The 122,455-nt window shown below is 40.8% G+C and overlaps 3 protein-coding genes across 18 annotated transcripts; 2 read left to right on the forward strand and 1 right to left on the reverse strand.

Moving 5' to 3' along the window:
* The first annotated feature begins 637 nt into the window (after positions 1 to 637).
* On the forward strand, positions 638 to 1,000 carry PRR15 (proline rich 15). The gene has a single exon (XM_041466865.1). It carries the CDS (start codon positions 638 to 640, stop codon positions 998 to 1,000), a length of 363 nt encoding a protein of 120 aa, XP_041322799.1.
* A 39,765-nt stretch (positions 1,001 to 40,765) lies between these two features.
* WIPF3 (WAS/WASL interacting protein family member 3) lies at positions 40,766 to 78,915 on the forward strand. Of its 16 annotated transcripts, none has more exons than XM_041466329.1 (10): positions 40,843 to 41,112; positions 43,440 to 43,547; positions 46,644 to 46,705; positions 54,737 to 54,900; positions 68,824 to 68,956; positions 69,595 to 69,723; positions 71,218 to 71,970; positions 73,598 to 73,744; positions 74,456 to 74,557; positions 75,439 to 78,915. In XM_041466329.1, the coding sequence occupies exons 4-10, from the start codon at positions 54,790 to 54,792 to the stop codon at positions 75,477 to 75,479; spliced, it is 1,416 nt and encodes a 471-aa protein (XP_041322263.1). In that variant the 5' UTR covers positions 40,843 to 41,112; positions 43,440 to 43,547; positions 46,644 to 46,705; positions 54,737 to 54,789; the 3' UTR covers positions 75,480 to 78,915. The 16 variants fall into 16 exon arrangements, with proteins under 16 accessions (XP_041322268.1, XP_041322258.1, XP_041322269.1 ...); XM_041466326.1 differs by lacking the exon at positions 40,843 to 41,112 and adding an exon at positions 42,072 to 42,364; XM_041466334.1 differs by lacking the exons at positions 40,843 to 41,112; positions 46,644 to 46,705 and adding an exon at positions 40,766 to 40,828 and having other exon boundaries at positions 54,764 to 54,900.
* A 2,160-nt stretch (positions 78,916 to 81,075) lies between these two features.
* Positions 81,076 to 119,103, reverse strand: SCRN1 (secernin 1). Its single transcript, XM_041466338.1, has 9 exons — positions 119,072 to 119,103; positions 106,730 to 106,889; positions 95,807 to 95,988; positions 90,543 to 90,745; positions 87,494 to 87,688; positions 85,731 to 85,896; positions 83,719 to 83,899; positions 81,548 to 81,707; positions 81,076 to 81,308 (listed from the first exon to the last, which is right to left on the reverse strand). Exons 2-8 carry the CDS (start codon positions 106,886 to 106,888, stop codon positions 81,549 to 81,551), a joined length of 1,245 nt encoding a protein of 414 aa, XP_041322272.1. The 5' UTR covers position 106,889; positions 119,072 to 119,103; the 3' UTR covers positions 81,076 to 81,308; position 81,548.
* Positions 119,104 to 122,455: the final 3,352 nt, after the last annotated feature.

Raw genomic sequence — 122,455 nt, forward strand, 5'->3', positions numbered from 1 at the left:
CTCCGCTCCGCACCGCCCCGCACAGCCGCCCGGCCGCCGTCCCCGCCGGCCGCTGCCCTCCTTCCCCGCCGCGCCGGGGGCCGCAGGGCCGTGCAGCGGCGGCCGCGCTTCCCCGCGGGGCAGGAGTGCGCTCCCGCAGGCCGGGCGGGCCCGCAGGTCAGTGTCGCTTCCCGTACCTGTTGCGCAGGGAGCAGGCGGGGCGGGGAGAGGAGGGAAGGAGGGAGGGGGGAGCGAAAGGGGCCCCATCGCAGGAGCCCCAGGACGCGCCGGGCTCCCGGCCTCGTCCCGCGGGGAGACGGCAGCCCCAAGGTACCGGAGCTCGGGTCTACTTCTGGGTGTGGGGGGTGGTGAGTGCAGGCTCTGGGGCGTCATTTACCTGAAACTGTGCGAGCCGCGCACGGAGCGGGCGGCGCTTCCGAGCCGCTCGACGGGGCGCAGAACGCGCCCCCCGTGCCCGCCCGGCCGCCGGCGCAGGGTCCCTCCCTGCAGGCCCCTCCCGGGCGCCGGCACATCTCCCCGGCAGCGCTGCCCGTCCCCCGGTGCTGGGCAAGAGAAGTCCCGGCGCCGACCGAGCGAGGAGGCGGCGTGCCCGTCTGCCAACCCGTCTTCGCCCTCTTCCCCCCCGCAGGAGCCCGAGATGGCGGACAGCGCCGCGGCCACCGCCGCTCCTCGGGCCGGCGTGAAGGGCTCGGCCGGGCCCTGGTGGAAATCGCTGACCAGCAAGAAGAAGCACAAGGAAGCGGCGGTGTCCCCGCCGCACCCTGTCGCCAGCGAGACCCCCGCCGACACCCCCAGCCCCGACGGCCGGGAGGAACAGCCCGCTCCCTTGGGCAGCGGCGACGCCGCGGGAGCCGGGGTCGGCAACCGGCGGAGCCTCCGAGTGTCCCATTCGGGCCGCTTCAAGGAGCGGCGGAAGGTGCGCACCTCGCTGCTGGCCGACAGCCCCGAGGTCTTCGACGGCGGCGGCGCGCCGGGCCATGCCACCCAAGGGGCCGAGTAGCCCAGGAGGACTTTGCCGAGGAGCTGCTGCTGGATGGGTGGCCGGAGAACTGGCGGGACAGGCAGCCAGAGTCGGTGACTGCCCTACAGCTGGGCTTGGACCCATGGGTGACATGTGGGCAGCGGCCTCCCACACCCTGACCGGACACTGCGGGGAGCCCGGCACCGCTGCCAGGCGAGGGAATCGCGTGTGCTGTGTTACATGAACACCGCCAATACCAAACCCCTGGATGACGGGACGATGTGATTGTCTTTAAAAAAAACACCAATAAATACCCCACTCCCTGTACTGTGGTGAGCGGACTCAAAGGTGCTATCCCAAGGCCGACGGTGGGGTCTCAGCCTTCCCGCAGCCCTTGCCAGGAGCCAATGTGCTGACTCTGGGGCCTGTGACCCAGTTCCTTCTGGCTCTCAAGCCGAGGAGGCGCTTTGCTGCTTTCATCTCACAAGCTGTCTTATCAAAGGAAGGGGGGAGCAAAGTGCTCTTATCTAATTTCAGGGCCGAGGACCTCCGGTGGTGCCGAAAGTCCTGCATTAGCCACAAACACATCTTCCATCCCCCACGAGGGTCCAAAGAGAGGCATTGTGAAGGGCAGGCTCTTGCCTTCGCCCATGTCCCACATCACGTCACATTTACATATGGAAAAGGCAGGACCATGCTGGTATTCTCCCTCTTACTGTGTAGTACTAAGCAGGTGTTTCAGAGAGTGGTCTCTCGTAGCTGTTCCAGAGGGAGGCCCATGTTGTCTAGCAATTCACACTATTTACCCAGGGGATACATGATTTTTACATAATTGGTGATAACTGGGATAATGAAGCTCCAATGAAGAAATTGTGTGATAAGATGTAAAGATTCTTTTGGGAGATGAGACCAGCCCTGGAGAGCACAAGCAGGGCTGCAGTTCTAATGTGGAAATAGGCTTGGGCACCACTGGAGGTGTTTACTGTTTACCTTGTCTGAGGCTTTTGAAGCAAGGTTAAGTGTCCCAGGATTTCTTCTGATGGTGAGATAATGTGCTTTCACTTGAGTAGTTATCCACTCCCTCTAAGAGCTCTTGGATTTTTTTTGACAAATAAATATAAGCCAGATTTGTACTGGTGTTGTGCCTTACAGAGCAAAATCAGCTAAAATTACTTAGCAATTATACATTTCTTGATAGTAGGTGATGTAGCAACAACTGACTTATTTATTTTAAATGCATTTGCAATATGCTTTATATTGTTAAAATGGTTTTAGACTTTTTCTGAATACAAGATACTACATAGTGGCAGGCACTGAAAATTATTTCCTAACAGTCAAGTATTATGCAGTTATGATTTTGTTTGGTTGTAGCTAAACATTTGAGGTCAATTACAAATAAAAAGACTGGAAAGGAAATAAGTGAGTTCCAGTTGAAAATATGGATTAAACCAGCCACTGACAATCACTGAAATGTTGCACTGGATGCTGGGCAAGTGCTCCGTGGTTCAGTGTGCACAATAATATGTAATGAACCTTGAAAGCTCCTGTGCAATAAACTCAGATCATGTAGCTGCTGAGGTGCTCACTGGTCATTCACTCCTTCAGACTCTGGAACCCAAAGACAAAGGGACTGTAGCATCAAATCGATTTCCATGAAAGCTTTTTTTGTTTTTCCTCCACCCAGTGTATAGATACATGTTTTTTTAATTTCCTGTAGTGATACTACAAGGTACTGGATTTGGACTGCCTTTTTATATTGCTGACTCCATGCTGATCAAGAAAAGATCTGGGGTGGGGTGAGGGGAGATCTTTAAACTTTCTCCTTGAAGGTGCTTTCCTTATGGGAGGCCTCTTCAGTCAAGAGACATCTGAAATCCTTCTCTTGAGAAGAAGCAATCAGAGCAAACCTAGTCTTGAAAAAAGGGGGGTGAGAGAGAAGGAGGAAAGTTTAAAAGCTGGAAGCAGAGAGGTGAATGATGAAGAACCCTATTCCAGCTACACTTAAGCCAGGATGGGAGTGGGGGGGAAGGAGGCAGAACGGGGTGCCTTTGCTGCCAGTGTTGTCATACTGCCTTTGGAGGGCAAACTGTTCTTGTTTCTTACAGACAGAAGTAGCCTGCCTGTGTTAATGTATTCTAAGGTCCAAAGAAGTGTTTTTGTATGTGTGTGTGCCCAAAATGGAAGAGCGAGCAAGCAGAAATTGCACTGCTGCATTTCTTAACTCCTGCATCTAGTTTGGTGTGAGTTCTGTGAGGGTCAGATCCTCAGAACTAGCCAGAGGCTGGAGAATGAATGCAGACTAATGTTTTATATATCTCATGTAGATGCTTTTCTGCATTTTTAATACTTAAACTGTTGTCAAAATGCAGTTTCCTCCTCTCTTCTGTAACTCAAAGCTGCATTGTTCTACAGTGAACCTCTGTTTGCTCTTTGGAAATACCTCAGGTTTGTTGGTTGCAAGTCTTTACCCAAGCACAAGAAATACCCAATTTGGGTTTTATTTGAGAAGTCTGGTGTGCAGTTCTGATGGCTGCTGCTAAGGTTCAATATCAATACTGGCTAATATGTGACCAAATATTAGCCATGTCTTAATCCTTGCTTATGATACTTTCATCTTGGAAATTTGATCAGAATATGAAGTCAATAAATGCATGTAAAATACCTCACAGCACTCCTCCATCTTTATCCTGACCTTGAGCTGTGGGAAGGAGAAGTAATTCTATCTTCCTGCTCAGTCAAATCCTTGCTTCAATGAATATGATAGCAGCCACTGAAAAACTAGATCCATGAGAAAAAGGGCTGGCTGCCTCGTCTCACTTTCCCTGCCCTCTGTGCTCAGCAGTACCTGCAGCTTAGTGCTCACCCACGCAGCAGGGCCAGCAGGAGGGAGAAGGTCTCTTGGCCATAACCTGTTGCACAGAAATAGTCCTCTTGTTTCTCAGCCAGAGCACCAAAAAAAGCTTAAGTAATCTGTACACATGTAAATTAATTAAGCTGATACAGAAAAAAAACCCTGGCATTTTATGGAGCACCTGAATTACTGGTTTTAACTGTTGAAGTGGAAGTAATTTCTTATATATTAGACAATACTAGTTGTGTTATAACCATAGTGCATTTCTGGGCATTGGATTATTAAAAGGCAATTTGCACTCTTTGTATGGGTATTTTTCTCATCTTCTATATAAAGATCATGGATCAGAAAGTAAGTTGAGGAAATAGGGTGACTGAGAAAGTACTTGTTGTATATTTTTAAAAGTAAACAGTGACATATTGACAAAATAAATAGAAATAAACAGTGAGGTGAACCTCAGCTATGTCAGTTATAGTGCAATTTTCTTAATATTATCCCAGATACTAAGGATTGCTGGTTTGGAGCAAAAGATAAATATTTAGCAAATAGAATGAACTTTTCAAATAAACTTGAAAAGTATATGCTTGCTTATTCCTACTCTTGCCAAAACTAAAAATAAATCTCTGAGTGGTTGCCTGGTGAATCATTCCCTGCTATTGTAGGTTGGTCAGTCTAGACCTCAACAAAGATTATAGAGAGCACCTGCAAAAAATGATCCTAAATTGGAAACGCTGGAATAAATGCCTTGAAAGCCTCAAGACTTCTAACCTCAGATGTTATGTCAGGATATGACTTAAACTGAACTGGAAGACTGGAGAGGAGACCTTAATGTTGGGAGGAAGAGTCTTCTCTGTTTGGATGTTTGATTTGGAGTTTGGGTTTTTTTGTGTTTTGGTTTTTTTTTTTGTTTTTTTTGTTTTTGTTTTTTTTTGTTTTTGGGTTTTTTTTGGGGAGGCGAGGAGGGGAAGGTGTAGGTTTGGGGGTTTTTTTGTGTTTTTTTTTTTTTGTTGTTTGGTTTGGTTTTGATTTTTTGGGTTTTTTTTGGTTTTTTGGTTTTTTTTTCTTTGGGTTTTTTGGGGGTTTTTGTGGTGATGGCAGTGTATTTTTTTTTCTTTGTTGTTTTTTTAGTTCTCTCTTCACTGTAATGGCGCCAGTGATAATTTGATATTTAAAACATCAAGTCTCTTGTCCCTGGGCAAGATAACCTCATATGAAGGCTAAAATCTCAAGGACAGAACTCCTGGCCTTGGCCTGGCCAGTGCAGCTGGATACTTGACCTTAAAGTCCATGTTTAATTTGGCTCATTTAAATAGCTGATATCGGAAGACAAGCTGTTTCAAATGCAGCCACAAACTGGAAGCTCATTTTGCTGCCTCTTTGAATTCTATCTGGTAGGACAAAACTAAGAAACCCAAACCTGGTATTTTCTAAGATGTCTTATAAAAGCTGGAGCAAGAGAGGGTTGGTTATAGAAAGGTATTTGACACCATATAATTAGACCATTTTGAAAAGCAAACCTTTCCCCTTCATCTCTAATTTATTGTAAATACCTGCTGGCTCTGATTTTTCATTTCAGAATACAACCAAAGATTAAAAGTTGCTCAATTTTATAGACACCAGCAGTAGTGAAGAAGTTTATCAGTTTTATCCTTAATGACACATCTGAAATTCACAAGTAGCTCTAAGAAACAGTATTTGAATGTAGTCTTCAACTAAAGCATATTGATTTAGCAGCTGCAGCTTATGAATTTTATTTACTGCCCATTTTATCTAGATAAAGCAATATAACATCAGATTGTTTTGGGGATAGCAAGTGGCTTTCCATGATAGCTGTAGGGCATGATTTTAAGAAAAAATCTACCCTTCTAGATCGAAACATCAGGTTTTTTGTGAGTTACATGAGAAAGAATGGTTCTTTTCAGAGTATTAGTGACCAGACTATCAGATGTTTTGGGATGTGGGAAATAAACTTGATTCTCAGAGACAAGCCTGTGTGTGCTGTGAATCTCCTGCTGCCTGTTTGCAGTGTTTCAGGTCTTTCCTCTCATCCAAAGTTATTGTTCATCGTGGTAGTTCGTTTTACATAAGGAGGTAAAGAGCATTTCTCTCCCCATTACTGAAAATAAGAACCAGACCTTTGTACGCCTGTTGAAGTGAAAAATTTGAGGTAGTGTGCACTTGAACTTTGGTGACTCACCTTTTTTTCCCCGCTGCTGACTTAAGTTCATTTTGCTTTCCGGGTCTTTGTTCTATCCTCAGTCTGTAAATGTTTGAGCAGACAAACCATCCACTGATCTCTTAAGAGCTTCAGTGAAGGAGAATGGGCAGCACTTCAGTGGCCAAGGGAAAAGTTAAAATAGATCTGTTTCTGGGCCCTTTCCCACTGTTAATTTCATTAACAGGAGCAGAACTGAGCCTTAGTCTTGATTCTGGAACTATGACTACCTGGGAAACAGAAGGAGCCTCATAGTCTGTGCATTCTTGGTTGTGTTTATCTTGGCACGTCCTTTCAGTGACAAGTTTCCAAAAAACAGAATTGGTTCACCTGTCCTGTTTAACATCATAGGAGCATGGTGTAAACTTCAAAGAGAAATCCTGCCAACAGTACTTCCTGGAAATGCTGTAGTTCAGACCACTGCAAAAAGGGAAGGAGGAGGAGAAAAATACATATTTTCTGACTTCTCTATTCTTGTATTCTTTTTGTGTTATACCAGTACTATAATAATCTCCTTGCTAGACCCTAAAACAGCTAGAGAAGTAGAATTTATGAAATAGGCAGATGTACAGAACATACAAGGACAGCATTTTACACTGGCATACATTTGAGGAAGAGAGAAGCCCATGGCTAGATACTGCACTGAGCATTTTGAGGTAGTGTAATTCTTCCTGCAATGCTGGCAAGTTATGGTTTGTTCCTGGCTCAATTCTCCACTGACTAACAGTAGGTAGGAAAATGCCTCTAGGTAATATATTAGCTATCACAGGTGTTAATTAACATATGCTGAATTTCCTCTGAAATGGCAAAGAGTGGGAAAGTGAAGAATCACATTAGAACAGCAGACATGGAGCATGACTGAAATCACGTAAGCTTTAGAAAGCTGAGGTCCCACTTTAAATGATCAATTGAACCACTTAAAATATTATCTGTTTTTGTTAATGACAGCTATTTTTTCTTAATCCATATATTTTAATTTTTCTGCTGTAATAGTTTACCTTACAGATACCTTTTTAATGAGTATTCTAACACACTATGTATTACCTCTCTAGTTTTATTGATTGCTTTTTCACTTTTTTTTCTGCTGAAACAAGAATTTGGCTGAGTTTGTAATCTGCAAGAGGTTTCCACAAAATTAGAAGATAAACCTATGACTTATGCATAAATCTAAACTCAAATTCATAATTGTGCAGTTGTGGAGTGCTCTGGAGAAGTGAGCTCACCTGAAGACTGATCCTTTCATCTTCCTGAAAAAAAGCATCCATCATCCCTACTTTAAAGAAAGGAAATGCAGGAAATAGGGCTAAAGTAAAGCTTCTAAGTATGTGAACAAAATTATGCATCTAGTCTGAGAACAGAAGTCAGACTATGCCAAAAGTACCTAAGCAAACCAAGGTGTAAAAAGTGGAGGCAAGAGTGTCAAATGGGATTTCTAAAGTTTTAGATCTCTGAGAGGAACCTTTGAGTATGTGGGAGTTTTAACATGACTTAAACTTAACACATCACTGCACAGAGACTTCCAGGGCATGGCTGAGACCTCAGCTGGAACCAGAGATGGGCAGAGGTGGAATTGCATCTGTGGCATGGGTGTCCCACTTGCACAGGTAGGAAAAACAAATGTGTATGTAAACTAGTGGTGTGGGAATGTGTCTCCCCTTGTGCAGCTGCAGATTTCCAGTGTGGTCAAAGGGTCACATTGACAAAAGCATTGAGGTGTCTGATTCCATTTACTTCAATGGTGTCTCAGTACCCTTGTGTCTCTAAGCTTCAGTAAAACCTCATAAAAAAGGGAGTGTAGCTACCCAAAACTGTCAAAATTGTACTAAGGCTAGAAGGTAAAAGAGGAAAATTTCTGGTTTATTTACCCATGCAAATGGAGTTAACAATGCGAAAGAGCTGCCTAGTAACATATGTATTTTTTATTCTGTATTTTCAGCTGTTTGTGCTGAAGCAGTATAGCTGCTTTCTCCCCTTCTCCCTGGTATATTCTTGCTTTCCAACTGCTATTTGATCTTTTCCAGTCAACTTGAAATTATTCCTTACAGAACCTCAGCCCCGTGTAGCATTTCGGCAGGGCTATTGTTCTTTTGTCCACTGCCTGTAGATCAGCTTTTACTGCTAAACAACTTCTTTATAAAGCCCAATGAAACCTCCTCTCGTGCTTTTGTTTGCATTGAGAACAAGACCAAAGGTTGAAGAGGGTTTTAAGTCCTGAGGTGTGCGGAGAACCCCCATCCCTCCCTGTGTTTCAGTGTTAGTTACTGCTTTGGCCTTTACCTGTTTTGCTTTGCCATCCAGGATGGGGCACACCCTCACACAGCACAATACAAGCCCATTTAATTAAGAGCTATTCAAACTCTTTTTAAAAATACTTTCTTCAACAAATGCCTATGTCAAGCAGCAGTCATATGACACCTTTCGAAACTCTTTAATCCAACGTAGAAATCAGCAGCACAATTTTAACTTGTTTTTGGATCTCAACCATCATTGTAAAGGTTTTCAGGGCTTCTTCCCAAGGCTGGAGAAAGGTCAGTTGCCAAGGCTTTTCTGGTCCTTTATGGCATTTGTGTGCTCTATAACAGTTCCTACAAGTGATACCAAAAAGTGGCTGCTATTAGGAAAGAGGCAAAAATGGCAGCACAAATTTGGCTTCTTGAGATTGGCAACTTCTGCACGCAAATGCCCAGTGAGCATTAGCAAGTGGGATATTTTCAGGATATACACCCAGGCTTTGGTATCTGCACATAAGATGCCAGCTGCCAGAGTGTGTGAGGAATTTGCTTTTAGACATGGACCTGTGCCGATCAGCACGCAGGAAACATTTTGAAAATGTTGTCCTTCCTATCTTGAGAATTGGGGCATCCCTGCACACCCTGTGTGACTCCTCAGTGGCACCGGGCCTGAGGAGGCTGAGTCTACTGCATATCTCCTAGAGCACCTTGGCAGTCCCTCAAGAGGAAAGAGAACTTGTTCAACGAACAAAATGGGAAGTAAAAGCTACTACCAGCAGTGTTAATGCCACAGGGATCCTGGAGAAGTGCCTCTCCATCTTCTTTGCCAAATCAAAGCTGCTTGTGGGAGCTGTGTTTCTGCTGCCTGTTGCTGTGACAGCTTTACCACCTGCTTTCATCTGCCTTAAAGTAGCATGGCAATATCATTTTCCATGTTTGACAGATTTTAGAAGGAGTGGGGTTCACTGAAGGCTTGACTAAGGAGAGAACTAGGAGAAAAGTCATTTTTAGGTGATAAAACAGGGCTAAATTTATGGGGAGGGATTCCTTTTGTCTAATTCCTGTATCTGTCAATTAACATAACTATTAAATTCTTGTGAGTATGAGAGGCAGGATCTTATCTGAAGATGCAGCTGACTATGGGGGACAGATCTAACTGCCCTTACACTCCAGCAGGAAATGGTGTGTGCTGTGAAGGACTTTAAACCTGAGGCTCTTCATCCTTTCCAATGGATGAGATCCTAACATGTAGAGAATGTGCAGCCTTTTCCATCATGTAATTGGTTTTTAAGACAGGCACGTTGGCAGTCCTCCTTTTATGCTTATGGCAATATATCACCCATGTGCCATTTTAATCAGTCTTCCTTACAGCTGCTCTGTTAGCCTGTGCTGTTAATCTTCACTCTAAACCTGCCCAGAGGCTATTAAAAATATGCCTGAAGAGGAAGATGCCTTGTGGTATCAAGTAGTTAGAGAAACCTGCCCATCCAATAGACTGGGAAGATTTATGGCCCCAGGTATCTCTCATGACAGAGGTAGGTCTGAGTGCCCTCAGACATAAGGGAAACATAATTGAGGGAGCCACCTTCCTTGTAAGTGCTTTAAATGTCAGGTTAGGTATCTCAGTGCTGTTGATTGGACTCAAAAACTATCAGGCAAATTCCAGTACAAAGACGGGGTTATAACTCCCAATGGGAATTTCTCAAACAGTCAGTGTTGATGTCTTGTCAGAAGTGGGAGAGCATAGCAGAGGAGTTATCCCATGTTCATCCTATTCAGGAGATGAGAAGGGAATGTTTGTTATCAGTTACTGTCAGAGGGTGCTGGATTAGATGGATGTTTGGTCTGACCTGGTAAAAACCTGTGTCTTATTAAAGAAAAAATGAAAATAAGCTCTATGTCTTTGTGGAAGGAATGGTGCTGGCACATAAATTCAAGAAGCAATCCTAGGCTCTGGAGGTGGCCTTGGTGAAAGCATGATCCAGCAGAAAGGTAGAATACAAAGTACTCATGACTGCCCTTAGAACTTTCACCTGAACCCAGCACCTAAGCTTTGAGTTTGGAGTGGAGTCCAAAACTGAAATTCCTTAGGAAGCATGGCTTTGTTATCACACAGAAGTAATTTGCACCAGAGCAATGATCCTTTACAAAATACTACAGTAAAGGTGCACTTGTCAGGGCTGGTTTTTCTCTGGTTCAAACCTAACAGGTACCTTTTGCAACTGCTACAATGGGCTATAACTTTGCCATATTTTACCTAATTGTGGCCGTACTTTTTCACATAATGTACCTTGTTCACAGGCAGGTAGTATTTCCTAAATGCTTTTGAATTCCTCTGCATGGGAGCTGCATGAACAGAAGGGATGGCTTTCTGCTCTTAGAGATGAATGAGTACTTGGCAGGAGCTCCCATGCCTGCTCTAGAACATGAAGTGTTTTAAAATGCTTTGTCATATTCAATATTTAAAAAACCCAAAACAAACCAACAATAAACACAAAAGACAGCTCCAGGCATATGCGGGGTGAAATGGCATGCAGGTGTTTATGGCAATTAAACTGTCCAATGTTCAAACAATAAAATATTCAGAATTACACTGTAATAGACAATGTCCTTCCTGCTACAGGGAGGGGCTGATGTGAAAGGCTTTTCACCCACATCCCCTGGGAGGTTTCATCTCCTTCCCAATGGAGACACCCGGATCTGTCATCTCCAGTGTTCCCTTTGCAGTAGAAGGTAGCTTTTACACTCAGGTACTCTTTCTGATGACTTCAGATTTTAAACTTACGTTCCAAGGGAAATATTTTTAAAATCACTTATGTTGTAACCTTAAGATAATCTAGAGTACATCCTGGTAAAAGTGTAATCTGCAAGAAGAGTGAGAATTTTACAATTCAAGCCATGTGAAACTGACCCTTTCATGTGTACCTAAAATTGCTTGACATTGATCATTTCCTGAGCTGGCACATAGTAGCTGCTAATAGTTTATGGTCATAGTTTATGTTTTAAGTCTTAGTTTTTAGAGCATGGTGACAATAATGCCAAAGTCATGAATTCAACCCCCTATGGGCCATGTACTTAAGAGCTGGACTTGATCCTTGTGGATGGATCCCTTCCAGCTGAGAATATTCTGTGATTGTGTGGGACTCCTCAGCAACAGCCTCAGTATTAACAGAGACTGGCTGCCTTTTTACACCACTGTAGTAAGCCCAAGGAAAAAAAAAAAATCACTAAAATTGCTTCTTTTCTCATAGGTACTTCGCAACCGGTAAAAAAAAAAAAACCTAAGTTTTTTGGATGGAACTCCAAGTTCCTGTGGAGCAGGGGCTATTGTAAATTGCATCAGCAAGCTGATGCAAGGAAATCAGACAACTGACTTTTAGTAACTACTGAGATTTTAACCTGTAGGAATTGTGAATCCCAGATGCAATCTGTCACTCACATTTTATTTTTTTCTCACCCTCCTATGAGTTTGAAAACATGCAGTTTACAAGCTTTATTTGTTGGGCACTGACAATAGCTGCTGCTATTGATTCTGATTCTCTGTCAGGAGTGATCCTGTTTGGAGGATTTAAGCTTTCCATAACACTTAAACCTTTTGCTCTTTGATGCATCAGTCTTCACACTCAGTCTGCCCCCTGAGGTCTCAAGAGGCATGCTGAAATTGCAGACTGGTACGTCAAGGGAAAACACAACCAGGAGATTCCAAGAGGCTTTAATCAGGCTTTTAATTATGTTAAACCTAAATATCCTAAAGCTTTATGCATTAGCAATGATGGTATAAATGTTAATTTTCATGTTTGTAGGCCTTCCTCTTGACAGTGAGGACCCAGCTAAGGACACAACTTTCACAGATTTTCTACAGCTGTCTGCTACCACAACTAATAACACATTGTAGGATTAGCTTAATTATGCTTAAATTTAAGAGTACTGTATATAACTAAATCAGGAGAAGTCAGGCCTGTAATTTTATTAGATTCCTTGGGGAGGAAGACTTAATCTGATGTTCAAAATACTTGTGTAAAAGTATGTCAGGGTGCTTAAGGCATTATGAAGAATTAATGGTTCACTCTTGCCAGAAGTGGTGGAGAACTTTAAAAAACAGCACATAGACCAGTTCAGTGTATTGACATGATTTTGTCTTGGGACTGGAGCAATCTCAGTGGGCACCAAAATAGTTTTTAGTCTCTCTCTTCCACCTTCCCTAGTAGCTCCATTCACGAGGTGGGACTGCTGCTGTCTTTTGCTCAGCTGTGTGCAGCTGCTGTGGCATAGATGAAAGATCCTTGACTCTGTATTCTCCATGTAAGACTTTTGAATTTTCCATCTGCATGTGCTGAGTAGCTCTGCTTTTTCCTGGCTTAGAAAAGCTGATCAAGGGATGTTTCCCACCCTGCATTCATGCACACTGCCCACTCCACAGAAGGGATGGCACTAACCCATTGACAATATGCTCCTGAAAGTGTCCAAGAAGACACTTGGAGGGGGAAGCCAGAAATCTGCAGGGTAAAGTCTGCCTCTCCTCCAGACAGAGCAGGGGAATACAGCTCATTCTTTGTGATTTTGGCATGAGTGCTACAAATGCTGTTGGTTTGAACTGTAAATTGTGCCAGATCTGGAAGGTTGAAGGAGCAGGAAGACCAGCAGCTGAGGAGCAGGACTTCACGTGCTCTGTGTTGGTCACAGATGCAGCACGGTAACCTGCCAGAAAGGAACAAGGCATGACAGTATACTGTCTTCAGAAGTGACAGCCATTATGAAACAGGTTTGGACATAAATATTTATGCATGTTCTGTGCCCTTTGCTGGGCAAGCAATCTGCTTTGGTATGATAACAAAAAGAGCCCACTAACAAACTGGGGGCAGGGTTGACACTCATTCTGTCTTTTATTGTTATTTGTATTACAAGCACAACACAATGCCTAATAACAAACCCTTTATTAGCATTTTAAGTAGTAATGTACTAAAGCTAATCGTGATCCATGGCTGGTGAATGAAACAACATTTAATTTCCCAATTGAGAAAAGCTGCTAAGGACAGAAAAACTTTCCTATTATACTGTTGATATCTGATACTCAGTGGAGTATACCAACAGTCCCTGCTGGCCTCAGAGACAAGAGAACTATTATGAGTTTTTTCTGCTTTTATTGTCTAAGATTTATATGCAGAGACATCTTGATTTCCTGCTGCCTTGGAAAACAAATAATTACCAGTAGATACATGGAGAGCTTTACTGAACCATAGGACTATATGGCTAAAGCAATGTTTTAACTTCAGTGTGCAGCAATCACCATATGTATTTTAAAATTATACATATTTGACTGCAGCATCCAGAGCAGTTATGTATAAAGAAAGACATTTCTTTTAATTCTTGTGTGTGGAGACTGAAGCTGTAAGTACAAAAATGGCATGGATTTGAAAAGTTGTCTTCCACAGCAATCAAAACTGAGTGGAACAATTCCCTTGTTACTTAGGCAGTAAATTATTTAATTGAAAAAGGAATATTCCTCTCATGAATCAATAATATTTTAAATGACAAAACTTTTAAAGGGTAATAAACGGTCAAGTGCTGGAAGCATTTTCAGCTCTCGGTGAAAAGGCAGTGGAGGGCAAGGTGACAAGACTATTGATTATTCAGAAAAGTCAGAGTTTAAACTACAGTCTCAAGAGTTGATAAATAGAATGACAGATGTCAGTACAGTAATGGGTCTGAGGAAAATAACCCTTGCAATGGTAAACTCTCCAGAAATTATCACTATGCAGTAAAGAGAACTTGAAACTGTTGGTTTTTTCAGCAGGAATGCCAGTACAGTACCCTGTGACTGTCCTGAAAGATAAATCAAATGTTAAGGTTTGTCAGTAAAGGGACCGAGAGCAAAAATGAAAACTGCAAGTTCATGATGTGACCACAGTGTGACTGTCAAAGGCAGTTCTGGTCCTCTTTTCTGTGAAAAGATGGTAGGACTAGAACAGGTGTATAGAAAGATAAAGAGGCTGTCATAAGTTTGGAAAGGTTTTTGTTCAACATGAGATTAGACAGATTTGCTTGGGCAAAAATAGTGACATAACAGACATAACACACCTATACAAAGTCAAAAACAGCAAAGGAAGGTGAGCAGAACACCATTATTTTCTCTCTATGCAAAAGCTTGAGAAAGCTGGTTTAAAGCAATTGGGAAGTATTTTTCACAGCCAATGGATTAAGATGGGCAACTCCTCACCACAGGGTGTTGTGGAGACAAAAAGTGTAAGTTAAGGAAAGTGTTATGGATAAATTTGCAGATGGAAAAAAAGCCATCTGAACTATTAAATACAAAGATATGGATTAAATCCCTCTCTCAGGTAGGCCCTAACTAGTCTGGTAGGATCTGTGAGGATGTACCAGAGGAAGTATAACTGTGCATTTGCTTTATTCTACTTTCCTAAACATTTGCTACTGGCTGCTGCAGAGCCCAGCTACCAGCCTGGACAGACCTTTGCTCAGATCCAGTGTGGCTGCACTTGGGCACCATAAATCTGTCTGTTTGAGAGGCAAATACTGAAATTAAGTCTGTACATCAGATAGTGCTGGAAAATACATCCTATCTTGTGAGTCCCATAAAAAGTATACAAGCCATCTATCATTCCCTTGTAAATATATGGCAGGGAGCTATTTTAAAATAGCACGATGTACTCATTATCTGTGCTCTGTCAGACTGTTGGTACTAACTCAGTACTGTTATATTGCCACAGATTATGTTATTTTCATAACACAGGTCATGGCAGAGTCTTGGCGCCAGAATTTAGGATAGTTTAAAAGGTCATTTCTCTGTTGTAGTCAAATAATTGCTTTGAGATCAGGGTCTTGCTACCAATTGGTCTGGTTTAACAAATTCTTGTATAGGATCTTAAAAATTAGGATATGCCTAAACTGCAGGACTGAGGTGCATTAGAGTTCACAGTTTTAGATTAATCTCTGAAAATAAATCAGACTTCAAAGAACTAAGATTTTACCAAATATTACCAACCTCAATAAATTAACGAACCTAACCCTTGTGTTAGAGAGAGCTGAGAAAAAGGGGTTTTTCTCGTGATTAGAGAGAGATCCATACTAAAGAGTGATTTCTTTTTAACAGAGATCAACCACATTTTCCCATTTATGTAGTAACATTCATTATAGGAGGAATTCAAAGTGCTTTACAAACATGAGTTATCTAATGGCTATGAAGCACATAGACAGTGGAGTAGCCTCATTTTTTAGAATGAAAAGACTTCCCTGAATTAAATTTAAATGGTTTAAAAAATTTCCCCTGGCAAAAGGCAACAAAAAAGTTTTTTTTTTTTGAGGACAGCTTTCCATGTCTCTGCTGTGCAGTATTTTCACATTATTTTTATATGTTGTGCTTTGAATTAAAGATTAAATACTTACTGAAGGAATAGCTGAGACTCCAGTAGTTATTAAAAACAAAACAAAACAAAACAAAACAAAACAAAACCAACACCTTCCTGTAGCTGTGGTTAAGTTGAACTGAACTTCACTTTCTATAATCCTGTTCCTGTTGGCAAACTTCACTTCTGCAACTGCATTTCCCATGAGCTCATTACTCACAACAATGCCACCCTCTGAAATCCTAAGTGCTAACTTAGAAGTCACTCCTTTCTCTGGAATACTCCCTTCAGGTTAAGTTCACATACTTTCAATAGCAAAGGCATTATTCACTGATCAGCATACATTCTCTCTTTGAGAGGGGACAGACAGTACAGCATTTTGGGGAAGCTGGAAAATGGCAATTCAGGTGGAGCAAAGCTGGTGTCTGCTATTCCCCTTTGCTATGGAAATGGATGTTTTGGTTCAGCTGGAGGATCAGTAACTGGAAACGTTTTAGCAAACAGTCTTTGAAGACAATGAATTACTTCACATTAAAAAAAAAATTAAAAAAAAAAAACACTATGGCCAAAGTTTCAGTGGAAGACAACTGTGCCCCTGTGAAATGGCTCGTGAATGTAAACAGTGGATGCAAAAGAAGGGCAAGAAGGGAAAGCTGAAGGAGAACAGGAGAGCATGGAATGGAGGTAAAGCTGGTCCTCATGAGTCACGCAACTTCACTTGTCATCTGCCAAGTTCTGAAAAGTGGGTGGGAAACATGGCCTCCTGGTAAATTGATGGGATATTTCCAAGAGAAATTAAAAGGCAGAAACAATTCTGGAACTGCTGAGCTCTGAGCTGGTGGCCCTGGCTAAAATGCTACATTCTGCCTCTTTGTTGGCAGTTCTTTTTTTCAGGAAAAACTGAGCTCCTCCTTGAAAATACTGTAAATTACTTTTCATGTTGAGTACCCAAACCATGAGTCACTGCTTCTTGCACTAGTTAGTGATCAACTCATGCTCATGTATCTTTTTAAATGCCTTAGTGTTTCCTGTGGAATATTCTCCACAAAGTACCAAGATATGTTTTAATGTCTTCTATTTTAAATTAAGAACATTTCAATGAAGAAAAGCAACAGAAAGAAGGCTCTCTCAGAGAGAGACAGAAAAGTGTGAAACTATTCCTCTTTAAAGTCCTTTTCCTTTCATGGTATGACTGCTGTATGCTCTCTGTAAAATGAAACATGGAATTACTCACACAAGTAGACAAAATGTTTATAAATGAGTCTCAGTATTTTCAGGGAGTTACAAACAGCACCCTTTAAAATTAAAAATCCTTTATTAAAAACAATGGACCGTTTATCTTAAAACCTTTCACATAATGCAGAGGCCAAGCGATATTTCACAACTGAGTTTTCCCACTGTCATCAGTGGGAAAAAAACATGGAATTCCCCTAGCTGTTCTTGAAATGTCTCTTCTAGGTTTCAGCTGACCTCAAATGCAGGTTTTGAGGAACTGAAGGAAGACAGGGAGGAGGTTAGTCATCAGTTTAGAGGGAAATCATCATTAGGCACCATGGGAATATGGCTGTTAGGAAGATTTGCTCTAGTATGGCATTTACCAGGAAGGTACTGCAAAGACTGCATACAAATGACAGACCGTGGTAGCAGAACAACCAGAGCAGCAAGAATTGCTGCAGTCTGGATGAGCTGCATCATAGAAGTAGCTCAATTAAATGAAGAATCACAGTAATTTACCAAAGAGTCTATATCCTTAATGGGCATAAGATCCCTACAATTTTACTGACAATGCATTTGATGTACTGTGCTCCAGTTTTTTGCAGAAACAGAAGGAAGTATCTCTGAAAGCAAAACAACGTCAACAACAAAAAAATCCTGTAGAAAAGTAATGATTGTTTCATGTGTCCAGGCTTCTGGGTCCTTTTCTTCCTGAAGGTACATTCTGACCCTGTGACCAGGAATGTCATACTTGAAGTCCCTTAAACACCATGACTTTTCTTTTACCCACTAAAAGTGCTATTAAACTGATGCAGAGAAAGTGTTGAATCAAGGGTAATGTGGCCTGGGAAACAATGCTTCAAGTCTGTCTGCACTGATGAGATTGCAATTGGAGTATTCATCCAAGTTTGAATCCTTCAGGCATTAAGAAATAGGGAGGGTAAGTAAAAAGAGTTTATGAGAGGTACTTAATATGCATGAGCAGAAGCCTAGAAAGCATGATATATGAGGTCAGACAAGAGAAATTAGAGGTTTTTAATCTAGAAAGGAAAAGAAAGAACAGGAAACATAATGGTCTCGAAACACCTATAAAATTGCTGTAAGAAGGAATAATCTGCTTCCTGTGTCCTTGGTAGCTAATGCAAGGAGTAATAGGTCTTGACTTCAAAGTGGGAGCTTAGGCTTGACATTTGAAAAAGCAAATGTTGGAAGGCTTGTCTTTGCTGTACACAGCTTTAAGAAGGGCCTCTCAGAAATACAGCTAACATTGCCTCGAGGCAGGAGACTGGAGCCAGGGATCTCTTCAGATTCCTTCCAGCCTTCCAAGCAGTTGGTTGTAAAGGGAGAAATAGTGGCTGTCTGTATCTGATGGCTGTTTTATGGACACAGGAGGAGCATTCCCACCAAGGAAAGAAATTTATATTGAGCTGATCACACATAAAACATTTGTTTGGTCCTGGGAAACATGCTAAATAACTGCAATCTCTGTGTGGACCTAGGATATTTTTGACACCAGCAAAGGCCATAACACCTTCCTGATACCTGGCATGTAGTATGGGAAGATAGAATAATATAAAGGAAAACCTCTTACGAGGGATGATGTTGGGTCTTTCTCAGCAATAAGATTTGTAAGGGGTTGTAAATGCCAAAACTCGGCCCTTCCCACAATGACTCTGTGGATTGCAGCCATCTGGCCTTGGGGAAGCTGAAGCCATAAATGACTTCTGCAAAGTGCATGTTAAGAGGAATGGCTGGCTCTGATGAAGAAGTAGGAGATAAAATCTCAGCAAGAACCAGTGAGTGCAGGTGTTTCCAGGGTCCAGACCAGTGTGGGAGAATTCCAAGTTTCATGTGTTTTACTCTCCCAGTACTCCTCACACTGTGCCCACAAACATTTACCTTTTCCTGCCTGAGCTGGAGCAACTTATTTCCTAACCAATTAAAAATGTAGTTTAGATAGATTGGTCTGCATCTAGAGAACCCTAAAACAGGCATGAATCAACACGAGGGAATGTTTCAGCTCAGCCCCTTGCAGCAGTCTCTGGATGTTTCATTCAAACAGCAGGCAACACAGTGCCCACCCTGGAGCTGCACAAATCCAAGGAGACAGCAAATATTCACATTCCCATCTGTCAGCAGCAAGCACAGCCTTGGAGCAGTAAATCTGCCAACTTAAGTTAGCAATTAGCAATAAAAATCCAATTATTAAATAGCAGCAAAAGTCTTTGGCTGAGGAGTTTCAGAGCATGGAGCAAGAACTGGCATTTGCTGGCCACCCATTTGGTTCTGAAGGAGGTTCATCTGTCCATGTAATGTGGCTGGGTGTCCTTATAGCAAGATGCAGACAAGCTTTCACTGCTTCCCAGTAAACAGATTTCATAGACTTCTGATTTTTGTGGGAGATGGAGTGCAGGTTAAAAGCTGTCTGGATAAACCTGTGCCAAAACTGTCAAGCAGGAGGGAGACTGCAGAAGATCATGTCCCTGAAGTAGGAAGATGTAGGCGCAGATGGGTGCTCCTTAGGGAGCACAACCTCTGCAATGGCTTACACCCCACTGCCCTCACTGTTGCTGATCAGGAGTTTGTCCAGCTTCCTTTTAGACAGAAGGATTTGGCCATGTCCTGGTGCTCACTGACCTTATCACCCTCCAGAGCTCCCTGAAGGGAGTTTGTAGCCAGGTGGGAGTCAGTCTCTTCTCCCAGGAAACCAGCGATAGGACAAGAGGACACAGTCTTAAGCTGTTCCAGGGAATGTTTAGGTTGGGTACTAGGAAAAAATTCTTCATAGAAAGGGTGATTAGACATTGGAACGGGCTGGCCACAGAGGTGGTGGAGTCACCATCCCTGGAGGTGTTTAAGGAAAGACTGGATGTGGCACTCAGTGGCTTGGTTTGGTTGACAAGGTGGTGTTGGTTCATGAGCTGAACTCAATGATCTCAGAAGTCTTTTCCAGCTTAATTGGTTCTCTGATTCTGAGGTATACTTGTGTCTCCGTCCTCCCTGCCCATTGACAGGACAATGGAGATGGGAAAATGGAGATGGGACTAGCCTTTCCCTCTCAAAGGTGTTTGGATTTCAGTTTTAAAGCCTGGATGAAGAAACTGCAAGGAGAAGGAATTGATCCCTAAATACCTTGATTATAAAGTAAGGTATAGAAACTGTTATGTGCATAAATATCCAGGGGAAAACACTAGCTATTTTATTAATAATCAAAAGAATATCAATGAAAAGTAAATTTTTTTAATAGTTAATACTGGACATGTCCAAAATCTCACTGCTAGTAGGAAATTAACAGGGTTGTGTTGCCAGTAAAATCTGACATGAATTGACTCTTATTTCCATGTAATTTAATATTTTTCATCAGTGATATGGAAGAAAAAAATAATTCCCAGTCTTAACAATTACTGAAGTCACGCTTACACAAAGACTGGAGATAGTGGGTAAAAAACTATGAGGTGTCATGCACAAAGACCAGTCTTTGGTCACATCAAACAATACATAGAAACAAAAATCAATTCCTACAGAAATCATAGGACATTCAGACCAGGAAAGGCAAGAACTCTGTGCAAGCTTCCAGTGGCCAGAGTATGTATCATAAACCTTGATGTGTGAGCAGGAGAATGGTGAGAATGAGTGGGGAAGGCAAACTGCCTCCATCATTCCACTGGTGTAGCCACTTCTAAAGAAACATCTAGTTCATTTGTCTGGGAATGATTAGAGAGAAGACTGATCATGTAAGATCATACAAGGATGATTAAAGCACTGGAAAATAGACCTCAGTGTGAGACAAGAAGAGTTCAATCTATTTAGCTTAACAAAGGAGCCACAGCATGACAAAACTTTGATCTCAGGCGCCTTCATCTCATAGGCAAAGATATAACAAGATCTGGGACAGAATGGCAGCAAACCCAGATTATAAATAAGATGTAATTTTTTATAAAATCATTGCAATTTTAAGGTAGTAATAAAATTATTTATAGATAAAAGGCTTTAATTCAAGCAAGAAAGTGTTTGTCAAAACCTCCTAATTCATGGTGTATGTGAAGTCAGATTCATTAACCAAAGTAATCCCTCAACCCAGATAATCTATGATTTACTAAGAAAATTTCCCATGACTACTGTTTTATTATTCATTATATGTTACAAGCATGCCAAGAAGCTCTCAATAAAATCCACATTTTTTTGTAGTCAATACTATTCAGAAAGTCTGTACCCCAAACAGGTTCTAAAAGAAATTATTTTATGCCCTGTTTTGCAGATGAAGTAATTTGACCAAAATCAGACAAGAAGCTTGTGACAGAAAATAGATTTAAATCTATGCAATCCTTAGTGCTACCTTAAGCAAAATGTCATCCACACCTCGCTGGGACATCTGCCAGTGTTATGTGCTTACAGAGTGAGTACCCTTCCTAAGTCTCTGCAGTGCCTACTTGCTTTGTGCCACAGAATGGTGATGGAGGAGTGCAGAAGGAAAGGGAATGTTCGCATAGTTCATAGGGAAGGCACCTCGACTCTTGCTGGTGGGACAATACGGATGGGATTTCTGGATCAGTTTTCCTTCTTTTTATTAGAGCCTGCAGAGGACAATAAAGTCAGACTCACATAATGTGAATTAGCTATTAACCTGTCAGTGCCAGAAACAGAGATATAGAGTGCAGTGCATGGGAAGTGCAGGTCTGCCCTCCTGACGTGCACAGAGCTGAGGACATTTCAAGATTTGTGCTGCTCTGAAAGCATTTGAAATGCAGCCCAGCAGCTACATCTCAGCCCACTATAACCACAACCACACTCTGCTTGTGGGAAACCATTGCCCCTGATGGATTGTGTCCTGGCTTTGGATTGCACTGCAGGCTGCCTGTGGTCCTAGTCCTACTGCCTCCTCCAGCTCTCCCTGTGTGCTGTTCTCCCCATTTAGAAAAGGGAAGTAGAAGGAAATTATTCTTCTCTGCTTTTGTTTTAATTTTTTTTTTCATCCTGCATTTTCAGACTGCATTTTTAGTGAAGCTTAACATTTTGAGAGGAGTATTTCTGCATGGGGGTGGAAACAAAAACTCCACATCCGGGAGTTCTGTTTGGAATATGGAAGCCCATTGTCAGAGAACTTTTGTATTGGAAGATATGTACATCCTCTGGGGACTTCAAGTCTGTAGGAAAGATGCACCTAGACTCAGTGGCTATTCCTTTGGTGGAGATATCGCTATGCTTCTAAATGTGTCATGCACAGTGGGGAAGAGAAGCCTTTTCCTGTCCAGTGCCTCCAAACATGCACATGAACGCACACGGCCAGACACTGCCTTTCCCTTCGTCCTGAAGAGTCAGCTGGTGCTTTCAGGTGTTTATGCAACACTGTCATTGCTAGCTAATGCAATGGAAATTCTGAGCAGCAATTACATGGCAATTAGTAACCTGAATGCTTTATTGTGGTCATAATTCCTTTCCATTTTACTCAGTGACAGCAAGAATGTCTTGGCCAAAAGCCAAGTGATTCCTCAGAAGGGTGATTCTGCATCTCCATGGCACCCAGAGAGTTAAATATCCTAAAGAAATCCAAAAGCCAGCAATGAAGACATAACTCTGTGAGATGCACAGCAGGAATGACAGTTATAATAATGTTACATAGGGACAAACATTTTGGAAACAGTCCTTTGGCAAAGAGGCTGCATTCCTCCCATCTCATAGCTAGGCTAAAGGCTTTTTCTTGCCTTCTGTGTCACTGATTTTTTATTGTTTCATACTTTGAACACTTCTTATGAACTTGAAAAATTATGACACTTATTTCCTTATCTCATTAAGATAAGCACGAGATGGAAATTGTGGAGATCCTCTATTTGGTCCTGTTGATCTCCCCAGTCCTGTGACTGAGAAAGGCGTATCTCAAGCTGTTCAGCTGTAACTAAGCTGACTAAATGAAAATAAGCAAGCTAAGGGTAGTGGGGTGTGGTGCCAACCTTTGCTCGTGTGCTTTTGTTTGCAGTTGGCAGAGTCCAGGCTCAACTTATTTATCTTATTCCCTGAAATCCATATCTCTATATTTCATTGTTGTCAAAAGGAAATGGGCATGCCTTGTGGCTGCTGATTGAGTTAGGAAAAGGTAGTGGTCACCTTCTATTAAATCTAATTTTTTTTGCTGCAGGACTGCAGTGCTATGCAGCTCATTATCACTGGGGTTTTAAAACACTTGTTAAAAACTTCACCAGAAGAATAACTATAAATAAAAGACTTCTTCAATCATATCTCAGCATCAATCAGAATAATCCTTAAACTACAAATACTTCTTTGAATAAATGCAGTAAAATAATGCACCCATCTACGAGGTATCGCTTTTTTAAACTTTCTCAAACCTGGGACATTTCTCAGGGGATGCATGACCAGCTGCTAGTTTTGTACATAATCCATAGTTCCTTTGGAAAGCTCATGTAAATTTCATCTAACTAAAAAGAAATTGGAGTATACAGCCATGCTTCTATACAGACGGTGACATTTTAAGGCTATGAGATAAACCCATTTAGAGACAATGTCTGTGGACAATACATACCCTCAGTATATTGAAAAGGCTAATTGCTAGGTTTCTCAAAAACATTTCTTTATTTTTCTTTCTCACATCACCTCCTCCATTTTCGTATCTGAGGGCATGATAAAGGAATTGGTGTATTTGCAGAACCACAGTTGGTAGGTCTTCATTAAAGGTAAGGCCTCACTGGTGGCTTCCTCATCTGGGCAATAATGAGATAATGAGATGAAATGTATTTTGGGCGGGCACTCCACTCTTACTGTTAAATGCAGAGAAGGATAGTAAGGAACGTGCACAGCAGCACTACATGTACTGAAAGTATGGTAAAAATCAGAAGATCTTGGAATTTAGGAAGCAGCACTTTTTTGCAAGAAAATAGTCACCATTCACTCTCAGGAGTATAGTTTTTGCAAAACTGTAAAGAAAAGACAAATTCAAAGGCAGATTAACTAATGTAACATTGCATTCCTAGAGAGCTAGGTAAGTCTAAATCTTTATTTATTCTTATAATAAATAGGTACATATTTGGGACTTGCTGACATGACAAAATCACTTCAAAGTGCAAGCAGAAAAGTTTTGCTTATGTGTACATGTGCCAGGGACAACAAAAGCCTCAACAGTGACTGAAAAGCAGCTGTAATTCACTTTGAAATACATGCCAGTCAGAGAAGATTTACACCTAAGACATTTCCTCAAAGCTGTGAGGTTACATCTCTTTGTTTCTTCTAAGTAGCCATAGTAAATTTTGTAGTACTTGAATACTTTGGGGTGACATTACAAAATGACATTGTTTTCAACATAGCCAGATCTGCTGGGATGACTTATGTCTAAAAAGCAGACTCTAGAATACAGTTTTCCTCTAGATAGACTTTATGACTGCTATTCTGATGTATTAAAGTCTTATCTTTGAGTTTTCCTTTACCTATACCGAAATTAAGAGCGAGCAAGATACTTTTAGCTTCCATAATTTTTAAGAGATCGCCACCAAGTGGAAAAAGGGAATTAATACCATTTTCCAGCTCCCATAGGTAGCAGGTGTATGGCACTGCTTAGAAATGACAGTGCGGATCAAAATATCGCCATAATAACACATGCAAAGTAAATATTAAGGATCATGCAATCAAAGGTAGTTCTTATTTTAGAGTGAATTAATCAAGAAGGTAAACCATTTAAATGTAGATGATATAGCATTCACTACCATGCCCTGCTCTAAAAGAAACAGCCCTAAGTAGGTAACTTTTTATTTGAAACACTGACATTGGTTATTACGAAGACAAGAGCCACCTGAACTGCACAACTGTGACTTATCACCATTTAGCAAACTCAATAGAAATGATTACATTAACACATCTACCTTTTTAGCTGGCTGGGTTTCAAGTAGCTAAGTCTCTTAAAAATTAGCATGCTATTATTTAGTCACAATTTTTTTTGCCTAATAAATGTTACTTCTAAACCCTATGCTTGCAGGGAGAACAGGATTACTCATAGGGAGTCTTGGACAACAAGCTGGACATGAGCTAGCAGGGTGCACATGCAGCAGGAGTCCAACAGTATCCCAGGCTGCAGAGTAGAGGAAAGGCTGAGAGAGCTGGGACTGTTCAGCCCAGAGAAGAGAAGCTTCAGCAGGGGTTTCTCATCAATGTGTACAAATATCTGAACAAAGGAAGATGGATCTTTTTTCAGTGTTGTCAAGTGACAGTGGACATAAACTGAAACACAGAAAGCTCTGTCTGTACATCAGGAAACACTTTTCATATCATAGAATGGTTTGGGTTGGAAGGGACCTCTAAAGATCACCTAGTGCAGCCATTCCTGTGAGGATGACCTGCACTGGCAGAGGCTGTGGCACAGGTTGTGGAGTCACCATTCTTGGAGGCATTCAAAAGTTATCTGGGAACTTGTTCTTCTTCCATTCACTACACCAAGTTTATTAAAACCTATTGCTTGAAAGTGAATTTCTTGATTCACGGAAGGAAACTGTTGACTTGAAAGCCCTGAAAGAAGGAATAACAGGACTTTCATGTGCTGCATCTATGTAGAGGTCAATGTGTTTAGTCCACTAAATATAACTTTGCAATTACTTTATCTATTCTTATTTGCCATTTCAAAAGTATTTTCTGTATTCTATAACAGAAGTCAGAAAAACACACAAAAATTACCGTCATTGATTCTTCTGCAAAACCAATGCATTTTTACATCATTTGGAGATACCTTAATTCTTGGGATCACAGCAGGCAATTTTTTTGAAGTGAAGTAATCTTTAAATAGTACTTTCAGACCACCTTCATCCTATGTTCCACAGTACTGTTGGAGGGCTCTGCAATAATAAGGCCTTCTCTGATCCAACATTATTTGCTATTTATAAAAGCCAGCCAGTCATACAGAAAAAACCATAAACATAGTCTTCAGAAAATTTGTATTTAGGTGCAGCTACAGAATCCACAATCAGAGGTGGCCAGCTCCTGGTCCATGGAGCTCCCCTCCCATGTTCCTGGACTTCATGAGAAACCATTTCATCCAGAACTTGTGTTCTGCCACCTAACAAAAGCAAGTGCATTTAGGATCCTGTCCTTTGCAAAATTCAGTGCTTACATAATCATTAATCCTCTGCTGCATATCCCAGGTTTTTTAAATGGCACTTACAATGTGAGGGACAAGTCTCTAGTTCCACGTGATTTATTAAATGAAAAAAAAAAAAAAAAAAAGAAAAACAAAGACTGACTTCTTCCTGGGCTCTTAAACAAAGCAAGTCTTCTATGTCTCCAGTGATCCATGAACCATCACAAAATGTTCGTGTTGGTGATTCATTGCACTGTGACCAAACACATCACCAAATGCAACCAGCTCCAAAGACAAAAATACACACACATACATAAGACAACTTTTCACTCTTTCTGTGGAATAAAGAGCTTCCTGCCAACTATATTATACTCTGTTTTGAGCCAGTGATCCAATACAGACAAACTTGTCTTGGGAACCTTGGCTTGTATTTCATCAAACAACCGATAGTGCTAACAGGCTCCCTGTTGAGAAATTTTACTGAAAGATTGCTGCTTTTTAAAATAACTTTATATTTCAAAATCAATTGCATGTTGAGGTCCAACTTGTAGCAGTGGCATTGAAAGTCAAACCTGAAAAGGGGGTCCAGCTCCAGTCACTTCATGGACATCAGAGACTGTGCTCAGGACGTGGCCACTATGCCACAGTCCACTGTTAAAATTCATGTCCTGAAAATACTGTGGCAAAACTCAAATACCCAATGCTTTATCATGCATGTAGTTATGCAAGCATTACTCAGGGTTGGGATATGTTCATAAGACCATGTAGCTAGGTATGTGTTTGTTTAAAACCTGGGAGGAATGCCAGACCTATGTTTTCCTTCTTCCTGTTGATTAAAGGAACAGGGTGCAGTTGAAATTTGTTGTGCAGTGAGCAGCATGGAGTTCCAAAGAGTGTGGGAAATGAAGACTTCATCACTCACAGGAGCTCCATCCTCCTTTTGTGCATACAAATCTGTGAGAATTATATTGGATTATGGAAACAGCCTTGGTCAGGACAGGAATACTGGTTGGGAATAAATTCTAAATTGAAGTGACTAGGTCAGCCTTGTTTTAGCAGGATAATGGTTAGCATGTTAATTATATTTGGTTTTAAGCTGATACAGCTTGAACAGTGCAAATACTAGAGGTTAACTGGGCAAGAGTAGGGAATAAAGATACAAAGCACCTCAATATTAGTGTGTTATTTGTCCTCTACTCACGTAGCTGTTACTGGATTAAAATACCTGATTTATGCACCTTGTAATAATTACATCTTCAAATTGATCACACAATTGCAATCCCTTGATTAGTGTAAAGCTTTACTTGGTGAAGGTACATTCAAAGTTAATGTCCCAGTCTACCCTATGGACAGATTTTACATGAAAGGTGCTGATCTCGGCTGTCTGGGATGTGGTGGTTTCTAATCGTATTTACTAGGCCATCTTCTCCATCATATCAAGGTCTTACATGCAATTTCTTTTTTGCGATGGAAGCCTGTGTGCAGGCTGCTGCCTTGACTGATACATTGAGGGATGAACCTCAGACCTTGGGGGAAACAAACCTCAGGGATCTATGTGCTGCTACAGTTTGAGCTGAAGATCACTGACATCGTAGCTGTGAGCTGTAAAACGCCTCTGTGCATCAGCACAGATGGGAGCTGTATCACATCCCACAAGTGGTTTGCACTTCAGTTCAGCCGAGTCTGGCTACCTCAAGCAGATGAAATTTGGCCGTGGGGCTGAACAATGAACTGCTGTGTTTAAACTCCTACTGGTTTAATGAATAAATAGCTATGAACACCACTATCAAAATGGTCTCTTAGTCTCTTTCCTTTATTCTCATTCCTACAGTGATGGGAATAGGAGCAGTGTCAGTTTGTGACTTGTAACCTCTGTGATGTGACAAGGTTATTAATCCTTTTGTCAGCTTAAGCCACATTGAGAGACTGAAGCAGAAAACGAGGATCAGCTTTCTTTAGCAGCACCCTCCTGTGTTTGGGTGCATGTATACTCTGCTACAGCAGTGACAATTCTATTTATGTCAAACCCAACCCTTTTCCTTTTTGCATACTCATATACATTAATGAAAATTTAACATATTTTGTGTAGATTTTATTTCTCTGTTGCGATGAAAATAGTCACAATTTTGGCAACTCTCTCAGAATATAGGGATGTGCTCATGGGGCTAAGGCAATGTTTTGTTGTTTACTGAGGGGCTCCCTTGATTATAATGTGTTTATACTATTTCATTAGTGTTAAAGTAATGAAATAGTGAAGTAGGCACACTGTCTTCTCTTCACAGACCCAATGCTGCAATGAACAATCTGCTGAAGACATAAAAACTCTTACGGAAAGCAATAACCTGACTGTACACATTCACGGCAGATTTTGTAGGTGTCCCATGATTGCCCTAATCTCTTTTGAACATATGGCAGCCTCCTGATGACTTGGCAAGAGGATTCTGCTGCACCCACTCCCACCAGTCTTTGATAGGTGGTCTTCATCTTCATTTTGGAGGAGGCTACTAAATATCTGCTGCATTTCATTACATAATTGAAAAGGGAAGAATATTCCTGGAGTTATTAGCTGCAGGGAAGACCCTGAGATGCAACAATTTGATCCACATTTGGCCCATATTTAGCTCATTTTTGGAAAGAGGGTTGAGTTTGGACATTACTGAGTTTTGAATGTTGGGATAGCTTTAGTTCCTCTTTTGTGTGTTAGCTGGGCTGAAAATGTGGATAAGACAAGGTTTGTTCCAAAGCAGTTCTGTTAACTTGTTTCAGACCTGTCGTGTTCTATGACATGAGAACTGAGCACTCTCAAATGAGTTCTTCCCACAGGCCCACCCTGCCCTGGCTGCTCCCCAAGGCAGGCCTCACTCAGCTCCTGGCTCCCTGGGGTGCAGCTGCTAAGCCACAATTGCCTGCTCCTAAACTGATTTCAAATCCTATTTTTCCCAGGAACCAAATTCATTCCCAGGCTTGCTCAGCCACGGAGCTCAGGCTGACACAAGATTTATGACTAGCCTTACTTTATTGAGGCAGGATAACAAACAGAAATGGTTTACTGTCAGTCGAGCAGTGGTCAGTTGTCCAGCTCCTGGGATCCCATAACCCTCAAGCTGCAAGTGTCTTCTGTGTACATTTATTTACTTTCTTGTATCTTGCAGCATATTGTTGGGTATTCTCTTCTACCATTCCCTTTCTAAAGGGTTACATACTTTTTCCCAGCCCTAAGGAGGCACACAAACTCCAAGTCTCAGCAATGACAGGTACTCAGGTCAGACTGTTTCTTTTAAAGCTGTAGATGGGCTTGTCCCAGTCCCTGGATGGACTACAAACATTCTGCTCATTTGTCTGGTATTTGAGCTCTTAGCAGTCACACTCTTCTCTTTACTTCAGTTGCCCAATTGTAATAATTAGACTTGCAGCTTTCCAGGTCCCCGTTGCATTGCATTAACCTCTGCCTGGCTGCAGTCTGCAGCTCCAGCATTTGCAACACAAATGCACCTGACAAGGGGCCTGCAGCCCTTGCAGTGCCTGCCAGAGTTGCCCCATAACCAAAGTAAGACTGCACCAAGGTAACCCCCAAGCAGCAGCTGCAGATCCCAATCCTGCATCTGTTATTCCCTTGGGTGCACCTGTTATGCTTCTCCCTTCACCCATCACTTTTGATCAGGCCTTTGGAGTCTTGTGCACCAGCGGTCAGGTGAGTGGTCTGTTATACAGCAGCCATTTGTTCAGAAAGGGACTCTGCCTTTCTGTACAGACTCGTCTGCATCCACTCTTGTTCTTGCTCTCCTCTGTACTGAAAACCTCCCTCTAATCAGCCTGTCATGTTTAGTGCAGGCTTCCAGGTAAGAGCAAAGTATGATAAGGTATCTCCAGCAACAGCCAATTAAAGTGAAGTAAAAAAAGGAAAGATTTTCAAGGTTAAATATATAGCAGGAGGTGATTTAATTACTCACAGGGTAGGGGGATTGAGAGCCCAAATAGCCAAATTAGTGCAGCTGGAATAATGGCACCCAGCAGCCTCCCAGGAAAGTACAGAGGAGAGATAAGTCTGTCTTGAAAGAGGCTTAAGATAACTCACATTATATCGCATTTGCTGTGGGCTAAGCCTGAACACAGGACAGTTGCCATGGCTTAGCTGATGTGCAGTAACTTCTTAAACTCTCATGCCTCTGTCACATGCGTGAGCCCTAACATTGCAGAAATACACACTACATCAGATTTGCAGAGTTCTATAAAAACACAGAACTTAGAAATGCAGGAGAAGAAAACAGAAATTGGTTCAGGGAGAGAAACAAAACCACTTCCTTCAGAATTTTTTTTTGTAAACTCAGTTCAAATTCCTGCAACAACTTAACCCTGCACTAGTGGGACATAAAAGAAAGGAACCATTAAAAGAAGAGTGAAAGTCAATGACGTTGTTGTTAACATAATGTAAAGCTAAACAAAAATTTCAGTTGTGTGCTGAACTAACTGGGTGAAAAGCAGAATGAGGAAATGGGTGTTTTGGTGAGAATAAAAAACAAATCTGTGCTTTGGGAACCAAGAACATCCAGGTTTAGTGACAGAGTCATGGAAACAACACTTTTTTTTCAGTTTTTCCCACAGGGCTTATTCATAGAGGTCAAATGTCCTTTAGGTCAGAGAGCAAAGAATGGTGCAGCTCAAGGCTCTCATGTGTGTCTTCCAGGGCCAGCTCCAATGACCAGAGTTAAACAAAGTGGATAGCTTCAAGACCAGAAGTTCAAACACTCCCTAAATCCATGACCAAGGCACTCTCGTGCAACATCAGACCTATAACTTCAAGACCAGAAGTTCAAACACTCCTACAAACACCCTAAATCCATGACCAAGGCACTCTCGTGCAACATCAGACCTAGATACAATTTCTTGCTTCAAATCAGAGAAGAAAGGGATCTGAACATCATCCTTCTGTACCCTAAGTGAGAGCTGTATGTGGATTTAGGTCAACTATAAGCAGCAGAGACAACAAGAGCTGTACTACAGGCAGCAGACATCCATGGTCCTGCTTCTCATTTTGTCAAAGTTGGAGCCTGAAAACCTAAGCAGGGCTGTTATAGCAGGGAATTAACTATTTCAGAATAAGCAGCTGTCATCCCCACCCCTTCCTCTGGCACTCCTGAACTGTCCTCCCCATTTTCTCCATAGTCCTATCCTTCCCTTCATTCCCTTCCTCCCTTTCTGCGGTAGAATGAACCTAAGCTTTAACTGCAGGCAGGAAAATTCATTTTTTCTGATGCTGCTGAGATGCCTTAAGCTGAATCTGGTGTAAGCACAACATTTTGCCTAATAAATCTTATTTTATTCCAAACTATATATACAAAAGATCACAAAGAAATGCACCATCTGCAAAAAAAGGGTTTTTTTAATTCTCAGCATATTTACAAACTATAAAATAAAAAAGTCATGTTTTCCAGTCCAATTAAAAGGATTTTTGGATTTTTCTGTCTTTTCTTCAAAAGACAGATTAAAAACTGAAAAACTTAGAAAATGTGAAATAAAGGAGCAATCTGTTATAAATCAGGATGAAAGAGACATAGATGATCTCAAAGATGAGTAGAGAAAAAAGATCCATGGGAGATCACTAAGTACATTAAAAGCATTAGCTGAGGTAGAAGCCACTTGGTGTGAAACCTCTGATTTCAGCAAATTCTGCATCAAAATCCCTTCCTTTTTATTGAGCCCTCCAAAAACTGCCCTCCAGCTGGAGAAAAGGGTGGTATGCAATACACTGGAGAGTCCTAGAAGGCAAAGAAAAGGCAGAAATTAGCTCTTAAGACAAAGTGGCTGCCTGCTGGGTAAAAACGAAACGGCATAACTGAGTGACCTTGTTGCCTGGAAACATTTAAAATGTGCTTTGTTAGTGACTTTCCAGTTGGCTGGGATGAACTTGGCAGTGCAGTACAAGCCAGAGGTGTTGGCTGATTGTGAGCAACGTGCCGGCGGCTCGTTTACCACGGGGTCATTCTGCCCTTTGTGTCAAGACTAATTTGGCTGGTGAAACGTTCTGCACCACATTCGCTGCTCCAGAGCACCTGTGGTGTTTAGCACCTGCCCTGCTGCAGAGTTTCCTAGAGGGGAAGGGAACTGCAGGCTACCTGAGCAGCTTTAATGGAAGGCTTTCCCATTCCACAGCCTTCTCATGCTGAACACCAGAATAATCAGCCTGATTAGTGCTGAGCTTCTCCTCTGCACACTGTCTTTGCTAACCTTGGAAATTCAATTAGGAATTATTTCATCTGGGCTGGTTCTGTTTATTCATTTAGCTTTTGAGCTGAAGTAACCTATGCTTACGAGATGAGTTGATTGGGCAGTTCTGGATACTGCAACATTTTCTAAGGGAACAAATATTCTTGTATTCTTTTACTGTTGTACTATCAAGGATCCTCAGACAGTTTTCTCTGATCCTACCACAAACAATATCCTCCAGCCTCAGACTAAAAATGTGATCTCTGCCTTGGTACGTTTCATCTCCCAGCATTTTCTAAGAATGTGGTTAGATTTTACTCATTTTACCTCATGTTCAGGCAAATTTTCTTTACTTATAAGAGGATGAACATAGTGACTTGACAAATATATGATTAAAACCAAATGACAAAGCACAATAATAGCACTAAATAAAAGGGAGTTTGATGGCAAGCTTCTGATAGAGAAAGCGGAAAAAAGGTCTTGCTCCAAATTCTGTTCATACGTTTTCCACTTGTGGGACTTCTGCATTTATATAAATTACCATCTCCTCTGCAAAAGATGGAGGAGCACCAATGCTTGTGGTTATTGGGACTAGATTACCACAGGTGGAGAAATCAGAGAATGAGAGCTGGGTTGTATTCTTGGCATTCTGTCACCTCAAATTAGATGGTAGCAAACCTTGCAACATCAGTTGTCATGTGTCAAGAAGGTGAGGTGTCTTTGTCAGCATCAAACAGAACTGTAGCGGATCTCTCTCAAACTCACACAAACTCAAAGGAATCCTGCTTTGTCCTTCCATTCTTTAACATCATTCACTTCACAAACTGGACAAAACCCACAATTTTATTTTCATCTCAGTATCTTGAACAGATGAGTAGGCAATTAAGCCTTTTCTGTGCCCTACAGGAGAAGTGGATGCAAACAAGAAGATGAAAAAGAGTGTTTTTGACACACCATGCCTTTTGTAACTTGCAGGACAGTTACTGCAGGCAATTGAACAATTTCTCTGGAGATTTTTTTCTCGGATACTTTTACATCTTGCTTTTAATGCAGAATTCATTAGCACTTTAAGTCATAATAATGGAAAGTGCATTGAAATCCTGAAACAAAAACAGTTGTTATTACAAAGTATTAAACATTGAGTAAAAGAAGCAGCTCCTCAGTGGCACGTAACAGTTACAGCTTTTATTCCACAAATCACTTAAAGCCACTTATAACTACTATTATTAGGCATAAAAGCCCACTTGGGCTTTATGAATGCTGGAGAACTGAGACAAAAAGATTGCTTCAAAGAGAACAGTGTCTTGATCATCATAAATTTTTTGGCCCCTGTTCAAACCTGGCCATAAGAAAATGGAGATTATACTAGGCAAATTATGTAGAAAAAAAGAGTCTGATGATTTAAATACAATGTATCTACAAAGATTTTCTTTTAATTAGAACATAGCAGAACAACAGCAGCAACCTGCAGTGATATCATCAAATCAAGGCTGTTTCTATGGGAACACCACCAACTCCCAGAAATTATCGTGTCAGTTTGCCATAAATAGAAAAAAAAGGGAAAAAAAAAGGAGAAAAAGGAGAAAGGAAAGGGGAAGAAAAAGATTACAGAAGAAAGAGAATTAATTGATTGAAGTTCTCTCCTTTTGATACTTACTGCCAACATGTTGTCAAGTTTTATTCTAAAATAAAGCAGTGACGTAAAAACATCAGGTGAACTGCTCCTGCCACCCATTTGAGGCCTTGAACACCTTTTCTGAAGACTTTCTAAAGTGTTTTGTGGAAAGAAAACTTATGCAATGCATACTGATCTCCCTGCTTCCTGCATTTTCTGTAGCATGAGTGAGCTCAGGATTGGTGTAGGAGGGAGAAATACTTTTGATCATAGATACTTGCTCTGTTTCCTCATTTCCATTTTTCTGCTAGCTCTGTAATTTGAAGGTCTGGCCTGAAAGGGATACAACTACAGAGAAAGAAAAGTAAACAATGCACACACAAACAGAAATTATTATTTCCCTCCATATGCTTATCTGATTGTCCCCTTTTCCCAGCAGTCTTCTTTCCAATAGCTACCTCCATCCTGGTGCCTTCAGTAACCTCCTAAACAAAGGAAAACCACTCAAGTTCCTCCCAGGAGTCCCTAGAGAAGTCAAATCCCTTTGGGACTCCAGTCCAGCAGCATTTCTGCCCTCTGATGCTCAGTAAGCTTTTTTCTCTGGCTGTCCTCACCACTGATACAGGCTCCCTTCCGTGGAAGTAGTGCCTTTCCAAACAGCAGCCCAGGCTAGGAGAAACAGATTCCTGGAACTATATTCCCAGCTGTGAAATTCTCTTGCTTATGGTTTGTGACTATTTTTTCCTAAGCGCAATATGCCTGTTTTATTCTCAGTGATTCTCATTAATTTCTCCCTCTCCAGCCATTCCTCCTGCAATTATCCATTATGATCTTTTTGAGTCTTGCCATATTGTTGTTAGTAATATTTCTTGAATGCCACACCATAACTTGTATTATTTGCTTTATATGAGAAGAAATCCTCCACTTAAAAGTAGTCCATGATAAGAAATTATTATTGAATTTTACCTCATTTAATGACTGAAATAATAATGTCACTTTCAGCAAAGTGATAGTAACTGCTGCTGAGAATATTGGCAGTGAACTTGATGATAGTCCTTCAAGTGCAATCTTTCCCCCTTAACAGCTCGATTGAAACTCCTATCTGCATACAGCACAGCAGAGGGCACGTCCTTCTTCAGATCCCCACAATGAGTCTAAAGTACTGTAATGGGCTGGGAGAGACAGCAACTACATTTCAAATAGAAAAATGCTTTTAAACATACATTAAATGGTTGATTTCACCACTTGTAAAGAATGTGTGTGAGCCCACTTGTTCCTACAGGTATTATGAAAATTTTTCATCTGCAGCAGAACGTAAAATTTCAGATTTTGTTGTTAAGTACTGAAATGCTGAACAGGAATTTACTAACATTTTATTTACATCACAGAATGTCTTGGGTTGAAAAGGATCTTAAAGATCATCCTGTTCTAACCCCCTGTCATGAGCAGAAACACTTTTCGTTAGACCAGGTTCCTCAGAGCCCCACGCAATGTAGCTTTGAACACTTCCAGGGAAAGGATATCCACAGCTTCTCTGGGCAACCTGTTGAAATGCCTCCCCACCCTCACAGTAAAGAATTTCTTGGTTTCAAAAGAGAAATCTTAGTTTCGAACAAGGCTCTATTTTTCTTTAGACACAAAGGGCCAAGTTATTACTTCAAAGAAAATCTGAAGGATTTTCAATAATATATCTACATGTTAAAGCTGAAAATTTGCTTATGCATACAAATCATAAAGCCTGCTGCCTGCATGCCACCAATTATCCAACGACACTGACCAACCTCTCTATATGAGCATGATTTTAAGGACTGCAGAGTTCAACAGTATTTCAGGTTTGACTGGTAGTGAACTAGACAGAGAAGAGGAGCACTGTAGAGTCAGAGTAGAAGGAAGTACAGTAATTAGCTGAGAACAATCAGTTATGCCTGAGTTACTACCAGGAGCTGTAAGGACAATCTGGTCACTCATACTCAAGATGTGAACTCTCACCTCACTTTCACTAGTTGCACATGCAGCATTAATAGCTGTGATGCCATGGGGTAGGAGACTTCCATTTGCTGTTCTGGGTAAACTCTGAGCTAAATCCTGTGCTTGACATCAATGCTTAAAAACAGAAGTCTTCAGAATAATAGGCGCAGCAGGTAGAAAAACACTCATGCTGCTTCTCTGCTACAATGTGATAGCTGAAGCAAAAAGAATTTCAGGGGGCAGGGTAAGAAGGAGGGGAGGGGTAGCCGGAGGGGGGGAAAGTCTTACAAAGATCACAAAGTATCTTTCCATTTCAAAAAAAGTGGCAAAGCATCCTCTTCAAACACACTATTTGTGCCTCCTAATTATTATCTTCAAGTAGGCTCCCCCTGGTGGGGATGAAAAGGGCACGCTCTGAAAAGTGAGAGCCTGAAATGGTATTCTGATTCTTGCCCTATTTCACTTTTCACCCTAATTGCACACTAGCACCGGGCATGCTTTCAGCTCATTATTCTCTACAGAGGCCTGCTAATGGTATTTCATCTACTGCCTAATTCTACAGCTTTAACATGGAAAAATTCCTTTCAAATTCAATACCAATGAGAGCAAACAGTAGGCCTGCTTCTCTGTTTTTTGTTTAGCTGTTCAGTAACTGGATAAACATTAACCAGCTGGATAGTGCAATTATAATTTTTTTAAGTACTGTAAATGCTTGCAACAGCATAGTATCTGGCAGCCTCACAAATATTAATGAATGCATTCTTGTTTCACTCACACTATTAAAAGTGATTAAGTACTTTCACAGAGGTCATGCAGAAAATGAATGGCAGAACCAAGCACCGAGGAAAATCCAAAGTTTTTTTTCCTAAGAGATACTTTTTAAGACATCCCACAGCACAAACAGAAATAAGCAGAAGAAATGCAATTAGAGAAAGAATTGACATTGGACACTAATTATTTACTAGGAGCCTGAATGTATTTAGACTTCATTTCCAATGAACTCAGCAAACAGCTTGCTCAACAAGATCAGGAGTAAGGGTTTAGGATTTGGATTAAAAACACAGAAAAAAAGTAAACACTAATACCCCTCTCTAGGGAAATCATCTCTACTAATTATTTGTCTACAGCTTTCCTCAATATTGCTGTCTAAACTGCATTTGTAAACATGGCTTCATTGCTCTGTAACAAGCAAATCATGCACTTTTAGGAATTTCTTGCTAAAATGTATTAGAGAAAATTAAAGTTTTGAGCTATTATTCATTCTGTATGGAAAGTACTTTATTTTTACCAATAATAAGGGAACGATAAATATTTGGAGACAAAAACATGGGAATATCTCTGTTCATACATAGGAATGTCTCTGTTAATTGTCTAAGCTCTAAAGCTAACAAAGTCATCAAACACAGTGGCTAAGACTATTATTGTAACAATTTTCAAATGTTGAAAGCTATCAAGTAGTGTAATCAAATGGCACCCTAAAAGGAAGAAACTTTATTTTTGCTCTTAAGCTTGTAATTTTCATGCATTTTTAATGCAAAAATTATTTTTACATTAGTCACAAATGCCTTGACCTCTGGGTATTTTTGTTATATTTTACAAATGCATGCATAAACAAAGGCAAATACAAACGAATTTGCATTTTTGAGACATATTTAGCCATGAACAAAGTAGGTTTTTTATTTGTGTGTTAAACTTATTTATTTTTTGTTTGTGTTCAGTGGTGACCAGAAAGCTTTACATGTGCTTCTTATTCAAAACACCAACACACAAATGCTGTAAGAAGATTTTCAGCTTTTTCTTACATTGTCTGGAGGGGAAAAGAAGTGTAAGTACTTAGGATAAGTATAAGCACTTCTTTGGCAAGTATTCTATGTCGACACACGCCAGCAAAGCCTCACAGATTGTTGTTCTCAAAATCAGTAACCATGCCAAATAGTTCTGATTCTTTCTCTGTTTGGAACACACTACCTCCTTTTCATTGGTTTCATTTATTACAGGTACTTTTCATTTTCTTGTATGGGATTTTTCGGAGTCTTAAAGATGACAGTGTCATAAACACTCTTTTAGTGCAGAAAAGTATTTTTAACTAAAAGATGATCAATGATATGTTTGCTAAGAATGATCACCATCTAGTATTGAACAGGAGGAAACTCCTATGAAGTTATATGTGGGGTTTTGTTCTAATTTATATTTGTTTGTAGTAAAAACATGGTGAATCAAAATGAAATTTCTCTCAGTCTCCATCAGATACTGCAGCAGCTCACCACAGGCCATTCACAACTCTCCTGTCTTTAATGGCTGTGACTTCTTTGTATAGGAGACAGAGATTCTGCTTCCTCCTGTTTTAGGTTAGATTTATCCTGACATTCATTTGTACTCTTGTTAGACTACACTTTTGCTATGTTTTAGAAACTATACGCTCATAATGAATTTGGCTTTCAGCAGAAGGGCCAGGACCAGAAAAGGAAAGGGTGTAAAATTTCTCATTAAGTCTGACAAGGTCGAAGACCTTCAGCTGTGGTTCAGCTGTGCAGGACACAGCAAAGGAAAGAAGTGTAGGAGAAAATACCAGTTGTAGCAGCTATAGGAGAAAAGTACCAGCTGTCTGCTCTGGAATACAAAGATGACAGGCCAGGGCTGTTTTGTTGCTCAACACAGACACTCAGAAAATCTTCTCCAGATGAACCTCAGAGACAAGTTCCCAATGTGTCACATAAACCAAAATAACCCTTACAGTTGCTTGTGAAATGGTACCAAGGAAGAGAAACAGCAGCCCAAGTCTAAGACACATACATAGATTCTCCTTTTCTAAAGAGATTGATGTATTGTTTGACCCATGTTAAAAAGTATTTGTCAAGAGTAAAAATATAATTGGGATACACAAAATAAGTTTTAATAGTTATACAGGCAGAATGTATGGAAAATAAAATTGTATTTATGGCTATGCATTGTAAAACATATCAATGTTAGCTACAAATATGTTTGAGACAAATTGTCAGTATTTAAAGCACTTCAAATAATCTTAAATTGGTAGATAATAAAACCCAGGAAAAGCACATCCTATATGATAATATAGGGTAAATTTTGCCCCTGCAGCATTACCCTTTCTGTGATCTTGGATACAGCTGGGAGGAAGACAAGAAGGAGAGGAGGAGAAAGAGTGTTACATGTGGAGAACCAGAAGAAATATTTCAGTGCACTGACCTTCACAAAACTCCTTGAAGTTTGTGCATAAGTCTTTGGCCTTTTCCACTGCCATCAAGTGCTCCAGTGCCTTCCTTTGAATTCAGCATTGGCAAGGGGCACCTCTTTCCTTTTCCCTTTCATCTACATCTCCCAAAGACAAAACAGAAAGAGGAGACTTTCATAATTCCTAGCCATGCAATCCAGTAGGATTCTCTGAATGAAATACAATGCATTACAAGTTTCTGTACCTAGCCAAGAGGTAGTGCTACCTCCTGCAGTGTTTTAAATGTGGGCAAACTGTGTACCATAGAAAAAGCTGATTGTTTCAGACCAGACCAGTGTGCAACCTTTGTACTAGGTCAGTCCAGCCCCATGGGTAGAAATGGTTGCTACTGCACTGGACAAATTCTGCAGAAATTATGTGGACCTTGTTGGGAAGTGAAAGAAATTAAATTAAAGAAACAGGACAAACTCAGGGTTTGTTGTTTTTGTTTTTTTTGTTTTTTTTTCCTGCAGCTCTTGCAGCCTGTTCCTCTGAAGTTCTTTCTCTATTTAATCCAAAAGGTGGACAAAGTTCATTTCAGCATTAGCAATCTAAACTCAAGTCTCAGCTGAGACTAATTTGCATGAATAACAAAAGCAGTTTTCAAGTGTGGTACTATATACTTTTTTTTTTTTTTAAGTAAATGCTGACATTTTGATTTTTTCTGGAGCACTACCTATGACCCTCTTGGCTTTGTTTTGTGCTTTGAAGTTCAAACTAGTGACCAGTTAGAAATGGGTTTAGTTCTCCCTGACCACTGTGGAAGCAACTGGGGCAGACACTTAGGACTGGAAATTATTTAGTCTGGCAAGCAATCAAGAGGATATTTTCAGAATAATAAATCAAACTCACACCTCTGGACAGACAGGACATGGAGATCTAGAACACTGATTTTTGTGCCTCTGCCCGGATGAGCAGAAGTGCCACAACAGCCCATTATTGACTTTCCACCAATCTCAGGCTGGCACTGCCATCATTCAGGTCCAAGTGACATTGACTTGTCTGGACTGCTTCATAAGCAAGCAAGGCAATGAAAAACACCATTTTACATTTCTACAGCTAAACAGGTGTTCCAGAGAAATCCAGTGAAGATGGGCCTGCCTCTCAGCCACCTGAAAACACCATCCGAAGGCTGCTGGGCAGACCAGAGCCCACATTATGATTTTTAAATTATTCATCAGCATCATCATTCCTGAGAAACTCGCACATGACAAACTCAGGGTGCCCCATTCCTCCAGCTGTCTGGGAGGCTGCAACTCCCTTGCCCTGACAGAAATATGGAAGGCTCATTAGGGCAAGACCTTAATGTTCCCATCTTCAAGCAGCCTTGGAAAAAATTCAGAAGAAAATAAGATTTTTTTCTTTTTTTTTCCTAGTGCACCATCAGGAGTACAAAAGCCAAGGGTGCCCAGCCAGCTCAAAGTGCAAGGCCCTCAGCTCGCTGCAGGGAAGAAGTGGTTTGGCAGGTGGACGCGTTTGGGCGGGGGGACAGAGTAGTGCCATCTTTTTTCCGTGCCACGGGGCAGCATTGTGGCATCCACGTGGGCTTTCAAAAATAGCTTTGGCTCTGCCGAGGCACCAGCGTGTGGGAGGGTGCGCCAGGCTGCAGCCGGACTTCACCCTCGCACCACAGCCGCCGCGCTCCAGGGGTGGGGGTGGAAAGTGGAGCCCGCGGGTGGGCGGGGGGCGTATGTGTGTGCATGTGTGTTAAAATAATACTTTAAAAATATATATATATTTATTTTTATTCCCTCGTGAAGACCGGGGCGGGCTTTTCCCCCTCAGGATCCTAAGATCCCTGCCCTTCTTTCCCCGCCCCCGCCAGGGGAGACGGGCGGCCGCTGTACCTGGCGCCCTCTGCCCGGGAGGAGCCGCCCGGGCCCCGACGGCACCGGCGCCGAGCAGGTGGGCGCGGCGGGGGCGCGGCGGCGGGGCTGGGGGTCCCCGGTGTCCCCGGGCCCCCTCACAGCTCGGCCAGCCGGGAGCGCCGGGCGGGGGCGCGGCCGCCGCCTCCCGTCGGTCCCCGCTGGGGCCGGGCCCTGCCGGGGCTGGGGCTTCCCCGGTGCCGCGGGGTCAGAGGCTACTCGGCGGGCAAAGTTGGTGCCGCGGCTCGGCCGCGGCCCCGGGCAGCGTCCGGCCGGCGGGGCAGCGAGGGCGCGGGGTGACCGCGACAGCCGCCCCTCTGGGATGTGAGTACTCCCGGCGGCGGAGGAGGAAGCGTGGCTGAGGTCAGGCACGGGCTGTGCGCGGTGCTGCTCTCTGTTGTGTCAAGCAGAGGGTTGTTTTCCGGCGGTGGATGGCAAGAAGTTTGTTTTTTTTTTTTTTCCTCGTTCTCGTCCTTGAAGTAGATGTGCTGGAATAGGTCAGCCGAGAAAACGGGGCTGAGTGATTGTGAAAAGTACCACATATCAAATACTTGTGTACATATTGGAGGGGGAATGCTGGAGAAATATTGGAAAGAAGCTCTTAAAGGTTTAATAATAATTAACGTGGATAAAATTGAGACTAAAATCTAGTGACTTTCGCATCAGCCTGCTGGCGCTAATTCAGTGACAGGGAATGTCTTGGTAAAGGGTAGCACGCTGATTTTTTATTTCTCTTTGGATATGCTAGGAGTTTGCAAAGACACAGAGATGATGGGTTGTGTGACAGCCTGCATCTCTGGGATTGTGAAGGGGGGCTGGGCTCATGTCGCTCAAGAAATTCAGGAGTTTGAGAATAGGGAGGACGCATGAGACCTGCGTGCCTTTGTTTTGTTTGGTTCTGAAAGTGGAATATTACTAAGCGAGGTTTCAGAAGGATAGCAAAATAAGTCTGATTTAGGAGAGGAAACACTGATATAAGGTAAAGTTTGATGATTTCTGCACAGAACGGTCTTGGGGCGGTCTGGATTTATGGGCTAAAGTCTGCAGGTGCTCCTGCTGGTTCAGACAGTGGCATATTGCTGAAATTGCGATAGCAGTGATACCTGTTACTGTGCACGGTGCATGAATCAAGTCGCTGAACTGCTTCCTGATACAATCGGTGTGTTCAGTTTCTCCATCTGTGTGTGCAGTTCAAGTTCCTGTTTATTTCACAACGTGTGTTTGTATAATCTTTGTTAACATCTTCAGTTCGCGTGCTTTGTACTGAAGGACAAGCCATAGGGCACACGATCAAGGAAATGAATGCGACTTTACTGCGTGATGGCAGTCGGAGCTGGGACACTTGTTAGGCACTTGTGTGCGTGGGGATGGTTCCCGTTCACTGCGTGAACCTGTGACCCAAAAGTGTCCCCGCTGGAATGCGCAGGCGGTGCAGGCGCTGCTGCCGCCCACGGCTCGTACGGGACATTGCCCTGCGTGCACTGGAAAGGTTGAGTCTGCTTTGCTGTCAGGTACCGGCTTCCATGTGCGAGATAACATATGAGGAGGTCAGTGTGGGACCCTTAAAGCAGATTGCGTAAGTGTGGTTTTTTTAGCTGATAGACTGCTCTGGCTGTTTTGCTGTAGATGATGATGGCGAAATCTGGGTTAGACTCATAACCAGAAAGAATGCTGTGGGAGTTGATGTTTTTCCTGTAGAAGATGCAGGTTAGGGAATGGGGCTTGCAGTTTAAGCATGAAACTTTTTTTGTCTTTTTTAATAAAGGATATATACTCTAAAGACAGGGCTGTATAAATAGTTTGACCAGCTTTGCATACAGACTTTGGTTGCTTAGGGGCAGATGCAATGTTTAATTCATTAGCTGCAGTGCTCAAGTTATTGCTGGTTTGGATCTATGCCTGAAAATAATTGAGATGCACTTGAAATTCAGATTCTGTGATTGTACTGCACTGGAAAGGGCAACATATGACTGTATTTATCAAATCATGTAGTATACTGCAAAGCAACTTCCTCTTTTTTTCTCTCACTCCTTCCGCACCTACAAGAGGAAATATATATAAATAAAGATCCTGTAACATCTCGGTTTCTGTTACTGCAGTAGGGGAATGTACAGTCAATGTTTGGAATCTGTACATAATGACTACTAAATCTGAACTTGCAGAAAGTATTTACACAGTTGGATTTTTAACAGTAAATCAAAACATAGCACTGTCACATCTCAGCAATCACACCATAAAAGTCAGCATTGTTTGTTGAATGTCCTAACAGCATACAGCCAGATGCTAATAGTCATTAGCATTAGTATCTTTATACTTAGTAATTTTATTGCTTGATGAGGTCTGTATTTTGGCAAGCTCGTTGTCCTCTCAAAAGAAGACCTTGAACAAAAAGTAATATCTTAGTCATAGCAAATAGAAAAATATTTGCACATTTTAAGAGAGAGATGTTGAGAACTCCAAAGTAGAATAATGACACAATTTACTATTTTACATCTAAAAAAAAAAAAGTTAACTTAAGTATTTAAAAGTTTTGTATTAATATTTTAAAATATTTTAGCTCCAAAGAGAAGCAAAACAGGGAAAAGACTGATATGAAATCTCTTTGTTTATAACTCATAATTCACCTATAATAATTACATTATTTTTTTCAGACACATTTGCTTTTGTGGAAGCTTTTCTTCTCTGTGCCTGGGACAAGTTCTTTGCAAGTCATGCAAAGTAGGTGAGACTGGACAGGCTCAGCTCAGCTCTCTTGCCCTGTAAGTTACTGATCCTGCATGTGTGTGAGCATCTGCTGCATTATTATGTGGGTATTTTATTCAGTTCATTTAAGTTCTAATAAATGAGATCACAGATGAAAAGTTGAAGCTTTGGGGAAATGATAGTAGGCTCTGCTGCGCCAGAATAAAAATTCCCATCTTCTTCAGTGTATGTGAAATTACTATCTAAATAAACATATCAATCAAGTGGGATACTCAGTAAAGTCTTTAGTACTCACATTACACTGAGTTACCAGTGGCTGCTATGCAGTTTTGAGATGCAGCTTTCTGGACTGCCTTTAAGACTGTTCTTATAGATCTTCCTCAATTAGTCTGTGTTCTTACACAAAGTAGTTACTGTCTTCGAGAGACTGAAGCTTTCTGAAAATGGGCATATAGTAGCAAAACCTTAATGGTACTTCACAGTTGCTTTTTTATCTGTGGTCATTCTGCATCAGGGTTGTCTGGTGACTTTGTAGGCAGGGTGAACAGAGATATAAAGAGTGCTATATTTGCAAACAGAATAAAACGTCCTTGGGGCTTCCAGATTGGAAAGAAAGAAACTTTATTTTCAGACAAAATTGTATTTTTTTGAATACACCCACCTTAATTTGACTTCTGAGTATCATTAAGTGGATTCATTCAGTATTACATACATGACAGCTGTAAAGCTGCCTTTTGATTGCTTTGAAAGAATGTGAAACAGCTAAAGGATTTTCACAAGATGCAAAAAGCATGTTTTCATGCCATGGTAGTTGAAACAACAGCTGAAACGGATTTCACTACCAGAAATATCTCTCTCTCAAATAAGATCATGCATGGAGAGCCTAATTCTTCTTTGCATTGACCCTGTGTCATCTTTCCCTGCTGTTACAAACAGATAGATAACGCTCTGTGGTGTGAATGGTGTCACTCTGCAGCGAGCCCAGGCAGAGCAGAGCAACCTAGCAGCTATGCTATAGCTACAGTATAAGTGCTAAAGTGAAAAGTGGGGGAAAACTAGGCCAAAAGTCCCTACATCATTAAGTTCACTAAGCATAAGAACAGAAAATTCAGCATGAAAGTGCTTGCTCAGTCTTGACCCTGCTCTTACAAGTGTCTAAGAAAACTAAACAAACTGTGTCAGCTCTGCAGCTTCTGTGTAATGGATATTCTATATCCTCCATTTACCCTGGTGGCAACTGCCATGCCTGCCTTGACAAATGGACCTGTTGGCTAGAAATTGCAGTGCTTCTGCTTCATTCATAAGAGAGGGTTAAAATGAAGGAAGTGAATGAATAGGTTTAGAGATAGTAACCGCTTTGTGCTGGTGCCTTTCACAAGCCATACACAGGTCTGTACATGACTGCTGTACCATTTAACTTCTAGTTACTATATCATGTTTTCCTCTTTTCATTATAGGTAACAAAAAAGAAAAAAAAGGAGAACAGAATATAGTACTGCAATCACAAAGGAGGTCTTGGGGTCTTTTGTTCCTCTTTCATACCCTATTGTTTTAAAGCTATTACGTTACTGCTTTCCTAACTGGCATCGTTTTGTGTGAGAGAAAAACATGTATGCAGCAGCACTACTGATGTGTATAAAATAGTCCTGGCAGGTTTTTGGCTTTTGTCCAAGTCAGTTACACATTTTAATATGCTAAAGAAAATAAATAACACTATATCTCTTCAAAATCTGTAGATGGGCTGTGTTAGTTGAGTAGACACATAAAGAAAAGCATGAGGTGCATAAAAGGCAAGCCAGGTTTATATACAAGGAAAACAGACTGTGGTTTTAGCAATTTATTTTCAGAGGGAATGTTTGCTTCTCTTGGGGTTATGTAAATTACGGCAAAAATATCTGTCAAATTCTGCCTGAGAATTGGACAGAAAGTTGCATTTATTGGTCAGTTGTGTGACTGTGAACAGCTTAACATGTTAGTGATGTTACTTCAGTTGCTGCAGATCATATATCTTGGAGTATTTTCAGAGTTAAACCCTAAAAAGCTGATTTCACTTCTACTGAAAACAAAGGAAAATTTGGCATTAAAAAAATTAAGAGATGGATTAGCCCCTGGATTAGTAAATTGGCAGAGGGGGTGGGGACTATCTCTGTGAGGTACTGTGTGAGTGATAGATGTGGGGCCTAACAGGGCATTTAATGCAGAATGAAAGCCTTTTTTAGCCTTGAAATGACTAAGTAGCAAGGAAATTATGCAAAAACAGATTGTACAAAATATCTTTGGATCAAGTGATCATGAGTTTACATTGAATTATGCAGTCCCATGTGGGGGTACTTGGGCTTGCTCTGAACAGACTGTACCAAGAGCTGCAAAGGCCTGGAGCAGTTGCAAAATGAGTCTGCTATGGTTACTTTGCTCCTTTCCTCTTCCCAGACTGTTTGACCTGCTTGTTTTTCTCCAATACATTCAATCTTTCAATACTTCAAACCAATCCATCAGGTGGAGCTTTGTACATTTGCACTCATACTTGCCAGTTCTAGTCAGGATGTACATCCTCGTATCTCCTGGAATCACATTTTCTGGGTTTTTTCAGAGCTGGATCAGCCTAGCTCTGCATTTCTTCTGTTTTTCTCAGTACTAGGAGCCTGTGGTGAACCTTTAGTATCATCATGCAGAGTTACTTACTTTTGCTCCGTGTGCAGTGTTTCTTTCCCCAGGGCAGACAACTCTGCCTTTTAAATGAAATGCCTCTTCTTGTCTTGCCTTGCAACAACAGCAGGCAAAAGGTGCAGTGAATGGTGACAGAGGCAAAGAAAGTGGAGAGTGGGAATGGAGAGACTGGTAAACCACTAGGAAAGGGGAGAAATAGTTACAAAGTGAAATGAAGAAAGGGGATAGGCCAGATCCAGGCTGGTTAATGTGAAAGCTGAAGTCCAAAGCCAGCATAAAACTTGACACCAGAATCCATGGAAACGAGTCCTCATCTTTAACCAGTTTGGTCTGATGGTAGCAGATACTGATTGCTCTGCAAGTATACTTGGGAGCTGTTCAAAGAAAACCACTTTTCTCCTTAGTGCCTATGATAGATACAAATGCAAAAAATTTTCTATTGCCATTTAATCACTAGAATAATTTTCCTTTTCCTTCTTCATCAGGCAGCAAAGTTAGTTGAGTATTTTTGAGTCTCTGATGTTCGTTGCTTGTGCCGTGTGTACAGGTAGGTATCAATCACAGTTTCCTCTCTAAATATAATGCCTTTTCCAAGGAATTACCAGTGAAGACCTGTAATAAGTCAAGGGGCTGAAACTTCAATTTAATAAACTCATATTGTTTTTTTCTTAGCACTTTGTTTTGTTAGCAATTCAGAACTAGGCCTACAAATCAAAACATCTTTTATCAGGGTTTTTTTTTGTTGCAGTTGCAAATGACTGCAATTTGCTGTTCATTGCGCAAAGTAAAATCATTGTCCTAAGTAAATGGATGTGAGATTGGAGCTGGGTACTTTATGTAAGAGGAGCTAGGTACTTTGTGCACTTCCTTTAAAAAACAGCTAACAATTTTCTGTACAAGAAAGATATTTACACCTTTATGCACATAGGCAGTTTGATACCAGCTTTGACACTTAAGGGAGAATAAGAACATATTGCAAATTATTTTTTCAGAACAATGAGTTAGTTAAAATAGCAAAAATGCAATGTTATGGTAGCATAGCAAGGCTTTCTTAATAACATAGGAGTTTATAGTTATGTATTTGTAAGTATGGAAGCCCTACCCTGGTGTAAAGAACATCTGAGATGAAGCTATCAGTTATGTCACTGAAATGGGACAGCAGCTTCAACAGGATTGACAGAAAAGGGCTTGAAAGTGAGAATGAATGTTCAGAAGTTATAGTTTAATTTTTTAGGCCATTAGGGCTCTCATTTTTACCATTGGAATGGAAATTAAGTAATCACAATTTCACTGAAAACTGGAATCAGAGTTTCCCATTCTTTCTTTGAGGTGAGGATTTCCCTGACAACTTATTCCTGCAGGTGACTAGATCATTGTGTTTTACATTCCTTGTGAAAGGCAATTCTCCTTAGCACATACAGTGACGACAGTCCATGCTGGGGCCTCAAATTGTGATGTAAGAAAGCATGGTGCATGCTGAATTGCAAAATTTCTTTTTCTTGCATTGTCAGTATTCAACTGTTTTTTAAGCTGATAGCTATCAGCCTGACATGACATGCATGCAGGTTTCTATAAATTTATCATTTCAAGATGTAAAGCTGTGAAAATCAGACCTCTGATAAAATATCGTATGGTTGAAAGTGGAAATTTCAGAATTATTTAAGAACTGGATTTTTTAAGTCCTCTAGTCTTCCAGTACCTATATTTACAAATTCTTTTCACTTGACTGGCATTTTAAAACAAGGTTTGAAGCTGTCTGTAGCAAATGTAGTAGAGCAAGATGCTGAATACTGCCTTGTTTGCATTTTCCATTTTGATGCTAGCTACTTAATTAGGAAGTAAAACTTTCTTCTTTTAAGGGAATTGGTTAAACAATGTTTGGATTTTGGTTTTTTTTTTCAGGGAAACCATTCTGTGTACAGGTATACTTTCCAAATAACTCTGTATTATAAAAATGATAGTCAGTAAATACATGAATAACTATAAAGGAATAGATCATTAATAATTATGTAAAAACATACAGTTAGCTTCTTAGCAGAGACTGCAAAATTTGCAGATGTTAACCTGAAATGTCAAATTACCGCTACAAGGAGAGATCAAGCGCTGCTCACACTGATACTCTTGAGGAATATAAGAGTAAACAGTTGTCTTCAGAATGTGGCCGTGACCTTGAATGTCTACTGAGCTGCACTTTCTTTAGCTTAGGCCAATGATTAACTTTGCTAATGGCTGCATATCAAATTCACCATTGTTTGTATAGCTGACAGTGAAACAAGCCGTGTCTGTCTTTGTGTGGATGATGTGGTATTAATTTCAAGGAAACCCGTTGTATAAATTGTTTCCTTTGAAAAGTTATGTCTTTTTGCAAGTCCTAATTACTTCTAATTTACCTAATTTGTCTTTGAGCTCTTTAACTTCAGGTTAACACTACTACAGGCGGAACATATTTCTTCTTGGTATGTGTTGTTCTTTTCTCTTAGTCCTTATTTAAAAGAGGATTATGAATTCTCTTATTCTGCTCTCTTACAATCAGTCTTCTATGACAGATCCCCATGGAGCAGAGGAAGCTACACCCTGAAATAGTCATATGTAGGGATGTGAAGTCATCTGTGCAGCTTTGCCTCTGAAGGGAGGTTTGTCAAGACATAGCACTGTAATTTCTGGCCTCAGCACCACAGGGAACCCAACAGAGATCTGCCCACAGCACACATGGAAGCAAGGCATCTTCAAATTCCTGTAGTCTCTGCTGGGTCAGCCCTGGACAGTTTGTGGCAATTTTATCAGGCATCTGACAGAATAAGAGTCATGCTGGGCTTTTTTCAGGCAGAAGGGGGAAGCAGCCCTTAACTGCATTAAGCCTGGTGGAAATAGTCCAAGCTGAGGGGAACTTACAGTCCTTGGCTTAAATTCAGGATACTGTTACGTGCTGTGAGACAGTCCTCCAGACCCTGTAGAAGACAAATGCTGCTTAGAAGTGTTCATCAGGTATTTTATGGAGAAAGAGCCCTTCCTTAAGGTTTGCACATTCCAATGGAATTGAAAAAGTCAGATTCTGCCTTAAGTTGCAGTGATGTAAATGGTGGCTGAGAGCAGAAATTCCTCTCAAGTTGTACACAATTCTGATGTACAACTGTTAGATGGCGAAAGGCTGGAGTTTTCTTAGCTGTTGGAAGGTCTTTTTACATGTGAAATTTTATATATATATATACACTAAGATGGGTAAGTGTATGGGTATTTGCCTTCCTGCTGTAAATGAAGATTCTAACAGTTTGACGCTTCTGCTCAGTTCTTAAATTTTGTCTCAAATGCAACAGAGACTCAATTATTTTGTGAATGGGGTTATCATTGTAGGGTGAAAAAGAGACAGGATATTTAGAGGCTCTACTTTGATTTTTTTCTTGTTGGGTTCTCTAAACACAAAAAGTCATTCACACTCTAAAAAGAAGAAAAAAATGTAGCATCCAATGCATAAATATCAAATGGTTTGATTACCTTAAAATTAGAATCTAGACTAGCTCATTCCAAACAGAAGCTTTTTTGAAGTCTTTTCCACTGTGATAGTGACAGCAGGAAAGTTGATCTGTGTAACACACATGTACTGTTCTCTGTTTTAATCTTCCCTGTATCTGCATGTATCTGTGGAGATCTCATACCAGTGATTTCAGCTGTTCTTCTGTGATGTTTCACAGGAGCAAATGGGCAATTTGCTAATTAAACAATTATGCTAATTGTCTACTTTTGAGATCATGAAAGTTGAGCAGCTGCTTATTGATGCTGTTTTTTCACAGGTAATTTTGAAATTATTTGACTTTTCTCTTGAAATATACGGACTTCAAAGCTATAATTCAGAACAGTACAGTTAATCAGGAAATCATATTTGATTATATAAAAGTTGATTAAAAGATACAACCAGACTGTGGTCTACTTTTTTTTCTTCAGTTTTTTATCAAGAAAGTAAGACCAGTATTATAGATAAGCTCTCCTGCACACCTTTGAAATATCTCCCCAGCCTTTCCTTTGAAGGAAGAAAACCTGTACACTTCCCCAAAGCTGAATTACCTACTTCAGAGTGTGCAGCTGCAGTGTTTGCAAATCCAGTACTAATGAATCTCTTATTTTGCAGTCCTTTCTCCAATTTGGTTGTAAGGGTCAGATTTTCAATTCCAACTGTGTTGTTTCATGTTAATGACTATACCATCTAAAGACCTAGGGACACTGGCCATTTAAAAAATACCCCTATTTAGAGTTGGTTTAGTGCATAAATGCATATTATGCACATTTAAATAATTGTGATTTTTTTCCCCTCTGTCTTTTCCATTTCTCGACATTGTACTAAATTAAAGGTACAGCTGTTACGTGCCTTCCCTTTCCTTGATGGGTGAAGGTATTTTAGAATAGTTTTTGCAGGCATACCTGTGGTGGTTCTGCTGAATGTCAGTGTGGCAGGAGACACGGGAGCTGCTGTTCAAAATCCACTGTTTCTTTGTACGGATCTCTGTTCCCAGCAGGATTTTGTTTCAGTGCGAGCCCTGCACTGAGGCTGTGGCAATGATGCCTTCAGGAGGAGACCTTTGGGAAGCACTTGGATACAGAGTTTGTGCATGTCTGATAGCTGAATAAAGTGAGACCAAAGGTACAGAAAAGCTTAGGCAGAGGTTTTGACTTTCTCACAGGCAAATCCATCACAAGATCGAGAGAGCAGTTCATGAAGAAGAAAGATCTGCACCTCCTCTGTCTTGTCTGACACTTCAAATTAAAGTCTGGGTGAAGACTTTATTTGGGCCTTCAGAAATCTGGAGCTTGAGTTCTTACATTGATGACTTCAGACTTGTTCTTAAACCCAGCTGCTATTCAAGCACATGCAGTGAGAACACACAAAGAACAATCTGTGACACATGAAATTACCAGGTTCAAAATTATCCTTTCCAACAGAACAAAAGAAGACCAATTGTTTTGAGATCAGAGGAGAGTAATAATGTTCTCTGACTGATGAAAAGTTCACTGCCTTCTGAGAAGTAAAACAACTCCAAAAATATAACAAGTCCTTGCAAATGTACTTTAGAATTACAGTGCTTATATTCCACAAAGCTAATGCTGAGCAGTAGGAGAAACTATTTTGCTTGGAACAAGGTAGAGTCATCGGCAGTGGAGTGCAAATGGGATCAAACTAGGAGAAGGAGAAATTAGGCTGCGTGTCAGCCAATCTGAACTAAAAGAGTTATTTGACTGGGAAAGAGCTTCCCAAGGGAAATAATAAAAGCCACATTATTTGGGACACCTAAAATTAGACTTCAGAAAGCACTCGAAAAAAAAAAATGTGCAACCTTGCTTTGGTAGGGAAATGGACTGGAAAAGGCAGGATTTGGGATTTTCTTCTCTTTTTATTTTGCAATAAATTCTACAATTGTTGGACTCGATTCTGTTCTGCGATATTTAAGTCAAGGTAAGATTTACATTGCTTCTTGCCTTAGGAAACTGAGGTTAAACATATAGGTTTCTCCCCTCCACCTTGCCAGCCTTTTGAACTGTATCTTTTTATTTCTGTCCCTCAGGGATAGTTCAGACCCCTCTCTTCCAATTATAGGTATGCATATTTAGAGGAGTGGAGAAAGGGCATATGTGCCTTAAGGATCCTTTGTATCATTTCGCTCTTGCCTGGCTCTTACCAGACACTGGAACTGATCAACGTGATACTCAATATGATATTTTTTGGTTTTAATTCAGAATTTATTTTGATTGTTATGGGAAAAGCCATAAACTCTGCATTTTCTGAAGCTATTGTGTGAAATTACTGACCATGGGATGGATATATATATATATATATCCATGGTCAGTAATTGCCCCATATATTTGTGTGTGTATATATATAATATAGTGAAGGGAGAGGCAAATGAAATACAGCCTTTAAAGAGGCCTCCAAGTAATGTGTGTTGATACATTGAAAGCGTTGCAGCCTTCTCCATAATTTTGTTTCAATACAGTCCATGTGATATTGCTGCAGTAATACAAAAGAGGTTTTCATAGCCAATCCTACATATTAAAAAGAGTTGATTGTGCAGTTATGACTAAATGTTAAGAGCCAAATGTTTTTTATTGTAAGTTAGCTTGAAGATTCCTGTCTTTATCAGTGCTCCTTTCAAAGCACACTTGAACAAATAGAGCGTCTATGTGGAAAATGGTTCTTCATTGTGTAGGCATTACCCTGTAATAGTTCTGGTACAAAAACCATGAGTTTTAATGTGTACACAAAAGCATGCCAAGATCAGGAGATCAAGCATCCGAATTTGTAAGAGACTAAAGAAGGCATGTCAGCAGGATTTTCTGAAAGATGGTTCATTTGTAGAGGGTTGAAACAACATGGGAGGAAAGCTATATGGTGTCTCCAGTATTTCATTCAAGAGCTGTGTGTTATAGCCCCACAGAATGCATTTTTCCGTGATGCCACTGGACAGGAATTTAACGGAGTGGGATACATGGTGAACCCTTCCTCTGCACTGAGTTTTGGGTTGTAGTTTCTACAGTTTCTAGTCCTTGAATTTTGGCTGCATCATTTGGAGGAACAAGTGCTAGGGCAGGGACTGGCAGAGAGGGAGCTAGAAAAGTCATCTGATGGCATTTCAGATTGTGACTTTTAAATAGCAGGAGCTGATTCCCATTTCCGTTCTCCCACTGCTGCTTGCCTCCAATGTGCTCTACCTCCTGCTGCCATTCATGTGGTCTGCCACAGGAGCGTGGGTTGTATTTTTTTTCCTAATTTGACTAAGAGCATATTTCCCATTCTAAATCCTTAATGAAGACAAAAGGCCTGTATTGCAGGGTAGGAAGATACTAACCCAAAACATATTATTAGCTGGGAAGACTCACTCTCCTTATGTCCATGTTTTTGAATGGCTTAATTGAGGAAAAGAGATATCTTCTGATGATGAGTTTTTGAATAGGGCAGCAATGAGGGTGGAATGGTGGAGATGCTGTGATGCCAGCTTTCTTGGAAAGCTTCATTAAGAGATTATTAAAGTGATTGTAACCGATTCTGTTGCAGATCAGGGTGCTTTGATCAGCCAGCCCTTTGCATAGCAATCTCTAAAGGGAGAAAGTGAGTGTTTCAGAGGCTCTGCATGTTTAATTTTTGACTGATCTCTAATTAAGTATTTTACAAGATAGAAAAGGAGAAAAATACTCAGACATTATTGAGATATTGTTTATGTACGCTAGGTAGGAAGTGAACAAGTCGGCATGTACATTTTAATTTCACTGCCTCTTCCAATCTAACCCTCTAGCAAAACAGCCAGATATTCCACTCAAGACTGTAATTTCCCTCATTTCTATGTTATCTTCTCTCCCGAACTTTTCCAGATTTAACCGTCATGCCTCCTCCCTACACAGATGATTCTGGAAAAGCATGGAATGCCTGCTTTTAAAACTGAAGGGAGAAGGAAGAGGAATAGGTTCTGGGAATTGTGGTCTTTTTAAATTAAAATCAATTTCTAGTAAAACATTAAAATGTGAAAAATGTTCCTTTCAGGAGTCAGTGAAACAAATGATGACCTAAAGAGATGTATAAAGAGTAAATGTGAGAAACCAGTGTAATTTCTTGTTAACATAAAGCCTTGCAGAAAGAAAAGACAAAGCATATGACATATTTTGTGTTATTGTAGGGGTATTGACACTGTTTCATATGACATTGTGAAGAGTCTCAGAAAATAATCGTGACATGATGGATGTAGAACAAGATGTAAAACTGGATGTGTTTGGAGCATTTATCCAAGTGTCACTATCAAAAGAAGATTTCAAGCATGGCTTGCATAGGCCTCTCTTTGGCACTGCCTAGTACTTTCTTTTTCAACTTTACTAATGAAATACAGGGGTTTCTTGTTAACTTTAATGATGACTGAGTCATCTTGAGGGCATGGTTAGGTATGAAAATCAGAGTGATGCACTGTCATTCTACAAAAGATTTTTTTTAAAAGAAAAGCACATAGTTTTTTTTGGAAGATGTGTGCCTTTTGTCAGTGTATTCCTAAAGAATTGGGAAAATTAACATTCCAAAATGGCAGGAAAAACACTTGATTTTTAACACTTGAGATGTCTGATCCTTGATATGATATAATTTGGTAATAGAAGCATTAATTTGTAGAATTATTTCTTTATTTATTATTAAATCATGAGGGACTTAAAAAGTCCCTTACTCTCTCCTTAGAGCAGCAAACCTCTGGCTTAAAGTCAACTGAGTTTTTGTCCCAGCAGGTAGTTGACTGTGATTTGTTCTCTGCAGAATTGCATTTCAGGGCTATGGGCTACGTTAAGGCAAGATGTAATAGTTGGACAGTCTAGATCTATGCATTTGGTACTCATGGCACTGGTCCAGATCCGTGAGCTTGCTCTTTAGATGTATGTTGTCATCATAACTGTAATGAGGCTGCTCGAACTGTACTTTTGGAAGCAGTGCAGTATAAAAGTCTTCAGTCTGCTGAGAGCTAGATATTTTGGCCGATCTTCAGCTTGCAGTGTATAAACACATTTCTCTGTTTTTTCTTTTTATTCTTCCACTTTTCCTTTTCCTCCCTTCCTTCTCCTCAAGGACATAGACTGGCAATATTTTTCACAGCGGCGTGAAGCTAGAAATCCGAGCGGATGCCTGTTCCACCACCGCCGCCGCCACCTCCTCCTCCACCACCTCCACCGCCTTCTGGAGGGCCCCCTCCACCACCACCTTCTGGAGGGCCACCACCACCACCACCACTGGTAAGACTAACTTTTCATTTCTGTGAGCAAAAGCTTAGCTGTAGTAGCCAGCTCAGAACCCACAGGATTTTGGCATGGATATTCATAGCAAATATCTGGAGCAGATGTTTGTTTTGCTGGCACTGGTTCTGTTCATTACAGCAGTGATCTCCAAAGTGGGGTATGTGAGATGATGCATTGGTTGTGGGATGAAAATACTGCAACTTCAGTCATATATGTGTATACTTTATAAAGAAATAAACCTATGTATTTTGGGGTGCATGCTCAAAAATTTTGTTACTGCTAGGAGTGCATGATCAAAAGGTGTTGAGATGATTAGAGTGCATATGGTGAGAATTTAGCATTTGTGAATACTTTTCCAGCCAAAGGGAATTAATTTTTGTATTGGTAATGTACAGATTGTAAGTATTAATTCCTTCATGCTTTTCCTTACAGCTCCTATTAAGACTCACAGTGTTCAGCTGTACATTTTGCCCTTTCTAGCACACGGTGTCTTCCTGGGGATACAGCACAATATTCTTTTGTACATGTGCAGGAACAATTACAGCTTGTAACAGATCATTACTGTGTGTGTCATGAAGTAGAACATGTGCCTTGCCAGCATGCTTGCAATAAGAGGAGAATGCTCTGGGTGAACTTTCAGGGTATTACATTTTCATAACTTCACAATCAATTATTGTACCTGTGGTAAAAAAACTGTTTAAGTAATTCCTTTAATTCTGTGATCAGTTGGTCATTACCTGTTTCTGCATTGAAATTCTTAGACTTTTTTTGAAAGAGCGGAACCTGGCACGGTTGTGTCCAAGTCATAAAATCTCTCCTGACTTTTTTTCATATATATTTCTGTCACTGCTTTATGTATTTGCAGAGTGTGTTAGACTGTGTAGCAAAACAGTACATGGTACTTAAAATGTACCTCAAATGTACTTCAAGTTTATTTTTTTTCAAGAACTACATTTCTCCCTTGCATTCCCTGGCATCTCTGCCTGTTCTGTTCCCCGGAAGGTTGGTTGATTTTGTTTGGTATGGTTCATAATACTCTTATTTTATCTTTTTTTCCAGAAGGAGGTTTCTTTGTAAGTTTCTTTCTGCTACTTTACAGGCTGAACCATTTTGTAAAACTCCCCATGAGTTGTGGAGATGAAGAGGAGGAGGATAAAGACAGCAAATGAAATAAGCAGTGTTTGATTCTTTTCAGCATTCAGTTTCAACTTTGGCACCAGGAGCAGTGTTTCCAATTAGCAATTCTTCTGGGCTGGTACACAACCTATACTTAGATGCTGAAATAAGTGGGTTGCATATTGTGAGCAGCTTAATGCTCACAACTGCAATTAAAGTCAACAGAAGCTGCAAATGTTCTTATCCTAATAAATTTAGATCAGTAAAGTATCTAGAGACGTTTTTAGACTCCTCTAACATACGCCAATTGTAAATGATTTGAGAAAGCTAAAAGGACCCCTAAGGATCATTATGACCAAGTTTAGGATTTTTTGTTTCCCCTTCCCTTTTCTGACAACTAAACCCACTCCTGTGATAGGGTTTTGATACAAGAAGCCTTGTTTTCATATTGTAGTTGGATCATTCTGTTTTGAATGGGGTGATCTCTGTATAAGATATGCAGAATTTAGAGTCGGCTCCATCTTGGTGACATGATACATACTAGATGTGTTTCTAATTATTGTCTGATACTGAAGCTTTGATTTCAATAAATATTGATACTAAAAAGAGTATATGAATCAACACAAATAATTAATAAAATAGAGTGTCAGGACATTTTTTTTCTGCAACAGTAAAATGACATTTCCCTGTCAAAACTGAATGAGAGACAGGATCAGGAATCTGCCTGGTGAGTTCAGCTGAAGTACAGAGTAAGAGGCAGCTCTCCAGCTGGTGCCAGGTTACAGAGTAAAACCCTATAGTTGGGAAGTCTGCAAAAAAATTGCTACAGACCCTGTTTTCTTTTACTAGAAAGCCCTTTTCTAGAAATTGGCATTTGTCTTTCATAGTTGCTGATCTGCCCAGCTGTTGTTACAGCTGCTAGATCTACAGTTAGGGGATGGAAGAAGGAAAAAATTTAACAGGCCTATAGCTTTAAGGAAAACCTTCAAAGCAAATAAGTTATTATTTGGCCAACAGCTGGAAAAGTTCCAAAGTAAACAGGACAGTGATTTTTATTATACTGGTATGATTAGAGTAATATTTGCATGTTAGCAATTAAAAGTTAGTTTTTCATTTTATTATTGATACGTGGGTAAGCCGCTAGTTTAATTTAAGTGATTTATGTTAAAAGAAAAATGTGTGTGTGTAGGTGGAGGTTTTAGAATCCTATAGTTTTTCATTATGCTATTGCAGGGGTACGATGGACTTGTCTTGCTTTTCTAGTTATGGATGAGAACCATACTTTCCTCTTGCTTTTGCTATCAAGTGATTTTTAGCAAAATAGTCACCACATTATCTTTTTCTCTGCACATTTTCTTTGTGAATATTGTGAGCCTTGATCCCAAATAATTTTGCAGTCCTCATTTCATGGAAATTTTAATCACTGTTGGCACATAACTTTTTTATCCTGTTAACTCCTTAAGGCAGAAGAAAGTTCCTTCCTAGTGTTTTTTGGCCTTGTTCCTAGTGTTTTCTAAGACTTTTGGACTTGCTGATATTCTGTAAGTACTTTTACTGAATTTTGTTCACAAAAGTTGTTACAAGACAATACAAAGTGATTTGGAGACAGTATTTGAGACATGCTAGGAGCCACCTGTGCCCAACAGCCAAAAAGCTACTGGCTGTTTGACCAAACTTAAAAGGAAATAAATTCCTGGATTTCTCAGGAGGGGATGGTGGGATGTCTGCTGTAGCAGATGTGGGTGGCTGAGTCAAAATGCAAATACAGCTAATTAGATTAATTGACCATGTCTTCAAATGCCTACCTTCTGGGGGTCATAGAGATGAGAGGGGTGAGTAGGCAGAATAAAACTATGCCCTGATGTGTTTTCTGGCACTAGCTTAGAGAATTCAATTGTCTTCATGTTCTGTTTTCCTCTACACCTAGACAGGAGGCTTTTTCCAAAGCTCTTTTAGTTTATGGGCATGCCATGTAAGGTGGGGCTTTTTAATAGAGTTTTTGTTGGTGGTCTTGGGGAAGAGGGTGGTAGGTTTGGGGTTTTTTAAAGCTTTCTGCTCAAAAAAAACTTAATTTTATTCCCACTCTATTTCTTTTACCACTCCTGCCTTTAAGCATGGCATATGAAGCAACCAGGTTAGTTTTGGCTTGTCACATTTTCTGGAGTAGGTGTCACCACTGAGACGGATTAAAATTTTTCTCTACTTAATTTCCCAAGAAAAGGATCAAGAGAGAATTTTGCTTTGATAAACCCTGTTCACTTATTACATGCAGCGAAGGCTGCTTACTGCTGTGTGAACTCTGTATATATGAATTTGTAATGTTAAGATCAGTCATCACCTATTAAAATGTTAATATTGGAGGAAGTGTGGATGCGTAGCAGCCCTGCTGGCTTGTGCCTTACTCAGAGGTGTTTGTTTAATGATTCATATGTTTGTGGAGTTTAAGAAAATAGTTCTGTTCTCTTTAGAATTGTTATGATTAAAGTCTTAGCATAGAAATTAACCCCCAAAATCACAATGGATCAGATGATTAAAGCTCTAAAGTAGCACCAGGTGTTTATTTGGTGCCTTGTGGCACACTAGAAACAAGGATAGCAGAAGGAGAAAGTAATATGCTTACTTTGGTGACAGAAATGTGAAACTTGAAACAATGATGAATGCTAGAATAGCATGTAGATTAAGCATAATAATTACCTCATTCTTATTTAGTTAAAAATTTTTAAAACTTAAAAAAATAATTACTGTTGTAGATAAACCTGTCAGTGTTTACCAAGTTTTTTATTCTCTTCTTATTTTCTACTCTGTAATAGAAAACTCAGAAAAGCAATTCCTCATGATACAATGTTATGATAAAAGCCTAATTTACACAGAAGGATTTCCAAGGTTCAGAAATGCATCACCTGATAGGTTTCCTTGGAGGGATGTTTTTTCCCCTCCTTCATGCAGTTGTTAGATTGAAAACCTTGCTGAGCTGTTTCCTTCAGCCTTCATAAGAAATTCAGAAAGCTACAGCGTTCATCTGAAGTTGTGTGGGAGTTGGTTTTGCTCCTATGACATTTAGCACTACTGTTCTTTGGAAAGAGAACAAACAGCACACGTAAAACATCTTGGCTGAAGATAATGATGATTTATGGTATTTTCATTTGGTCTTACCAAATATAGTATGAGCGAATGTGCACATATGAGCACTCATATGCATAAATTTTTGGTCATGCTTGCTAATTATTTATTGTAAAAATTAAAGTAATCTCTCAAGTTTTTATTCAGACCCCTAGATGTGCAAGTGTGATACTGAAAGAACAGCATGGTGGATGGTGCCAATAGCAAACTAGTTAGGAATGTGTTTATTAAAATTTTGTCTGAGCTGTAACATCATATTTAGTACTTTGTCATGGAGCCTAGGGAGATACTAAAGCACAATATTTATTGCTGATAGGTAAAACACACAGGAGTGAGAGAAAGTGCAGGCTTGGTAATCTTGTTGGTGACTGATCATACATACTGTGCTAAGGGCTGGACAAAGCACAGCTGAAATTTTTGAGTGCTTTGTTCCAGATGAAATAAAGGATACTGATTTATAGTGTTTTAATAATATATCATATCTCACACCAGTCTTCTTTCAAAAAGAAGTGAGAGTCAATCATGTAGAAAAAAAATTGCTGTATCTTTGTGTAGTTTATTTGACTTAATTTTCAGCTGTTGGAAAATTTGGATTGAATAGCTGTGGTGTCTCAAAGTGTGGCTGGTGTAGCCTTCTACTCTTCTAGTCAAGAAATACAGAAAGGGTAAGTGGGAGCTGTGAAATGTGGGGAAGATTAAAAGAAAACATAAATCCTAGGCTGTAATTGGTCTGTTTCATCTGGACAGGTACAGGGGCATGGATTGCATATAGTTCCTAGGTGCTAATCTTCCTGAGTGCTTCACTTGAGAACTCTTATGTCTCCGTTTTAAATGTATTTAGAGAATGAGTTCTGTTTTGCGGCTTTCTTCATAATGTCATGTGTTCTACATGTCTGAATGGAATGGAAGGCATTTGAAGAGCATTCTTTCTCTTTTTCATCTGTATAATGTACATGTATGGAAATTGCCGGGTAGATTTACCAGCTGGAAATGATCAAGCCCAGGTACCAGAAGAAGCCTAGTTGCAGACAACTAATAGGTTAATTTACCATTCTAATCACAAAGTAATAATGCCCTTAAAAGTCAGTACCCCATCTCTAGTGTATGCAGTGGCTACATATTAAATTCCATCTGTCAATTAATATTATACTTTTAGCCTTTTAATTACTAAGAGAAGTCAAAATTATAGCAACACTTGAGTAGGACTTGAATGGCTGGAAGGTGAGAGTGCAAGAAATGCTAGTTTCTCATTATTCTCTCTTGGGTTAACCATAATTTTGTGTGGATGCTGAAAGGCATTTTAGAATGATCACCAGCTACTGCACAGGTAACTGGGTATGAGAAATAGCCTAGCATTCTTAGAGAGAGATTAAATTGTGATGTGTATAGGTGAGATTTTTGTTGCCACTACTCATGGTATCCCTTGTCATTCAGGGGACTCTGCTGTGGTAGACAGAGAGAATAAACAGTGCTAGTGTCACCAGCTCCCATGGCAATGTTTTCAGCCTTGTACTGTTTGACATTTTCATTGCAATCCCAGGCCCTCAGATTTTGTTTATGTAAGAGTTTTCCCTTTCTTTTCATTGATGCAGAGGCTGTCATGGGACTTTGAATCCCAAAATTTTAGAAATCAAAAAATGAAGTCTAAAATTAGCTTTTGAAGCCAGTCTCAGGGTATTTTTGGTATTTGACTTGTGATCTTTCTGGACTGCTGGGAAACACTTTTAGAGTAGTTTAAATTTTATACTGCCTTAATTTTGATGGCTTCTGTTACTGCATGTTTTCTTTTATTACAAGAATAGTCAAAATTTACATTTAAAATGTGGGTGTCAGAAAGTTAAGTACCTACAGAAAAGCTCAGCAGGTACAAATTATTCTACTTACTCTGTTGCATTTTTTGTATTCAGATACAGAAATCTAGCAATCCACACTGGAAAACCTTAAGTACACCCTAGTGAATAACCCCCCTGCTCCATTTGAGGCAGGAGCAATTGCACCCTTTAGTATACAAGATTTTATATTATCTGATACAGCAGTGCTAGCATAAGGTGCAGAGGGTTTATTGGGTGCAGTGGCATTGATTCCTTGTGGTGTTTGAAATGAGCACTGGGAACATAAATTTAGAAGGAAGTTGCTTCTGCTATGCTGGTTTTTTTGTTGTGTTCCCTGCCATTGTGTATGGTGGTAGCTTCAAGCAGGTGCAGAGCAGGCACCAGGCTCTGCTAACGCTGAAAGGCCTCACTGTTTGGGACTAAAGCCAGGACTAGGCGGTGGCTGTAGTGCCAGGAAGAGATCCATAACAACTTTTGCACTACTTCCCTAGCTGGGAGCTGAGAAACAAGGTCGGTGTGGACACAGCCTATCTAAGTACACACATTGCTCGATGACCTTTTCAACCTGGCAGGCCCAGACTGCAGAACTTTGTGCCATAGAGACTGAGATCGTGGTAAATCAGTACTGAGCTGGGTGTAGGTGGAATTGTCAAGTGCTTGTCCTGTCATTCTGTTGAAACAATGATTTTGTAAGCTGCCAGGAAGCTATTTGGCAGGTCCCCTCATGGGGGTTCCCTCAGAAAAGTTGGCTGGAGAGTGACCTCTCCCATGGGAAGCATTTGAAGCTCAGCTTGCTAGAAGGCTGAGAGAGTGCCATGTTTGCCCAGGCAGACCAGGTGCCAAGAATTAATTAGTTTTGTCCTATGCTATACAGCAGAAACACAGAAGTGGCTCTGATCTTGCAAATGACTGTGCAGGTAGAGTCTTGCACTGTGCTGAGGTCACCCATAATTAAAATCTTTAAATCAGAGGTCAGAGCTCTCTTGTGAATAGAACCAAAACTGTCAGGTACCAGATCTCCCAAGCTTGTTTAGAAACAAGCAGTTTAAAATATTTAAAATAAAAGCAGACATCTACTTTGTTGTTGAGACTTGTTAGATCTTTCCTTAAACTGGAAGGGAGAATTATTTTGATTATTTTATTTTGTATTTGACTGTGCATGAGTGAAACCACACCTGATGCATATGTAACGAAAAATACAAGAACAATGACAATGTTTTTCTCTGTGGTGCTCCTGTTTGTAATGTACTGGAAACTGGGTTTATTATTTTAATAAGCTCCTTCTTTTTGTTGCTACTGCTTTTCTTGGCACATTGCTGGTGGAGACTTTAGCTGCTGGTTTGAGAATTCTTTCTAAAAGCAATGCTCTTGCCTGCTGGACAAACTTGTTTCTGTTGCAAATGTAAAATCATTAATTCCTGGCATAATTCTAAACTAGTAATAGTGGATTGATCTTGGAATCAAGTTCCAAATTCCTCTGGGGTTTCAGATTTCATGCTGAGCTACAAATGGAGAGATGGCTTTTATAATCCTGTGCAGTGTCAAGGAAGACATGCTGGTCAGCTTACACTGAGATTTCTGATCAACTTCCATGTTTTACTTTGTTCCAAAACAAATTAATTCTTTTTTATTAAAAGTTATGACATTGTAGTTTGTTAGACTGTTCTGGCATCTCACTGGCAATATTACTTTTTTCTGCCAGCTCTGCTTTTGAAAAGGATGCAGTCTTTGAGGAGCCAAATTCATTTAAATACCTTAGTCCTGATGGTTACTGGAATCTTCTTATGGAACACTTGTGATCAGCAGCTTGTGGTTAAGTGGAAGGAACCTACAGAGTAGGTTGCTTGCAAGCAGCTTCCTGTGTTCTTGGTCCACTCTTTTTTATCATCACTGGTCCCAGAAGGGTATTTTAACAGACTCATGCCCTTTGAGGCCCCTTACTCAAGATCTGTGCCCTTCCAGACTGCTGTGAGCACCAATGTAGTGCCTGGCTTTCCTTCGAAGGATTAGGAGATTTATGGCTGGATGGGGACCCAGTCATCATCTCTCCCTTCATGCTCTTCTGCTTGGAAAGTCTTGTGGTGCCATATGGGTAGTAAGAACACTCATCATCCTTCCTCAGATGGTGTACCAACCACAAACAAGCTGTGTTTTTCTCTCCTATTCTCAGCTATCTCTGACATGACACACATACTGCGTTAGGCAGCTAGCTGCACCTTTTTTGTCCTCTTTCCTGAAAAATCTGTATTTGTTTACACCAGAATTTTGGTTATTGTTAATATTAAAATAATATTTAGAGAATTTTGTTATTATATATTTCCAGTGGATTCTGCTCTTTCTTGATGCTTTATACATCCTTTATTTAAAGTTTAGATGTTTTAGTTGTCTCTCATTATTGACAAACATTTTCTTTGACCAGAGCTGGCACTATCATGTTACTGACTACACTGCCTCCACAGCTCTTGCTTGTTTTGCCCTACCTGCTGTTTTAGATGCTGGTTTTAATTGTCCACTGTCATGTTTGTAGGCTTTTTCTCTTGCATTTTTAGTTTAAGTTGTGTCTCTGAATCATGACAGATTGGATGCCAGAGAAGGCCAGGACTGGCTCAGGAACAATTATTTTTTTTCCTCCCCATAGATATTTGTCTCTGTGATCAAATATCCTTTATCCTAGAGCTTTCTGCTTAGTCTTTATCTTGCTGCACTGTCTTTCCCTTCCTTAAAAGCCAAGCCTGAGGTGTTTCATGCTGCAGTGGTGAAAATCACTTGCCTCAGCCTGGATCTGTGCAGGTTTGGCTGAGCATGGCAGAGAAAAATAAGAAAGCAAGGGGTGTCCTCAATCTCTTTTTCCACCAAAATATATTCTGCTTATGCCTTCTGCCACTACCTGTGCTTGATCTCTGAATTGTCTACAGGGGGAAAAACTGGTAATGGGAGAGAAGAAGGTTAATTGCTGCCAGATTCATAGAAATAATTTATATTGTCAGCAAAAGAGAGAGCTTTCCTTCTGCCCATAATAAAATTCTGATGTCAAATGTATTGATTGGTCTTTAATGTTATCATTATATGTCTCACAAAATAATTAGGGAAAAGCTAAATATGTTTTGACTTTTTTTGATTTAGTTTTTTATCTAGTTCAGATAAATAAATAATTTTCTACACAGGTGTCTTCCCAGTGTTTCCTGTAAAAGATGACCAGGAGAAGGAATCTACTATGATGATACAATTCATTGCACATTAGAAGTGAAAATAGTCGGTACTATTAAGTTCTCTGAGTAAATGTATGTAGTGCCTTTGGATGGAATAATGCTTTATTTTATCTTACTCATGGCTCCTATGTAATTTAGAGTTTTAGTACTGGATCATCTTTTCATATCACTCTGAAAGAAAGCCCTATGACTGCCTGGCTATTGTGTTGTCCAGAAGGCTAGAGGTACATTTTTCCTGCAGCTGTCCTGTTTATGTAGATCTGTATTACCTGAAGTACTTTACAAATGCATTCAAGAGCATATTTAAAATCAGAGTAAATACAAGCCATTTATGGGACAGTATTTATGAACTGTGACTGAACTGCCTGTCCAGAGTGCAGAGGATTTCCCCTTTTCTCTCTGCAGAGGTACTCTTTAAAATATGAAGATTATAATTAGTATTAATTTAAACTTTTTCAAATGGCTGGTGTCTTCTGCATTTACATCAATTTAGTATCTGAGCACGTACATCTCTTAAATATTTTAAGTATCATAGGAGCCCAGAGGGTAGGTTGATGCTCCCATCTGTCTTGCAGGATGTAAAGTGACATTCTGAAGGTGATGCAAATATCACAGCAGAGTGTCCCCAGAAATGGAGCTCATTGCCATGCATTTCAGTCAGTTTTCCCTAGAAAAAGTCTCTCCATTCTTAATTTGTCTGATACAACTCAATTTAGGGTGTTAAGATTGTGATTATTCAGGGTCAAACCTGGAGTGGTCCATGTATAGAAAGTGTAAAAATAGTGAGTTGTTCTTCTAAACTAAGCAATCCACTTTCACAGAACTCCCAACTGGAAGAATCTGTTACAAACCACCAGCTGTGCCACTCCACCACAGGGTACTGCACATCACCAAGTAGCTCTGCACAGGACCTGGTGACTTGTGTTTCACAAAAACCACTTCTGCCAGAGAGGCAGCCTTGATCTGAAGTATTATCAAGAGATTGATAATCTGCTGCTGTCTGTGGCTTGTCTATTTGCACCTCACATTAATTCACCAAATGCCTGTCTCTGCTGCCTGAGTCCTTTCCCCCATTCCCAGTACAGGTTGTTGTGTGCAGGCAGACCACTCCTCAGACTTCAGGGCTGACAGTCAAAACAGAGCTGCTGAAATCTGAACTGTTGCCTCCAGTGTTTTAAACACTGCTTTGGCTCTTTCTTTTGCACCTTCAGGTTTCCACACTGTAATTTTAAAAATCTGGAGACTAGAACTGAGCTTGTGATTCCATTTTTGCTCACACTGTTTTTTCTGAAAGGATGAGGAATATTGGAGGACTGTGCTGTCCCTCCTTGCCATACTTGCTAATTCAGGCTTGCTGATGGAGCCCCCTTCCAGGTCCAGGCTTGTGGGACTTGGAATACAGGCTTTAGTTTCAGAGATATGGTAATTATTTGTAATCCAGTCACTTTCGGTTTTACATTTGATGTTTTTATATTGTGCATTTTCTTTCTCCAAGTCAGCAGTGGGGAAACATGTTTTGGTTTGTTGTTCTTTTCAAATGGCCTCAAGCTGCAGTGATTTAGATCTCTATATTCATGCTGTCCTCATTCATATTTCCACTAGTCTAAATTACCAGCTTCAAATTCTGAAATGTTTATTTCCAACATTGATGATTTACAGTGTGAAACATGACTCTAAAAAATATGATTTGAAGGTATTTTCCTATTTACAAGTATTTTGAAGACCTGACAGATAGCCTAAACATTAGTCCCATACTTTACTGAATATCATAGCTGAGTGTGTAATTTCGGACACTGAAGACAAAATGTGGTGGAGTTGGGTGAGATGAAAAGGAAGTAATTCTTATGTTCAGGCTATTTACATGCGTGGTTTGTTCCATTTTGTTTCTAAGTATGTACTGAATGTGACATTCATTGTGTCTGAAATAGTAGCAGAATAACCTAGTGGTTGCTAAGGTAATGAGGACTCACTGTTCCCTTACCAATTCCTGTAAATAAGGTATGGAATTTAATTTCACTCTGTGTTACCTAGGGCAGCTCTGGCATCTGATAAAACAAATGATCTTCACATTCTTCTCCACTTCCCTTCTGATTTTCTTTGAAATACTGAGATGTTTCTCTTTTTGTAAATAAACGAGGCTGCCCTACAGATGGTGGGGTAGAAAGTAGCCTAAGAATTACATCTTTTGTCTTGCAGCTGTTTTCCCTCTGTGACTTAAAATGTATTTGTCTTCCTGATGAAACACTTCTATTGTATGTGATCAGGGCTGAAGATTTGACAGCTATAAGAGTTCCTCTTTGTTTTTCTCTTGATGCAGAACTTAAATGTTTGTTATTTGTGCTTGTGCTATGGATTGCAAGCACAGCATGAGTGTGAATCCAAGATTTATTTCTTCATCAAAGAAAGGAAGGTTATCTCAAAAAAAAAAAGTGGTAAATCCAGGAATTTGCAAATGCTGGACACCAGTAGATGGTGAGATACTTACCTGGTGAAACAATTCTTGGCAAGGATTATTACTGGCCTTGGGAGCGCAGGCAGCAAACAAGAAATCTGAAGGAGGTCTGACTGCTGTGCAACCAGGCAACACTACACCCCAGACCATCTTGACTTTGTAATGGAAAAAGAGAATCCACATCAAGCTACTCAGCAGCTAATCAATCATCCGAGTCCACCAGCCTGGGCACGGAAGATTGAATCTCTTACTTACATGAGGGAGGAAGAAAAAACAGCTGGGGCATGGGATGGAGTTATGCTTGGAGTAAGGGAATCTGCTGTAAGAGAAAGGCAGCTTGTTATGCTGCATTATGGAATGGCAGAACAATATTCCTGCTTTTTTATGCCACAAATTTTTATCTTGCTTGTGTTACATTGATATCAAGTTATGGGTCACTTGCCACAAGTCTCCACAAGTCAGTTATTTTAGCCTAATAGCTGTCTGGGTATCAAGACTGCATATTCTAATAGCCTGTCTGCCCAGAGAAGTAGATCTGGGAGGTGAAGTGGACAGCTGGCATAATATATGGACATTTGAACCCGGAAATGAAAGACAGCTGCTAGGTCTAATTTTAAACATAGCTCTTGATCAGATCCCTCTAGATCCTGCTTGTCCTGCCACAGCAAAGTCATTAGTGGGAGTAGAGAGACAAGAAGTTGAAGATACTGGTAAAGAGCTTTTGTGAGGAAGGGAATCACCCTTGTTCCAGTTATGGTATTTCCATTTTTCACAGTAAGTATTGGCAGGTTCCAGAGAAGGGGAGTGGAAATGATTTGTGGCTGGTACATGGTCTAACACTGCTGACCCGGGCAGCTCTACTGGGGCCTCGTAATGGACAGTGGGACTCCCTGTTCTGCAGGTACCAGGGCAGGCAGCGCTGTTTCAAACGAGGAAAATGTAACAGAGTGGGGGTTTTCCTAACATTTTAAAATAACACGTGGTTACATATCAGCCAGGTTGTAATTCGAGTTTTTACATCAGAGCTCGGGAATGCGGCGGCGTTAGCGGCGGTCTGGAGCTCCATCTAGCGGGGCGTAGCAAATCCCGCTGGCTGGGTTTTGATTTTTCTAGCAAGTACAAAAATAACAACGAATAATACCTTCCTGATAGAATCCTTCACTTGGGATTAGCGAGTTAGACACATTATTAGTTCAGCAGCTGGTTGAGTGTTTTCAAGTTTCTGTTTTGCTTTCAGAATGCCATTACCAAGCTGGGTTGGCTTTGGGGGTTTTTTCAAGTGTGACGGTGTTGTTCAGCTTTATTAAAACTACGATGCTAAAATTAAGGGCTATGGAAACATTTCTGGTACTCGTTCTCTTTAGGGAGTTACCTAACCTCTGGTAACTTTGGAAGGAAGCAGAACATTGCTCCTCTGATGTGAAGATTTCCCTCTATTAGACTGCTCTGTTAATCACAGTAGGTTTAGGAATAACAGCTTTGCTATCTGCTTTTAAAAAGTGAAACATCCAATTTTTTTAAAGATATGGTTTTTTAATATATATAACAATAAACATGAAGTAAGAATAATTAATTTTGTTTGTTTCTTTTATTAAAGAACTTTAAATTGTAACTTTACACTGACCAAGCTTGGCTAGGATGGAAACGTTACTAAAACATAATTGTATTATTCTAAAGGCATGCTACTTGCACTGGTGTTAATCTCCAGTACAGAGAGGTAGTCTAAGTTAATGATCACATTGAAATATAAGTGCAGCATGCATTTATCTATCTCTTTTCCTAAGAAAAGTGATAAAACAGGTATTTATTATAATTTGACATATAAAAATTTCGATATAAAGCATTGTAAATATTGTGATAAGAGCTGACAGAGGAAGTTGGAGCTGGAGTTGTGGGACAGAGGCCATAAATGGCAAAATGAGGTCACATTTCATTTAAGCATGTCTCCTAATTTGCTTTCAACAGCATTAGCTCAACTAGTATTAGTTTGTGTTGTATTTAAATTTTCAGCTCAACCAATGCTCAACCTCCTGCACAGCCAAATATTCCTGTTGATTCAACTGAAAGGCTTGGGAGTGACAGCTGCCAGGGAGCGCTTATTTCAAATCCTCTACCCCATGTTTGCCTGTGTATCCTTTCTAAACATGTATTTTTGTCTGTACCTGCCATCTAAAGCTCTTATTGTCAACAGGCAAGCTCAGAGATACCAAAATTGCGAAAAGAAGACCAGAAAGCACGAAACGCACTCTTGGCTGATATCCAGCAGGGAACTCGCCTAAGGAAAGTGACCCAAATCAACGACCGCAGCGCACCACAGATTGAAAGTGAGCACGTGCTCCTCAGCAAGGCCTGGGGGAGCTTTGCTGAAGCCTCGGGTGTGGGTGGAGGTCAGATGGACAGTTTCACATTGAAGGGCAGGTTTGAAGGTCAGCAAAGATCTGCATCTTCATATGGCTTTAGGATGCACTTTCTAAACATGCATCCTGCTCTGAGATCAATGACTGTTAACACTTCATGGTAAGCCTCCAACTGGTTATCACCTTAACAGGTATTCCTTGTTCCAAAATAAATAATGAATGATGAAATCATTTCAAAATGAGAGCATTTCAATAAAATAATTAGGTGGGAATTGTTGGCTCTAGCAGAAGAATTGTTCTTTATTAGATTAAAAGAAAAACAAAAACAAAAACAAAAAAAAACCAAAAAAAAAAAAATTCTGGAAATGTAAATCCAGTATTAGGCCTAACACAGCTACTTCTTGGTGTCACGATTTGCGTGAGGTTGAAGAGCACCAGAGGGTGCTGTGCTCCAAGGTACAGGTCAGAGAGGGATGGCAGTTTCTGTATAACAGTACAGGGAAAAGTTTGGCCTTGGCTGTTTGTTGCCACCAAGCCTTAGCAGTCTCAGGGCAAGGATGAAATTATTTTCTGATATACCCTGCATTTTTCATTCTTTTTAACAGAACCCAAAGGAGCTAACAGAGATGGAGGTAACCCAGCTGTTAATAAAGGTGGCTCTCAGCAGCCTCTGGGAGGTTTATTTGCTGGTGGCTTTCCTGTTCTCAGACCAGCAGGCCAGAGGGACATGACAGGTAAGGGCTTCATGTGTATGAAAGCAGAGCTGGGCAGACAGAAATTTGGGATGAAAAGTACTTTGGGATTAGCGTTACTGATTGATTTTTATTGGGGTTTTTTTTTTTCTGAATGCTTAGTTCATCATGTGACCATAGAGGGCTCAATTAATAACGTGATTGAAGCCATCTTTCTAGATCTCAGGTGCCTTATTTCTTAAAACATAAATAAAAAGCTGTCTCCATACTTGGTAAGAAAGAGATTAAATAGATCTCTTTAGATGAGGTTTTTACATTATTTTAATGAAAACTTTTAATTGTGTCTTGAACACAGTGTTGAAATCTGAGCTTATCAGTTTCAGCACAAATGGCAAAGTCATATTCCTTCCCTCCACTAGTGTATATTTCTATGGTATTACAGTCTTGGGTATTACTTTAAAGATTCATATTTCAGATTTTTGCCCTCTGGATTTTATAGACTATAGCTTTGATCCACCAAGGTAATTTACTGATCTGAAAAATATTGCTTCACAATAACAGGAGGAAGGTACATGGGGAGCCCCACTTATGCTTTCACCTCAAGAAGCGCTAGCATCAATGAGGGGTGACTTTTATAGTCACAGTAATGACCTCTGGCTCTGTTGAGCAGCTGGTGCCTGCTCAGGCAGCACAGAGCAGAGTAGGTTTTTGTAGAGAAAGACAGAACTTGGCTCTACCTGGAGGTTTTTTTGCTCCCAAAAGGCAAGCCAAAGATGCACAGCACTGTGTGTGGTAGGGCTTTTGACATAGCTTCAGTGGCAGTAACTACTTTGAGTTGCTCTTAAAACTGTGGCCATGCCTATCAGACAGTGAGTGTCAAATGAGATGCCTTTTTTGACATCTTGCTTTGTGATAAATCCTTGACATTTACTGAGGAAAAGACATTTTTTAAGTTCAAGAGTCTTCAGGCATTTGCTGTTAAAAAGGAAATACCAGAACCTGTGCCTTCCGGAAAGTCTTTGAGGCATTGCTTTTAATACCTTGGCTTTTATCTGTGGAGCTGAGGTTTCTGTAACATTTGTGTGAATTTTTTGATCCTAAGCAAGTACTTAATTTGAAGGATGCCAGTTGATGTGTGTTAAACAGCTCATGTACTTTTCACTGGGAATCTCGATGCCCTGCGGGCTGTACCAGGCAAGATGAGGCTGGTGTGAAGGGCCCCAGAGTCTGCAGAAAAGTTCTTTTTCCTTAAACTGTTTCATTCTGCAGAAGCTGAGGAGCAGGGAGGGGAGCAAGGTCTCCCAGCAGGTCGTCACGTAACTAAGCAGAATCCATGGTGCCCACTGGAATACATCACTTCCTAAGCCGCATTCCAGCGCGGGCAACCTGCTGGATATGAGATATTCGGGGTGAATGAGTTTAATCCCTCTGGGTATCCACTGGGGAGGGGAAGATGAAGAGCTTGCCTTTATCGCTGATCGGTCTGAGGAGTGGGAACGCAATCCCGGTGTGTAACATGTGATACCTGGTTTCCAGCAGGGAGGCCTGGGCAGCTCTCCGGAGGCCGAGCACCATCCCCCAGACCCTCCGCACCGCCGAGCAGCGGCGCTGCCAAGCCGAACAACAACCCCTCGCACCCGGCCGAGGGTCCAAGGGCAGCTGTCCCATCGGAGCCTCCCGGCAGCTCCCGAGCCGCAGCGGGAGCGGGTCCCGGGCGGCCCAGCCTGCCCGCCCCGCCTCCACCGCCCCCCGCTTCCAGCAAGCCTTCCCTCACCTTCCCTCCTCCTCCCCCTGTGCCCCCTCCGGCCGATCGCCCTGCCAAGGGGGTGGCCCCCGGCGCTGCTCCCCCGGCCCCGCTCCCTCCCCCTCAGGCTGACAAACCCGCCAAGCCTCCAGCAGGCGCTTCGCACCCGCCCCCGCCGCCTCCTCCTCCTCCTCCCCCGCTGCCCCCCGTGCCCCCCTGCGGGCCGCCGGGCAGGGCCGCCGAGGTCTCTGCGGCCGCCGCCGCTCCGGCCGAAGGAAGGGACTGTCCCCCTCCCACGCCGCCGCCCCCGCCTCCTCCGCCGCCACACGCCCACCCCCCGCCCGCGAACAGGCTCTCCTTTCCCCCCTCCCCGGCCTTCAGCGGTGCCGACGTGCCCCCTCCGCTGCCCCCCAAGTCTCCCCACTTGCTGTCACAGTTCCACAAGCCAAGCAACATCCAGTCGCTGCCGCTGCCACCCACGCCCGGCCCCCCTCAGCCCGCAGCCGTGGTGGAGACCAGGAAGAAGAGACCAGGCCGAGGCGCAGGTGAGAGGCACCTCCGAAGGAAGGAGGCTTTTCCCTCCCTTCGGCTAGCAGGGAAAATCATAGAATGATTTGGGTTGGAACAGGACCTTGAGGATGACTTAGTTCTTCAAGGCCGCCTTCCAACCCAAAGCATTCTATTGCACTGGTGACTGGAGAGCATGGAGGGGCAGGGATGAAGAGCGCACATGGGAGGAATACCCATAGGTTGCACGGCTCATGATGAACACCCAAAACATCCGGCTTTTTGAGATGCCAGGCAGTTCGTAGCACTGGGCACACATGCCTTATCGTTTAAGCTGCCACTCTTGGAAGCGACGTGTTGATCAGTGGAGATGAAGTCTTAGGACCAGTGGGCTGCTTCTTGCTTTTGTGTTGGCATTGGTGTGTCTCCAGCAGTGCAATGGGTGGTATCTGACAGGCTGAGATGATGGGGCAGACTACACACCACGGTGTCTGCCAGGTCAGCAGCTGCTCATGTGCCAACCTGCCTAGGACACCATTCTACAGCTGTACCCATGCAGGAGCAATATTGGCAACAGCTGGGAAACACTAGAGAACATAATGAAACAGAGATGGGGCAGCTACCAGCCATAGGTGAGCAAAAGCAAATCTGGTTGCAGCCCTCTGCTGTTCAACCAAGGCAAGCAGCCAGTGCCTCCTGCAATGATCAAGGTTGGGCCAAAGGCTTCTCCAGCTACTTGGGAAGTGGGGTATTATCCAGTATTTCCTTGAGTAGATGATAGAAGGAAATTTTGTTAGACTCCTCTAATGTAATGGAAATAATAAAAAAGATGAGCATGAGCCTAGATCTGTGTGGGTTTGAGAAATGGAGACAGCTACTTAACAGGGAACATCTGAAAGAAAATGTTCTGTACCCTTTATTTTAGCAGCTACATGTCAGGAGAAAGATCACTGGCTCCCTTTGAGAGCCAGGGTAAAGGCCATGTAAGTACAGCAGATCAGGTGCCTTGTGGTGGTGCTTCATGCTGCTCCCAACTCTATGATGAAATGTTACTATGTTGAGATGCCCATTTCTCATGGTAGTTCAAGTTGTGTTTTCAATAAAATTACCCTGCCTGTCCGTTGTTACGTAGGAGAATGAGCAGTTTTGAGAGGCTGCTAACTTGGAGGCCTTGGGCTCCCTCCCCCTCATATACTCCTGTGGTCTTCCAGATGTAAACTTTGATGGCCCTTGCAACTCCTCAGTGAAATGCACAAGACTAATGGTAATTCCACTGCATAGCTGCCAAAGTGTCAGGAAATTTTCTTTTAGACATACCACCTAGTGTCGTTGTTTTGTTGGTTTCCTTTGCTTAAAGAGACTGCTTGTTCTTGTGAAAGTGGAAGGATAATCTTCCCTTCCAGACTGGGACAAAACCACACTTCACAATGTCACACTTTCCTTAGAAAGAACTGGAAATGGAAAGCTCCAGCCAGTTCCAGTAGCGACTTGAATTTAATCCTTAATGCTACAAATCTGTGGTCAGGCTTGGCAAACAACAGCTGTGGGTATGTTTGCCCCAAATACTGCATTATTTCTACACCCCCTCCACTTTTTTTGTGTAGTTTACTGTTGGGTTTAAGTTGTGATGATGCTTATATGCTGGTCTCCTGGGTTTTTTTCAAGGAACTGGTGCTGGGAAGCTGGTCACACCTCCACAGCCACCTGCAAGATCCCCAACAACTGAACTTACAAGCAAGTCTGGAGTCTCAGCCTGGGCTACAGCTCATGACCCCTACACACCACTTAAAAATGGAAATATGCACATTATTGGTAATATCATTAAATTAAATGTCTTGGCCTTAGTTAATAATTTTAGTACAAAAGCGTGTGTGTGTCTCAGACCTCAAAAACTCACTCAAGACTTTGTCCTAGCAATAACAAGGTAGTGTAATAGAAACATTTTTGTACAACCTTATACAATTACAGAAAATTAAGGCTTTTTCAAAAAGGATTTGCATTCAGTCAGTAGAAAAGAAAAGCACACACTACCTGCAAAGTTACTTAAAAATATGAAAAGTTCCCATGGTGTGTTTATATTACCATACTTCAAACCAGATCATGGACATTTACAGGTTTCACTCCTATAGGGCAAATACCACTAAGAATTATTTTTGTGGTCTGATGAATTGGCCATTCATTATTGTTTACAGCTACATGTCTTAAACTACCAGTGAATACCTCTATTACCACAATACCATCAATGCAGAAAACTGGAACAGCAGGCAGAAGATTACCTTCAGTTTTAATAGCAGGCAGTGATTGCAATTAAAGCAAAAAACTTGGATGGCTCACAGAAGTACTCATCAAGATGGTTTCTATAGAATGAGCCACTATCAGTTTCAGGAGAAAATAAGCCAGCATTTTTAATAGAAATTACTTGTGGAAACATTGTTGGGTTTGGGGGTTTTTTTGGGGTGCTTTTTGTTGTTGTTAAGTTTCTCTCCAGCATCAGCTAATGTTTATTTCCCTGAAACTTCCCAGATGACTTTGAATCGAAATTTACTTTCCATTCTGTGGAAGATTTCCCCCCACCTGATGAATTCAAACCATTTCAGAAAACATATCCTAGCAAGATACCCAGAGGTAAGTGTGTAAACATGGAAAGATCTGATCATTATCAAGAGGTTTAAAAATAGGGATGCAAAATAAAGAACTCAACCAGCATTAGCATAACTGGACTGCTAGCACTGGCATAGAGAGGAATGGGCTACACAGTGGCAACAGGGACCAAAGATAAAATTAGAAGCACTTCATTACTTTAGAGTCTTAGCTAAAAACAAATGATGTGGCTGGACGTGCAGCTTGTGTTTTTATATTGCTAAATGTGCAAAGCCTGTGATGTTAAAAACAGTCATGCTGTAAAAACAGACTTGGGCAGCTACTGAGTTTGATTTTTTTTGTTCACTAACTTTTTCATCAAGAAAGATGACTTGATCCATGTCTTTCATTTGGTGTTTTGATTTAAATCCTATGCATGATGTTTTACACACCTGAGTAACAAAGAGACTTAATACATTAATTTTGTAAGGAAAGTGATAAATGGCTGAACCTTGCTTTATTTTTTTTCCTCCCTTCTTAACTTAGTAACTTAGAATCAGGTCACTGTTGTAAGAGCAGCTCACCTATCCAGTTTTGAAATTGGGTAGTTGAAAGTGCCAAAAGGTCTCATGCCCTTACTCTGCTTTTTTATAAAACCCAGTTTTCTGTATTATTAGATCTCCAACTTTTAATTAACCTTTTGTTTTGCTTCCATGCTAAGGTACTTAGCAGGAATTTTCATAGCAGCCTCAGTCAGGCTAAATTGTCTGCTGTATATTCTGACTTTTTACTGAAGGCTGCAGAGCACAAGCAATATGTGTGTGTATATATGTAAACATATGTATGTATATATCAGGGCTAGCAGCATCCCTGCTATATAACTGCATCCAAAGTACCTGTTTAAAATCTGTCCTGTCTATTTACAGATCCCTCTAAAAATCCTCCATTAAGAACACACGTGAGATGAGAAGAGTCTTCTGAAGTTCTCTGGACTAGTATTAAAAAAGAAGATCAAGATAATATATAAGACAGAAGGGGTGCCTGTTGCAGTGATAGATTGTACTTGAGTCACAAGTACTGCAATATTAACATTTCTATAAACTGTAAAACAATATAAATTTACACCTTTTGAACTGGCCTACATACTGCAGAAATGTTAGTACAGGCTTTTAAATTACTGTATATAGGTGAATATTTTTTAAGCAAAGCAGCATAAAATTTAAATTCTTTGTAGTGTTGAAACAATTCTCATTCTTACTGTGCTGACAATGTTACCTCAGAATGTTTTGTGCTACGTGCCTGTAGTTCTTTTTGCCCCTTCCATCATAATTTTTGGAAATTCTCCAGTTATTACATAGACATTTTTTCAATGAACTGTCAAACTAATATGCTATCTTTAGTCTGTTTTTATGTTTCTTCACTTCTTCCATTCTGCCTGGCCTCAGATTGCAGCAGGATGTCACTTTCATGAAGCGATGGGCCCACAATCCTTTTCTCATGAAGCATGAAGAGGAGATCCAAGGAACTGTGGCTGCTAATGAGTCTACCTCCTAATGATTACATATCCTTATAGGATAGTGTTTGAAGAAGCCCAGCTGGGTAGGGTGGTCATGGACTTGACAGAGATGACAGAGCCTTTCCAAAGTAGAGGAAAAGGAAGTTGCTCTGTTGTAAGCAAGAAAAAGAAATGGTGTGTGTGAATACACATGCTGTGACAAGCGTATGTAAGGACACATGTCCTGTCTTTTCCTACTGACAAAGTGGGTATTTACCATTTCTGTGATAGATTGCCTTTACCCAGCAATTACAAAGCCTTTGGATGAGGGGTCCAAAACCTACATTTTAGAGCTACTACTGTTTGCTAGCAGTGAAAGTTCATTGTCCAAAACACACCACATGGAACACTCAACCCCCAAAGTGGTTGTTGTCTCAAATAGAGTTGGTTGGGAAGAGTAAAAACCTAGCAGCAGACAAGACTTGAACTATTAATACTCAGACCTTGGGTAAGGTCTTTGGATCACAGATGTTCAAATCTGGTCCTAAGATATTTATTTCTAGAATTTATTACCCTTATTCTTGTGCATTGGGAGGAGTGTTGCCAGGGAGGTGTCAGGGAAGTGATTCTTCCCCTCTGCTCAGCACTAGTGAAGCCACACCTGGTGTGTGGTATGTGATCAGATTCTGTGCTGTGTCCAAATTCTGGGCTCCCCAGTGCAAAGAAGACATGGCCATGCTGAAGAGAGTCCTACAGAAGGCCACAAAGATGATGAAGGGACTGGGGCATCTCTCCTATGAGGAAAGGCTGAGAGAGCTGGGACTGATCAGCCTGGAAAAGAGAAGGCTCAGAGGGGATCTCTCCAATGTGTGTAACTATTTGAAGGGAGGGTATAAAGATGGAGCCTGACTCTTTTCAATGATGTCCAGTGACAGAACCAGAGGAAATGGGCAACTGCAACACAGGAGGTGCTGTCAGAACATCAGGAAATACTTTTTAACTGTGTGGGTGACTGAGCCTTGGAACAGGTTGCCTGCAGACTTTGTAGAATCTCACTCTAAGCTTAAAGATACTCAAAAGCCATCTGGATTTTGTCCTTGGCAACTGGCAGTAGGTGACCCTGCTTAGCCAGGGGTGTTGGACCAGATGACCTGTAGCCATCCCTTTCAATCCCAGCCACCCTTTGATTCCCCTTTTTACAGCTTTTCTGTGTTCCTAGACCTGGGTTACAACAACCCAAGGCTCCACTGGAGGCAGAGTGGCTGGAAATCTGCCTGCCACTAAAGGACCTGGGTGTGCTGGCTGACAGTGGCTAAATGTGCTGAACAGGGGCCAGTGTGTGCTCAGGTGGTCAAGAAGGCCAACAACATCCTGGCTTGAGGAGGTTCAGAGGGGACCTTATCACTCTCTGTAACCTGAAAGGATCCTGTACCAATGTGGGGGTCAGTCGCTTCTCTCACTTAACAATGCACCGGACAAGAGGAAGTGCCCTCAAGCTGTGCCAGGGTAGGTTTAGATTTGATATTAGGAAAAACATCTTCACCAAAAGGTGGTCAGGCATTGGAACAGGCTCCTCAGGGAAGTGGTGAGGTCACCATTTAATACCTACAGGTATGTAAAAGACTTGTAGATACGGCACTCAGGTGATGCCTCAGGTTTTAGCTTTTACATTTTTCAGATTCTGTACTGTTTCAGTGTGTAGTTCTGAGCTTCATATTTTGAGGATAGCAAGCTCTCATCATAGAGTAGGTAGACAAAAGACCCTTGGTCCTGGGGACCATGGACAAATGATCGAAATTTCACGCCCAAGAGTGTAAACAACAGTGGAATGAAGAGAGAAAAACAAGAAGGATGGGACTTCATAATCTAAAGCTATAATTGGATAATTAAGTCCAATATGCTAATGGACCAGAACTTAGGAAAGTGAAAGACCTCATGACTGGTCATCCATTTTGGGTTCATCTTGGGCTCTTGTACTGCCCAAGGTGTATCCATTGAGGCCTTATCTAATAATACCTACTTTATTCTTTAACTCCGTCTAGTCTCTGTTCTAGGTCAGCCTTCACAAGGCATCACAGGGACATGGTTTAGTGATGGACTTGGCAGTGCTGGGTTAACAGCTGAATTAGATGATCTCAGGAGTTGTTTTCCAGTATAAATGATTCCATGATTCACCAGCCTGAAAAAGAATACTGCTGTTCCAGGGTGAGTCTGGTGCTAACAGCCAGGCTATTACAGTTATGGCGTTAATTTATATAATTGCCATCAATTCCCCTCAGTCAGAGGTGTAATAATGTTATAGATCACTGATGATCTTTCCCCATCGTGTTGCCTTTGAACACAACTTTTTGGAAAAGACCGGTAACTGCATCTTTACATCCCTGCTTTTCTCTTTGTTGTTACAGCAGTTCAGTTATGCTGTAACTATTCCCACACACATGCACATTCATGGTGTGAGATGGTGTAGGAGTAAGAAGCTCTTCACCCACAGGACTCCAAGAAAGCAACATTAGTCTTTGTCTAGCCTATTATGATAACTTACTGTACATCATGTGAAAAAAAAAGTGGTGATGCTTTGACCAATAATGTCACTTACTGTAGTTACTTGATAAATATGCATGAATGTAGTAACAAGCAGAGGTCTACACCTACATTGCTTCTCCAACAACTGGAAAGTTGAATACTGTTTTAGAAACTATTTTGTTATGGTATTATTAAAAGTGGCATATTGTTGGCTCTCATTTATTCTGAAATTTGTGTACTGCTCTGTAGTAAGTACCTTCCTAAAGATTTTAAAACTAATTCTAGACTACCTGCCAGCAGATATATAAAGGAGAAGAAAATTTTACTCCATTTCTTATTATGGTTTGGGTATTTTAGAAATAAACATCATCTTTCAGAGATTAAATTGAGAAATCCTGTGCCTGTTTGCTAGCATTTCTGAAATGTTTACATGTATTTTTCATTCAAGATCCATTGAAGCGTCTGGAGATACAGAGGATCACACTATCTGTCACCCTGAGGCAGCTGATCCCACAAGCCCCACTGTGTCCTTCCGCTGAGACACACCTCTGTTGAAGACCACTGCAAATATTAAGACCATGCAGTTGCTCTGGTTTCTGCTGACTGCACCCAACCATGTTGCTGTACCACAGCTGGTTTTGGTTTTTAAGTGCACTATACAATTGAAGCAAAATCAACACTATTAGAAAATTACTACCTGGATCACTGTGCTCAAAACAATTTATTCATTCTGTCATATAAGCAGTTCCAAATGAGGACATAAATGCCCAGAGATAATTTTAAGTGTTGCTTTCTTCTTTCTTAAGAAACAGGCAAATAAGATATATGATGTTTTTAACAAGAATACTCTCTTTCATCTCGCCTCCCTCCCAGCTCTCAAAGATTAGAGATCCAAGTTGTGCAAAAGAGCTGTGAGAAGTGGTACATCCTAAGTTTTGTCCTCTTGCTGGAGCAATCATTTTATTCCTGTTCCCTGGTTGTGCAGAAATACCCAGCTACTCCTATCAGGAAATGTGATTTCATGGGAAATCCATTTACTTCAGTTATGGGCAGCTGGAGAAGCACACTTGTCTTTCAGTGGGCTTCATCCCCTGCAACATTCTCTGAAATCAAGTATGCTTCTTGCAGTCAGCCCCTCCTCTGGTTACCATACAAAGCAGCTAAATTTCTACTTGAAAATTTGGGTCTACTTTGGGTCTACTTGAATATTTCCTTCTCCTATTGTCTACACTTTAAAATACTTAAACACAGGAGATGGTCCTAGGATAGACAGCATGGGAGGATTTCATTGTAAATGGGAGATTGTTAGGTAGGCCATAAGAGAAAATATATTCTTCCTTGTTTTCTGTAAGTGAAAAGGCCCCATGTTTTCTTGTCCAATTGCCATTTCTAATATAAGGCAATACCAAAGTAACGAGTCTGAATGAAATAATTTCAGTTAAAAAATCCTGAGAATGCAGTGTGCCAATATGGCAATGACTATTTCCCTGATGCACAACTCTTAGTTTCAACTTGAGGTGTTTCTGCTTTCTAAGGAGCTTTTACTTCCTCAATACAGAAGCCTGTGGTTCTTCACCATCCACTTTCTCAAACAGTGAAGGATTTTAACTTCATATGTTAACTTCCACTTACTAAAGACATGGATGTCCTCTTTCAACCTCCTGTATGAAAAAAACTCACCATCCATCTTCACTGGACACAGTGTTTACTGGTTTAATTCTCAGTATTTGCCCTCTCTCACTTGAACAAGAAGAAAATACAATGAGAAGCAGGTCTGCCTGTAGGACTGTGGAGGAAGGGAAGCATGCTGCAGGACTGCATCTAATGTAAGGAAGCACAGGACAGCCATTCCCAAGCCTAACCAGTTGCATTGCCATACCCACCAGCAACTCACTGTACTGACTGGATTCATTAGCCATGTGTCTCACAACAGAGATGACTAGGAACTGTTCAGCAGTACAAAGGCGGAAAGATGGAGAATAGCCAGGTACTTATCAATGTCCAGCATCTATTGCTTTAAAAAATTCCAAATCTGTAGCTTGTATATAAATCTGACACCTTATTAATTGCATCTTAAGAACCAGCACGTGTAGATCTCTATGGCACCCAGGCTGGCTCTGCACTTCAGGACTCCGTTCTGGAGCAGCAGCCAGGTGCACTACAGACACAAGCTGGCTGAGGGCAAAGGCAGAACTTAACCTGGGGACTGAATTCTGATCATTTGTACAGTCATAATGTCAGGTGCTGAGTTACTGCAACCAGATACGGCCATATGAGGCCAGAACAACAAGGTCAAGAGCCAGGACTTACCTTCCTACCTGTCTCAAACTGTGATTTCAAGTCTACTACTCCAACGCTGTATGAATTAGTAAGAAGAGAAAAATGCAAGTCAGCTTTGCTGCAAGCCTAGTCCTGAGCAACAGAGGGAAAACCAGATTGCTTTCAATGACAATATGGCAATCAGCCTGATGAAGTTAAATCTTTACTTTAATTGGTTGCCCAACATACATGTTTTAACATTCTGTACTAAATTAGCCAGCATGCACACAGTAATTGGACCAGTCAGTGACTTTCTCCTTTCACTATATACATACACAAACAGGAACACCACACGATTGGACAAAGGAAAGCAATTTGTTAACCAGATACAGCTAGCAAGTAACATTTTTTTCCTCTAGAAATGTTTTTTCCTGCAAAATCACAAGTGTGAAGACTTTCTTTCAAGGCTTGAAGAACATTGCAGTCTTCCAGTGAAAAGGCTAACAATAGCCACTGTAGCTGAAATGAGATAAAATTTGTTGAAAATCCATTCCAAGCAAGAGTGAAATTGAAAGAAAATTGCCTGCAATGCAGCATAGGGAAAAGGGACTTTTGGAGACAAGCTGAGCAGGTAAAAAGATGGGTTTGAATCCAATTCTTAACGTCCTCAGCTTAGTGTAAAGGAGGAGGAGGTTCAGAATCAGATCCAACATTTCACATTCACTGGTAGAGTAGTACCTAAAGAATTGTTTGCTTACTTTATTTGAAGAACTTTAGTTCTGTGTCAACACAGTCATAGAAAAGATCCACTACTTCAGCTGGATCCAGAATCTCTGTACGAGAAAGGATATCTTCCATTGCTTCTAAACCTTGTTTTTCAAGGTCTAACATAATCCTCATCAGTTTCTGGCCTTTATCCTAAAGGCATGAAACAACCAAACTCAGTTAACCAGCAAACAGGCTCATTAAAGCATTTTACTGTTTCTCTTTGTTACAGAGATATTTTCAAATATTTTTAAAAACGAAAAAGACATTTTAAGTACAAACTATTTCTGTTATTAGTTTCTTTGGATGGCCAAAGGCTAAAAGTCCTGGACATTTTATGCATTAAGAAAAATAACCAAACAGGAGTTGCTAAGTTAAAAGCAAAGAAGGAAGAGGGTGAGAGATGAATAGAGGAACAGAGGAAAATTATATAAGGTTTATATATATAATAGAGGTAAAGCGAACTTGTAATCCCACTAACAGAACTATGAGAGAAGACTAGAAGCCCTAAGAATTGTACAGGTTGTGGTATTTGCATGTGCATCCCTCAAATCAATACCTGCAAGATGATGAATAGATCTGAAATGATGTGTCATGTAACAGTATTTAGACTCCAGATCCCAGGGAGGTTTTGTGTGCCATTCTGACTTACTGCTCTTTGTGTTTCTAGAAAATTTACTCCTGGAAAAGGTGTAATTATCCAAATGTTATTGAAACTCTACCTTTTTTTTTTTTTTTTTTTTAATAGAGAAGTGCTGCTTGTTTTGCTTGCAGCTTTCAAAACTGAGTTTCAGGGGAAAACAAAGTCATTTAGAATGAGTGGTGGTTCTGAGTTTTTCAGGTTTTTTCTCAGCATTTTTTCCAGAAAGAGTAAAGCATCTCATCTAAGGTTTAGGTTCTTGGATTGGCAGTTTTCATAGCATGAAACCTGAGTAGAAACTGCATTTTCTTTTCTACCATAGCTACTGGTGTCACATTGTGGGGACTTCAACAGGCAAGAGTCCACAAGATGCAAAGATTCCTCTTCCAGGTCTTCCCTAAATCAACATCTTGCATAATGATATGAGAGCCAGCTGCACATTAAAACAATGTTACCAGAGGCCACAGATTTTAAATTACACCATTCCAAGAAATTAAAAATCCAGCCCAAACTGCATTTAAATAATGTTTGTACTAGCAAAGGTTATCATAGCTTCCTTAATCAATAGTGGGTAGATCTGAATGTGTTATAATTGCAGCAAGACTCTGACCCATGCAAATACACACAGAGGAAAATTGTAGAAAAGCAAATCCTCTGTGGAAGTTCAACACAACTATGTGAGGGTCTTCCACAAATTTCCTGAATACCCATAAAAGCTTGACAGGTGTGCCTTGGTGATCTTTCCCTCTGTTTCACTTCCTTAAAACCACTTATCCAGTTTACTGCTGTAGTTGTAATTGCAAATGTTGAGAAGTTATTGAACTAACTGCCCAATGACACCAAAAGTTGTAGCTCAACCATTTGGAAAAGCAATACAGAATAATCCCCTTCCTGACTTTACTTATTCCAAAATTATTTGCATAAGTGATCTTATGGATCACTTATGCAAATAAAAACACTAAGTTTTTACCATGGAAGGTTTTCAGCCCTTGGGTATGTACTGCATGGCACTGCAAAGCGTCCTTTTTTCTCACATGGCATTTTCAGTTAAAAATTAACAGAAATGCCTTGAATTCCAAAGCACAAGACTTGCCAAACTGTCACATGCAAATTATTCCTTCAAAAAAAGTACCTTTCCAAACTATGTAGTTCTTAATCCAGCATATGATTTAAAGTACAACATTCCTGCCCTCTTCCTAGCACATAATTCTGATACCACGTTGCACTAGCATCCAGTGTTCTAATCACTAAAAAGACTGTGCATAGTGAGGATTGAACAAGATAATCAGCTTAACAGTCTGACTTTTCATTTTGTAAAAGTAATGGAACAGAGCTATACTTTCAGGATAACAAAAACTATGCAGAATAGTTTGTCCTTCAGAGGGCATCATTATCCAAGCTAAACTCTCAAGGATTCTAAGAATATTCAGAGAATGTTTTTCAGTGAGTGACTGTGAACTAAGGTATGGAGTTGGGAATCTACATTGACTTCAGCTCTTTAATTCCACGTCCCACAGCTCTTACCTGATCGCTCTCCAGGAGAGATCGGGCCCATTCATGTGCCTTGTACAATTCATGCCTACGATCTGGTTTCTCCTGGAATCGAGGTATCTTTTTAGCAGGATCATCATTGCCAAAAGAAGGAGACTGCACTTTTGGTACTAATTTTACATCGTCAACAAAAATAAAGGGTTTAAATATGGACCTGAAAGAAATGAGAATTACTGCTTGCAGTAATAAGAGAGCTCTCATATATGTTATTGAAAGGTTTACCAGGTCATTTTAAAACAACACATATAGAGCAGCACAGGTAATTCATCTACACTAGGCATGGGTAAGGTTAGAGACTTGGTACTGGTCAAGCAAAACAAATCTACGTGCTTGAAAAGAACTGGGCTTGGCAATTATTGCAAAAACTTATTTCCCCTTTTACCGATAAGATTCTCTGGTGTTTTTATGCCAGTTCTGACACTTCTTTAGAAGAGTAGCACTGATCTTCTCCGAGTTTTTTGTAAATCTCAACATTCCGCCTCACATCAGTTTTTCTCCTCTGTTCCCACTGTCATCTCTCCTCCTCCTTCCAGATTTAAGTTTTATTAAAATCAGAAAAAACCACTTGCGTGGAGCAGGGAAGATTACATATCTTGCTCAATATCAGAGGATTTTGCATATAAACAGCAGCACTTTAGAATTCTACTTCAAGAGCTGGGAGAAGACATGGCTACCAATATTGTGACATTTCTCAAACTATTTTAACGTTGAATTTTGGTTCTAATCTCCTAAGAGAGACAAAAAACCCCATCAATACAGAATCTTCATTCCTGAAAAGCTGAAAGTAGGTTTTGGCAAGTGCATGGAACAACTGCCTTCCTTCTCTTTAGATGCAGAACAACAAAGCAGCCTGCATTCTGCAGTGAAGAACCTGCCAAAAGTGAAGACTTCTGCAACACACAATTAATAACCACTGCCCGTGTACAGTCAGCAGGTTCAGTGCTGCAACCCTTTCCATCACTGTCACAAAGCCTTGCTGACTAAGAATTTACGTGACTCACTAACTGCACTTAAAATAATTCTTTCTTAATGCATTACAGTGTCAAATAAAGCAAGAAAGGTCTCTAAACAAGGCTTTTAAGGCAGGTTTCTGACCTTCAAAAGGACAGAAATCCCAACAAAATAATTTGAAGCCTTGCTCCTTTTTATCGCAGAGGATTTGCATCAAGTCACAGAAAAGTTTGTGTAAGCAAGTTTAAAACTGACACTTAACCCTGTAAGTCTGAGTTGCATAATGCAAGGTGGGTGGAAAGTCCCTTTGGCATGGATGACTTCCACAGCCCTCAGTAAAACCTAACAATTACTACCAGTCCTCTGACAGGAATGACAGTCAGCTGTTCAAGGGCACCATTTTCTTCTCCCCATAACCTCTCTACCTCAATGCAAGTGGCAGCTCTCCTGAATAACTGCAAGTGGTTTAGTTTAATTTCCTTGAATCCCACGTGGATTCTGTTTAAAACATAAGATAATTCATTAGTTCTTTGATGATCTAGCCCATGAGTTCCCTAATCTCCTCAGCTACTTTCAGCTAGAGAAGACACCATGTAAACCAACTGGAAATTGTCCCTCAAATAAAAGACATGCTTGTGACCCCAGCAACTTGCAGATGTTTTGCTGTGTTAACATTTTGATGTCGTATTAAGCTACCTAGAGTACACAAGCCCTCTCTGATAGTTAAAACATTTGTTGGAGTTTTGCATCTACCTGTTCAAGAGAAGTGACTTGGGAAGTCCCCAACTTCATAATCTCAACAACTTTCCAAGTGGAAAGCAACTACACTGGAATTCCTGGCTCCTCCCTAAACTGCATTTCCCCTAGAAGCTCGGTAACACAGGACTGTCAGATTGCACATCTCGGAGCCCTGACTGCATTTCTGGTCAGAACATGCTCTTGAAGTATGCTCCGGTTTGGGTGGCAGGGTTTGTTTGTTACCTTTCAACCCATCACCTGCTCTGCACCCCAGGGACCCCAGTGCTGTGGCTTACCTTGAAGGGTCTGGCGTGCCAGTGAAGTAGTGAATACAGGGAAAACTAGGGTCCTGAGGCAGAACAGACACTATGCTAGCTGTAGTAAGGAAAGATTCAGAGTCCACACAGACACCACTGTCCTTGTCACGCAGGACATCAATCATGGCTTGTGCAGAAACGTCACCTATATAGAGGGGGGAAAAAAATTCCTCAGTGTTCAATGGCTTGGAGCCCAGGTAAGGATTTTAGTCTGAACAAGATTTGGCCTAAAATGGCCCCTGACACTTGATATGGGCATGTCACAAATCCCAGTTAATAGTTTCTACTTAAGCAATGAGCATTCAGAAAGAACGTGCCTAGCTAGTAAATGAGAATGGTAATAAGCATTAATTAGGCATGGCAATTGCCAGGTAGGGAGAAATGCTATTATAAAGGTACATTTTCAGGAAGAAGGCTGTAATACTGCTTTAGCAGTCACTATGAACAGACTACTTACTTAAAATGTCCATTTTCCTCTACCCAAGCGGGACAGAATGAGAACACTGATTTTCCACTTCTCAATTTCCATTCTCAGTTGGAAATTTGAAACATCATCTTGCAGTCACAGAATGTTACAGCAGCAGACCTAGGCACCAAGATTTTTCTCCAAACCCCTATCTAAAGGAATCTCACCATGTTTCCTGCCTGTGTTCATCCCAGCTTTGCCCCCACTGCCCCTCCATGTTTTCCCACATGTTCCTTTTGCAGATCAGGCTTCTTCCCCGTACCTTCTCAGGCTCTGCAGACTCAAACCTCCATGCACAGGTGCCTCAACACACCAGGAGACACAGAATGACTCAGCAGCCTGCAAGATTTTCAGCCACAGCCATCTGTCTGTAGGGGCCCTCAGGGTTTTTAGTGCTACAATCCAGATTTATTAAGATCTTTTACCTATAGTCCTTCAGAGTTACTGTATCTGCTCCAGACACTAACCACACCCCCTGCAATTCTACAGCCTTAGGAAGAATTCTGCAGTGCAACAAATATCGCACCCCTACACTCTTCGAACACATGTTGGTACATGTGAAAATGCCAACAGTCCAGTAAATTCACACCTGTAGTAAAGGGCTTTTTAGAAAATGATAATTTGTGCTATTTTTCATGCATGAAAGAGCAGATATGCATGCAGTCCCATGCACTGCTGCAGGCTGTCCATTTCAGAGGTATTTTGGCCAGCTGCAGCGAACTGAAGTCAGTCATAAATTTGGGTCAGGAAATGAACCCTTCCTTTGATTGCAGAGAGTAGGCACAATGTCTGTTCCAGTAGCTTTGTTCTGCTCAACAAAGAAAAAGGGACTTCAGTTTGCAACTGCTCTTCCTTAAACTGTGCTCTTGAAACTTTCCCCAAAAGGTTAAATCTACATTTTCCCAAAATGCAGATTGCACTAAGCTCAATCTTTGATATGTGAGGCTATTTTTTTTTTATGGTATAATTTTAGCGTTAGGTATAGCCACTAAAATTACAGAAAAGCACAGATGCAGTGGCACATCATGTACATCACAGCACTGAAGGGAGTGAGTTTGTAATTGTAATCCTGTTTTGAAACCTTGGGGGTGACATTAAGGGTTTCATCCTAAATAGTGGCAAATTTAGGGACAGTCTTTAATTCAGATCTTCCTTCCTACAGAGTTCACGTGTAGAGGTGCTCTCAGTCACATGTAGTTCTGGTCAGAATGCCTGAAAAGGAGGCAGCAGTGACTAAAATCCCAGTGTGCCCACAGAAAGATAGTTCAACACTTACCACCTTGCTTTTCTAGGCTCTCCCTGCCAGAACAACAGGCTAAATGGTCATCAGCAAGAGAAAACACTTCAGAAAAATTGAAGTCTGATTCTCCATTCCACCAGCCTTGACTTTTCACATAATTCCTTAGTTCAGGATGCTCAGCATCTATTTTTGTCGTTAATGAAAGCTGATTGCAAATGCATTTCACTCCCTCTAGAAAGAGCCACATATTAAACAAGAGCATTAATACAGTTTTCCTGGGAGAAGCTGGAAAGAAAATGTCATATCAATTAGGAAACAAATTAATCCATTGGTTAGTATGTACATTTGGCATGGCTGTGTAACTGTGTAATGACACATACACAGAATTACCAATCACTGCAGGTTGCAGAGCTCAGTCCTCTGTGCCCTGCTGAGACACTGACACCTGCGACTAACAGTGGGATTTGGACAGAATGCCAGTTTCACAATCCACACCTCACACCTTCTGACCACAAAGGAATGGTGGTATCCAAGTGCCAAAGGCACCTAATCTTTTTTTCTAATGGCATATTCCCCACAGACACAAGAAGGCTTGAGATCTAACTTGATTTCAAAATATATTTCAGCAGAGCTGCATTTAATGAACCTTCCTTGCCCTTCAAAATTAAGAATTTGGAAAATGTTTTTAAAATAATTATAATTGCTTTAAGCTTCCCAATTGAGAAACAGTTTCACTGTAAGCTGCAAGATAAGTTCAAATTACAATTCTTTTATCTTAAATTTTAAAGTGGCATGAAGTAAAAAGAATGTGTAAGTAGCCTCCAAAGAATACTGAATGTTTTGGGTTTTTTTTAGTTCCTTTTATCAAAAATACTGCAGTGCTCATAACCATATATCCAAAGCACGGCAGTGGTTGCTGCAGATATTCCTCAGAGAGAATAAAGCAAATGTATTGGAAGCCAGAGAAAGAGCTGATAAAGTAAAACTATAAAATAAAATAAACAGAGATTCTGGAATTTGGCACAAATAATTTCTTAGACAGAAACAAAACCAGTAGTTGTGGAAGTTTTTAATACTGCCTTCCAAAAAAGTTAGCTTGCTTTTGCAATGTCCCATGCGTCCAATTTAAATAATGAGTAACAACTTCAGGAAATTCTGTGCATCATTCTGCAAAAAAGTCCCTGTCATCCACTTCTGACTTACACTAGGGTCACTGATGGCCTATTCTTATTCACCCTTTCAAACAGCATACTTTTCAGGAAATTTTCTTTACTTGAGTGATGAGGATATTTGTATTCATGTCCAGCTAGGCAAGCCGCTCTTTAAGAGCTCTTTAAGTATTACATTTATAAACTCATACAAAATAATATTTTGTGGATTTGATCTACCACTAAAAAAAAAAAAAAAATCAAATACTTTTTTCCACTGAGACTTAGGAACATTAGTAGAAAGGAGTTTGAAGTATTTATTCTTAAATTATTTTCAGAGAGTTGCTTGATAAACACTCACTATAAGCTTTACAGTCCTGCAGCAGTAATATTAGAACTCTAAGGATAGTCAGGAAAAGATATGCCTTCACACTGGGGAATGACACATTTTCCCCATCTTAACAACATTTGAAAGCTTAAGAGGCACACTTATGATTGCAAAAAAGACCCCTCTGAACAAAGTATGAAATATAGAGTTCTTACATAGCCAGCAGCCTTTCCTGCAGGGCTGCAGGAGGAGGAACTACTTATCTGCAGCTCACAGGGACCTCCTGAAGAGCAATGTGCCAGTAGAAACCAGAACAGAGCTGCAGAATCATTTCAAAAAGCTGCAAGCAGCAGATGAAGGCAACAGTTCATTTGCTGGGAAGGAGGATGTGAAGGTTATGTATTGCTGATGCAGCTAAAACTGCTAAATAAAACCCACTGTTGTTCAAGTATCAGGCAGGCAGGTCAAGAGAAGAAGGCAGGCTGTCACTGCATAATCCCAGGAACCTCAGGAGTCAGCTGCTTGCCAGAACTGGGGTTTCATCAGGACAGCATGTTCACTCTTCCCTCCTCCATGTTTGGTATCCGTTCGTACCAGGTAACCTGTAGGTATCCTTAAAACGCAAGCTTTACTTGGGAAAATGCCGCCTCTGTTATTCCTGTTTGGTGGCAGGGACTGACAGCAGGCCATCACACCACATTACACAGCCTGGTGATATTTCTTTGCTCCTTCCCATATCTGCTATCTCCTACCTTTGATGATTTAGGGGGAAAGGAGGAGAAAATTGAATGGATCTGTCAGAGCTCAAGTCATGGATGACAAAAGTCCTCTTGAACACTCTGAATTTTCACTTCATTCAAACATGAGTACATTTTAAAAAGCTCTACTGTTACGAAAATAAAAATCCCTCCAAAATTAAGATGAGACTAAATTAAATAGAGGCCTTAAACAACCATATTACATTAAGGCAATCCATATATACTGGAAAAGTTTTAACTAAATTCATCCACTAAGCCAATGAATTCTAGAAGTTAGTTTGGCAGCTCTGGCTTCACACGTACAGAAAAAGAAACCATTTACAAATTTAAAGAGCAGAAAATTATTGTTTTGCATCATTTAAAAAACAGGGATATGAAGGGAGTATATCTGTTTCAGTAAAGGAACCACCACCAGCAAGCCTTTCAATTTATCACCTGACAAAAGCCCTTTTGTTAAAACTATCAATGGTTATCCTTTCCTCACAATATTTTAGATTTGTAAGTAATAATCTGGGCATGAACTCCATCAAAATAACCATCTGACCTGTTCCAACAGAAAATAAATCTTGGAAAATACACCTATCAAATATAAAAGTTATGATTATTACATAGTTTATGCATAAAGGCAAAAATCTCCATCTTCGCAGAAAATGCTAAGTCACATCAGCAAATGCAAATCAACACATAAAAAAGTCAGAGTAGTACAAATATAGAAAACTAAAATTGGTGATTTAATCAAACACTTGCATTCATTAGTCACTTATTTAAACTCACTGACTTTAAGACCAATTCTTCCAAGACAACTCTTTACCGCTATTTTTAATAGGATTTGCTGTGAGTTCTAAACTGACCTGTGATTTTTTCAGCTGCCCAATACTTTCCAGAAGTCTCCAGTATCCAGGCTTCATTTCTGTCCACAATCAAAAATGCACTTTGGAAAGTATGGCATGAACTCCCATCTTCATAGTAATTTCCACCTTGTCCATGTTCTTCCAACAGAGCAACTATTACATCCAATGCTTCTTTAGCTGTTGCACCCCTTTCTAGGCCAAGTCTATAAGCAAAGGGTAAAACAGAGATTCAGAGAGGAATGATACATAAGATCTCCTTAAGTTATGATTTTTAAACATCAGCACTCATCTGAGTTTAAAATATTTAAGTGCCTAGTATGTCTAATATAAGAGTTCTTGCTTTAATTAGTTACTAAAGGATGAGCTACAGAATTATTTGTTTCTAGTCTTGATTTTCTATGCTGGTTCTTTACTCTCAAACCTATCATAGCTGGCTTTTAGGTTTTTTTAAGAAGTCCAGTTACCAACCAATGATCTCAGCTGCACTGTAAACATGCAGTGCTCTATTTGTCTCCTCCTCAGGCAGAATACATTTGAAGGACAATTTGCAAGTATTTTTTTAAGTAACAGCTGTACCAAGGTTACTTTTCTGTACAAGGGTGGTAAATTGTAAATTAATATTACCAGCTATTAAAAAAGAGAAGGAGTATTCAATATTACAGCCTCTCTACAACCTCTCTTTCCCAATGCTCTGGCTGACCATGGAAACTGGGTGTTATCCTTATATGCATACTACATTCTGTAAAGACAAGCATTTTGCACAGTCATACTTCAGAGCTCCTGCAGAGGATTCCCCAAAAAAAATATTTGAATACCAGATATGGCTTTTGTCAGAAGTAAGAGCAACCACATGTCTGAAAGAAAAGAATTTTAAAAGGAAGTTGAAGCAAAGCAAGGGTATTTTATGGAAAAGCAAACTGAGGTGTGGTAATAAATTTTACAAAGCCATAGGGAATGACTGTATCCTGCCTTGAGTAAGTGGCATTAAATAATCCCTTGATATAATTTACAGCCCTAATTGAATCAACAACAAAAGCAGTGACCAGAAGTTGAAATCAGAACTGCAAACGATTTCACTGGTTCCAAAATCCAATTACTGGTAATGAGGAAATGCAGTGTTTCAAACAACAGCGTATCCAGCTTCCATCCTTTGGGAGTTACCTGGATCAGTCCAAAATTTCTCTCTGTTGTTTTGTCACCTTAATATTTTCCTCTGTGTTTGTCTTTCTCTAACTGCTCTACGGACAAAATAATTTTGACTGATGGATAATTCAGAGAAAATCACTTTTTCAGACATAAGTACTATCTGTGCTAGCTCTTTCCATTTCTCTTGAAATCACATGACAAGGACAAGAAAACACTACTCAGTTTCTTTCCTAAAAACTACAGTAAACAAATCAGGTCCTGATAATTTGAATACAGATTTGTTGATCTCAGTACTTCTCTGCAGTGGCTCTGCATTGTTAAATACTTGGCTACCATTAGCCTTGTTTTAGGCTGAATTATTGAAAGCAGTGTTTGCATCTCTCTCAGCAGCATCTATTTATCACTAACTGACAAAGAAGAGCCAAGAGCCAACTAGAATTTTAAGGCTTAACTTAAAGTGACAGTTCCTCCCCCATCATCTTCTTACTTTGCATTTATAGGGTCTTTCCCTCTCATCTTTTAGCTGAAACTTGTTAGCTGAAACTTGTTTTGTACCGGTGACTCCATTTTTAGTCCTTCTGCATTTATGCTTTTCCTTCATTCTTTTCATCACTGGTGCAATTGCTTTTTCAGACAATACAGCAATGCCAGTCTTTGCACATACCAATAGAGCTATGCCAGTCTTTGCACATACCAGAGACACAATTTAAAAGCCAGTCCAAAAGCATGTCTTATTTGTTCCCTAAAAGCAATCCCTGCCACAGGTAAATGAATGGACTGAAAACTACCTTGGTGACCATACAGTCACTAGATTCAGTGATAATCTGCTCCCTTCTCCCCAGTTAATGACCAAAACCATTAGGTTATAATTAGATCAAAACCTGCCAAGAGACATAACATCCCACTAAAACTTTAATGTCTCCCTGAAATTTTCCATTTGAGATGGTTACAGTCCCGCTTTCGCTGTCAAAACCGCAGCAGGGATTCAGGCTGAAGAAGAACCCTTTAGGTATTATTTTTTTATAAATGGCTCCAATGTTACATTTATTTCCATTAAGTAGAGGTCTAGGATCCGCTTTTGCTTGGCTGCTCCTATCTGTCAGTCACAAGGGACAGGAAAAAAAATAAAAGGATAAAACCCATCCTACACAACAACCACACAACTCATTTCCACAAAATTAAATCTTGTCAATTATCTCAGCATCAGTGTCCTGGGCAACCACAGCATAATCCTCCCACTAACACACTTCAGAGTACCCATCAAGGTGAGCTGGAAGAACAGTTAGAAGCAATTTCAATGCCAGATGAGAGCTTGAATTACTTATTAATAAAATTGCAGTGATTTAGTACAATCCACTGCCTAAGTACCTCCAATATGCTGTCATATTGTCAAAACAATATTATCTTGAGCTTTTCAACTTCACCTATCAGTTACATAATGCAGGCTTTCCAAATTAACTAACATACTTGATGACATTCTACTTTATTCAGTTTTGAGGTCTCTAAGGAGAGAAATGGTAAACAAATTAATACCATCTTAAAGAGCATTCTTGACTCCCTGCCAAGATTGGCATCTCTGTGTGGCTCTGAAAAAATTATTGCACCTGTGATGAAAGAACAAATAAATAATACAAACACATAGGGATTAAAATTAAGACAAAAATGCAAAAATAAGGGTGTAATTTACAAGTTTCTCCATATTTATCTTTTCTATGATAATGCTGACCTAACCTGTCAGCAAAACAGTACATGAACTCTTCAGAAGGACATGCTTTCCCAAGTGAACAGGTGCTTTAGAGTTGCAACTGTGCGTCAAAAAAAAAAAAAACACCAACCAAAACTGCAGGCAGCTAGGAAGAATACCTGAAGAAAATCCTGATAAGCTAACTAATGCAGCAATACTGGTATAGCTTTCAAAAATCAGCTTTTAAATAAATGCCTAGGGGGGGAAACAAATGGTTCTTTAGGAATTTGTACTGCAGCGTATTTTCTCTATGTCGTGACTAGGTCCATGTTCTCCATTTAGATTAACTGCATGAAATAGGACCAACTTCTAACCCTGAAGTCCATCACACAAACTTTATCAGTCTGTTAAGAATCATTCAAGTGTTCTTACATGCTGTGATACTCTTTGAAGAGGCAGAGCTGGTGGCAGCTGCTCACTGCAGCCTACAGAGTTCGATTTTGTGCTCTGTTCTATGGGGTGACATGAAATAGACACACTTAATTCAACTGGCCAAGTCTTCACAATCAGAGAAAGAATCACTTAGGCTGGAACAAGCAGCAGATGGTAACAACACATCCCTGGTTCTCCTCGCCTGAAGCACCCTCTCCCTGCATCTGAGCTACAATTTCTTCTGCAGGTGAGAAGGAAGAGAGGGGAGAGCAGCACCCACAGGAGTTGATTACTTGTAGTTTGTGGCAGTGCCTCCTTACTTTGGTATGTCCTGATTTGCTAGTGTGGGTAAATCTAGAGCTGTTGGATAACATATATATTTCAATGTTAAACAGTCCTTTGAGAATGTAATAACTGAGTAAAAAGTAAGTAGAAATGGACATTCAAACCAATGATTTGTTGAAGATTCAAAAGGACTGTGGTAGGACAGAAAAAATAAAAGTAGAAAGTCATCTAAGTCCTTTTCTTCACAAAAGGTTGTTCTATACTTAAACAACCCCTCACATTTACTCAGCCTCCTTTGATGCAATTAAGTGTACTAGTTCTCCCAGGTACAGCTTCTCTACAGATTCCTTCAGTATATACAGGGCTTAGAGAAAATACCAAAGAGAAAGTTAACCCAAATTCCCTCATAATTTTGTCATTGGTCAGATTTTATAGCTCTCTGATCACATTTCCAATTTCCGCTGCATTCTCTTCAATTGGCCCATATTCCTCTTGATTTGTGGTAGCTGGAAGCAGACACTATTTCTGCAGAGACATGTTAGAGAACACTTACAGTTACAGTTTCAGGCAGCTATGCACCTAACAACAATTTCTTCTAACTCATGCCTCCCAGCTTGCTCATAAGAATAACTTCTAAAGTTTTAACACCATCTTAAAAGTCAAGGTATCTATTTCCTATCCTTTTATCTATAAAATATCTTAACTCATTGCAGGAGTAAAGTAGAATGGTTTGACGGGATTTTTCTTGACTACCAGTTGTTACTGTGCATTTACCAACTCCTTGATATTTGAGGTTTTTCCCCTTCAGGAACTGAGGTTCAGCTGGTTTACAACAACTCTTTTTAACAATATTAAGCATAGCCACAAGATTTAACTTTTTCCAGTCAACCGAAACATCTCCCAATTTTCACGAGTCCTCAAGAAAAATGAGAATTCACCTGTAACTGCTTCAGTAAGTATCCTAGGGCAAAGTCCAGTAGGACTATTTTGTCTAAGACTGATTTACTTAAATATGCAGCTGTTGTCCTGTTTGGTCTTTGAATTGAGTCCATTTGCTTCATTTCTCTTTGTAATAAGTTTGCACATTCTATCTTCTTTCATTTTCAGCTTTCATTCCCCACCCGAGCCTCTTTAAATTCCCTTCACCACAAGATCAGCATGCAGGCTGAGACTCAGAGTGCAGCACAAGCCTTTTGGGCAGGCAGCCGTCAATGAACAGACTCACAGGAGTTTGTGTGCCAGCCTTTGAATAAGGGCAATGGCTTGCATTGGAATGCATGGGCTGAAGTAAGCCATAGTAGTTTGTTTATGCCTACAGTTGGCTATAAGCCCAGAATAAGCTTTTTAGGACAGAGTAGGCTGTTGTAAAGTGGAGGAGAATGAAAGGCACACCAGAAATGTGATTTTACAAATTAGTTAGCAGTTCCTTACTAACAATGTAATCATATCTCTTACCCTGTCAGAATAGCCACTGCTGGACTGTAGGGTAGGTAGACAAGGTAGATTGAGTGAACCCACAACAAATTGGCACATTCGTGGTAGCTAAATTCAGATTGCAAGTATTTTAAGTTTTCACTCAGCTGTATCTGGAGCCCTACCTAGCCTGCTTATATTGTTTTAAAATCTCCTTATGCCAACACCACAAAGCTGTTACCTGGTACCAGCATCATCTGAGGCTGACGATGACAGGCTGGTCACAGCTCAGCAGGACACCCACCTGACAAGATCCATGCCTAGCAGGGCTTCAGACTCAGAAGCTGGTTCTCTGGTCACGACAGCTTCGTTAGCTACACACACTCCATGCTCATTAGCTCCCATTTCTGCTCCCCAAAGCCAGGAGGGCCTGCTCAGCACCACAGCGTGAGTCTTGGGCACCTGCTCGATCTCGATGTACGTGCACTGCAGAGACAGCAGGGAGAGAGAAAGTTAAACAATCACTGCATCTACTGCTGTGACTGAAGCAACACAAGACTTCAATGTACAGAAAGGACACACGTTATTTAAAAGGTCCATGCTTTGTGAATGAACAAGGAACTTGTTTAAATAACATTTAAGTGTCACGTTTGAACCTTCACATCCTTATATTGCATAAGGCTGGGAAAGTACATGTGCTGATGCTTGCAGGCTTCCAAGAGACAAGCAGGACCCAAGTGCTAGTGGAAAGCAGCAGGAGACAGACTGTGCAGTCACATTAGTAAAACACAGATTATACCTGCACATAGTAACAAAATCAAGCCATTCTACCACCTCCCTAAGCATCTCCAGTGCTTTATTACATACATAGAGTAACAATGGTGACTGGGACAAAATACATTAGAAGGCTTCCTCCTCTCCCTTGCTGCCTCCCCTGCAGCTGCCCCAACAGAGAGACAACTAGTAGAAAGAGGAAAAAAAACAAGCCTTGAAAAGATGGTATAATAAACCACTCTGATAAACAGTCATGGAAATAAAACATGGGTATTGCTGTTGCTTAAACTGGTGGTTTTACTATTTTAAATGGTCTACTTTAATTAGGTGTCTGCAAATGTACTCTGACAAGTCAAAAGCACAAAGGAAGGCTGCAGGGAAGTCATAGTAACTGCAAGGAAGAAAGAAATTATGTTGCCTTTCAAATACATTTACTTGCCTTCAAAACAAGCACTGTTTTCCCAGACAGCATGGATGCGAGCTCGATCTATTATTGGTTTGTGCAAACCAAAACCAAAGAAATGGGCTTTACATTTTACTATTAAGTTCACATCAAGTTTTTCACGGATCAAACTGCAGAATTTGCTTTTGAGAAACCTAAAGTTGTCTGTATTTATGAGGCATCTCTTAAGGTCCAGCGTTCCTATTGTAGCATCTTCCTTACAGGAAGTAATCTGCAACAGTTTTTTGGAGGAATATCTGATCAGGTATATCAAAGTAAACAGGATCATCAGAAAGGACTTGTGGACTAAAAGTTATTTGCCTTGTTTGCCTGCCTGTGTCAAAAATAAAATCTAAAGCCAAAGAAATCAGTCCAAAATTATCAGAGCTTTAAGAAGCTTTGTTTTTTTCCTAGCCTTTCTTTCTGCCTTTAAGGATTATACAGCATGATCACCTTCAGCCTCCAGTCTTGAGCAATGATTTTTGCAGTAATAGTTCCTCTAGCATGCAATTAAAATATGTAGTAGACTATCTTTGGTCAGAAATGGCATTTTCAGAGTCCTTCACTTTGACCATGCAAGAGGGATACAAGAAATGAACTTGCCACCTTCATTAGGTAATGTGTGCAAATAGGTCAAAACTAAACAAAACAAAAAACAAAACACCACAAAGCAGAGGGGCAGTGAACTCTTTCAGTCTAAGGACAGGCTTAGGCAAGAAGATCCTGTCAGGGATAAATACTTGCTGTATTTTTAGGAGAACATCCCTAATATTTGACCAGGCTGTTTGACCAAACTGCTTATACAGTAATACACTCTGATTTTGTAGAGGCAAATTCCTCATCTATCAAGGTGCAACAACATTTGGCACTGTCCAGGAGCTAAGATCTGACTAATAAGAACTCTTTATACAGTTCACCCTCTGCTTCATTGTGCAACTAAGCCATGCCATAGCTGACATTTCTCATCAAAACTCCCCCCTCTCCCTTTGAGCTGTCAGCAAACAAATCTCTTTTTTGACATTCTGCACTATTTTATTTCAGAGCTTCAGGTCAGTGCTGTTTGGATAAGCACCTGAAATACGTGTGTGAACAGGGAATAACTGTACTTGCTGGATGTGCAAAGCGGAGCTGGAGCAGCAGGGGAGGATTGTATGTGAAGACAACACCAGAGCAGCTCTCAGGCCCCAGGTCTGCAGCCTCAGCCCCCTACATGTCACAGGTGGTCAGCTGCCTGTAGCCATCCTGCAGAGCCACCCATGAACCTTCTCAGTCCTACAGCAGAAAGCAAAAACTAGACACAGCCTGGAGGAGACTCCAGTGCTCCATACACCCACACTTGCATAGCATTTTCTGGCTGAATAGCCCCATTATACAAGCTTGCTTACACTGACTCTTTGATTTTTTAGAAGGAAAAATGATAACACTCTGAAAAGTGATAGTTAAGCTAAAAAAATGCTGAATGCCTTTGCTCTGCAAAATGTATTTGCAAGGCTATCCTTGCTACCAATCACTTATTACTTGGTGTCTCATTCCAAAAGCAAGCACTACCAAAGCCGCTATTCATTGCAAAGATCTTAGTGGTATCAGTTGAGAAAAGGGAAGGAGGAAATTGTTTGTTCCTGCTTCAGGAATCCAGAGCATTCTGAAAAAAAATGTGGGTTTGTTTTGTAACTATGTAATCAGAGGCCAGAAAACATCCACAGGCAGCACTACACACCTCAAAATACAGCTGTCACTTTCAATGTTGCTTCTTTATGTCCCCCAACCCAGAAAGAAGTGAACATGGAGCATATTTTCATGCTATATTCCATTTCCATACAATAACTCAGGTACATGGACGATGTTCACACCTTGCCTTATTTATATAAATTGTCTCAGAAGACCTAAATAACAGAAAAACCATTTCAATCTGACAGTTGCTGACAGGTCTTGCAAAACTACTATTGACTTGATTCTTATTCATTTGTCATGGTTATTGACTGCTGAATAAGTCTTGATGACATTTTACCTTCCTACTATAATTATTTACTCCAGTAAGCATAAAAGTGGGCACTCAAGGGGATTTATGTATTAAGGCAGGAGCTTCATTCATATTTATAATAATAGGTATGAGCTTCTCAAAACAGTAGGGTCCAGAGTTGACAGTAGATTATTAATTTTAAACATAAAGCTTCATAACTTCACCATCTCCCCCCTAAAATAACATCAGAAAACGCTTTCCCAAGAAACAAGAGGAACTGGGCTATCCACTTGTAGCCAAGACACATAAGTTGCAAAGGTAGGTCACCTAGAGCCAGACACTGGATTTGCAGCACAGCAAACCACTGCTTCTTGTTCCACAGAAACCAGGACATATCCTTTCAAGAGTTAAAAGGAAATAGTGGGGGAAAGACAGCACTATCCACCAAAAAAACCTCACTGGCCACTAGATCTCTAGAAACAGGAGCTCGGATGATGACAGGATTTCAAAAACAGGCAAAAATTCCAAAATCCCTCTCCCCCCTCCTCACCCCACAGACTTGGCAAATCCCTCCAGCACAACAGCAGAGCAGCCTGTTCCACTGAGCACTGGGCCAAACTAGGTAATGACAAATAAAACAGGCATCAGGTACTGCTGTGATGCTGTTTGTCACTAACCCTCTCTTCAAAATTCCTGAAATGTCCAGCCTCAGCTGGACTAACATTTTTCTTTGAGTATGAATGCTAAAACCAGAAAATACTGACAAATTTGGTGGCAAAGGCTGAGAGTGAATGGTGTCAGGCTCCATTGATTTTCTAGAATTCAAGCCCTGAAAGTGGCATAGCTGGAATCTTGCCCTGTGACAGTAAATTCCCATTAGAAAATATAAAAGTGGAAAAGAGAGACCTCACGCACAAGAGATGCAGCCAACAACTTTAAAGAAAATTGAACAGGCTGGGAACTAATGATACTTCTTTTATTTCACTTACAGTATCAAGAAGAAAATCTTATCAAGGGAGTTCTAAGAATAGCACAACGCACGAATGTATGTGCCAGCCTAGCTAGGGCATGCAGATAAGTTGGAGGTATTCCAAAACTAGACAGGACAGTCATAAGCACAAGAAATTTCTTCTTTCATTAATGAAAAGAAACTATTGTGCAGTTTCTACTGTACCAAGGCTGCAGAAGCCCAATTCCTAGCACTGTCAGTCAGGTCATTATGAAATATCAATGAAATCACATAGGCTTCAGCCCTGGACAACAAAGGCAATAGTCAGGGAATGCTTTAGAAAGAAATGATCTTTGAAAAGGGCCATTAAGATTCCAGATACAAAAGAGATCCCACGCCAACCCCCCTTCCCTGCCATCAGATTCTGGCTTGAACTTGGCATTAACTCTTTGCTTCACTGCTTCAAGCACTGCCATACCATAGCACGTATCTGAAAAAAGGCAAAATATCTGTATGACTGCAGCAATTCAGTAAGTTGCACAATGCCTGCTTTTTTAACCCCTTCCAAAAGAGAAGTGCAAAAAACGTGCTGAGGCAGTCTCACAGCCTGCTGCCTCCCTGGCACCAAGACATTGAGACTGACAGCCTGGTTGGAAAAGGATAGACAGGTGATTGATTCCACAGGTGACATGGGCTGCCTGGGCTTTCCCTTCATGGTGAAGTGGCAATCTGGAAAACCAGGATGGAGCTGTTCAGGGAAGCCCCTCACACTATCTATTGCAGATGTGCCTAGCAATGAGCTTTACAGACAATTCTTCTGCTGCTTATCTACAGAAACAAATTTAGTAGAGCTCAAAAAAGTGGGAATAACCTCTCCTTGGAAAGAGAAACATGCAAGCAGTAGTGCACAATACAAAAGAGGTGGTTAGCCAATGCTATTACCACTGCTTGCTTACACAGTAAGCAGAACTATGGTACAGAGTGCAAGACACCTGGATGATTTTACCACACCCATTAAACATGGCCATGACATCTCCTGCAGCAGCAGAACTTGTGCCACAGTGAAGGGGACAGCCATGCACCAGGGTAAATCCAGCCTAGGTACCTCTCAAGTAGACAGCCCAATTCTGGTGCTCACATGGTCAAACCAGGACAGTGAACAAAGTCTCTCCAGCAGTAGGATGAATCCTCAGGTAGCCAGCTCTCAGAAACACACACTGAGGACACTCCTTGTGTCCTCACATTGTAGCCAGATATAAAAGCATTTACTAACTGTACAAATAGAAAGAAAAGCCATTTTCTGCCACAGTAAAGTGTCTCTTTCTTCTTCATATTAAGAACAGGTTTTTTTCACTTTTTATGAAGACCCTAGTGCACTTTACATATGCTTTGTATTTGCATATTGTTCCCAGCTGTTTGTATTCATTGCAACCAATAACTATAAAATTTGAATCTTATCTCTATCTTGTGCAAGGGTGATAGATTTTATTCTAGGAAAAAAAATTACAGAAGCTAGAAAAAGCTAAACATTTCCCCTGACAAAAAGCAAAACTATCTGCACCCTCTGACTGACTCTAACCTACTCTATCAAGCCACCAAGGAGCCCCAGGCATGTGAGCCACTGTATGGAAAGTGCTCTGCAAAATGAAATTTAAGTATCTTTAAACAAATCAATTACCACAGAGTGCAGCAAGGCACCCAAGGCTGAGAGCACTCTCTGGAGACACTATATGTCAGAGTAGATTTAGCAGTCAAGAATGCACCTCTTGTTTTTCAAGACACAAATTTAGCAGTCTCCCAGGTGATAAGCAGAAGTAAAACTGAAATGTGGATGAAGCCTATTAATTTAATGTTTTAAAACAGTAAGAAACAGATTTCAAAGAAGCCACAAAGAGCCCATCACAGAGACATCCTTGGAATTCTTGGATATCCTAGGCATTTGAAATACTTGCTCACTCATATGTCTTGACACAATTAAATAGTTTGGGTCAAGATGGAAGAGTTGACAGATTTTTGCCCCACACAATTCTAATATGCTTCCCTCCTCTTCCTGTCTGCAACAATTAAAAAGGAGAATTAAAACGATTAAGAACAAAAAGAGAATAGTTCAAGCCAACTGGTTGTGCTCTGGTAGAAGAGAACAAACAAGCAACACTCCCACAGTAAAAACAGGCTTTGAGAGGGCAGAAACATCCAAGAGATTTTGGCTTGTACCCCTGAACTGCTGCCGGGTTGAGCGCAGTGCCACAAAGCAAAGTCAGACACATTAGTGTAAAGGCCAGTGGCCTGCAATGGAGCAGAAGAGAGAAAACACTCACATTAGCCAAGCAACAGAGCTGAAGGCAGCAACCAGTTTCTTTTCTTGGCTGCTGTCTGCCTGTGTGGTGCCTCTCCTTTACCTCTGTGTGAAGTCTCAGGGTGAGCTCTGACCAGACAGCAGCGTGTCTCAGTGGAGAGGCAGGAATGCAGCTCCTAAACCACCTCTGAACTGCAGATCTTCAGGCTAAAACCTCCTTTCTCTACACAGAGTAAGCAGAACGCTCCATCGCAGGCACAAGCACTGCTGTGTCTCATCGAGGTTCCCTGCCAGGCACCACTTTCCCATGGCAGTGCCATTGGGGGTGCCCAGGTTGACATCCACACCTGCAGCAACGTGACTGTGAGTTAGCACTGCCAGTCTGACCTGGAGGCTTCCCAAAGAGAAAATTCTTAGTAGATCCTGCTGCTGATTGACTTCTGTTACCAGATTCTGAACACCTTGCCCACGACACAATGCAGAAAACCCAAATAACTGGCAAAAAGGGGAACTAAAGCACCCTAGAACTGAACTGCAGCACTGATGTGATGCCTGGTGGTTATGTTACAAACACCAGGATTAAGATCACCAGGTGATACAAAGCCAACTTTAATACAGTCAAAGTCTGCTTTCCAAGCTTTATATTATGTTGTGACACCAGGCAGGAACCCATCAGTTTCCTTTAGGTGAGTTTTTATGTCCGCAGTCCTCAGACCAATGTAGAGAAAAACATCTTACTGCTCCTCTGAAAACCCAGAGTAAGGGGAGGTAGAATGATAACCATTTAAAAAAAAAAAAAAAAAAAAAAAAAAAAAGGCCAACAGAGTAAAACAAAACAATAACTAAGGCATAACTACATCATGATGTTTTAGAGAACAAGAAAATTCTTCCTACCCCACAGAGGGCTGGCTTTTAGCCCAGATCTGTGTTTAATACCAACATAATAGAAAAATTTTAATATTCCACAGTTTTATAGACTTCTTTGCTAGCCTACTATTTCTACTTTCCCCTTTCCACTCCTCCATAAGAAGTCACAGGGTGTTAAGGTGAAAGAGCTTTTACAGCTCTATAGCAAAGCAAGAAACCATGACTATTTTGAAATCATGAATATAAGGTCAAATTAGAGGAAAGGAAGGTGGATCTTAAAGGAAAAAAATAATCCACATGGGAAATTCATCCACAAAAACGTCATTAAGCCAAGACTTCTTCAGCAGAAGGAAAATCACAGCAGGTTACTAGAGAATAAAAGAAATCTAGTAAGTAAAATCTACCTTAAAAGTAAGACAGAGGGGCTTGCAGTTTAATTCTCACTAACATGACAAATTCTTAAAATCCACATCTGGGAAAAAAAAAAAAAAAAGAACACACTTTTAGCAGAGGAATTCAAAAAAGGACCTTATTTATGCTTAAGGGAACAATGCTACACCTGCACACACAAATCCAGTAGGCTGATCACTACAACAAGGAAGAGGGGTGATCAGCATCTGCCCCTGCAAAATTGCAATGCAAGGGAAGAACAAACTTTTGAGAAAGTTTTCACACACATACACAGAAGAGGCCTTTAATGAAAAGCCCCATTGTTCAGGGTCTTGGGAACCTGCTGACGTGGAGGGAAGGAATTATGTTGATGAGCTAGCTGCAGGGTTACTTGTCTGGTAGATTGAGCCACAAAGATCAGGCTGAAAATGACTTGCAGTATTCACCGAGTTCCCTTGAGACCCTGCCACAAACTGATAGCTGTAGAGCACAGCCCTCCTGATTCCTTTGTGGCAACAATCTCACTGAATTACTGTGAGCCACTGTGTGTTATCACAGTTGCAAACAAGAGCAGCCCAGAACAGAAACAGGAAATAAAGAGGATACAAACTCCCTGACAGAGTTCTGTGGGACAACCCATGTTATTACCACCTCTTAACAGAAATTCAGAACATGAGTGGCAGCCACTTTCAGGTAATCACAATTTGATACACACTAAACCACACTGTGTGCAAAAAAATAGAACATAATGAAAACCAAGTCCACTATCATTGTCCAGTGAAGGTAAAGAAACCAAAGCAAATATACAATATGGAATGGAGAGAAAAGCTGCTCATTTGGAAAAAAGAAACCCAAACATTAGGATGGATGAGAAGAAAAATCTAGCAGAGGCACAAAGAATTACTGACTTAGAAAAACTGTAGTGCGAAATTGATCAGCCACATTTTTCCATTTGTAAATATTGTACATTTAGTTTCTAAGAACTGTTTAGTTAGTTTTACGAAGTGCAAGGGAAGGAAAGCTGTAGTAAAAAAGAAAACATACACCAACAATAACTGAAGTCTTGGCAGCTTTCATGGGTTTTAAAGAACAAAGTATTAACCCTGAGTATGTCAAAGCTACCTATAGAAGCTTTGACACTCCACTCCCCCATCAGTTAATTAGCTCTGACAAGTTTGCTTAAAAGGTAGATAGTGTTGCATGGCTGATACTTAACAAGGGAAGCAGCTGTATTCAAGCCTTTCCTTAAAGCTTTTCTTGACTTTGAGGTACCACTCACTACCAATACACAACGATTTTGCAAAGCTACCAGACAGCTACCTTAGACCTAACAAAACAAGTAAAATCAGTTCTGTGTTTTAACCAGCTTACTCTGCACGAGTAAAAAAAAAAAAAAAAAGAAAAACACATTAACAATACTTAGTGCTGAGTGTGATGAAGAGGCAGTGATAAGCAATTACTTGCACTGCTCTCAGAGAAAATGATGATGTTTTTATCCTGTGCTAGGAGGAAACAGGAAGAATTTTGGCAAACATCTGGAGCCTGCATGTTGCTGTACACAACTTTACTTGAAAAACCTTAGGTTAGCTAAGGAAGAATTGTGTAGTAGTTTAGACCAGCAGAAGCCAAAGTATCCATTGATTAGGATTTAAGCCCCTAATTTAGAACAAAAAAATAGCCCACTCCAGTCTGTCATCTAAAAGTGCATCAAAGCACACTGCAACAAACTTTACGTTGATTTAAAAAAAAAAAAAAATCACTATTTAAGGAGAATGCTTGCAGATCCTTGTTGGCAGACTAAACCTACAAACTGTGTTGTGCTATGAAAAGGAATTATGCTTCCTGCTTCTAAAAGGTCTGGCAAAAGAGCTGAGTTCATGACTGAATTCTAAAAAAAGGCATTAAACCAGTAAATCATGGTGTGAAAGAGAAACCATAATAGATTTTATATGGCTTAATTATATGCTTCAGCAAATTATGACAATCTCAGCAAAGAGTAAGATATGGGGCAAAGAGACCAAAAGAATCAAGAACTCTTACAGGAAGTTCTTACAAATTATTCTCCATTAAGGGTACAAAACAGAGAAGCTTTCCAAAGTTCTTCTTCCCCAATAACAGAATTTTTCTTTTTTTTTTCATTTCCTGTTCCATGAAGAGGTGTTTCAAAACAAACTGCTCTGAAGCTTTCTTCTTGTCTTATTGTCACACTTGTGTTACATATGCCAGCACATGTCTACAAGGTGCTACAGCACTTAACTGTGCATAGTGCTCCTGGGGGAGGGGATTTCTTTATATCCAAAATTAAACCATTTAATAAAGAACAAGTTGTACTAGATGTTGGCAGCAAAAAGAATTAAGAGAACATTAATTGTTAGAAAGAAAAGCACCAAACCCTCTGAAATCTGGAAGTCATCCCATTTGAAAAACAGCATTAAAACTGGCACTGGCCTTCAGATATCTTCTGAGTAAGTGCAACTAGATCCATAAAAAATGTGAGACATCAGCCTGGTGCAGAACACCTCCTGTCCTCAGCCTTCTGCAGAGCCACAGGGGCAGGAGGAAGCTGAATGCAGGGAACCTCACAGGTTCTGCTTTCCCAGCTGCCAGACAGAGCAAGAACCTGGGACTCTAAAAGCTGTTAATTAGTTCTTTTGCTGCATCAGGCTCTGTCTCCTCTGATAAAATGACTGCCCGCAAAGATCCTTGTCTTTCCTTCTGGTGCCGCACACTCTTCACTCCACCTTCACTTTACACTTTCCCCTCTTCCTGTCTTCTTGTTCATTTGTCCCTTTGCTTCACTCTTCCATATCTGCTTATCCTTTCATTTCTCCTGTCATTAAAACAAGGCTGCAGTGACAAGACTACAATTACAATAACCTCCAGCAGGGTCTCTTTCAACCTGCATGCTTGACATCAGTGTCCAGCTTCAGGACTCCACATCCAGCCTGGATTCAGACAAAAGCCACAGCACTAAAATCTGACCATGATGCAGGTGTTCAGCTGCAGAACATGCCAACAGAGCCAATGGCATGTACAAGAGTTAAGTCTGGCTTACAAAGCTTGAGCACTCTCATTCTCCTGCTCTCACATTCTCTTATTAGAGGACAAGCTCCTCAAGTCCCAGATTTCTGGCTACCTGTTTTTCAACCTGTGTAGCATAGCCAGGCCCCATTATTGCCAAACAACAACTACGAATGAGAATAATTCATTTGGCACATGACAAACTCTGAAAATTAGCTTCCAGTTCCAGTTAGCCAGGATATTTTTCCCTTAAAAGTAAATCAATTGACTACATGGTGCAGGAATCTGAGATGTGAACAGCTTTGCCTGTCAGCTGGAAAAAGTAGAGGTCATGGATTTTTCTCCAATTAAAAAAGTTACATTGTGAGTTTCATTTTCAGACTTCTAAAAAAGTCTTGTCATTTTCTACTCAGGAAATTTGAGTGAAGTGAGCAAGTACTCCACAATCTGATAAGGAAACAAGACAGTATTCATTTCTTCCAATAACAGTGATTTTCTCACAGTTTGAATGCAACAATTCACCCTTACCTCAACCTTGCTTCCTGGTTCATGCTCTGCAGCAGCAAAGTAGACCACCTCCTGCACTTCATCCCTGGGCCGTGCAGAGTTCTTTCCAAATACCACCAGCCCATCTTTAGAACAGGGGGGGAAGGCTACAAAACAGTAGCTTGGAGGAGCTGCAGCCATCCTAGGAAGGAAAGAAAGCATAAACAAACAAAACTAGTGGGGTTTTTTATTCGTGACTGCATACACTAGAGCATCATTCAGTCTGCTGGAACTAAGTGTAGCTGAGAGGGAATGCACTCCCTCTGTCAGCTGATTGTCCAGTGATAAGGGAAGAACAGGTCAGCTCGAAGGAAGCTTATCTGAATTAAATGTTAAACATATAATGATTTGCATCATTTTTCACCCAAGCTTTGTGAAGGCATGAATGGGAGAAAAGGCAAGAGAACTGTGCCTTGATGAGCCTGTTCAGTCCCCACTGAAAGAAGACACTCTGCACTGGAGCTCCTTGGGAATGTATGACCTAGATGTATTCTGCTGACTCAGACAAGTGCAGAGACACAGAATAACTTTAAATAATTTACTCCCTCTGCTCACATGCACTTTAATATTTTTAAAAAGGAAAGATAAAACATGTTTGAGGGATTCCTAAAAGAGGACAATAGTATAACTGGAAACAGAACAAAGATACAGCACAATTACATCAAAAACTGTCAGTGAATTAATCTACTGAGACGGGAGAAAGACTGAAGCACTAATCGCACTTTATTTTCTTTGTGGTTTGTCTGCATTGCTGCTCTTACCTGAAGTTAATTGATTGCTGTTTATTTGTTTATGTAGGCTAATATGAAATGTTTATAGGATAATTTTAAGTGTTTGCAATGACAATATATTAAGAAAAAATATAAACTGTTTCAGGTCTATTACACTATTGTAGTTGGTCTTGTGTACACTGCCATATCTGACATTTTTTTCCACCATTCAGGAAAATTTCTGGCACATATGGCTACAAATGGAAAATGTGGGGTGTTTATCACTTGTTTAAAAAGCACTCAAAGCAGATGTCTAAGTTTTCTTCATGATTCTTAGCACAGCAATAGAAACTCAGCCCCAAATAAACAAACTTGTTTCTCTTCGTCTTCCACAATATCCTGAAGAAGTACTTGCACACATTTGCACTCCTTAGAAACAACCAGCACATGAGTTTCCCTCCCAAATTCATCTGCAAGACAATGCTGGGCATGGAGAAGTGTGCAAAGCTGCTTTTTCACCATTAGCTTGCACATGCTTCAAACCATTCAAATTTGTGGTTTTTTTGTTTTTTTGTTTTTGTTTTTTTTTTTTATTTAAGCAGTGCCATTTGAGCACATACTTCTCACAGAACAGCAGATAATAAAACAGAGAAAGAATTCCTTTTCTATAAAGACTGTAATTCATAAAATGGTAATTGTTTGCCTGTGGACTATGAACAAGTCACACAAATGCTCAACCTTGCAAAAGAAGGTCAAGTAGATCCATGTTAGAAGTGCCCTCTACCAACACAATGTGAGGCAATGAATTGTCCAGGGGACACACACAATCTTTCCATTCAGGTAAAATTATATTCATCCACTTGAGCTGAAAATGCATTAGGAAACAAACAAATCCCTTTTCATAAGCAGAGTTTTGACCAGTGGGAAAGGACAAGCTACTGTGAGCTGGAATTACTTCAGCTGATAAAACATATCTGTCAGAGGACACTGGGTTACAGACCTGCCTATTGTGCCTCTAATCTGGGCCATTACAGGTTCTACAGGAGTGTCTTGCACACAGAATCGATAAAAAGCCCCACTGCAGTTGCCATTCATTGCTTGCAAGTCCTCAGAGCACCTGTGGTTTAACTGGAACCTGGTGTGGTTGTAGAGTGTTTGCCCAACCTTCATTGTAGTGGTGTGTTTTTTTGTTTTATTAGTATGTTTACTGTTTGATTTGCAATTTTGTAATTTTCTTATGCTGTCCTTTTTGTCCCTGCCCTTTCCCCAGAACTTTCCTCACTCCTCCTTTTGTTAAATGTCAATCTTTCCCCAAACCTGCCTTCCCTCTACAAACTTCCCTATCAATTTTGTATTATTTCTTCAAACTCTATTAGTTCACTGAAGCTGTTCTCCTCCCTTGAAATTCTTTATTGGTTTATACATTGTATTCCCCGCCTTGATTTTCCCACCCAATTCTCCTGATTAGTTAAAGATTGTACCCTCCTCTGAGACCTGCCCCCATATATAAGTTGTTTGCCCCCAGTTCGGGGTCCAGGGATGCTGAGAGAGTAAGTTTTGCCATCGAATAAAGGTACCCCAGTTCCACCCCAGGACCCAGGGTGCTGCTCTTTTGTTTCCACACCAAACTTCCACTGGAAGCAGGGATCTTGCAGAACTCGGAAAGGGGGCTGCGGCACTCCTGTCTGCTACTTCGAGCTGGAATTACTTCAGCTGATAAAACACATCTGTCAGAGGACACTGGCACAGACCTGCCTATTGTGCCTCTAAATCTGGGCCATTACAGGTTCTACAGGAGTGTCTTGCACACAGAATCGATAAAAAGCCCCACTGCAGTTGCCATTCATTGCTTGCAAGTCCTCAGAGCGCCTGTGGTTTAACTGGAACCTGGTGTGTTTGTAGAGTGTTTGCCCAACCTCCATCACTAATGAAACCACTCAGTACTTTGTTATGAATTACTTCAAGTATGAGTATTGCAGTGTTGGTGATGTCAATGAAACATCTGCTTTCCAGAACTCTAGGAGTTCCCATCTGCCTTCAGGTAACTCATCTTTTAGAGTGCCAAATTTGTCTTCTGACACATTGCCAAATGAGCCAAAATCTTGAACAACTTGCAGATTTAGTGAGGATCTCACTACTCAAAATAAGTATTTCCTTTATTCCAAACACTATCTAAGCAGATTTATTTGAAATACATGACACAGCTGAAAAACATTAAGCTTCCAAGAGCCTAGCAAGAAAGGTTAGAAATCATATACTATACTAATTTTTATTAAATTAATACCTAAACATATGGGCAGATAAGCTTAAAAAGATGGGAAATGTTTCAGCATTCTGTTACTGAACAAATACGAAGGTATGCAAGGCAGACATTTACATACCTACAGTCTGAGTAGATAGGGAAAAGAAGTAAAAGCTTGTAGCTAATGCCCTTAGAATTCTGAAACCTCCCTGAAAGAAACAGTCTCTACTGTATGCATGAGATTTTATTTTTTCCCCCCTTAAATATACCAACAGTTACAGAACCTAAAACAAATTGCCATTTTGGTAATGCTTTATAAGTATGAAAGTATGAGTAAGTGTGGGATTTTTTTTTTCCCTAAATATGCCAACAGTTACTGAACCAAAAACAAGCTTGCCATTTTGGTAATGCTTTTTAGGCACGAAAGTATGAGTAAGCTCCTCTATAACCAGAGTTCCCTTCAACACACAGTATATTTCATAAGCATGAGCAAGCTGCCCAGTAACTAGAGGTCATTTCAACACAGTGTACTACATAAAGGCAAGTATGTAACAATCAAACACAATGTCAAATGTTTTAACCTTATCCTGAAAACATGACTGTCAATGGAGGAGTTTGCACTGGGATCTCAGATGACATCTCAGAGAAGGAAGCCATCTAGCAGTCTACTGCAGTTTAAATCTACTCAGTTTGCTAGGCAGCATTTTTTCCTTGAACCTCATTTGGTTCATTTTGAATATGACAAGGATAGCCATTTCTCAGATATACCCACAACCTCTACTTGTTCAGAACTCTACTGTACTTTATCTTCCTCCATCACGTAGCTGAAACAGTCTGTTAGCAGTCACCTATCTAAGCAGGACATTTCTACTTGCCTGCTTCACGTTCTTTCTTTATTCAGCTTCAGCTTGTCCTCATGCTCATTTTCATGTATTTGCCACCTCTTTGCCTCTTACACAGCTCAATGCTGGACAAACATCTTTCACCCACAGGAGGAAAAGAACAGTCCTTCATAGTACCTGTGATAAATCAGCCTGACTTTTAAAACCACCTACTGTTATAATCCTTACATTTTTTTCACAGAGAGTTTGCTCCTCCAGTGAAAGGTAATCCTGAAAATCTTAGAAAACACAGGGAATGACTGCAAATAGATCTCAAAGAACAGCTTGCTGCCCATTCACACAGTTCTCTAGCAGAGAGCATGTTAAGCATAGTGGCCTGATTTTCTCAGCAGACCATACCTCAGACCTAGATTCTGGTGTAGGCAGAGGTAAACCTACACATTTGTCTCGATTACACTCATAGATGGGCAAGTTCAGAAAAATGAGGACTGTACAGACCATTGTAGGCTGCATCCAACATCACTGTGCACGTGGAAGCCCTGGAAACAGACAAAGAGCTGTACGTGATGCTGTGCCACCATGTATAACTGCTGCAGTTGCAGGGTGTTAACAGGCATCATGCTCGGTCAACCTCGAATCACTGCAGGCACAAAGGTGGAAAAAAGAGTTCTGAGCAGCAGCCACAAGCTAATACACTCCACTTGCGATCTTTTTATTTGACAAAAACACGGTGCAGCAGGGATGCGATATTCCACCTGGTCATATTTTTTTCCCAGTCTCCTGTGTTCTGACACTGTAAAGAAGACTTAGTTAACAAGTTCCTTTATTAAGATCTTTTCTCCTTGTGATAAGTCCCATTTAACACCTGACAAGCCAAATTAATTGTACGAATATATCACCAATGCTGTCAGTGGTAAAACAGACAGTACTGAGTTCCTAAGGATTTTAATGCAGAAAGAAAAGAGTAACAACCATTGGGCAATCATAGAATCAAAACAGTTGGAAAATACCTCCATGATCATCCAGACCAACCTTTGAGCAAACAACTAAATCACAGCACTAGGTGCCATATCCAGGGGTTTCTCAAACACCCCCAGGGATGATGACTCCATCACCTCCCTGGGCAGCCTGTTCCAATGCTTAACAAGCCCTTTAGTGAAGAAATTCCCGCTGATGTCCAACCTGAGCCTCCCCTGGTGCAGACCATTTCCTCTTGTCACTGGCTGCCTGATCAGGCTGATCCCCAGGCAGCTACAGCCTCCTTTCAGGCTGTTTTAGAGAGCAGTAAGGCCTCCCCTGAGCCTCCTTTTTGCCACGCTGAACACCCACAGCTCCCTGAGCTGCTCCTTGTAGGACCCACTCTCACTGCTGTTCTATGAACAAGTGTCTGGCTCCAAATATCACAAATATAACAAAGGGAAACAACAGGTACAACAATTATCAGGGCTTTGTAAACATGTCTGAACATCGCTATGTGTCACATTCATATTTTCTGAAAAATCCCTTCGCCCAGGATTTTTCTGCTGGGAAGTTGAGAAGCCTCAGAGAAAAAGGAAAACAATAATTATCTTGTTTGCTTCTCCTGTGTTTTGCTGCTTTGGAATGTGTTTGGAGGTTGTTTACCAACAGGTGATTGTTTCATTGGGTTTCTGCTGTGAATTATTTTGACTCAATGGCCAATCAGTGCCAAGCTGTGTTGGTATGCTGGAGAGAGTCACGAGTTTTCATTATTATCTTTTTAGCTTTCTGTCTGTATCCTTTCTGTATTCTTTAGTCTAGTTTGGTATAGTATTCTTTAATATAATATAGTATCATAAAATAATAAATTAGCCTTCTGAGAACATAGAGTCAGATTCATCATTCCTTCCAACATCGAGGCACCTGGCAAATACAATAGCTATGCTCCTGAAATAGGGTGAACAGGGGTGTGTTATTGCCTAGCATCACCTCAAGAAAATTAACCCATAAATCTTGATAAACATAAAACACCAACTTTCAGGTTGAAAATATCAAAACCTGAAACATTTTACTCTGGAGTATTTTCCATTTCACAGCATGAGGATCTTACAGATGCTGACACATATTTAAAAAGCTCACAAATTCCAATTAGAATAACCTGTATTATTAAATATCTATCCACAATTAGAAATTTAAAGTGCTCAACACAGAATAAAATCGCTATTAAATCTCTTACAAAGACACTGTGACAATTTAATGGAAACTTTATTTAGATGTCATTTTTCACTTACAAAAAAATGAACATACAAATAATGCTGGAAGAGAGATTAACACATGGAATAGAGATTGCAGCATCCCATCCTCCACCTCATGAACATGAGTGTCAGAGGCTGAAGCCACGCTCTTAAGAAAATAGAGACAGGCATAAATAATTCAGTGTGCTTTGGAGCCTTCCTTCCCCCCAGCCCAAGAAAACTGAAATAGCTATGCATCCACAACAAAGCACTCTCAGCTTAGCATGACAGAGCCCAAACTAAAGAAAGGAAGATTTTCATAGTAACTCATTTTAGATTCCTTGGGGTTTTATTCTGTTATTTTTCCAGAATAACACTGTGTACTTCTCTGAACGCTGTAATTTGGTACTGCAATAATCTTTTATAAAGCTCAAGAATTTGACTGCTACAACAAAATTACTTCTCAGAAAAATAACTTTATCATCCCACATCAAATAGATGTTGACTTTTAAAGTCAACTTATTTTCTTGTTTGCCAAAATAATCTGAAGACATTCAGCACAAAGTAATTAACAGTTTTACAAAACTACAAATTATGTGAAAACTAGCTCACCAACAACAGCTTTCAGTTGCTGTCTTATTAAGAAAAAAAATTCCCAAAAATAAACAATCAGTTTTATGAACTATTATGATTTGAAGCTCTGATAACAAGTTAGTGTTCATGTAACGCCAAAACTTACAACAGTACAACCGAATTTGCTCTTTTCTCTGTCATCTCTGTCAACTGAAAAACAAAACAATAGGTTTATAATGAAAGTGCAGCACTCACCAGGAAGCAGTGGGTGATAAAAAGGATTGGTGTGAGAAAAAAAGGGTGAAAGTAAGGGTCTGTATTGAAATTAACTTATGTTTATTGAACTAAACCAATACTTGCTCTTCACACTTCTCTCTTAATTGCTGTTCACTTAGTGCCCTGCAACCTTTTCTCAGGGAAAGCTACAGACTGCCGCTAACATCACAAATAAAATCGTTTGGGTTTAATATCAGTTTCCAAATGTTAATTAGTAATTATTGTTAATCTCAATTAAGATTTATACCAGATGACAAAGTTCTGAAGGAGATACTCCTGCACAGAGCAAGTCCTTTCCAGCAACACACCATTTAAGACATTTTAGGTGATGTACATCTACAAAGAGTTCTGCCCTTAACACACTATGCAGAAGTTGTTTTCCACACAATATAGTCTCTTGCTCAAAAATTTAATAATATCTAGCCATTATCATGTGTAAAGTAAAAGGTGCTACATGAGAAGTCAGGTGCCACCAATACAGATCCTCTTCACAAGAAATTGGAGCAGATATTAAGGACATTAAGCTTCAGTGAGACCAAGCAGTCAGCTCTGACACCAGAAGAGCATTCACCTCATGCTGTGATGAGCAGCATTCAGATGTAAAATTTGCCTTGTATTGATTTGACTCAGAAGCTGGCAAAACTTCAGCTTGATCAGGCCAAACCTTCACCCAGGAGCATAATTGCTGTGTTCATTACTCAGCACAGCCATGCTAGCAAGCAAGGATGGAGCGAGGAACAGCACACCTTGCTTTCATTCACCTCAGTGAGGTTCCACAGATACATCACACTGACTCATCTTTCAAACATTTTTTGTCTTCAAGAGCTTTGATGGTATAACTGTCAAGCTTTCTGAAGCTCAGACATGATCAAAGTGTTGTACAGGATGAAGTGAAACCTCTCCTAATTCCCAATTTTTCAACCACACCTGTGATTGTCCTAGATTAGTATTACCATTATTAGTGTCCTAGATTAACAGTACCATTATTAATGCTGGCAATAATCAACATAATGCTTTCAAGACAGCACAGGTGTCCACAAAAACAAGTGTGGTAGTGTTAACACTAGGGTTTCATCTCAGACCTCCACTGTAGCTTGGTCAGAACATCAGTATTATTGATCTTATAGCCTGATCTGCCCTCACTTCTTTGGCTTCTTCAGATTAAAGCTGGTCTTTAACAGGTGCTTTAGGTCACAGAAATACAGGCTGCTAAACTCCTTGCTGCTAAGTTTGGACTACATTCTGGTGATGACAGCATTTTCTTTAATATTTATCTTACAAAAGAGATTTGAGCTGCTTTTAAGGTCCAGAGAGCACATTAAACCTTTTATGAAGACATATATTGTGGTTTTGTGTATTAAGGATGACTATTCCTCAAATACATTTTGTGCTTTTATAAAACAGAAACCCAGCTGTGCTAATACTGCTGAACTATTTCAGTAACATTTAAAGATTTCAATAAACCTGTTTTCATTGCAACTAGAAAGAGTAAGTGAACTAATCTGCAAGAAACATTTACAATAAAAAACAGAGAGCCAACATATGAGCAAGGGTCCTCAGATTTGGATCACAGCTGTCTCATTAGAAAAGGAAGAATATATGGAATGGGCCATGCATCATTTATTCACAATTCTTCCATATTTTTAATGGAGTGGCAAAAAAAAAGGTCTGTTACAATTGTGAAAACTTAGTTCAGGGCTTAGTTGTTGGTTTTCAACCTCTATTTTAACTTTAAATTACGATGTTTCTTGTGCCTGAGACAAGCTTGTTTCCACTTACAAATCAAGCCAAGCATCTTATGCACATAGAGACATGTGATCTCTGCACCCTGCAGAAAACCAGAGCTTCCAAAAACAGAAATGAAAAGCAAAATTCATTCAGCTGCAGGCACAGAACAAAGACAGCAAACTGAAAGGCACAATAATAATACTGTTCCCATCTAAGGAAACACTGAAAGGTTATTTTTCTTTTTTTTATTGACAAGTTGGACAGTTTTAATGCATGACTTATCAGGCAAGAGGAAGGTTGCACGTATTAAGAAATTAGAAAGCAGAGATTGTTCCTGAATATAAACCATGCCAGATGCCTGTGTCCCTATCGTTTGGACATTTCATTATCAGACCTAAGTCAAATTGTTTGACTCTTTCCGAACTACCAATGGATGATGATGCCAATTTACTGCTTGAAGGTGCCACATCCAACTGTGATTGTTTCTGTCCCTCCAAGCTATGCCTGACAAGATATCCAAGAGGAGTTTGATCAGCAGCTGAAATTTAGCAAGCCATGCTCAAGACTTTTTTCTTTTTTTCACAGTAATTACATGCTGAAAATTTCTCAAGAATTTATTTTAAATGGTCAAACTTTGAGTCACGGATTTGGGATGGCCTTTTTCTCCAGTAAATTTACTTTTATTTTTGAATTATGAGAAGTAGCAATTCCCTACACAGGCATAAAATCAAGTTGCACTTCAAAGCTTTACTAAGCTGTGGGCTCCCTTCAGTCATTTAACTGAACAAATGCATAATAGGCCTGGAAGGAATTGAAAATATTTCTCTTGCTGTATGTAAGAATATTTGGAATATTCCTGCCAACAGCTGCCAGATCGCTTTAGACTGTCTTAAAAAAAAAAAAAAAAAAAAAAACCAAATCAGGTAGTGGCCATCAAATGAGCATTCTAAAATTCTTCAGCACTTTAAGTCCCAACAAATGGTGAGACTTCAGCTGTTATAAAAGTTTACAATCCCTTGACCAACCAGTTCTATTTTAATTCTGTAATACACCCTTGTCCAAAGTATGTCCTTGCTTTCAAAGCAGGCATCTTTCAAAAATAAGACAGGATCTTATTTTTTGTCCCACGTAATCCGAATTATGTTAATGCAAACATAGTTCTATTTAAAAACAAATCAGGGTCAGTCATCCAGAAGACAACAGATTTCAGACTCATTTCCATCACAGGCTGCACATACAGGGAAAATTCATTATTTATACAGACTTTTCACTGAGTGGGTGTCAGTGCTCTTAATTAAGTCTCCCAGCAGCCACAGAAGTCTATCCCTTTTGTGGCTTTTATCCCAGCCCGCAGTTTAAGGTCAGATTTGTAACACTCTCTATTTTGCAGAGAAGCACCTGTTTCCTCGCTTCTGTCACTGGGGCGCAGACCCTTGTTGGGGGCTGCTGGCATCTAAAGCACCTTTGGACAACACCCAAGCTCACCAGGAGAAGTTGCCAAGTGCTGCATAACTCTCAGGTGCGTGAGGACGCAGCTCAGTCGCGTTTTGCGCCCCAGCCGGGTCTGGGTCCCTGCGCAGGGGAGGCTGTCCAGCTCCTCACACAGCCGCCTAATGCGCCCTGACTGCTCCTCGGTTCACATCAACAACATTGTTATGTCAACAAGGGCAAAAAAAAAAAAAAAAGCATCAAAGTAGCTGGATGGAAGTCTCCCGGCAGTTTTAAATATACCCCAAAAAACAGAAAGTGTTGCAACACTATCCATGAGAGTTTGCAAATGTTAGGATGTAACGCAGCACATTGTCAGAACCCAGGCATCTGGGGACTGGAAACAGCAATTCTGTTTCTCAATCTGCTGAATTTACAGCAAAGAGAAAAATACACCATGGGGACAATGTCCATCTTCACAACTCTTCAAGTCCATAATAAAGAAACTCTTACTAGAAGCTTCGAACATCGAGCAAACTTTCCAACATGCAAGATGCATAAAGCATCCACAGCTGATGACTTCTGAAGGAGAGGGTGGAGAGCCAAATTCAGCACCCTTTACCAAAGATACCAACCTTGGCACAAGTGAATAAATGGAGCTTAAATCATGCCGTACTTTAGAAAAATAAAACAAAGGAAAAGAAAAAAACCCAAAACCACAAAAACACCAAAACAAACAAACAAACAAAATTATTAATGTCTTTCAAAACTGGAAGAGACCTTTAAAAATCTCAAGTTCTAAGCATCAAAAATACTATTCTGGGGAGGACAAAACTGACTGATACCAATAAAGGATTTTCATCCACCACATTTGCCTCAAAACAACACCTGCCTTTTTAGGCTGTTTCTGTAAGCTCTGGGACATAAGCTACTTGCAAAAGTCCACAGCATTATAAATGGTTTAATTTAATTTCATGTTGGTTCACCTCAAAAAGCTGAAAGTCCTGTGTTCACAGAGATGTACTCCCTAGAATATGATTGGAGGGTTTTCAAGATTTTGTTTTGCCTGGCTGGAAGATTTAGAGTGCAAATTATGAGCAAAACAGCATGTTTGGAAGTGCCTTAAATCACTAATTTTAAAACAGCTTTTAGAGCAATAGTTGAAACTGTAGTAGCCTATAACCAAATGAGCCAGTCACTCCACTTCTCACAAGTTCATATATTTATTACCTTTTAAACTAGCTAGACAAATAGTTTGCATCACAAAATTTACCAAGTTTACTACAGCATAATCTTTTCTCTGGGTTTATTAAAGTTTCATATCTTACAGATATGGATGGCTTGTCTCAGTTCTGTGACACTTTTTCATAGGGACAGATTTACAAGCATGTGAATTCATAGCATCAAGGCCCTAAGCTGTCTTCTGTTTGAGAATCCGATTTAATTCGATTTATTTCCCCCTTTAACTATCAGTACTGGAGAATTTTCTTTTCAAGGCAGATTAATCATAGCCTGTAGCATTATTACAGTAGCACAAATAGAGATGTCAGTTTTTGGCTATACCTACCTGCAGGAAGGTATATCTGCTCATCAGTGACCGAGACCAGCACGTACCTACCTGAGCGTAACAGTATGCTTAGAAAGGCACAGGAAGGCTTCTGGGTTTCAAGGTGACCATATGAAAAGGCACCTTCAAGGAAAAGATGGGGGGGAAACAACCCTCGCCGGGTCCTTACAGAACAGAAGGGAAAACAGGAGCGAACAGAGAGCGCAGCCAGCGAAGACGAGACGCCGGAGAGCCTTGCTTCAACCGGGAAGGCAAAGGACAGCCGGGGACAGCATCTGCTGATGCCAGCTCCCAGCACCGAGTCCTGCCCGCACCGCGGGGCCGGGGGAGGCGGCGGCGCAGCCACGGCACGGGGGGCCCGCAGACCCCGCCCGGCGGCGCGGAGCCTCCCGCCAGCGCGGGGGCAGCTGCGCGGAGCGCCGGGGGACATCGCCCGCCGCGGCTCCGGGAAAGGGCTCTGCGCCATCCTCCCGCGACAGCCCCGCGGCTCCCCTCCCGCGACAGCCCCCACGGCTCCCTCCTTCTTTGCCTCCCTACATCCCTCCTTGCCTCCCTCTCTCCTTCCCTCCCTCCCTGTCCACCGCCGCCGCCCGGCGCTGGCGGGGCGAGCCCCGCCGGGAAGGTCGCTGCCGGCAGACCCCGACACCGAGAAGTGACACACTAGCCCGGCCGCGCCGCCCCGAGGAGGAAGGGGACGGGGAGGTGATGGGGAGGTGATGGGGAGCTGCCGCCCTGCCCCGCGGCACCGCCGGCACCGCTGCCGTACCTGAGCGCCGCTCCCGCTCCTCCCGCTCCGCTCGGCCCCGCGGCGCCCCGGCCCCGCCCCCTGCGCGCGCAGCCGCCGCCGCCTCACGCTCCGCGGCCGGGCCCGGCCCGGGGACAGCGCGAGCCCGTGCCGCCTGCTTTGGGATGGCCCCGGACCATCCCTCTGTGCTCCCTTCCCACCCGAGCCCTTCGGGGATGCTGCGGAGAGCCATCAACGCTCGGCATGTTGTCCCTCAGCCCGTCTTGAGGACCAAGAGCGTGTTGAAAGGGAAGGGGCTTTTTTTTATTCAGTTTTAGTCTTATGGCTAACTTTTGCTCCTCTGTCTCACGCAGAGGTAAGTCTAGGAGGTGAAGTGCGTGTTTTAAAGTATGGCTGCTACCTCATTAACCAGTCAAACCACTGCGAAAGGAGTTCTCCAAACTTTGCCAAGCTGAGGAGATGACCTCATTAGAAGTATCCTCAAGGAAAGGGTTATTAAGGATTGGAATGGGCTGCCCAGGGAGGTGGTGAAGTCACCATCCCTGGAAGTGTTCAAGAAACATCTGGGTTGGCATTTAGCGCCGGGGTCTAGTTGGTGAGGAAGTGATCAGTAAAATGTTGGGTTCAATGATCTTGGAGATCTTTTCCAACCTAATTCTGTGATTCTGTGGTTCACTGAGGAATTCCCTGCTGCTCCATGTGAAGTGTCACAGTGGGCACCTGTCCCTGCAGCAGCTGATCCTCCAGGGACCTCTCAGCTCTTTGGATACAGCAGGAGCAGCAGCACAGGCCCAAAGCAAAGCAGCACCCACTGTCCCTCTGAGGGGGACCCCACTCACAGCACAGCGTCCCTCTGCCGTGGCATGTGGAGCAGATGGCCTGCCCTCTTTGCCAGTCTTGCCCAAATGGAGCTGTCCTCTGTGCTGCATCCTCAGCACACAACCTCTGCCTCCATGCAGAGGTAAAAATAGTTTAACTGCTGAGTATAATCATGCAGGGCCTTGCATAAATGGTTAAATTGCTAAATGTGGTCTAACACATATGGTTACATGGTGCTGGTATAAGGCAGCACCTTGATGTTTCTATCTCTGTATTCAAGGAGAAGAACCTTGCTGCACATTCCACCAATTCCTGCCTCAAACCAGACATTTAATGTGCAGAAGAGACTGCCAGGTGTGTTTGATGGGAAGACAGGAAGGTTAAAAGAAAGCAGGGGAAAAGGTCAGAGAGGCAAGGATGAGCCAGTAGAGATATTAAAGAACACTACAAACTAGAGTATTTCATCATGAGAGCAGAAAGAAGCAAGTATGTTAAGTTGGTAAAGCCGTACCACTTAAATATTACACTGCCTGTAAGATCTGGTTTAGTAACCTGGCTAAAGAGAAAACAAAAGCCAGACAGAATCTGCATATGGGACCTTACATTTAAAGAAAATATAGAAGGAAAAATTCTGAAACTCTGTGCACCAAAAAGAATTTCCTCTCATCACCACAAACAGCACTGCAGGTCTGTGTCTGTTCAGAAATTGTGAATAAGCTTTGGACACTGCTGCTGTCAAACTTAAATGCAGACTAGAAGTTGCAGCTTCATTATAAAACCAAGAGAGAAAATAGTTTGCTGTTCCCAGTCTCAGTGAATGTGATACACTGTGGCATTGTACCTTTCAGGTGTCAGTAGCCTGAATGGAGACTACTTGGGCTCAATGCTTTTGATTAAGAAGCTGGGCTGATCATTAGCAACATGGAAGCCCTTCATACTCTGAGGGTTTCCATTATATACTTTAGGCAAGACCTTTGTTTTCCTCTGATATCAGTTTTGCTGCCATCAGAATTACATTTCAGTGTGTTTTACAGCAGGAAAGACTGTATATCTCCTGCTTAAGATATGCAATTGAAAGGTGATCTAAATGACTGAAAAACTGAGGACTTTATACCAATTTAATTGTAACAAGTTTAGTTGAACATAGCAACCCAAATTCCTTGCTGTGGAGTTACATCAAGGATGAACTGCGTCACAGGCAGCTTGCTTCTTAGAATCAGAAAGACAGCTGATGAAAAGAGCAGGTGCAATTTAGAAATGGGTTTAGATTATATCCTATAGCACACCACTTATGTTACCTATATTATGCTCACTTAGATGACTAAGTCTCTTCTCTAATTACACTGGAGATGATTATGGCTGAATATAATCTACCTAAGAATTATTAGACTGTCTACAGGATGATTACATACTGTCAACACAGAAATCCTTGATGCTTCCTTTCTGTGTAAGCTGTCATGAACTGTGTAAAGCAGCAAGGATGAGTGGTTAGAGCACAGTACTGGGAATCAAGAGAGACTGGGGTGTTATGTTGTTCTGCCATAAGCTTGCTGCTTGGCTCTGGATAAATCTTGTAGCCTCACAGTAATTAAATTATCTTTCACAAGAAGAAGTGGGGAGAGCATTTACTCAGGGCTGCGTCTTTAAAATATTTGAATGGAGGTTGCTGCGTAAACAGAAAATACAGAATTATAATAATTAGGACAAAGTCACAATGCCTATCTATTGATTATTTCCTTTTTAAAAATATAGCAGCAGAATATATGGATTTTATAATTTTTTTTTTTCTCCTGTAAAAGATTGGTTTCCAATGTGATGCGAAATCAAAGAAGAAGAGCAGAAATTCTCTTTGGAAAAGAGAATTTCAAAGAATCTCTGTTCCATGTTCTATATGTGAAAAGAAGAGAACAAAAGGCAGACACTGCAATATACAGCATAAGTTACAGTGGGTTTTTGGCTTTCTTTATCCCCCTCCTTAGTTGGAAATCAAAGCTAATTCAGGAGAACTAGTACCCCAAAATCATCAAGACACTGCAGCACTAATCTTTGTTTCATCATTTACAAAATACTTTCCTCTGCAAGTTCAAGTCAGCAGCCATGCAGACATATAACAGATGGGACTAGTTTTCTCAATAAACTGTATTTAGGAGAGAACTTGACTTAATGTAGATGGTAGAAAATACCATCTAAGTATTGAAATTATATTAAGAGGCTTAAAATGACAGATTTTGGTGGAAGGGTAGTACAGCCAAGAAAATGTTTTTGTTGGTATTCATTTTTGTCATTTCAGGGCACCATCTTTGTTGTGTTCTTTCTGATGGAACACTGATTTGGAGTACTTAAAAATCAGATGAAGTCGGGTTGTTCAGAAGAAATGCACTTGATTGCTGAAGGCAATCTAAGCCTATACCCATGAAGGCATCACACTAAACTTAAATGATTCCTCTTACAGTGACTTACAGGAAGAAAAGAGCTCCTTTTATACAGAAGAGTAAGTAACATTGAAAATGCCTATGAGACTCTAGATGATAGCTACATCATAGGCTAGTGAATTGAACTGATGTAATAGAATGAACCTAAAGAGCA

The sequence above is a fragment of the Pyrgilauda ruficollis genome, unplaced genomic scaffold (genome assembly GCF_017590135.1).
Source record: "Pyrgilauda ruficollis isolate IOZ18807 unplaced genomic scaffold, ASM1759013v1 scaffold2, whole genome shotgun sequence".
NCBI classification, from domain to species: Eukaryota; Metazoa; Chordata; class Aves; order Passeriformes; family Passeridae; genus Pyrgilauda; species Pyrgilauda ruficollis.

Bases quoted from the DNA above. Each gene is read 5' to 3' on its own strand.
- PRR15 (XM_041466865.1), top strand. From the start codon at position 638: ATGGCGGACAGCGCCGCGGCCACCGCCGCTCCTCGGGCCGGCGTGAAG.
- WIPF3 (XM_041466334.1), top strand. From the start codon at position 54,790: ATGCCTGTTCCACCACCGCCGCCGCCACCTCCTCCTCCACCACCTCCA. The intron at 71,971-73,597 runs GTGAGAGGCACC...GTTTTTTTCAAG, and splicing joins GAGACCAGGCCGAGGCGCAG to GAACTGGTGCTGGGAAGCTG. The intron at 74,558-75,438 runs GTAAGTGTGTAA...GTCTATTTACAG, and splicing joins TCCTAGCAAGATACCCAGAG to ATCCCTCTAAAAATCCTCCA.
- SCRN1 (XM_041466338.1), bottom strand. From the start codon at position 106,888: ATGGCTGCAGCTCCTCCAAGCTACTGTTTTGTAGCCTTCCCCCCCTGT. The intron at 85,897-87,493 runs GTAAGTGTTGAA...CCCTCTATATAG, and splicing joins GAGCCTAGAAAAGCAAGGTG to GTGACGTTTCTGCACAAGCC. The intron at 83,900-85,730 runs GTAAGCCACAGC...CATTTCTTTCAG, and splicing joins GGCACGCCAGACCCTTCAAG to GTCCATATTTAAACCCTTTA.